A 144,179-nucleotide genomic window follows, 5' to 3' on the forward strand; every position below is an offset into this window, starting at 1 on the left:
AACCAGGATCAAACATGACTCTGTGGTCATGTTTGATCCAGAGGTGGAAGGCAAACTAGAATTGTTGTTGGCCCAGTATCTGCAGCTGTAGCCCTCGGTATACCAAACATGCTACAGATATCAGTGTGACCAAAATACTTTCAGAACAAAATATTTTTAAATAAATAAAGCGGGAAAAAAATAAGTGGAGTGCTCTGACCTTGAGTTTCCTCTGCAGAGGCAAGGTGAAATAGCAGAAACAGAGAAATGCAAGGAGTTAAATCACCTGCCAGCCTTGTTTGCAAGTGCCAAACCTCTTCAAAACACAAGGTTCTCACAAACGCCATTTATTCCAATTGGATACACATCACTAAAGAAAATGAGTCACTGTGATTGAATCAGATTGAGTGGGAACAAAGTAGGAGCTCTTTATAAACTTAAAGCATATTGGGCAATAACTGAACCGCCTGCAAATATTCAGAGCAGTAGGTAAGAATGAATTTAGGCCAGCTTGCAAAGAAGGGTTTGGGGTTTTTTTTTAATACTTATAATCACATAATTATTTTATGTCATATCACTGACAGAGATGAGACTTGAGGCTGTGAAAACGGGATATAATTAGGAAAGCTAAGATGGGGGTATTATTTACTCTGGGAAAAGAGAAAACCAGTATCTTATTGCAGTTATAGCAACAACTACAGCTAAGCAGTAGCTGTGTGCTCATATTGAATTCTACATCCTGTTAAACAGCAATTACCTTTTTTTTTAATTAGATGGCAAATAGATGGATAGGAAATTCTCAAAATAGGAATCTAAATTCATTTATAAAATGTGACTGACAATTAAGAAGCACCATTTAAACAGATTTTTTTAACATTAGGCACTACAAAAATGCAATAGGTCATTCTTACACCACTTTGATTATTTTGTTAAATAAGGAAAGGGAATATCCAATTTAATATGTGCAAAAGCTAATATTTACACTGTTCAGTACATACAGCAGGATCACATTAAGAGAAACCAAGAGAGGAAGAAAATACACTGTTCTCAGGGTCCACTATAGATAGAACAAATATTAATGGGCTTAAATTGTAGTAACGGAGAGTCAGGTAAGGAAAAATCTTTCTGAATAGCTAGCCAGTGAGGCATGGGAAGGGATAGCACAGGGAAGTCATGGAGCATCTCCCTGGAAAAGATTAGCCCAATTTTTTCCAAATGTTTATCTACATTTGAACTGCTCTGGGCCAGACTGTAACTATCTCTTCAAGTCCTTTCCAGCTCAGTTTCCTAACAGGTTTAATAAGGCTTCCATTAGTGATCTAATCTCACACAAAGCACCTTTGCTGCTTGAAGATGCTGCTCTCAAGCCAGTTGTAGCAGGAGGGTAGATCTCTGGTCTGCCTCACGCAGGAGCAAATGAGCATCACTGTCCAATTAGACTAAAGACAGCACACACTGCTCTGTCCACACAGTCTCTGCCCTTTGCTACTGCACTGCCTTGTAAAGGATATGCTGATCTCAGACACAGTACCTGCCATAGAGAAATCAGGGCAGAAAGGAAGCGATGAAACACGTTTCTCCTTTAGGTGTTCTCTGGGTTTATTTTTCCCCCCATTAAATATATCAGTTTGGAAGAAACCAAGTGGCCACCACGTGCAGGGCAGACACGGCAGAAACGTGGGGTTCGAGACCATCAGAATCCAACAATCCCACCCGGTATAGGGACTTGCTAACTGGTATTACATTTGAAAAGAAGAGCTGAGCACAAGGGAGGGAGCTCGGAATTCAGACTATACTTTCAGGTTATGTAGTTGGCATAGAAGAATACTGTTTCAAAGAATTTTAAATCTAAACATTTCTTTTGCTGCAGTCCTTGCATTAACAAGTCAGTTGGATCTCGAGTATCATCGCTGCCTTCAGCTTTTCTTCAAGCGGGAGGGAGAGAAAACATCTATCAGAAAAGCTACTCCTTTCTGATGCATTACCATATACACACTTCTAAAGCCAAGGTCCTTCAGCTGCTTGCTGGAGTCAGCAATGCCTGCCAAACACTGCACACCCTGTAGCAAACTCCACAAAGAGAGCTGGCAATTGCCCTTATAGGTGCAGAAGAGGCAGGAGGGAAACAGCAGCAGCTGGATGGCTGAGGAATGCCCCTGTGTTGAGAGACTGGGATGAGCGGAATGTCCGCAGGCAGCAGCAGCAGGGCCTGTTAAATCTTAGCTACGTAGCTGTGTGAAGATAACTCAGGGAGTCAGCTAGAGAACAGCGCTGAAGGGGGACGCAGGAGTAATTCCGCTTCAAAAGACAGAGCTGGATTGAAAGCAGTATACTTACTGGGGAGTTAGATCTGAGCATGTCCAGAAGTCTTAGGGAAAAAGGGAGGACAACAGGAGGTGGCACTGAGAAATTCCCCACTGACACCTCAATGTCTGAATCACAAAAGCAGTGCAAGAGCCTGTTCAGAGGGCACGGCAGACGGTTTGAGTGGCACCCACAGAGAGCCAGCCAGGAAGCTTGGTGTCCACTGTGGCTGACGGGTCCATGTAACTCGAGCATCGTTCCTTGAGCACCACATTCATACTACTTTATGCTAAACCCAAAGCAGCTGGAGCAGCCTTGTGAAGTGCAGGCTCACATTAATATTGGAGGCATCACTAAGTGAGTAATTAAGAAGCTGAATCTCTCTCCTATCACTTTGCCTACTTCTAATAGAATAGCTCTTTAACCATCTTCCCCATGGGGAATGTCTGCTATATTATTAATTGTCGTGTATTTTACAGGTTAAAATATTGCTGAAACAATATTGTCTTGCTACATCTGTGCAATAAACTGAAGGGAACTGAAATCTGTATTAAGAGAATGAAAAGTGAGTCACAATAAAGACAAAAAGAGACTTTTCTGCCATTTTCCCATGATGTGTGGCACAGGCAGCATCATGTGTCGAGAGCCCTGACAATCAAAGCCCTGAAATTCTGTAACAGAAATCCCTCCCCACCTCCCTGTGAGTTATTTGGGCTCATTCCCCAAGTACTTTTAAAAAAGCTGGTTAAAGTATAAGGTCGTACCATAGATTAGCGAAGTTCTGCCAATCCTTCCATCAGTTAACTAATGTAGACAATCTTCCTTTCTTTGCAGTAATATGAATCATCAATTGCAAACCTCAGTATCTGCTCTCAGAAGACAGCCTAAGCCCTAAAACCAAAGGCTAAATGTTTCAAAACACTTAAAGTAAGCATGGAAGACACAGGATAAAAAGTCTAAAGGAAAAGTTTTAAGTTTCTTCTTTTTTCCTCTGCGATATAGGCCCCGCGTTCATTTAACACCCAAAGTTAATCTGTAAGCGATCACAACCATACTTGAAACACAAGAACAAAGGATTTACCTAGTGAGTCATCAAAGTGCTTTATTTTATAAAGCCTTGCTCATGTTTGGAGTGTAATCTAAGCACTAACACATACAATAATGAGTCTTCCTTGCCCTGTCCAAATAAACAGTTTATCAACAAGAATGAGTGACATAACTGCTACAGAGACAAAAAGAACACTTTGCTGGAAATGTCTAAAATTGTCTAAAAATGTACACTCATTGGCCGCAATTAAATATGTACTCCAAGTATGTGTACCTCATTTTTACTTCAGGGTCTCCCCGGGGCTTTAAGCAGCCACAGGACGCTTCAGAAAATGAAACTTGGGTGAGAATGTAGACAACTGGGGTATGTAGGGAGGGGAGAAAAAAAAATATAGCAAGCCACAGTACCAACTTATTTAAATACATACAATACAAAAGTATACACATACATTACAGTGCTGCAGACATCACTAAGTCAAACGTAACAAATCCTGTGGGAAAGGGGTCGGGGAAAGGAGAAAACCAAAAAAAAATTAGTACACAGCAAGGGGGGTAGTATTGCCTTTGGCCACTGAAGAGAGTGTAACGGGTTGCTATTGTATAGGCTCCTCTGAAGTAAACCACTACATAAGTTATGCACAGTTGCAGGCTTAACAGCACTGACGTTAGTTATGGAGAAGGCATGCTGGCACTCCTGATTTGAGTTACAAACGATGATGGGGAAGGTTTGACTTCTCTTACTTTGCCTACAAAATCTAACAATTTCAATAAAGAAAGTTTAAAGGCACAGCTTTAGCACAGTGTATAAGTAGATAAACTTTTAAGCATATGTAAATTTGTCTCTTTCAAGCATGGAGTCTTTCAGGGAAAAATACAAGAAGAGAAGAAGTACATCGTTGCTTAAAAATTTTAAACAAGTTAAACATGATCAGCACAGTTTTAGGCAATGTACTATACAATCAAACTTGAGTAAATGGTAGGACAGGTCATTTCGATGCTAAAAGACGACCTTGGGAAAAGTCCCTCTGAAATATCCTTTCTCATTTTATTGTAAAAGAGTCTATCAAGGAGGTGAGCGAGACATTCACTTTAGGATACACTACTGCACGTTACACCTTGGAAGATGACAAACATTACTTCATTTGTACTGCAAAATAACTTTACATGTAAACTCAAAAGTCATATATTGTACACGGCTCTGAAATTCAGAAATATCCCTGCTTTCCTAATAATGTAAACAGTAAAATTCAGGGTTCATTTTTAGAGGGATAATCTATAATAAAATACCGCTGTTTTAACAGAACAACATAAGCATTTAAACTTCAAATTCCCAGTAAATTACATAGGAATAAAATTTCTATCAGTGTGCACATCTTTCACGACGGGTGAAAGATGGAGCTACTATTGCCCAAAACTATGCGCTTCTTCAGATAAGCTTTTTTCCCACTTGTAACATTATTAGTTCCTACATTGCAAGAATATAAAACGAATGAAAACTTCAGGTAACAACGTGAAATAAGCAATGATTTCCCTTAACGTAAGTTTACTGTAGCAAAAACGTACACATAGCATGGATTACCTTAGCTCTTCATAAGGTAAGAGGCGCTGGCTCTCAGGTGGCTGAGAGGCTGAGCTTCCCGAAAAGAAACAAAAAAACTGGAGAGGGAGGAAAAAAAACCAAAAGGGAAAACCCCCCAACTGCTGGGAACCTAATGGGAAAAGCCTCCGGCACCAAGGGCTCTTGCAGCTGCTTTTTTAAGGAGTGCCAGTGTGCAGGGTGTAAGTGTAACATTCGCAGTAAGGTTTTTATTATTATTATTAACGTTGTCATCATCACCATGAAGAATACTGTCACGTATCTCTTTCGTTCAAAAAGATAAACTGATCCACAGTTTACCATTTGATATCAATATTGTAGATTTAACATGCATTTACTCTTCCCCACCCCCACCCCACACCTCTTTGCTCATTTATTCCGGTTCAGCTGGTAGCATCAGAGCATTACTGTCACAGTGCACTCTGAGTAAGCTGTTCTATTTATTTATTTTAATTTTTTTTTTTTTTTTGCCACACACAAAAGAGTCAGAAATAGCTAGAACTATGCTGGGAATATCAGGCAGCTGTTAAAGCGAGTACTCCACCCCACTTCAGTCATCTTTGCCAGCAGATGTAAACAAAGGGGTTGCTTTCTGCAAGATGGGCGCTTCTCTGAGTTCCTTTTTTTTTCCCTACACTTGTAGCCACTGCTGCTGTCCCCAGGTCTCGTGTCTGTCCTATGTAACATGATAGGTTACGTCAAGATGTTGGCAATAAAGTCCAAGAAGCGCTTTGAATACTGTTCGGGATTAACAGTTGAAATTTCTGCACCAGCCTGAAGAGAGAGGGAAAAAGGAAGAACCAGTGTTACATTTGCTGTTCTGTCACTGTTACTCAGTGAATTTCTTGAGAAGTCTCAGAACCGGGCAGTAAAAACACAGATTGTAATGACCCTCAAGCAGAATCTGACTGATGCCTTTTTAGGCTCCACACGAGCGCAGTGACACCCGGCACTCATCACCCTAACCGCAGGACACCCATCTTCCACTTCTGAAACCCAGTCTCTTTAACTTTCCATACTTCTCTCTGCTCCCACTGTAGTTCAGTCTCCTATAGAACTTCTACTGCATATTAGCCATGTCACCCACCGGTTCATCAACACAACTATCACACCCGTGATCTGGCATGTCAAGACTTCTGTAATGTATGTCACTATCTGTATGCTAAACAACTGGGCCTAAAACACACGTTAACAATCAGGAATGTTTTTTTTCAACGTACATGCGTGTCAGTCTGGACTCACTGAATAAGCTCTACAAGGGCTATTTTGATGAAGTCACGATTTCATTTTTTATTTTTATTCTAGGTTTGCAGAGCCTCAGCTGCATTTTAATTTCTGCTTTTCCTGCTTTACAAAAAGGGAAAATCACACACAGGTGAGGAAGGGGCAAACCTCCGTGCTGGGTGGCTCAGGATGGAGACAGTGAAATAAGCAGAATGGCTGTATGGAAGTAATGCTCTGTAATAAGTTCTAATCACAGTCAGCTTTAATAACCGTAGTTGTTATTCACAACATATTTTCTATCTCTTATTTAAGCCAGAAGTGTGAGTTTTTAAAGTCTGCTACATTCAAAGTTCATTAATAATTGCCAGATAATGGCTACATATGGTCTGCATCAACTTTCAGCTGCTCTGGGAACAGAGAGAGTAATGAGACCGTTGTCTGAGAGACACCAAAACTACCTTCTGCAGGGCTGTGCAGGGCTTACTGCTGAGCAGTCCACACCACTCTTGACTTTAAACTAAAAAACCCTGAGCCCTTTGCTTAACCCCCCCATCAATGCCCTGATCCTCTAGATACTTAGAGAGAGGAGGGATTTTATCCTCATGAACGATTATGCTCTTTTTAAAAAGTTTATGAAATCTGAAATCACCCTAAGAGTGATAATGGGAGACAGAAATCATACTTCCGCAGGGCCGCACCCCAGACGTGGTTCTTTGGTGTCTGCTGCTAAGCAGCAATTTCTGTCCAAATAAAGACATTCATGACAGTCAAACAGAAGCCTTCACTGGGTATTTAATATGTACATTTTATGCTTAATTTTGCAATCTGTACTTTTTTTTTTAAGGAAGTCTGATAGAGCCAGAGCTCAGCTTCAGCAGGCTGTACATCAAACAATGCAACCATCGCTAGGGCCCCGCACCCAGAACAACAGCCCCAACAGCTTTCTGAGAGCTGTGTCCAGCTGTGTGACCAGCTTTCTTTGCAAGAATAAGGGGCATCTCACAAATTTAGGACAAAGTCCTAAAAAGACACCTCACTAGGGTTCTTTATGAGCAAGAAAGCTACATGTGCAGCTGAAAACAGAGTTCTGGATGTGATGTGCAGCAGTTACTCCGCACTACTGTGTTACATATCAAATTAGGAAAAAAACCTGAAAAAATTTGGATCCATTTCCCCTTTCCCTAGATTTCCTAAACTGTGCTGTATCTAAACAACAAAAGCACAAGCATCTAAGATAACCAACCCAGATACTTACCCCGTGCTTTACCGTTTTTGCAGCATGGGCAGCTTTCTTTTTTGCATCATAATGAGTAAGAATGTCAATAATGGCCATAAAGTATATTTCCTTCCTAGGAGCACCTGCAAATGGCAAAGACATGGCAGTAAGTGGGACTTTGGAGACATCTTAATCATGAGTGTTCCTTCTAACAAAGGAGATTTTATAAGGCTCAATCAGCAGCTAAGACAGGTCATCAGTCAGAATCACAGCTCTGCAAAGACCACAGGCTCAAGCTGTTCTTACTTGAGTTGAACTGCAACCAAAAAAGTGAAACATAGTTTGTAATCCTGCTTTTCTCATTGTTCCTAGATTGTTTTTAACTGTGTTATCTTACCTGGCAGGAAAAGAACAATTATATATACTAGATTACAAGAAAAGCATAAAAAAGCCCCATGAATTAACTGAGAACTACTGAAGCTGAATATACAAGTTGACTGTGAACTAGGTGAATTGACTGCATCCCCACACATCAGAATAAATATCTAAGAAATAAGTTCAGTATCAACACTGAGCATTATATGTGTCTTCTGCTTTCTGCTGTACCAAAGAGCAACCAATTTCCTTTTTCACAGAGTGAATTTATATTTTGCAATTAACTTTGCCTTTACGTGGTTACATAGAGTTCAGGATTCTGGAGTGAGAATCAACATGTTTTAACATAAAAATATTTATTACTGCTTACTTTCATGGGATTTTATTCCATAAACATCAATAGCTGGATCAAATTCCCCAGGAGCCAAGGGCAGCGAGCTGTTCAGCGTATTCCCTGGACTGTCTGGAGGGGTTCCAATAGGGTGGGTCCCATCACTTTCACCTTCTTCTTCTCCATCATTTTCTTCACACTCTACTTCTTCCTGTTCAGCTCTTTCAACATCATGAATACCAACCAGCAAACTGTAGTCCATGAGTTTTAACTGAGCAAGGAACTGGGGAGTGATGATAAGCAATTTAGCAATATCACTGAAAAATTTAAGCTCCACTTACAAACCCGAGAAGTTACAGAAAGTTGTCATCAGTTGAGAAAAACAGGCACTTCTAAGAGGGAGCGAAAGGGTGGATTAAGCAATAAAACTTGCAGAAAGATGCTTCAACTTATTAAGTTGTAGTAACAGCGCACAGGTCGCTTGCAACTTATAATATAAAAAGTCTGTAGCAGACTGTCTCAAAACCCTCAGGGAAAAATTGTTTTTTCCCTTAGTGAAGAGAAGTACCTGCCTGACAACTGTCACTCCTGTCTTGTGTTTCAATTAGGGCTATTTTGTCATTGCTCAATGTCCAGACCAGCCCCTGTGCTACCAGGCGTGCTACCATCCCGTGCTAAACTCACCCCCTCACTCCCTTTCGAGCTTCATTAAAGAATGACAAAAAAGTGCTTAAATATCCTGGTAGTGGAAGGTAGTGAAGTTTTACATCATGGGAGACAGGAAATGATGCTATATCTTCTTTAAAGTGTTGGGCCCACACTTTATATCATGTAAGCAAAAGGTGAACGTGAATAGAATTGGAATGAAGACTGAGGATGGGAATTTGGAGACCCAAAAATGAACGCACTTGATGGACAAAGTGTTATTTCAGTTTAGGGCAACAGGATAAAGCATAAAGCTACAAGAGGAGGATGGAAGTAAGGAAGGTATAGAAGCAGGAAGATGGGATTAATAGTTCTGGGTGTGAGGGGCTGGGCAGAGCTGTGCTGCAGCCTACCAGCAATGCTGCAATTTCCAGCTTGTGGGGGGAGCCCTTGCTTATGGTATGCACAGAAACAGGCTGAAAATACAAATTGTGGTAGTTCTTAGACACTAACTGGTTACAAAAAGGAAGTTAGCGCAGACCAGAGAAGAAGGGATTTAAGCCAGACTTTGGAATAGTGACAGTGATGAAAGAGATGAATATAAAATACCAGGAGATGAGAAACTACAGTTTGTTGAAATCCTGATTCTGAGAAAAAAGAGGAATTGGTGATAACAAAGTGACGGTAAATTCGAGTGCTAGAAGAAATACTGTGAGATTGAGAAGAGGTTTTAAGAAGAAAGAAGCAATTGGCTTCAAACCATTTCAATATAATAAAGCAAAAGACACTTCACAAGACCAGAAGAGATCTAAGTTTGAAGAGATGATGTACACTGATACACAAGAAGAACAGATGAGATTGGCCAAAGGCGACAGAGTGGAAGGACTCCAGGCGTATCATTAGGTACTTGATAAATACCAAGAGAGACAGGAGAAAAATGTACCAATAAACATACAAAAAGCATGAAAGAGAACAGACTCTTGGGAAAAGAGTGAACTGTAAATTAGAGCAGAACAGCTCTTAGGGAAAACGCGTGCTGCTGCTGACAGCAAAAAGACTTCAGGAGATCAGCACAAGGAAAAGATTGTCTGATTTTAAATGGAAAAAATACCCTTATGTGCTTTTTCTCAGGACATTTTCAATAGAATGAGGAGGCAGGAAAATAGACAAGAGGACATAAAAACCACAGTAATAACTATATGCCTGTTTGAACACAAGAAGGGGACCTACGACTCGACTGTGAGAGAACGATAGTAACACGAAGTACTTAAAGACAAACATGAATGGGCATAAAGTCATACAGTTTAGACTACTAGTCCATAATACGCTTAACTATAAATAATGTATGATAAGACAATCATATGTCAAGTGCTTTCCGTTGTAGTGAAATCTGAGTGTTTACACGTTCAGTACAAACTGCATACTACCAGTTATCCAACAAAGGCAGAAGACCCAATAAAAGAAAAACAAGGTTAAGGAACAGCTTGTTGTTGTTAAAATCAGGCGCCAGATCACTTCACACTGGTGATTTATGTGGATATTTAACAATGCTCCGTATAAATTTCAAAACCATAAAACGCAGCCTCTTGAGACATGATCTGGAATCTGCCTTTTTATGCACAATCGAGTAAATGATGCACATCACACACTATCGACTTTCTGGTAATAAAGCATCTTCCACGTTCACTGCCCGTACTTAAGACCTCGTCTGCAACATACCTGCTGTAAAAGCATTAATCAGCCTCAGCAGCACGTGCTAGAAGAGCAGAAAAATTAAACCCAAATAAACTTGTCTCTAAAGCTGTGACATCAGTAGAGCAGTTTTCCAGCACGGTATTTCAAATGTAACATGAACATTGGTATTTCACAAAACATTTATGTTTTCATAATTATTATCACCATAAATTTCTCATTGTTATGATGATGGGGAATTAAGATTTCCTCAAAAGCAAATTATTGGGAAATTCTAAGCTGCAGTATGTTGTTTTGTGCAACTACTGAGATACAGATCTGCTGAACCAGACAAGCTAATTCGCAGAGCTATTTTGATATAAACAGCTGAAAGTCTTATTAAGTCACAGACACATTTTGCTATCAGGTCTCTTCCAACAGGGAAAACAGATTTTAGGCTCTCAGTATAGGGATTGCAAAATATTCTGTTTAGTGACAATATTTTCAGTTATGGAAACTGAAGTCAAGCTGTGTGAACTAGTTATCCCAATATTTATTTGCTGAACTAAATCAGTTATAATAAAATATTGCATAAATTCACATGTTAACACTTCTCTATTGAGCATTAACTATAACCATCCAATTGCAAATTTATAAGAGATTACATCAAGATAGTGTCCAACTGCTATATACACACTACTGAAGCACTACTTTTGAGATACTAAGGATGGCTTAAAACTGGATTACTAACATGAAACAGAACAGGCATGGCGGTGCACAGGGGTTCTCCCTTATGGACCCCAAGTCCGCGTATGGCCTCAGCTCTGCTGTACCTCCACCTGTAAAGTACAACAACAATACTCACCTATTCCCAGGGGCATTTGGAATACTGTGCTTGTAAAGTGTTTAAGTTTTTATTATGGATAATAGGTACGTTCTTACCTCAACATCCTTTTTGAGTTTTTCAAGGAACATCTTTTTGTTATTCTCATCAATATGAATCTTTTGGCCATCGTTAATAAAATCATTGTCTTTGAACGTCGGCAGCTCTTTGGCCTAAAATAAACCAAAACTCCTGTAAGAGTGGGGTCGCAAAGAGGAGTACGGTGAAGCTGCTGGCCTGCTGTGGTCCCTCCGGAGCTCCCCTGTGCCCAAGAGAGCACCACCGAGACACCTCTCTGAGGAAAGCAGAGGCACCTCCATCGCACGCAGCCTCTGGAACTGCACCCACAGGGTTGCTTCCTTAGTTTATCCCTCCTGTAAATGGCCTAGAAGGTATAAGTTTACTGGGTGTGCAGCAAATGCAGCTAAGACAAAACCTCCGACTCAATATTTGATTTGCATTGAGCTTGTTCCAAATATCATCAGTCAAAGTGATTGGCAATAAGCAAAGTTGAAACACAATCTATACCTCATAAAAAGTGCTTGCATTGGCTCTTATAGATAAAGTCAGACTGGATTGTACTTTACATAGCGACTGTGAATGCTTAGAAGTGCCTAACACCAAATAATTATTTGAAAGCATCACGTAAACATGGAGTGCTTAGAAGTGGCAAATGCCAGAGAAGACCACTGCCTTTTAAATACGTAATTAAATATTCTTGATGTTGGAGCACTAGTTGATTATTGTCATCTTTAGTTCTCCCATGAAGTGGTTTGCAACAGCATAAAGGAAAGCCAGATAGCGTAACTACAGGATTCAGTACTATGACCCCTCTGTTTTCAAAGGACGACGACTGGAAACCCAGCAAACCAACAAACAAAAGAGCAGTTTCCTTCATGGTATCTGGTCAAGTAAATCAGAAATAATAATAGCTCTACCATCACCTTTAATCAATAGTAGGGAAGAATAGGTTTTCTTTACAAAGAAAATGTTGCAGAAAAACTGAGGGCTTCAAACCTCAACGACCATGAACTAATGGCTACTTAAAATAATTTCCCCTTAATTTGAAACTCCTCCTGCTAGGAATAAAAAGCAGCTAATATCAGCCTACCACAATGTCCTGCATAAGATTAACTAGTCAGGCACAACTTATAACTTTATTGGAGGTGGTATTTTTCTATGACATTGTTTTCTTCCTGCAACACAGTAAAAAAAAGAATCTCAAGAGGTCCTTTTCTCTGCTCTGAAACACGTGAGCATCACAACAGGTCCTGAAATGTCCTTGCAGACATTCATGATGGCCAAAAGCTCTTTTCGCTGTTGGGTCGTGTGTAGAAGTGGCCAAAATATTCAGTTCCCCAACTGGCCAAATTTATTTTTTTGGGCCTGGAATTTGTGAATTGCTCAAGACCCCACAATGCCGCTTTTGTCTGGAAAAGTGAGCCTTTTCTTCCAATAACTGCTCAAAACCACTTAAGCAGTTAGCATCATTTAAATAGTTATGAATCCACCATAAATCCATTGCATCATGACACCTATAATCTCTGGAAAAAAAGAAGGTGTTAGTCTGATGGCTCTGAATTATTACTGTGCTGCACCTAGAACACTATGGTATATTAAAATACCCTCTCATAGATACCTTCTGTTTTAATTTAAAGTAAAAGGAAAAAAATCCAAGCAGCTGAGATGGGGGTATGACCATTCATCCATCCCAAAATGCCCCCATGGAGGAGTCATCCTGCAGTCCTTTGCTGCTTTACAGCACAGTGGGCATTGATTTTCATTCTGGCCTATTCAGTAAGTGGTTTAGGATGAAAATGAGCAGGGAAAAACATCAGATAAGCATTCCAGACTAACAGCTGTAAAGATTATCATACACAATCAAGAAAACCATTCCATGGACAAGGGCTAATTCTGCAGAGACGGGACTGTAGATTCAGGGATGTTGCCAACACCGGAGAATGGAATCCAGTGCGTGGGATGCTTAAGAATGGAGAGGAGATTCGTATGAATTAATTTAAGATGAAACAATAATGAAAAGAACACAGGAAACCAAGGTCCCTCTATTTCCAGCCCAAAGTCACACACACACACACACACACACACACACACACACACACACACACACACACACACACAAAATCCTCATACTATCTTTCCACCTAGTATATCCAAATTATTCATTAAACCAGGCAGAGTTTAAAGTGAAACAAACCTATTAATGCTAAAAACCCCTCTATTAATGCTTATTAAAGCTGGGGGAGTGAGTAAAGAGGAAGGATGTGCTTGTGGTTAAGATGCTGAGAGGCAGGTTCATCTCTAGGCTCTGCCACAGACTTCCTGCACAGCATGGCACCAGCCAGCCAGACCCAGCAGGTGGTGGGAGTGGGAAGCACTTCTCCACAGAAGACAGTCCTACTTTCAGAGAAATAAACTTCAATGGCAAGCAGTGTCTTTGTTGGAAGATGCTGGAGCTGGTAAGTCAGTCATGCAGGTGCCACCTTCCACTTTAACCTTGTCTCTGATCTATTTTTAATAAAAGTGAGCCAGCAAATCTGACACAGCCGCACTCCTTGCCTACCATCACATGACCGAAAGGGTACCCCCAAGGACATTCAGGGCACTGAATCAGTGCTCCAAAAAGCCAAGCTCTTCCCTGCCTCATGTGTGTTCTTCCCCCAGTCCTCAATAATCCCTCCCAGGATTTTTTTTATCCGAGGTCATTTTGCTTCCCCCAAATGCCCGTAGCTGTGAAGGCCTGGCAAGTGCAGAACTGCATAAATTAAAAGCCAGTGCCAAGGCGTGTGAAGAAAAAGGATGTAAAAGTAGCAGTTCCTGTATAAGAAAACGAAGCTACAAAGCTATGTGCCAGTGGTTGCCCTCGCCATGGTACTTGTGCGATGCCCCCCAGCCTATTCTCTTCCCTCTCTCTAGGTACTATTAGGCAAATCTTTTCTCTGGTGTGCTAGGCAGTATCATTCTTCATATTTAAAGCTGAATAGCCCTAGGATACTGTTGCAGTCCCAAATATTACTAATGCCAGCACTAGTAATACTTTAACTGAATTGTGAATTTAGGAATTAAAACCTCCAAAATATGCGACTAGAAGGGCTCTTTTAGTTATTTAAAATTAGTAATACGTGTGTTCATGTTGAAAAATCTTAATATGTAGATTTTCTTCTTACGCACTGAAATAAATAGAAAGAAAACCACATTCTGGCTGTTTTAAAACACTATGTGAATGAAAAAATTGAGACTTTGCTTTAATGAAATAATTGGTACAGTTAATTTTTAATGAAGTCTCAAATATTTCCAATGAAGCAAAATCCTTGTTGCAAAAAGATTCTCCTAGAATGTAATTCATTATAATGAACATATTACTATCATTAAAGAGCTAAATATTTTAAGAGCTGCACAGGAGATGAACATCTAACTACTTCCACTAAATTAATAATAGATTTTCTTTCTGAACTATCTCCGTCATTTTTAATCCCCTACTTAAAGATGCAAGAAAGGCACAATAGATTTTACAAATATGAAGTGTTTATTAAAAAAGCATGTTACTTGCACACTTCAGGCTGCACTCTGAAGTCTGCCGTGGTCACACAGAATTTTAATAGCAGGAAGATTTCACTGCCTTGGAAAAGGCTGAAAAGCAGTAAAGTTTTGCTTGACTGAGATGACAGAATGTGTAGAGCCTGATACAAAATCTGAAATTATGGCCCAGCCCACGGGCATTGTTTCTGAAAAAACCCAAATAATTCTTGAAAGGTAAAAGACAGAAGGTTTTTTTGAATATGAACATGAAAATAGTTTTTTAGATTTCTTAACAGATCTCAATTCAGCATCTTATCCTAATGTGTTGAAATGGCTATTAGCTTTTCTTCCCCCCAAGGGGACTTTTGTGCATTACGACCAAAAATACCGATCGTGGCTAACATTAATGCAGGCATTTTGGAAGCAGCTTGCTAAATCACATGTGGGACAGTTACATTTCAGAATAAATACTGGATTCAAAAAGGAAAAAGACTAACTGTCTTCATAACTCAGCAGTACTTTCTCACCTAACAAAGGCAAAGATTAGGCTGCGGGAGGGATGTTGCGTAGCAGTCTTGTTTGTTTGGAACTAGCCAGGAGTCCCACTATTCACACAGTGAGCTGTGGGAAGTCTGGCTTAGAGTTTGTCATGGCTGAAAATGGTATAAAACATCTGTCATGAGTGAAGTTCCACACCCTGCTCCTCCTTTTCACAGCAAACAGCTCACATGCAACTTTTTTATTAAAAAATTAAGTTAGATTAACTTTAGACTGACTCAGCAGCATATATGGAAAGCAGTTATTGTTTTAAAAAAGGATATGATGCTTAAAGAGAGTTTGCAATAATTTGGTACAGGTGGTTTTGGACTGAAGCAAAAGTCTGGAGTTACTAGATCTGCAAGATGAAAGAATACCTAAATTTTTTCTTTGGATGCCTGAACTTGCAGCTTCTTCCTTCCAGTAGTTATGGGAGCTGGGTCCAAAGTTCTGTTGTACAATTTGCTTTGTCCTAGACAGGGGTTTCTAACCAAAGGAGGATCTGCAGCCTTCACTTGCCATCACAAGACTGTAAATGGCAATAGAAAGAGCTGTAACCAGAAAATGGGGTCTGAGAGACAACACTGGACTGGCTTTAGCCATTACAACTGGCATTTTTGTAGGACAAAAAGAATTTTGCAGGACATTGTAGATGGATCAGGAATTCAACCATGTATCAAAATAGTAACTATATGTCTTTTTTCAATGCTCAGGGAAATGCATCTGGAATTATCCCTAGGGTTAATGTCTTCCTGCTGCAAAACAAGCATGCAACAAATAAAACACAAGACAAACTTCCCCTTTCATTTTTTAAAAAATCTTTTAACATGTGGAAAACAGACTTTTAAACAAAAGACCCAAAACAAAGGCAAAGTAGTGACCTGTTTTGAAAAACAGTATGGGGTTGGTGTCATGTGAAGGCTAGATAGTGAAATAGGAACCTGAATCCTGAATGTCTATCCCTACTTTGCAATGTACTGCAGCGTGAGGTTTGAAAGTTATCATCTCTGTATATGCAACCTTCAGATTCGTATTCCACAGAGAAATCTAAGACATGCTCTGCATGGCTGCTGTGTGAGACTGGCATATAAAGCAAATAATTTTATTAGCGATTTCAAAGAAATGCTGTTCTGAAATGAGCAATTTTAAAACAGCAGGAAAAAACAGCTCAGATTTTGGGATGCTTTATGAAGTTTTGTCTATTGACATCAAAAGAAAAACCCTAATTCAAAGTGCACTAGTTTTGTTGCTAAGCTTTGATAGTAAAATTCTTCCTTGAGTTTTAATTGTCCTCTCAGAAATCAGTCAATTGCTATATGTTGCAATATATTACATAAAAATAAAGCGAAGACATGATTTGTTACCTCTAGCAGGATCTCCCAATCTTATTATCAGCTATGTATTTTGCATGTGATTTTACTTTGGCAATTCCCCCCCCCCCCAAAGGAACCTGAATAGAAAACCCTTTGTTCAAATTAATTTACTCAACTTTTTTATGCATTTATGCTTACCTGTGAAACAACACATACCACAGAGGTGGCAATGCAACCAGTTTTAGATTAATTAAAAACCAGAATACATGAAATTGATGATGATGATGAAATATGGTGGGCTTCAAATTCAGTTGTATTTTACTTCTTCAAATTTCCTTCTGAGATGCTAACTCACATGCAATACGCTTACTTCTTTGTAAATACAAACACACTCTGCTGTAACTGCACATTTGATGTCATACTGCAAGTACAGCATCACTGTGAGCAGGCAGAGCATTGGGGAGTTCTCCATTATCCTGGTTTCACTTAAGAGGGCAAAATTGTTCAAGCAATGAATAGAAAATATCCACTATTAAAGTAATTTAAAAATATTAAATTAAAAAGATAAAAAGAACTAAAGCCTAAAAAGAAAAAAAAAGGAGCAGCTGTCAGAATTTGACAACTGTTCAAACATACTGTTCTTTTTAAACTCAGGACATCTGTAAGTGCATCTTATGATACTTGTTGCCAAGAAAGTGATGCCTTTATTATTAAAAAATATCACTTATTATGCAAATGAAAGGAATTGTGTGTTAAGGTGAAATCTAAGAGATGGAGCTTGTCTCTGCACTAATTATCTCAAAATATTGAAATGACAGTTTCAGAGCTTATCATCAATATGTTAGGATATTAAACAGTTGAAGACAGTCAAACAGAAGATAAACTGAAAGCAGGACAGAAGAGTCACTGCAGCCAGCTCTTCCTCCTAAAAATTTGATTAAAAATATTTGAACACTAATACCTATTTTTACACTACAAAAGTAAAGTAGAAAAAGACTTTTAAATCCAAGTTCTTATTTTATGATCTTTCTGCATAATTGGCCGCCTTTTATTTATTAATTAACAAAAGAGTAACTCCATAGGAAAGAGCCTCAAGAACATCACCATTTTAGCCAACTTTGCTGTTTCAAAGTAATTCACCTAAAATTTGCAGCCTCCATTAGAATGCAGCCAAAAGACTCACTCGTCTGTTTTCTGGCTTCTGCAGCTTTAAAGGCAGCTAACATAGCATGCTCAGTGTTCTGGAAACCATTTGATTATTTGAATATTGGCTTTTGAAATTAAATATGAATTACTTACAAGCCCATTTAAAAACTCCAGCCCTGCCAGCCATTTTAGCTCTGTATGTTAGCACCAAAAGCCTTCTGTCTTTTATTACTTTTCTGTTTTTCAGAAGTGAATAGTAGTGGATGCCTTTATAATAAGTAATTAAATAGCACTGTCATTAATTGGAATTTATTATTATTAATGTCATTTCAGGGTGATATTAATAAATTGATGATTTAACTTCCCTCCGGCTAAAAATTAGCTAATAAGTTACTACACCAGCTAAGTATTTGAGACTGTCTGGTTTTGTTTAATTATTCAGAGCAATTTCTTCTAGCACAGGAGATGCCAAAATTTCTTCAGAGTATGTGCTAAAAATACCCTCCCCCCTTTTCAAGATAAAAATTTTTCAGGCATTTTAACATCCTTAAGATTTGGCTTGAGATTCCCACAGAAAAGAACATTAAGTCTGAAACAGAGAAAGCTACTTAAGAGAAAATGGAAGTGAAAATCATGCTGCAGGCCTTTCACTTCCCAGTTAGGAATCACAGGCCATTTACATAGCGATCATGTGGAGATACCTCTCACAATAGTAGGTCTTTAACACTGCTCAGTTTCAAACCCAAACTTTCCTTGTCTATTCCTATAAACAACCACCCTTTATATTTAAGCTTTATTTATCAAAACACGAGTCATTATAGTGACAAACCACTGCAGCTCTAGTGCCTATTGTAGGCAATTCAGATTGCAGTGACGATGAACGTTCTGAACATCTACAACACAGACATGGGGCATTGTATCCTTGTGACCCTTTCAAATCAAACAGCAGACTCACATACTTAGACAAAAAACATGTAATAAGCAAACCAGTATTTTTCCCTTGCTTGAACCCCTAAAGGTGTTTCTTAAGGTGTTTGTAAAATGCTGTTCCTTCTATGAACTTAGAAGTCTACACAATTAATCCACTTTCTTAGAAGGGGAAGCTTGTGACTTTGCTGCTGCACTGCATTGGCATTTGAGGGGAATGATGAGTAGCAGGAGGCTGTCCTAACAGCCCCAGATCATCTGCTTGCAAGATCAATAAGCTGTGTAGCTCTGTCTCTAAGAAATCTACTTCCTTAAAAAAAAAAAAAAAAGAAAAAAGGTGTGAGATTTAAAATAAGAGGAGAAGTTTGGGGACCCTTTTTTTAATTTCCATATTTTTTTCATAGAGGTACTCAAAAAGGGAGGCTCTAGACGTGTTGAAGTTGTTGGGAATTTTTGCTATTTGCCATATTGAAGTTACGATTTCACATGAAATTTAGAGAATAACTGTTGTATACAGTTATACAAAACAACACAAATTTTGTTTCAACTTAGCTATAATCACGTTCAAGAGTAACTCTGCCATGAACTTACATGGGAACAAAATTTAAGGCATGGTTCCTTTGAGGGTCTCACTCAACCTATGAATGGCAGTACGTGTGTACTATTATTTATTATTATGAGACATGTTCCTAAAACTGCTCAGAACCACTGCACTATGTACCTGTAAAGTATCACCCCCTCTTTCGCTGATTATATGTAACATTGTTAAATTTTACCTTTCCAGTTCAAGCATTAACAATGCAACCTGAAGCAGTCCCACCCAAATAATTTGCCCTCCTCATTTCTATGAGATTATTTCAGTACTACCAGGCAGAGGTTTTCAATGACACTAGGTATCATTTCTAAGACTCAAAGGTTAATCCCTCCGCTTTAAAAACACTAGAGTTGTTCTACTAAGGAAGAACAAAAACAGACCTCAAGAAAAGAATGGAGACCATTCAAGACATGATCTTGAAGGCCTGGTAGAGCAAAAGAGCTAATGCTGACTACTGTAAATGCAGTTGGCATTTGGGACATGGCAGTTGCCTAATGCTGGAAGAAGAATTGTTTGGTCATACCTTAGGAAAAAGTAGAAAAACAACTTTGCAGAGTCTTTCATGCAGCAAGAACTGCAGGACTGACAGCTACTGCATGTTCCTTACTCCTTACTGCAGCTGCGTTATCTGTAGAAGACTTAAGAGAGGCAGGTATGGCAAAACTAATGCTTGGGAGAAAAACAAATGATCTGAATGGAATTTGGGGACAACATAAAGTGAAGTCTTTTAAGTGAATTGCTGAATGATCTTATGATAATTCAGAAGGAATGTGCTTGGAAAAATTTAGAAAATGAGGGGCATGGGCTCCTAGACTTGACTGAAATTTGGAAATCTAAGAGTCCTAGATGATGGAGACTATGCTCCACCTTCAATTATCTGTAGAATCTCTTGCCAAACCTCTCTTAAAGTGCCATCAGGCTATTTGACTAAAACATCAGAGAAATGTTGATTTTGAGAGCATTAGATTTTCCAAGTGAACTGAGTTGGAGACAGAGAAAAACAAAGTGATCAATTTCCTTTCAGAACAAAATTTCAGCCCAGAATTTGAGGGATTGTCTCCCATTACAGCTTCATGTACATCAAAGTCTGTCAGTTGTTTGCCCATTTGTATGAGCTTTACATACCCAAAGATTCTCACAATTCAAGGTTTGGTTCATCTTTGCATTCACTTTAAAAGTGGTGCCATGACACATCATTGCATTAACTGACATGGAGTATCCATAAATCTCAATATTAAAGAGCAAGAGAAAGAAGATGAAGAAGCAGAAGGGAAGAGAAGAAAGTTCTGATGCGTTCCTACCACAGGGCAGGCCCCGAAGAAACTAAGAAGAGAAGAGAAAAAAGGAAAAGGAGGAGGTAAAGGATTGGCTCACTTACCTCTGAAATCTCAACACCATTGCAAACCACTATTCAAAGGTCTGCAGGAAATAGAGGAAAGATAAAGGAGGGAATAAGGTAGAACTCAAGAGGGGAGAATATGACAGAAAACAAGGAAAAGGGGCAGAACAGCACTGGTTAAGTTTGTCCTGAGACTAGCTAGCAGATTAGATAACTGAAAAAGAAACAGAAATGCACCATACCTTTTCTTTGTCACTGGCTTCTCGAGCCACAGTAGAGCCCTGAAACAGAAAAAATGGATCTAAAAATGTGCATATGTCAGAAACTAATTTGAAAATGTTACGATAACAGGTCAAAAAGCTGATGAACTGAACCCTTCTGAACTTGAGAGCTGTTTTAAAGAAAGGTGATACAGTACATAGAATGCCCAGGGCTGCTGAACTGCTGCAATCACTTGAAGAAGATGTATCATGAGAGAAAAAAGATGGATTAAATCCTCAAACGCTCTACCATCTATTGTCCTCCTGACTGCTGGAGCTTCTTCCTCACATCTCATCCTCATTTTAAGACTGTCATCCTGGAAGTTCAGTTTCCTCTCACCTTTTGGTGCCAATTTAGCTGTATAGTTACGGAATAGCCTATGCTATATAACTATCTGGACACGTTATACATAATTGAAAAGGATGTCACACAGTATAAACACATCAAAATATTAAAAGATCACAAAGTACAAACAAGAACAAAGCACCTCACAGCAACATGAAGTCAAAAGAAGAGATGAGACCAACCGTGGATTCACAAGATTTACAGTGCTTGCCAGAGACATTTTTGATATATTTTTTAAAAAAGTATTTTTTTAGCTTAAAACTATTAGGCAATATGGTGCCTTCTGAATAAGCTGGAGGCAACCAAAAAACAGCTGTAGAGATTTCCTTGCAAATATCTTGCAGCAGGAACACATCTTCAAGTACCCAGTGTTTGCTTATCACATAATAGCACTAGAAGAAATAGTAACTACAAACATGGTAACTGGACATTGAAAGATGGATAAATTAGCTCTGCTGTCTGTTGGAAGGCATGCATTGTGTAAAGAAGTGCTGGAATGGAGTCAGAGTAGTTTAAAGAACATGAGGATTCCCAAACATCTTTTTATACCATTTTTTATGCTGTTTGCAGAGAGAAACTTAGAAAACTTAGAAAGGATGGAGAGAAAAGATAAATGGGACAGTATTCTTAGTTATTATGTATAGCCCAGCAAGCAGGGATTTCATTGCATTTTATTGTTAACTGGTAATAAAGCCTGGTAAAAGTCCAACACTTTACTTATTGATGATACACATTTTATGTTGTATTCTGTGCTCCAACAGACTGCTCGAACAGACCATTAGGCTTTAAAAATACCAGCTGAAAACCAAACTAGAATAAAGAAGTGGATTTACTAGAGTCAAAATTAGGGAGATTGCCAAATTCAACATTGAAGTAATTTTAATAAAATGCCTCAGTGGTTAGGAGAATAGCTTTCAATTCCTTTTCTAATCTTTGTTCTCTTTCTTAGCACCTACACATGCTACAAGTGAGCTCTAACCTGGCATCAAAAATATTCATGCATGTAAAAGGATTCTGAACCTATAATTGCAGGTGCTGTAGCAATGAAAATAAAGAAAATGTGATTTATAATGCAGTGTCACTATAAATCTGCTAAGTGAAGGAGAATATATATAAACTTTTGAAGTATTTAAACTGTAAGAGAAGTTTATCTTTGAGATAGTTCTGTCCAGCTGGACAAGCTCAATAGAGTACAGAAGCATTCACAGAGGTAAATAATAGCAAGAGTTGTTGACACCAATGTTAAGAACATGCTGTATATCAATTATGTTTCCTTCTGTTCTGCTTTCATCCCTTTTTTAATGCATCGAGACATTATGATGCTCTAGACCTCTCTCTCAAAATAAATTTAATCTTTTTCAGGTAAGCTCTGCTACCAGCAATAGTAAATACCAAAAAGCCAGTTGTCGACAGTCTGGAAGTCAGTTCTTACAAATCACATTCAGTGAAGTATCTAACCAACCAATAGGTAGATGCTTGACAGTAGCAACGGACAGTGCAGTATGCAGCATTACACTCCTCCTAACAGAGAATGCTAAATAATCATCTTAAAGCAAGTGTGCAAAGGTAGTGGTTCAACACATAGAAATTAAGTGTATTAGAAAGATGTATGTTTCTAAGAGGAGACTTTATGGAGGAAATTAAAATACAATTCCTTATCACTAAAACTGTATTTTGGACATTTGCTGTAAGCATTGTGTATTAACTACTGGCAAAATTACAATTAGCAGATAAATGTTCTTAAAAAAAACTAAGCCACACCTTATGATAAAAGCAACAGAAGTTTGGGTTTTTCTTAAGAACCTTCTCTTTTCTTCTTGAATAGCTTTTATAATTTAGAATGAAATCTGAAGTTTTTGCAGTCGTGATGTACTCTGTAAGTAGCGTTTTATTTGTTTTAACGATGATGATATTTAGATATTTTATATAAGCCCTCTGCACAATCAGCTGTAGCTTTCCATAATGTTGATAAAAACCTATAGGAAGCAGAGTTATTATTGTACTTGTGTGAAGGGTTTTACCTTTAACCACTAATTGTGTTTAACAGTAACACCCAGTTTAATTGCTCTATTTAAATGCACAATATGAATAAATATGTACAATTTCTATGAAACCACCCCTCAGCTTTGCTAAACCTAAATGTGGAAATAAATCAGTTAATGCTCCCTCTTGCATAACACAATTTTAAATTAAAATTCTGAACAATATTCAAGCATCATCATAATTTAACACTTAGAGATTTTTCAGCTCCTTTGTCAGTTATTTCAACAGCAGTTATTTCTCACCTTTAAATCATATTTTCTATAAACAGACAAACGATGGCTGAACACATTTCTTGTAACAATCATATATACTTCAACTCCATCAACAGTAAGCCGATACATGCCCAAAAACTGGGGAAGAAGTGTATTCCCATGACACTCCACAATAAACTGCAAGAGCAAAAGAAAAAAAAGCATAAATGAAGATGGAGACATACTATATAAATATGCTTTTATAAGTTTTTAAAGATAAAATATCCAGAAACAATACCTTTATTTCTTCAAAATGTATTTGTGTGGAGGCAAACCTTTAAAAAAACATCATTCCAAACCAAACTCCTTTATCAGGAGGTTATCCTCCTTTTAGATCAGTGTTCAATAATTAAAATCTTGTCAATCATAATCTTATAATCTTTTTAACTTGTAACTCAACTTCTACAGACAATCTAATAGGAAGAACAGATTCCATCTGACAGACCTTTTCACTTTTATGGTCCATAAAGCACACCTGACACAAAACACATATTTGATACTGATGTCAAAAAATAGAAATATTTATTCAAACATCACACTGCTGTATTTTGTACTCTGTTGTCCCAGATTACATTTAATATATACGGTTCTCCATTCTCAATATTTGTTTATTACGATGAACATTTATGTTGCTGTCACCAGCACAGGGTATTATTTACAATTACCAACTTTCTGCTAGTTCCCACACAATGGCTGCATTTTCAGGGTCAATAGAGTAGAGCAGTGAAGTGCAAGATCCCTGTATTTTTTTATTTATGAATCATTGTATTTCCTTAAGGTCACCGTATTCCATTACAAATGTGCTATCAACCTTGAAAAGATTCGCCACCTGCCCCTGAAACCTGTTGAGGTTTTTTTTAATCACAACTAAAAGTTCAAATTTCTGTTGGAAAGACTACTGGAGGAAGCAGAAAAAGTACAGACTACATTAACAATGAGAATTACTGAGAATGAATATTTATTCCTAGAACAAAAATGCCCATACTGTATCAACCCTCAAACCAACTCAAACACATCCACTCATGTTTTGTGGAACCAAGGAAAAGTTAAGCTACAATGAAGTAAACCAGAAAAGGACTCACCATTTTTCCTCTTCCATTATTTCCAAGTCTCAAACAGAGAAGCTTGGAGAAAAGTTAATAATTCAAGCCCCAAATAGGAAACATGAAAACTAACCAACAAGCAGGTTTTAAAGCAGCTCAGCCTTTAAACTGCCATTAAATAGTGAAGTTACTGTTTCTTTTGTGGCAGACCAGCCTGGTCATTAGAAACACATTATTCTAAAATACAAGAGACTTTAGAACAAGTTAACCAAATATACCATTTGAATTGTTTAACAAAGGTAGGTAGCATTTGGTAACAAATAATAGAAGACAGCTCTTGGAGCCCCAGAGATTTTGTAATATTGTGCCCCTCTGCTAATTTTAAGGAATTTCCCTCACTATCTTTATATTGGAATACCATCCTGCACATACCACGTACAGACTTCCCTTCCTCTAAAATGGCAAAATAAAAACAATATTGAGAGTCTTGAAAACAATCTTATCCAGCAAGGAAAAAAAATTGGAATGAACAAGAAAGATGGAAGTCATTGACTATGAATTGAAAATAATTTTGACTAATAACTCAACACATGAGCTCCGCTGAATCTTGGTGGCACAGTTTGGGCAGTAATGCTCCTTTCTGTTTGCCCTGACACTTTACTGGAGGTTACATGCCCTGAAACAGAGAATATGTAGTCATGACACAGTTGTGCCACTTCACAGCAAAGTGTTTTTGAGCTCAAATCACCAATGAATGGGTAAAACATCTTAAGCTACTGCAGAGGCTCACTGAATGCAAACCAGAACCACAGGAAGGAAATACAACTGTATGCCTCAAAATACAAAGTTTGACAGCAAAAGGCCACAAAAGCAATGTCAGTCCAGAGCAGTGCACAAAGATTGATCAGCTTCTACCCGAGAAGACCATGTTTTAACAGATGCACAAGTTATAAGCTGGAGTTCAGGAACTGGGGGATATTAAATCACAGGGCTGTTACCATCCTCACGAAGCAGTTATGTTACAGGACACACAGCTCACTTTGACCATCAGCAGTTTCTTTTAGAGATCTGATCATAAACTGAAATTAGAACTATTAATGCTGAGGTTACAGAAACCTTGTTTAAAATACTAATCCCTATTAGTTAAACTACATTGACTATTCTGTTTTAAATATCAAGTACTTGGCATATACCCTAAAGATAAATACTTCTCTAATGCTTGATGGAAGGCGGGAAGGGTTGCTCTTATAAAAACATTTACTGAATGATTCCTTCTTTAAGATGATTATGTTCTGCAAGAATAATAAAAATGAATCTAGCTTCCAAGGAGAGTTTAGTGCCATGGAATTTCAGGCCACTCATCTCTAATGGATCCGGCCATTCCTAATCTCATGGCACTTAGTAACAGACTTTTAATTCAAATAAGTACTATTATTCCAATTTTTCACATGGAAATCTGAGACACAGAAACTTTGTCTGAAAACATACAGTGAGCTTGCGCCACGTGAAGGGAATGGCAGCGAGGCATCTCAAGTACCTGACCATCCTCTCAGCTGCCAGGGTCACAGTCTTGACACTTAAAACATCTCTTAAACCCCACCTATTAATAGGACTCTGATTTTAACCCTTCTGGCCATCTGTAAAACACCAACATCGTTTAAAGAGAGTATGTGCAACATACCCACTGTAGTAATATAAAATAAATCCTTTGGCAAGCAGGATACACACCCCCCCCCCCCCCCCCCCCCAGCCATTCTGTATTAAGGAACAAGGAACAAAGGCAATTAATGATAGCCCTGAAGTCCTGTTTCTAAGCTAGGGTTGGCCATTCACTAAGCTGCTCTTTCATTTCAATATTTTGCCAACAAGCCTTCTGAAAGGGCAGTGTTACTGGTGTGCAACACTGGACGTGAAAAGCTCTACTAGTACCACTCTTCACACGATAAAAAGGGACTTGGGTGTCTTGCAGATTTCTAAGAGACCTTCTCAGAGCAGACCATCTACTGCAGCAGTTGTTTGCTACTCGCTGCTGACTGTGGACCCTCGTGCCACTGCAATTTAAAGAAAAGCTCCTAAAATTATTTCAGTGTTTTCCATGACAGCATTTCTTATCCTGATGGGGAGACAAAGGGAAGAGGGAGGAATGCCACTTGCTTTCAGCATCTACAAGGTTGGTCTAGAACTTCCTACCTTTGAAACTATCAATCCCCCATATCTGCATCACAGAGGAGGCAAAACGTGTCATCTGTTTGGGTGGGAGTCCAGCAGGACTTGCACTGGTGACTGTGGTTGGCAGATTTTCAATTTGTCGATCTTGATAAAATGAAGTAGCAATTTAGTCACCCCAAGGTGCTTTTTAGGAATGAGTTCCTGAAGTTTCCCACTCACAGCTGGAATAAAAGTGAGCCTAGAAAATAAGCCGGTACATGCTTAACAGGACTACTAAATTTCAGTGAAAGAAAAGACCTTCACTCCTTTATGTTAACTCTTTCTAAAAAGAACATTAAAGCAATTTTATCAAGCAGTCTTGCTAAATAAAACTGTAATACTTGGCTAGACATTTACAAGTCCTTATATGCAGTAACAAAATACATTTTTGAAGAGTGTTGTAATAAACACCCCAAAAGTTCTTGTTATTTCATACAATTTTCCTCCTTCTGCACAGCATGAGGACGTTACCATTAACGAAATAAAGTAAGCATTGGTATGTTGACACATTTTATCAGCTGTGCAGCACAAGTTCCAAATACACTGTAATTTTCTGAGCTCTCAAACCCCATGCTTAATGTTGAAAATGAGGACGAAATTCTTTATGACCCTATATTATCATTAATTTTTGTATAAATACAGCTTCAAGATTCCTTAATAAGAAGAGAATTTTTCCTACCTCATTTTACATGAAAAGTAAGATTCTTAGCTTCTTGCTTCCCCATGGTAATGCCAGTGATATCAGGATGACTAAGAGATAACAGTGCATATAATTTATTGGCAAAGAAGTTGTGCCATTTTTGGCTCTTTTAGGAAAAACATGGGGTAAAATTCCCATTTCTTCTATTCCTCCTCAACCCTCACAGAAATACATCGGGGAATGATTTGACATCAGTGAAGATTAAATCCTGAATTACAGCAATCCCGATTCTATGTGGAAACTCAATGTTCCTCTTTCTCACAGGTAGACCTATTTTGCAAATAATTCAGAAATACACAACATGGTCATTCCCTTGATAGATTATTTCTATGATTTCCTACATCATGATAAGGCAATCATGCTTAAATTGCCAAACGCTTATGTGCCAAGCCTGTATGTTCACTGGGATATTGAGTATCATCAGGATACTTTCAATAAAGAATCTGAATGTCAAGTGATACAATCATTTAAAAACATTTTGGACACTGTGGAGAACAAGATGTCGATACTGCTTTTTCAGGCTCAACTTCTTTTTCAAATCTTCTTGCCCTCCACCAATGTACCTTGTGCATGTGCACTGACATGTGGAATCGCTCTCCAAAAAGGAGGTCGAGAAGTTGTCCAGAGTTATATCTTATTTCAGAACACTCCAATTGCAGTTTTCTCAAAGCCTAACAATTTTATTGAAAATTATCCACTGGGTACTTATGTGACACACTGAAAGGACTAATTAGCGAAACTAGAGCATACAACAAAAAGTTAGATTTTCAAGGCATATAAAGCTGTTTTCTTCTACTAAGTCATGTTAATAAAGTAATTTCACATTTAAGGAAGCGTTAATAAAATTACATGTTCTCAGATACAAGCCCTGTGATTCACAGCATTACATTCCCTATTGTTTCAGACTTGGGCCAGTGTTAATTTTACTTCAAAGCTCAACGTAATCTAAAGGTCACCACCACGTGTGATTATCTAGGCTGCAGATCTGCTACCAGGAACATAATTCTTGGTACTGTCACAATCAAATGAGTCACTGGTTGTGCTGATTTCTTCTGAAAGCGGTGTGCATCAATAGCTTATATATATAAAAAAATATAGTAAACATACAGAAAACATCTGCTGGTGAAAGCCAGGCCTCAACAGAGCCAGTGCAGCCAAGTCCATTCTGCCATTTTCTGTAGTGAGATATTTGCCAATGAAATTTCACATCTTTCAGTGAAGATTTTTGGATGTGTTTTTCAGTAAAAGTTCTACCTGGTGGTTGTATGGTGCTTTTGCAATTCCATCTAACATCCACACTAATTAGTGTCCATTTTCAGGGTCAGCTCTCCCATAGGAACGAGTGGGCCCATGGATGCAGGTGAAACACACGCAGTTTGGATGAGAACTTGGTCATCTCTACTTTTTCTGCTTCTCCTGGTTTTTCATATCAAAGCTGTTTTATTGCTTGGTTAACTTAGCACAGGGGAGAAGGCATGTTCTGGGCAGCCCCTTGCCTTGCACAAGGAACTGGCTTGAAGGACTTCTGTCAACTGCATTTCTTTGCAAACCTCCCATAAATCTTCACCTCTTACTACATTAAGGGACGCAGAGAGTCAGGGTCACCATTACATGGTATGCATCCCTCTTCATGCTCATTTGTGTTTAAATAATAGTACAGTATATTGCTTTCTTCAGCCTTTTTACCTACCCTTTCCCTTCTTTTTGCGATACATGCACATGCAATTCATGAAGAAACTGGACGGATGTAAGCCATTGACAGCCTCTGCAAGTAATGACATGGTGGGAAGAGGACATGAACTTAAATGTGGCTCTAGCTTTAGCAATCTACCAACTTGATTTCAGCCCATCTCAGTGCAAATTCCTAGATACCTAGTCCCCACGCTTGCTTTTCTGAGGTATTCTCTAGCCTATGTTGTCACTAATTCTGTGACAAAATAGTTTTTGGCATACTTTAAAATCTATTTATCATTTTCATGTTTTATCCTACCTTCCACTCAAAACCTCATGCCGATTCCTTGATTCCTGTGCAGCCCTGTATCCCTTTCTTGGTGCAATTTCTCCTTTTTTCACCTTAGTGCCTATATTTTTTTCCTTATTATTTGCCCTCCTGTTTCTTTCCTATTTTTCTCCTCTCCAGAAGTTAAGGTCATGGAATTTTTTCTGCTTTTGTTTTCTTCTTCATGCTGTCAACTCCACTTTCTAGCTCATTCTATTCTTTCTTCCCATTCACTTCCCCATCACTCCGCTGTTTGCTGCTGGTAAATGGGCAGTCCCTCTCCTTTACTACTATTCACAATTTCTGCTGGTTGCCAGGGAGACAAACAGGCAGTGCAGTAGGTGTCAGTTCTGCATACAATTACCTGTGTAGGGAAGAGAAAGTGCAGTCAACAAGGACACCTATAGAAAACTCCTCTCATGAGTAGTCTCATACTGGAAGGTTTCTATGCTAACAATTTCCTCTTGGTCACCTGCTTTGAGATGGTTTCTCAATTTCTTTTCTTTACAGAAGTCACCTCGGTGTCAGCACTAAGGAATATTAAACCCCTTTTGAAGAACATTTTAATGAAAAAGAAAGAAAGCACTGTAAGATGTTGGGATTTTCTGAGACACTCAAATTGCTTTCATTGATAGTTTAAAATTTCTATCCTGACTGACATCTATTCTCCAAGAGCACAGAGCTCCACTTGTACACCAACTTAAGGTTTAAAGCAAGTTTATCTCTTCAGGTGCAGGGCTGAATCAGACATTTCAAGGAACTAGAACATCTGCCAAAGAATTTTGCTCAATTCTCACTGATTTCTGCTCTTGAAAATCATACTTGTAGTTTAGAAAACATCTACATATATATTTATATCTACCATAGGATATTTTGTATTTTATGTAGACTCATAGAAGAGTTTGGGTTGGAAAGGACCATAAAGACCATCTAGTTCCAACCCCCCTCCACTGGCCCAGGTTGCCCAAAGCCCCATCCAACCTGGCCTTGAACACTGCCAGGGAGGGGGCAGCCACAGCTTCTCTGGGCAACCTGTGCCAGGGCCTCACCACCCTTTACAGGGAATAATTTCTTCCTAGTATCTAACCTAAATCTGTATCCCTTCAGTTTAAGGCCGTTACCCCTGTCCTGTCACTACAGGCCCTTATAAAAAGTCCCTCTCCAGCTTTCCTGCAGGTGCCTGTAGGTACTGGCAGGCTGCTCTAAGGTCTCCCTAGAGCCTTCTCCAGACTGAACAAGCCCAACTCTCTCACCCTGTCTCCATAGGAGAGATGCTCCAGCCCTCTGATCTTCCTCATGGCCCCCCTCTGGACTTGCTCCAACACGTTCATGTCCTTCTTATGTTGGGTGCAGTACTCCAGGGAGGGTTTCTCAAGGGAAGAGGGTCAGAATCCCTCCCAGCAGGTCACGGTGCCTTTGATGCAGCCCAGGATATGGTTGGCTTTCTAGGCTGCAAGTGCACATTCCTGGCTCATACTGAGCTTCTCACAAATTAAACTTCTTGCACAGGACAATAAATCTAAAAACCATATAAACAAAGCTCGAATATATGCTGAAATTGTTTTCCTTTAGGAGGAAGCAGGGTATTTATTATCTGTGCCTTAAACACAGGGTGAAATTGTGGGAAAGCACTTCTAGAAGACTTTGCTGAGCTCTCCTTTGACAATGCCAAAGGCAGAGGTGGGTTTAACTCCATTTTCCTGCCCTGCTCTTGGGGTCAGAAACATAGGTTTATATCCCAACTACACTAGATTTGGAGGTATTTCAAATGAATATTTGATTTTGCTCTCACATACTATTTAAGTATTTAACATGAACATTCTTACCACATTTTGAAATGGTCAAACTACACCTGTGAGCTCATGCAGCAACAGCTTTTCTAATATTTGAAAGCCTGACCCATTTACACGTAATAACAGTTCTAGTGCATTTGATAAAGTAAATGATGTTCAGCTGAAGTAACACCTGAAGAGTAGCAAGAAGCATTCTACTGACAGTACACAAATAATATAAGCAGCCCAAACCAACTGCAAATTACATTAAGATGTGACTGGAAGCAGTATTTCACAGTATGCATCAGAAAACATGACAGCAGTTAGAAGCTGGCTAGCATGGAAATTCACGGCGTAAGAACCAAACATGTCATATATATTCAAATTTACCATAACACAGGGAAACTTAGCTGGTTCAAGCTCTATGGCAGTTTGTCTTTTGGTGCAGATAGAAGGCTGGTCCGTGCACAATGGACTTCATATAGTCTAGTCATAAATAACAAAATGCTTTGCAACTTTAAGCATAGAGAAAGACGTTATTCCCCCGTTTTGCTTACAACTGGTGGGCTTTTTCTTTTTTTAACTTTGCAAGAGAAAATAATGATCTCTAGTGTTCCTACTCAGTACTAAAAGCGTCAGACTCATCTGATGAGTTGACAGAAAGTGTCAGTGTTTAGACTGAAGTGTTCACCATCTGTCTGAGGTTGTAGGCCTGACTGCCACTAAAAAAAAAAGGCATCACATCAGACAGGGTGAACGAATGAAAACAACTCCTAAATCCAAATAGTAACTATAATTTACAATTGTCAGAACTATTATTTACAATTCAACAGTTTTAATTTGGAATTGCTATATACTTATATGCTGTTTCTATAGAAACCTCTCCTGACATTCCTTCAAGCTTGTTTCCCTTTTAGTTATTCACACATTTCTAGTATGTAGCCTTAGGCCTGGAATTTGATCTTGTTGGCTTTACTCTTGATTTTTCATTTTTTTTAAACAGCGGTAACGCTACAGTAAATTGTGATGCACCAAACTTGGTTCCTTTTGTAAAATGCCTGATATTGCAATAGAACGCTACTCAGCCAAGCTAACTTTATTTTCACTCCTAACAAGTGACTAGCCATTCTGTTCCCTGAAAATAACCCAACTGCTTTAAGGTGTATTCGCACCCCTATTATACCTTTCGTTCATTAAAAACCAGGCAATCTAGAGTTGGTATTTTTAGACTTACAAAGTATTTATAAGCTATGCGAAATTCCTACTCCTTTTGTAAATATTTATGTATACCTACTGTGTAACTATAACCTCAGTTCCTCACAGCTCCAAAGAACAGAGAGAATATTTCAACCTTCATACAGATGGAAAGAGGGAAGACAGAAAGTACAGGATGCATTTGTGGACTATACATCTCCACAACATCCAGTTACTTATAAAATAACCTTTATTTCTACTTTCCAGTGGCAGTCAACGTGTCTCTGACCTTTTGGTGACTTCACAAAAAATCACTGGTACATAGAATTAGATTTTGGAAGTGCTTATGGGAAAACTGCCCCACTACATTTCTCTGCTGACCAGACTAACTCTCAGATGCTTCACCAGTAGTTCTGTAACTCAAAATGGTGCAAAGCCAATGACAGCTATTTCACAAGTGCCAGGGATGAGGACTGTTTTGTTAAATAAAGAACATATACAGTCAACCACATATCTGACTTGACATGGTCCCCTCCCCAATATTCTTTGTTTAGAAATAGCTGTCCTCTTGTATTTATTGTTTAAGCAGTCTTAGAAATGTTTGATAAGGCTTGTTAGGTCCCTGAGCAAGGACAAAGCTACTTCCAAGACCTCAAAAGGTTCTATCAGTTTGGATCTGTTAGCCTTAATAAGGAAAAAGGTGAGTAAATATTATGGTTTAAATGAAACCCATTCAGAGTTTCAACCTGGGGAAGAAACCTGGAATGAATTTATAGAGGGAAATAGAAAAAAGCCTGAAAAAGAGAGAGGAATGAGATATCTGTCACAAATGACAAATTTCACTCATCACCACATCAGAATTAACTGGAAGATAATTACTGCCTTCTTGGGCAGGTGAAAGAGGGTACAAGATACCAAGGGTTTACACGTTGCTGTTCATAATGGATGGATGATCTAACTTCAAGTCCTTTCACGGTATCTGATTTCTAACAAAGGAGAAACAAACTTCTAAGATTCATATGAATCGTCTCCCCAGTGATCTTGAGAATGGTTATTCCACCCAGAACAATCCATGCACTACATAGCTGGCCTGAACAGGTCTGCAGCTCCTTTCCTTGTCAGGCTGAACCTTTCAAATACAGATCTGCTCTAAGAGCAGCCTGGCACAGGGTATGACGTAAGGGCATGCCACCGGTCCCAAACTAGTCCCAAGCTCAGTCACACCTGGGCTGTGGAACACACTTTGCTGGGCCAGAAATACTCACATATGTGGTGAGTGCTGCTGGCAACGAACGAACGAACTGAAAGTGGAGAAAAGCTAACAACTAGACTTTTCCCAAAAATCCCATACTTGGTACATTGTGTGTAGTCAGAATTAGATACTGGGCAGTAAAGTATGGTATGTACGTAGATCGGTACAGGGAACTTGACATTTCCTCTACTGGCAGAAGGCAGTATACCAAAAGAAAATTCAACTCAAGAGAACTTGTTTTATTGACAAAGATTTCCCCAGGAGTACCAGTGCAGTATCTGGAAAGTCTTGTGCTACTGCAACTGTGCCATCAACAGAAACAAAAAGTCACACCCATGCCAGTGAACTGATGGGTCTTGGGACTGGCCTCTGGAGTCAGTTCTAGTTGGAATGAAGTAACTCACATAAAAATTGTTAAGTTCTCCTCTAAAACAGGACACTCATTTTCATCCTCTTAATTAGGAATAGTAAGTGGCCTGAGTTAATACCTTGCACCTCGCCCAGAATTATCTGGGTGACAGCTAGGTTGCCCAAAGCAAGACCACAGTAGGAATCATTAATGAACCCTAGTACTAGTAGATGTTACCTGGTATTGCATTGTTTGCTAGTAGGAATTGCTCTGCTGAGACTGCACCTGGCCCAGTTCTGGGCCCCTCAGTTCAAAAAGGGCACAGAACTCCTCTAAAGACTCCAGCACAGAGCCACCAAGATGATTAAGAGAGTGGAACACCTTCCTTATGAAGAGAAGCTGAAGGAGTTGGGCTTCTTTAGCTTGAAGAAGAGGAGACTGAGGGGTGACCTCATTAACATTTATAAATATGTAAAGGGTTAGAGTCAGGAAGATGGAGCCAGGCTCTTGTCTTATTGCTAGCCATCACTGAGAAGGGGCAGTGGATGCAAGCTGGAGCATAGGAAGTTCCATGTGAATATAAAGAGAAAGTTTTTCACTGTGAGAGTGATGGACACTGGAACAGGCTGCTCAGAGAGGCTGTGGAGTCTCCCTCTCTGGAGATATTCAAAACCCACATGGATGTGTTCCTGTGCAATTTAGTCTAGGTGGTCCTGCTCTGGCAGAGGGGTTAGACGATCTTTCAAGGTCTCTTCCAACTCCTAATGTTCTGTGATTCTGTGATGGTAGTCTAAGGCCAGTCTGTTTTAGATGACTTGGTCAAGAGACTAAAACCCTTCCACCAGCACAGAGTTCTCTAGAACTTGTAGGCTAAGATAAGCTTTACTTGTCTGAAAACACCTATGGAAATGGGAAGACAAAGCTGCTGTACCTAGTGACTCCAAGCAGAACACCCTATCAGCCATCACCAGTTAGCAGGATTTAATTTAGATTTTCTTTAATTCAAATTATTTTGTTCAGTATACTGCTAAAGATACTAAAATTCATTTATTTTATTAAAAACTCCAGTTATTAGACTGTCTTTGTACTTGAGTTCCTTTGCATTTACCATGCTTTGTAAAGTACTCTCAAGTTCCGAGACAAAAATAAATAGAAGTTGTTTCTTTACGAATCTTTTGGAGGCACCAATGAGAGCTTGCTTAAGTGGATGTTTTCCCAGTAGAAAGTGAAATTAGATACCTGGCACAGCTAGCTTTCAGATCACTGTTTCTTGAAACCTAGCCTGTTATGAACCCTGGTGTTTAAAAGCATTAATGAGAAAAAGATTCCCAATTGTTAAGCTCATTCATGTTAGCACTGTCTTCATTGACACTCCTGAAGGGAGAGGGCTGTTTTGAAAAGCAGTATGACTTGTCAGGTGGATTAAGTCTCAAATCTGGATCACTAATACTAGCTTCTAATGCCAAACATGAAACGGATTAAAACTTTAATTCTGCTAAACTGCTTCACAGATCAAAGCTAAAATTCTAAGTTTGAAAACGAATAAAAATAACCCCAAATTACAACTAGATAAAGTTTCTCATTAGTAATATTTTAATTAAAAGATGGTCGTATGAACATTGCTGATAGTGATACTTATCTATGTTAGAACAAACACTCAGTGGCCCTACATGTTATTTAAACAGAACAATATGCAGAGGGAGAAGGAGTTCATATCTAAGTTACTGAAGGCTTTCCAAGGTACTCTGAATGCCCTCAAAGTCCCGAGATCTCCCTTCCACACATGAAGAGCAGAAAGTGAGACAGCCAAGTAGAAAATAAGCCACCACAAACAGGTCACAATCCCAAATGTCCCAAAGTCTTTACTTGAAATCCCAACCCATAGAAGTGAACAGGAATATGGAAAGGATAAAAAAGCCCTCCTTACTGGGTATCATATTTTAGGTGATTTTTAGAGGGTTTTCTGAAGCTTTAGAGCTTATTCAAACATCTGGGGCTAAGAAAATTAGCACTGATTTTACTAAGGCTTCTCATATTTCCCAATTTCTGCTCCCCCCATCCCTGTAGCATCCACACAAATTATACACTGGCACAGTATGACAGCTATCTAAGGCTGATTTGAGGGATCTCCACTGCTCACTTTTGACTTTACTGTTGTTTATGGAAATTCACATTGGTATTACCTGCTTTTTTATTACCACAATTTTTTACATCAACTATATCAATTTTTTTATTTCTCACAAAGCACGATTTTAATTGTTTGAAATCTCTTGTCAGTGAAGCACAACATTTGGTGATCAGACCAGGAAGAAAGTGTCATCTGCACTGGTGATACACACATATATAGACACCTCCAAACTAGCCCAGATGAAAGTTGTTTCAAGCCTGAAAGGCCACTAGTTGAAAGACCAACTTCTGAGTAAGGTGAAGGAGCTTATGGCCAGCAGGTTAGTATCTCTGTATCATGTGAACACATCACTTCACTTAAAGGTAGGTTAGCTATTTAGAAAAGTGCAGCCTTATGAATTCCAGGCATACAACCAATTGCTCATGCAAAGGGGAAAAAGTCCAAAGTGACTCTTTTTCCGTAACTATTAATTTAAAATTTTTAACACCCTAAATATATTGGCATTATTTAGCAGAGACCCCACTCCCTGATAATAATTAGTATATTACCTGATGGTATTTCTTCAGTATGTTGTGCATTTCTGCTACATCTTCACTTGTTATAGTTTTGATGATATATCTTTTGTCATAAGATGTATGAAAGCGGGCACCACTGCGCGCTTGGGAATCATTAGCAAGGGGTGCACTTCTTGTCAATGAATTCTGTTGATTTAAAACAAAAAAAGGAACAATTCAGACAGAGATATGTAACTTCTCATTAGAATAAATACATTTATCTTTAAATCTTTTTCAATACATCTGCACAGAGCTGAATTCTGCAACACATGTAATCACAGATGGCATTATCTTGACAAATCACTTCAAATCACTTCAAAAGTATTCAGTGAATAAAAGATTATCTGGTAGAAGGTATTGTCCATCGGTGGTTACCAAGTCACTCTCAAAACTCAATGAGAATTTATTTCACTTAGTTATGTATACATTATCATACATAATGATGAAAACAAACAGCCATTAAAAATCCAAAAGGAACACTGTATTATACCATAGTAGCTATAAATAGAGGATTCATCCGTAGTAACAGTATCACTTTAAAACTGAGCAGGATTTGCACTTGAGTCAGTGCGATCTGGTGCATAAACAAGATCACAGCTATAGATTTCTGAGTTCTAGTATCAGAGCTATTCCAGTGATTCTGTATCTAGGGTTAAGGACATAATATTATGGTACAGTACCTCCTTTTGTGAAATAGGCCTATGGTCCTACAGACTCAAAAAGGGAAGGTTATTTAATGACTGTACAGTAACTGGAAGAAAAACTGCTAGATATTAGTGACCATTTTTAGACCGAAGCTTGAGACTACTTGTGCTTCAACAGTAGTAAAAGAAGCCTTTTTTTTTTCTTCAGAAAGTGTTCAGATTAGATTTCTTGATATTTAAAAAAGTAAAAAAAATTCGATTAAGTGTAACAGCTTGCTTTGGGCTGAAAACACCTTGCTCTACCAGTAAGAGTTTATGCCAATTGTTACATACTTAAATTACACAATTATTCTTTTTTTAAAGTAAGTAGTTACAGCAGTAGTGCAGCCATGAGAAAACACAACAATGTTCTTACACCTCGTGCACTTCCATCAAAACGGACCTCACTCTGAAAAGATTAAACAAGTTAATTACAGACAGCTGGAACACGTCTATGTGTATGAAATAAGCTTGCAGCATCCATTTGGTGTATTTGTAACTGGCAGCAGAAAAACTCAGCTCCTGCTCTCATTCCTCATACTACTATTCTGCAGAAACAGCTATTGCCAAAGTGAAACACACTTCTCCCTTCCCACACTCACACAGCACAATGCTCTCCCTGCTAAAACAAAAGCCACTTTCACAGAAAGTTTTAACAAAAATTTTTATATAAATGTAAACATTGCAAATTCCTAAACAGCAAAAGTTCAGCTCCAGCAGCCACAGAATGTGACATGTTTCATGGTTCAATAAGGCACCGTGAACTAAGTCAAAAACCAGATTTACTCTGTTAGAATGACGATGCTTTCAGAAAGTAATTACCAATAGGGTTAATCTACCACAACCAGGTACCAAACCCACATTTTATTTTTATATGAGCTATTTCTTATTTGGAAGTTTTATCATCGATAAATCTGTTCATAAGCTCTGTGAACTTCTGCAGGAGCTAGACATGTAGATGCAACCTCAGTGACAGAAGGCCAGTGATTACTGTAGTAATAACCTCGATTAAGAGATGAGGGCACTATAGCACCAATTTAAGAGGACACTTGAACATATACAATTACATCTCCAACTTTTGGAGACCCATTGAATTCGGTGGGCACACGTTGGATCTTATCCCAAGTGTGGGATGCTTTCTTAAATCAGTTTAAAATGAAATAAAAACATTTCCCCCCACACGGTTACTTTGATGGGCAACCTGTGCCATGGCCTCACCACCCTCACAGGGAAGACTTCCTTCCTAATATGTAGTCTAAATCTACCCGTTTTTAGTTTAAAACTGTTACCCATTGTCCTGTCACTCCAGACCCTTATGAACAGTCCCTCTCCAGCTTTCTGGAGGCCCTTTAGAGGTGTCATTCCTACGTTAATTATTGCAACAAAGCAGTAACTGGTTTTCTGAATGTATTTTTCTCAGAGAACTCTAGTCTTCAAACTGTAAGACAGGTGGTATAAACCTTGAAAGCAGCTAAGCTGGTGGGGGGAAGACTTAAGTTGTTTTTCTATAAAAAGGTGTAAAAACGCATACTTGGCAGTCTGCCACTGAACCTCTGAGGGAGGAGGGATGGACATAAGATGGGAAGGAGGACCTGAACTAGCATTATCCTCAAAAATGCAAATGCTCTTAAGGTATATTTTAACATTCTTTCCCCAAAACACTCATCAGATTTGAGTGAAATTCAGACCTGGGAGTACTTGGTATGAATGAAGTATCTTCCTAGCAATGTTTTGATTGAGATAAAACACAGAGGAGATGCTTATTCTCTGGCCTTTTCAGTTGCTGAAGCTCAGTTATTAATTCTGTGGCCAGAAAGGGGCAAAAAAAAAAGCACTTTTGATTTCAAGCCTTCTGAATGTTACTTCTATAAACATTTGCTCTTTAAAATTTGTCTTCTCTTGTTTTCATAGGCGCTATTTGCACAGGAAAGCTCTTCTAAATGTTGGGCCTTAAAATAAAGTTCTTGCTGATTTCCAGGAACCTTCTTTCACTCCATCATTAACCAAGAACATCTGCCATACAGGTATGTAGCAAGCCATCAAAACAAACAAAATTTTACTATTTCCCCCACCCCCATGATGGAATATGGTACTTGATGGAATTAAAAAATATGGGCAGCATAGCAATAATCTATTTAAAAAGAAATAACGGCTGTTACACTAAAATAATGATTTGACCAATACTTCTCCTATCATGCATCTCAATTACAATTCAGGCTAGGCAGAAAAAAACCAGAAACTAGTCAGATTCAAACAGAAAATAGTACACAATCATATTTTAAATCAACTAGAGAAAATCTTGTTAAGTTACTGATTTTTTACAGATCCTTGTTTTTTTCTAATGAAAATGAATTCTGGCTTATTGTTAACTATAATGACAAGTTAATTTGCAAATACAACTACTATACCGAAAGTTTCGCCAACAAGAGAATATAATACATCTGTAGATAATTATTAAGCACACAATCTACTGTTTCTTAATGCTTTAATTGGTTAGAAATTGTGGTGCATTTATTTTTTAGTAGATGGATATTTTATTATTAGTTATCAATATCAAACTTAATGAAGAATGCATGCAGCTATCATTCTTCCACATGCACAAATTTGTTAGAATAAACTAAATAACCTCTAAGCCTAAACAACAGCTAAGCAACAGTTACACGCATGCACAGATAACCCAAATGCCCTCTCTATAATACTCTTGACTCTAGTAATACATTGGAGTTTAAGATCAGAAGTTTAAACATTAAACACGTTGAGGATTAAAAAACATCCTCTAAGATCTTTAACGTTTTATTTTTTACTAACTCTCCATGCTCTGTTCAGATACAGAATGTAGGTCCTTTGAGCTTTGAAAGAAGGTGAAACATGCACATCATCGTTAATATCACTATTTACTGGGCTTTATTTTGTGATTTCCGTAAGTCTATTAAATAAGTATGGTTTAAAAAGCTGAAAAAGAAATTTTTATTCTACTATATTGTGCTGATTACTACTACTTGCATTACCATTTCCCTGTGCTGATAAATGCATGGCTGAGGTTTGTCTGAGGGCAATTTTGTTGATAATGGTTAACTCTCACTTCTGTGAACAGAGAAAAGTTCAAATTCCTTCTCAAGTAAAGCTCCTAGTTCTGCTGCAAAGTATCTTTCCTCTCAACTATACTAGTTATATTTGTTTATAGTTAGAAATCAGTCTTCAACAAAATACATATACTGTTGCCTGATCATGACAACAATGAGTGTTTAAATAAAAAGATTACGAGAATTGGCCTGCACTGGCAAGTCATCATTAGCAAGTAAGATCAAGGAACAGCTTCGCTGAAAGGATCAAACTAGAAGAGTTTGGGGGCTTCAAAGGGGAAACCATATGGCTATTTAAAAATATTTTAGAAACACTAAGATCCGTCCCTTTTGATGTAGGTGAAGCTAACTTTTTTGACCCAACACTGTTAAGTATAAATCGAAGCATTTTGTGCCCCATTCAACCCTGCCAAATACTGACGTATTAGTAGTACATATGTTAGAAGTGAAGAGATTCTTTGTTGGAAAATGTTTCCGTAAGTTAACACACAAACTCCCAGGAAGGTCCTGCACTTATGTCTCTATAAAGCACAGCCCAGTAGTAAACCTGTAACTGGTAAGAAATCTCAGACAAAAATACGAGTAACACCACATGTGATGTCCAACATGTACATCACACCGCAAGGACTGTGGAAAGCTTGTGGGGTTATCCCTTTTAAAATTAGATTTTAGACATATCTAGGTAAGTAAATGCTTTTTAAGTCAGTCACCTTTATCTTAATGAATACAATAAGAAGTAACATGTAGTAATGCTCAGACAGATTGAAAATAGGCATTTATTTGAACCATACTGCTCTGAAGTTCAGACTGCTATCGGTCATGTGTCTTACTGGCAAATGCAGCTCTAAAATAGTACATGGTAAAACACTCCTGTGATCCAGATGCCTTTTGCCAGAACAGAGATACATTCCGGTGACAATTTGTACAAGAAGTGAGTAAAACGAGCTGTACTATAGACGTCTGTGCACAAATGCCTTGGAAGAAAAACTCATTGAATCTGCCTAAAGAGAGCAGTGTGGGGCTTCTCCTCTGCTTCCTTGTTCAGCACCAAGCTAAGAGAGACCCCGTTGCTGTCCTCAGCCCCAGTATCTCCTTCTCAGAAGAGGTGTCTGTAGGGGACCGAGAAGGAAATAGATGAATGAAACTCAAGCATCTCCCTTTTCCAAAAGGAAAATATAAGCGGGGTTGAGGGAGGGGGAAAGGAGAGGCAGAGAGAGATAGATCACGGCAAATACCAGATTGAATTCCCTCTGGCTCTGCTTCTTAATTAGAGGAAGGCTAAGTGGAATATGAACAGATGGGAAACGAGCCACTCCTCACTTAGCACAGATCTATGAGCTGCAAAGCCAGAACAGGGAGGATATCCTTCAGATCCAGACAAAACACCACCCAACTCTTACCCTCCAAAAGATGATCTAACAACCCTTTTACCATCACTTACTGCCACCTCACAGCACTTCCATACTTTGTCAGGAACCAGTGGGACACATATTTAGCCGTACAACATTACAAAACTAGTCAGAATAAGGTAAAAAAAAAAACCAAACCAAAAAATCCCACCTTATACTATAGTGTCAGTGAACACAAACCTCAAAGAAACGAGGGTCACAGTGCCCTGTCCCCTTCAGATTTTCCCAGCCTTCCCCAACTCCGCCGCAGTGTGCCTCAGTCCTCTGGCACAATTAAAACATCTGTCAGCCACACATACCCTGTTCCACTTAACAGCTTCACTTAGCAACTCACTGCAAGTCTCCTGCTCCGAGTGTGCGTGTTCTGCCAATTCCCCATTCACTTCTCATTTGTGAAGTTTTAATCTTGTGCCTGCTGGTTTTTTGGTCTCAGGAGAAAGAAAAGGTTTTGTACTTTTAAAGCGTGAATACTTTTATGAGGTCATTTAAAGAGTACGTTAAATTACTTGTGTAATTACTTATACAACTGAAGACACATTTAACATGCCAAGCTCAGAGAGATACCTTTATTAGATAAATTTCTCTTTCACATACCTCCCCCACTCTCCCCAATAGCTTCCCTCTGAGAAATCACTGTTTGGAAGTCTCACTACCCTTACATAAATCAGTATTAAAAAATATCACCTACGTTGCATCGAGTAGTTAGGCAATCAGAAATACTCATCTGGTCTTCAGTGCTGAGAGACTACAAATCACAAAAATTTGTCCCATACCACAGAATTAATTTCTGATAAGAAAGATACAGCTTCAAATATAATGGGTAAAAGCTACACCACATACTGGTATTTCATTTCCCAAAGAGTTCTGATACAAAAAGTTAATCAGCACACCTAAATTATATGCCATAATTTTGCCCGAGAACAGCATAGCCTTTAGCAAACTACCTGAAAGCTTACTGAGTTCTACTATAACCCCCCTCAGCATCTCTTTCCTAAACTCTCAGCAATCTGCGCAATTTTATTTCCTAAAATAAAAATACAATAGGTAAGGGAAAAGGTTTTTTACACAGGTGCTCTTGGGATCTGATCCAGAGTTCTCTGAAATTCACAGGAGCTTTTCTGGAGTCTTCAACAGAATCTCACAAACCAAAATTCATCACAACCACTACCCTTTCATTTCACCCACTCGCTCCTAGACTGAACATCAATTCCTGCTTTTTGGTCATGGTACAACTCCCAGAAAGACAGCCTTGATTTTTCCAACTTAAGACGACCAAGTTTCTCTAACAGTCAATCATTTCTGCAGCTGAAAAAGGCGAGTCTAATTTTGACTTTTTTTCCAGTCATTCCTATTTATTCTTTATTAAAGTAACTAGTATTGGTATTCTGCAAGGATACTCACATACTACCTACTTCTCAATTCTAACTTCTGCAAGCACAGCAGGTCACTCTGCCTCTCTCACCATTCTCTATGTCCTTAAATTACTTTGATGCCATTTTTTCCTGTATTTTTTTCTATATCCAAATTTTCAACATCCTTTTTCAAGATAACTAGCATCAAAGCTATATATAGTATTAGCTTCAGGTATTAAAAAAAACCCCCAAACCATTAAAAAAAGTTAAGAGCTCTTTCTGATCTTATTTTATACCTTCCAATTTATCCACCCAAGGGACAGTTGCTCCATCTAGCCAAGAGCTTACACTAGTGCTAAATTCTTGTCCTCTTTGACCTCTTATTCCTCCTCAGAGCTATTACCTCCCTGAATGCAGCCTTCCCTTCTGCAGTTCTGCACTCCTTTCTATCCATATAACTATTCATTTGAGCATATTAAAAGGGATCTCATTTGGACAGGCTCAGAATGCCAGGCAATCAAAGTGGCTTTTCTAAAAAATCCTCGTCTTTATCCGACTTTGCCATTTGTATGGATTTCACATCTTCAGCAAGTTTTTGCTACATGAAATGTCAATAGCTCATTGACAATTAGATTTTGATTGTTGTCATTTAATCATCTATTATTTACGTAATTTTTATTTCTTATTATAAAGGTCTACAATAATTGGCATTTTAAAAATTAAAGTCACAAAATACTAAGCCAAATATTTTGTAAGAGGCAGCCTCAAGGTAAAACACCACCTCATTCTTTATCCTTTGGAAGTCTATTTTTACCTTGCTCACCAGTCAATAAAAATATCAGCTGTTTGTAATTAAGTAACAGTACTGGTAGTATTGACAATACTAGTTATACCAACACCAGACATCAAAGAAACAAACTGATTTCCAGAGAGAGTATGGCTGTTTCTAAAAGCAACAAGTCAAACTGTTTGGAGCCTTTTTTCCAACCAAAACCATTTTTGTGAGAAAACACATGGATCAGAGCCACTAAAGTACAGGAAAAGCTTGTGTCTCGTCCCCACTCCATAACTGCAAGCTATATTTATAACTGGCAAAGCGCTGGCCTCCTCTTCAAAGACTAACTGCTGGTGAGGCTCTTCCTCCTCTGCACTCTTCGCTTAAAATGTTCACAGCATGGATATTTATCTCCACAGTGGGAGGCCAAGGATTAGCCACAGCCTCCAAGAGGGTGGAGAGATTTAAAGGTCAATTTAATTAGCTCATTCTAATCTCTTACACGTCTAATGTAAATGTCATTGTTTTCTAACTGCTACTTTAGCAGACAAGATTATATTTTAGAAACTTTGAATGTATGAAGTATGTGTTGGATGTAATACAAATGTTTGGTGTAACTAATCTAAAAAGGGAGCCTAGTAGAAATTGTCACTGGGTCAGAGCTTTTCCTGAAAAAATGAAAAAGGGCAATAGGAAAATTCTGGTGATAAAGCATGGGGAGCTTTAGAAGAACAGCAATCTTTCAAACCGACTGGCTTAACAGCTTCTCATTGATTTAAATCTTTGTCCAGACATCGTGAAATGGGAAAGGCAAACAACAGTTTCTGGTACTGTGATCTCATCTGAAAGTCATGGAACGCTAAAACAAGCTTCGCAAGCCCAACGTACCCTAAAGACAAATCAGATCACATCCCAGGCTATTTAAGAGAGCCTCTGGGTAAGCTTTGCATGAACGAATAGGCAAAAACAAGTGCACAGATGATGCTCTGTGATGACTGAAATCATAGGTCAGTGGAAAAGCCTGGCAGTGGTTCATTGCTGTTAGAGAATTACGTACACACGGTCTGGCTGTTCTGTGACAGCAGTTACAGTGGTGCTGCCTGGCCCATGGCCCATGCACAGCCTCTCATGAAGACATGCTTGTAGCTCCCCCTCAACACGTGGGTTGGTTTTTGGTGGTTTGTTTTTAATAAGACCTCACGAATCACTGATATGGATGATTTAGATCTGGATTACAGATTCAGAAGCATATCAGAGACACATGGTGTCACACAACCTGACATAGATGCTCCAGCATTTTTTTTTCTGTAGTTTGAAACAAGCAGCCTACTCCTGGGATGGTGTTCAGGGCAGTGCTTTGCCAGTGATTTCTAAGAGAAGAAAGGCAAAGCACTAGTGTTTTACTGTAACAACAGAAGCACCAAAACCCAGAGATGTTTGGTCACACAGGAATGAGTAGGGAAGATTTTTGGGTTTACTTTTTGCGTGCTGGCACCATACATGCTACCATTGCCACTGAGCAGGTTCCTGTCTGGACACACCTATGAGCAAACATGATCGGGAAACACTGATCTCTGACAGTGACACATGTTTAAGTTGTCTGGGGTGTAGCAAAGCATACCTGACAGGTGACACACAATACAAGCACATTCAGTGGTATGACCTCTCTTTGCCTTTGGCAGCTTTGTGGACAATACTGCACAATAATTTCTTTTCAGCTCAAAAGCAGGGTTCTCAAAAGACCTATGGTGATTGTCATGGGACCTCCAAAAAATGAAGACAGGACACCACTGGCCCTGCAGTGCACCCATCAGATATATCAAGTCCTTTCTATGATCTCGCTAAGATATGAATGTACACACTCGGAACACCTATCAACCTGTTTATAAGGAAATTGCATTCAGGGAGTTGATTACTGTGGTGAAAGATGAGAAAAACTTTAATAGAGAAAGGCAAAACATAACCTTTTTCTTTTTTTGCACTGGGGTATCCTTCCAGGAAAAAAGCTATAGGGGTTCCTTGACTTGGTTGAATGAGAGTTTAATGAATAAAACATGTGATTCCTTCTTAAATCAAGTTATCCTATTGAGACTGTATGTCTGGATTTGGAACTGTCAACTTACAGCATGCACTTGCTTTGGAAAGAGTTAGTGCTGTTTTTCTGGGAGTCTTTCCCCTTCAGCTCTGCACAGCTTGGCTTGATGCCTCACTTTCAATGGCCATCTCCCTAAGAGCTCAGGGAGCGCCCATCAGCTCATTGTTTTGATGTTGCCAGCACATGTTAAATTCCTCTCTTTGAGTTTGAATACCCAATTGTGAATAATACTTAGCTTGGGCAAGGAACTGCTGAAAAGCAATGCAAATTAAACCTTTTCTCTTGTGAAAGTTGAGAGAAAATGAAGGTTAAAATTTCTGTCGATGTACTTACTAAGGTTAAGTCCCACAGTCACAAAATTCTTATTTGGGCCCACAAGGCACCAAACCCTAGAACATAACGTTCAGACTGCAAACTTAATTTTTTACATGCTGGAAAGACCACAAAGGCCACAGTATTTGTTAGTATAGCTGGCTCAACACCATACTACCATTACTGCCTTTGCCCATGGCATACAGGAGTTCAAAAGTCCTGAACATCTTTATGCCAATACCCATTTGGGATTAAATTATATTAAAGGCTGACTTCTGAAAAGTGAAAGTAGAATTTCTATTATGTGCCTGATACCATATTAGAGTCTGGACTACAAATCCAGATTTACTTTATTACATCTGTTTTTTAATCCCTATTTATTCTTTTCCGCTTGGAAGTCCCAAGTGTTTTCCTGTGAATGTCAGGAAGATCTTAAAGAGTTGGGGATTCTTTTTCAATTAAATAGAAGACATTAAAAAATACAAGATCAAGATAATATATCCTATCAAGGTAAAAAAATTGATTATTTAATGCTCTGGCTTGTGGGATTACTTCAAAAACCTATACTTAAAAATATTATCTTCTGAGATCCATATGTAGTTACTTGTAACATCCAACAGCATAAATCATAACAATAATCTCTTTCTCTTTGATAATTTATATTCCGTGTGGGTTTTTTCATTATTCAAATGCAATTTTGATTCATACTGATTAATCATCATCTGTGTTTCCCTTTCTAAGAAAAAAAGAGACCATTTTTTAATTTGGTGCAAAAATACCTTAGTAATATGTGATCATCAAGAAGGAGAATCGGGGTTTAATAAAAGACTTTTTTGATATAAACCCAAAGTTTCTTAACCTAGACCAAAAGCTTCATTTGTCATAACAAGTCTCTATAGGCAACCTTTGAATAAAACTCAAGGTTTAATTAACTTCTTGCTATATCTTCTATATTGCTCTCCATAGTAAAGAAGGACTCACCCAAAAAAAACCACTCGGTATGAAGAACCACACACGTATCTCCATGAAACTTCAATCCTAGCTCAGTGCTAATCAAAACATCTCCCAGAGATGCCCAGCCAGCTATGACAGTGTTGCAGTTTTGTGGCTAAAACCACCACAGACAGATACATGTGATTCTGTGTTTCTATGTAGAGCAGATTACCAAAGAAAAACAACTTTTTTTTTGAGATGTCATCATGTGAAGGGAGGGAGTCCATTTTAAGAACTGTAATTGCCATTACTAGAAATGGCCTCCTGTAAAGCATGAGCCACATATAATTCTAGGAATTCCCCTGACACTGAAGTCAGAACCCCCCCCATACTTTATGAAACGTAAATCTCTCTTCTGGGATAAAAGGAGATCTCTGTAAGAGATCATCCTCATATTAATCACTCCGTATGTGAACTAAGCCTGTGCCAACCAGTCCACAAATTTACTGTACAAAGTGAATAACACAATGTCAAGTACAGACCAGTAACTGGAGTGTACCCTACCACGTTCTTTTCATGAGGTAGGTATTTTTTTAGTCTTTCCTTCTGAGTAAGCATTATCTGCCCTCTGGAACAACTCACCAAGGATATCTGCAGAACATTCTGAAAACAAAAACGTTTAAATGAATGTTCTTCCTGATTTGAAGTGATGTTTCTAACTAATGAACAAGGTAATTGGGTTTATCTAAACCAATCCCATCTTGCTCAATGGTGGGAATGACATTGTTCACAATTGATTAGGACTCCCTTTCCGAAAATCATTATATAAGAAAAGCTATCTAAAGTTATTTGCAATCTCTTCCATAAGCTTTCCCTCAGTTCAATAGTGCACAGGCTCTTTCCAACTCATGTTTGGCTCCATGTATATGACAATAATTTCAACCAATGTTCACTGGAATAACTTCTTTGAAGACAAAGATTATCTGATAAAAAAGTATACATAGTGAGCCTCCTCTTGTCAAGTGAGATTCCCTGTTTAAATCACAGAGAATGTAACGCTAAAATAAAAGCAACTCCTACTTTTTTCATCCTTATATTATACATAGGGTGACCAGAGTTTTATATATGTCTATTTCTGTAAAAATAATTTAATTGGAGAACTGTGTTCTAAATACGCTACTACTCTGAGTGATAAACTGTTTGGACTGAGGGGAAAAAAAGGATAATGAATGTAGACATTACCTCTCCTTGGGTTAAAATTAATTTAAACTATCTTCTGTTTTGCATTAAGTACACTTGAAATAGTAAATAGCATTGAAGATTTTAACTACTACATAATTTTACTGACTCAAAAATCAGGATGTGGTTGCATTTTCTTCTTGTCATTTGGTTATATTGTCAAAGAACACAAAATGCATCACTACAAACAAGGACATCATATTTAACATTGTTTTATCACTGTTATCATTAATAAGACCAAAGAACAATATAACTTAGCTATAACAAGAACTTCTGTGGTGGAGCAGCAGTGGAGATGGAAACATTTTCCAGTGCTGTGGAACACAGCATTTCTGATTATGCTAAGTTTGCCAGTTTTAACTAATGACAGCATCTTGTCTTCTCAGACATTTACTGAAATATAACTTCTATTGCCTAGTAATGTCATCACCCCATCTTCTACAAGATACCAAGCATGAGCTGATACCGTAATTTTTTTTATAAGCAGTAACAAGTCCTTCCTCTTTGACATGCTGATCCTTTTCCTTTGTCAAGAAAAATGAAATCTTCATATAAAGGGATCTAGTAACTTCCCATACAGTAGGATCCCCTTTGGTCCATCAGGACAATTGAACCAGGTATGCAATTTGATACAACTATTTTAACTGTTGGCCTAAGTCTCTGTGTATTTCCCCTTAAACAGTTGTTCAGTAGACAGGATAATGAAATATCACATGAAAGGATCATGATCACAAGGTCTACCATAAGACGACAACCCAATGCTCTTCACCTACTGGCAAAATGTCTCATCAAAGTTACAGTGGCTGTATATGGGGACCCATAACCTATAACCTCATCTCCCCACCTACACTCCTGCAGGCAACACTTTAACCCTCCCAATGCATTTCTAACACGTACTTGCTATTGAAATGGGGGAAACTGGTAAAAGGGGTAGGGTGAAGGACTTAGATGGAGATGTTGGCTGCAGTATTCAGCCTGCTCGATGCAGCAAGAATGGGCGCATTAAGACAAATGCATTTTGTACAATTTGTTTAGTTACTTGAAACTGGTCACTAAATATTTTCTCCTCAGATACCTCAGTAAAGGGTACAAACACATTGCAGCCCCCACCAAAGCAGTTTAAAAGAGCATGACAGGAGCAGACACTGGGTTATACAGCAAGTGGTCCTCAGGACAGGACATCTCGCAGTGTGATGCAGAAGGAACTGTCCATGCAACTCAGTGTGCATTAGGAGCAGTTAATGAGAAAGGGAATGTCAGAGAATATCGGCAAACCAGACAGAAGCAGAGTTCAAGAACCTTCTTTCACAAAGACAGAAAGAAGCTTTGCCAAATCAGGAGCAATTTTTTGATTTGCTGTATCTGCTCCACACAAGCTATCTGTTTCCAGATCCTCTTTAACAACGAGAAACCGAGACACAATGAAGCAGAAGTTGGTGGGCCACAGGTCACTTTTCTAAACAAAAAGAGCATGAAGGGAAAAAAAAGGCTCTGGTTGTTTCAGGAACCGTATCTGACAGTCACATCACTGAAGGAACTTGTTATCTAAGTGACCCAGCTGAAGGTAGCATCTCTTGTCAGCAGTGTCCAGACATTAACTTTTTTTCCAATTACAAGAATTTTTAATAACGTGGCTTATGACTGGGAAGTATTTTAATGGGAAACATGAGGGACTAACGATAGAAGGAGGGTAGGAACCAGAAGACACCTAGGGCAGGTGAAGAGGTAAAACAAAAATATTCTATTGCAGGTGGGGGAAGGTGTAAAAAAAAAAAAGTAATCTCTTAGTTTACCTCCCATTTACACAAAACCAAAAGAATTTTTTCAGCACACTGGCCTGCTTGTTCACAACTGCAGCATTACCAACCTTTAAAATCTGTATATAACACCAGCTTAGATATTTTGAAAGTGAACTTACCTGGAAGTCTTGATCATCAATTCCAAACCTCTCTCTTAGATTACGGAAAACCATTGGACAATATTCCTTAAATTTGAAATGACTTGGCATGTTTTCTCTGAAAGAAAAGAAAACCAAACCAACTTAATTCACCGACATATGCAATAAGTAACTCTAGAGTGTTCTGTCTCAATTCTGTTTGTACAAGGCAGAGCATAAGGAGATTTACAACTTCTCTTCTTCTGACTTTTTTTTCAATGAGATTTGGGCTCACTTTCTTTCTTTACAATGTTTAATAGATTTACACATATTTCCTTTGCAACAAGCTACAACATAACTGGATGAAATAAACATAAACTTTATTTTGGTAACTTTGGAACCTGGACTGAAAAGCTTGTTTTCCCATCACCCTAAAACTACTTCAGAGATGACATCTTGGAATGGATTATACAAGAATTACTATACCATCTGTGGCACCAGAAAGTACTGACAATGCCAAAGCTTCAAGAAAACTGGACTCATTTAGTACATGACTAATTTTAATATCCTAGCATCAATGTCAGACTTATACATGAGCAAAGTTATTTTGGCCTTTGCCACAGAGCAGAAGACCCAATGTACCAGAATTCTTCCTTTTACGGAACACATTCTTGAATAAAACTCAGGTTATACACAAACCAGTATGGATAGTTTCGTATGCCTGTACATACTTTTCAGGGAGCATTTTAAGATATGTAGATATTACATGAAATCATCTTAATACATTTGGATCTTCTACATGATTGGTATGATTTCCTATTATGGATTTATAAAAGCTGAACATTATTCAGCTCTAATTTCTCATTTTCAATGAGAAATTTCAAATTCAAATATTAAAGAAAAAAAGTACATGCGCACGAATGTATGTTTTCAGGCACAGCCAAAAAACTGCTTGTATCAGCCATAAATAATCACACCAAGAAAGGATCACCTTCAACATGCAAGATAGAAGGCAATAATAAACCATATGGAGGAAAAATACTACCCAGCAGCCCCTGCTGTTGCTTTTCAAAACAGCACAGATGGTTGTTTATTGCAGGATTAACTTAATCATCAAAACTTCAGTCTCGTCAACTGAAAAATAACGGAGTTCATGGGACTTCATCAAACTACCACTATCCACAAAAAAAAAATCTTACTTGTACTTACTTGTTGAAAAGGTGATTGTCCACCTTTATCTTTGAGTATGCTTTGAAATCATCTGGCATCAACATAACAGGGATTTGAACATGGCTCAGTTCATTGATCTAGAGAAAACAGAATATATTTAGTTGCTGATGTCTTTGCAAAGATGCTGCCTTGTGTCTTACTTAAGAAAATGTTATTCAGTCTACTGTTTGTTCTGTATACGTCCAGTGAGCGAACCTAAGTGAAAGAATGTAAAAGCAGACTCACTCTTTCCAGTTCAAATGCAATCACAAGACAGACCATTTTGAAAAGTAGTAACAGGATTCCTCATTTACACTAGTTTCAGTAAAAATAATCCTGCAAAGCACCCCTGAAGTGTACTTTTTATGGAAGGTCAATGAGGATGCCAGCAAAAGTGTCTTTAATTCCAACACACTGTTGTTTCGCCAGATAAGCTACTCCTTCCAAAGGTTAACTCAAATTCTGTATTGCAAAAACTATTTACCTTTGCAGCTTATAACCTAGTCTTACATGTCTGTGTCTTGAACTCTTTACTGAAAATAAAGTGAAATTCTGCTTACACGTGAATGAACACACTTTGGGCTCAATAAGCAGGGACTTGTTTCTGTACAATACTGCAGACCTCAGCCGAGTTTTTCCAAGTGACAGTATTCAGACATTTTTTGACTGTTTAAGTCAGACAAACTCTTTAAATAGCCAAATTTTTGCTTATAAATAGATGCAGAAGCAAGTTCTATCTATTCTTTCTAGCTCTGAAATAAAGAGTCTTCTCAGGAACAGGATTGTTCATATATATTTCAAATCTACTTTTGGCCACATCTTTTTGGTAAAGTGTAGACAAATTTACTGTTACCTAGTTTTAGGCTTTTTTAAATTATTGCATGTATAAATCTACCTTTATTTTAGTAAATTTTAACTAAGACATAATAAACACACAAGAAAATTTTAAGCTTTCAACTCATGAACGAGATACCCATTACAAATATCCATGCCATAACATTTTACTTAGGTTCTTATGGTGCTCTACACCCTGGTCACACATTTTGATTTACCCAGTCAAGTATTTTTGGAGTGCATATAACAATACAGGGGTTATCTTTTGCTTATTCAACGCTGTTTTCCAACTAAGAAGCTGTTAGTTGCCTGTAAATACCATCCTGCTTAAGAGAGAAACCTTTTTGAGAAACCTAAGCTGAAGCCAATACAGGTTATGAGTATTGGAGGAAAAAACGTTGCCCTCACTCAAGAATGAGTGCAGAACTGTAGTTAAATGAAATGAGAAAACAGTGAGGGGCCTTTTGGCTCTTAAACAGAGGAAAGGAACCAATGCAAGCAGGCAGATCAGGCAGCCTCATCGCTCTTCAGTACTTCCAAGCCCCCATAATGTTTCCCTGCCATGTCTTATTTTTCTTATTCAGATCCCTGCAGCCCACACAAAACCTGATAAAATCTGTTGAATTTACTTTACAAATACTTCTTTGGAAAGTCCTGAAAAGCTCTAAATTAGAGGCAGGACAGTTATATAGGAGAGTGGAGAAAGAAAACAGGAAGGTGCTTGCAATGGGCTGAGTGTGCCCTGCTCCTTCGCATTGTAGGGAGATTGCTCTTTCCTCCTTCCAAAGGGAGAGAAAGAAGAAACTCCAGTAAATTTTTGAAAGCACAGCTGTGTAAACCTAATAAATCATACTGACACCTCATTAAATACAACATAAAATAGCAAAATGTTGATCGAAAATCACTACATCTAACATACATGCTCTTTACTACAGTTGATATCCCTGTACATCAATCTCACCCTGAAACCACAGGGCAGGCTTCTGAGTCTGCAGAACCAGTACAAATAAAGCTAGAGACAAGTAGACAGATGATGCAGAGATATGAAACTTCAGATTTACTTATACAGAATTACCCACTCTCTTAGACTGCCAGACTGTACAAAAAATTCCATGCTTGAAAGAGGGATAACAGCCACATACACACATTTTCATCCTAGCCAGAAGTGATCCCAAGAATATCTGCCATAGAATACTGTCAATATTGCTGAATTCACACATTTCCAATGACCCATATACAATTTGCAAGTCTTCTTGAAAATTTGGATTTTAAGATCCAGAACTGCATTGATCAAATTTTCACGTGTTCACTTTCTTGATACACTGATGTAAAATTTCCCTGAATACACCTGCAGACTTGCTTTCAGGCTGTGAATATTTAAATTTGTGCTACAGTGGAGCAGTTTTAATTGTGCCTGTAGGCCTTACAAATGTCATCTGCATATAACATAGCCAAATGTGCTTCCATTTGCATACTTTGGAGATTCTTTTATTCTAAAAAAGAATCCCAAAATCATTATCCCAGGCAGTTCCCTACAAGATGTGAATGTACATACACACACACACACACACTCCCACTAAATTAGGAAAAAAATCCCCAGACTAACTGAAAGTGGAGGGGGAAGTTTGGGGCTTTTTTGGGGGGGGAGCATTAAATAATATAATAGTTTGAGATTCATTCAAATCTCAGGTATGTAAAAGGAATTTCTGTAATATTTTAGGGGATTCCTCTCTAGCAGGAGAGGGAAAAAAAAAGCAGGTGAACACAGTAGAAATGACCTTTGGTACAGCACACCAGCTGAGTAATGGCATGTCCCAGCGGCACAAGCCATTAATTAATTTAAACCTTTCAAGTATAAGGCCTGGTTCTTTGTGCAGTAGTACATTTTCAGGATAGATTTGATGAGGCCAGATTGGAAAGCGCACACAAGACAGAAAGGAATACCCATGTCATTAGATCTTGGTGGAAACTGGAACCACATTGTGGGGGGAAGGGAGGGGAAACAATATCCAAAACTCCCCCACAGACAGCTCTTGAAAAGCTGAAAGAAAAGGGAAAGGTCAGTAGGATCAATTCTCCACTTTGCCATCATCATGTAAAGAGAGGCCCATCTGAAAGACACTACGTATGAAACACAAAGGCCATGTTTTGAGCCTTCCAACTCATCTCAGACAAAAATTTTGCTTCTTTTCCTCTTTGACAGTCAAGCACGACACAAAATTTAAAATAAGATGCATGCGATACCTTTGCCAAGTGTAACAAGCACCTCTTCATGTTACCAGTTTAAATACATCTTCCTTAGCAATAGCAAAAGAATTATTACTGTGAGGCTGAAAGTTCTGTGTTTCCAATTACAACAGAAACTGTGTTACAACAGCTGTAATAATTACATTAGAAATAAGAAATATCCATTTTCCCCTAAGGAGTGCTTCTGCATGTAACAAAACCATAAACACGAAATAATCTTCCACAAGAGATAATCACAATGCATAAATGAATCAGGAAGAGCTCACTGGACAGAGGACTGACTTGTTGCTGAGGACTCAGGATCAAACCTTCATTTAATTACACCTATTTCTAAGAGAACCCACATTTATAGCATTTCTACAGTAAATGTATGTGCATCATGCTGAGAAAGTTCCTTTGCTCCTTTATCTGCCCTGATTTGTTGTTGCCAAATAAGACATTTTGCTGCAGTTCATCTTGTTGTTCGAAACAGACACTGTTTACTGTATCTTCGAGGACTTTAAATCCTATATAATAGCCTCAGAGATTATTTTAAATATGAATGGCTAAGATTTTAGTTGCAAAGTAGCCATGCATACTATGCATAAATACCTCATTATTAGTGACACTTGCAACTCACCCACGCGAGGTATCAGTAAGTGACCCGGAAACATCCCTTGAAGTAATTCATTCAAATATCTTCTGTGATACTGCTATAAAAGCCGTTGGTTATGTGAGACAGAGACATCCCCCACGACTTAAAATCTTTAAGAAAGAACAATTTTAGAAGCCTTAGACTGGCATCGTGCCTTTAAAGACATGGTACGAAGAACTGCGGCAGGAGGGATCTGCCAGGAGCTTCAGCCGGGCCATGGCAGGTGGGAGGGGGCTGAAGCAAAAGGAGGCTTTTAGGCAAAAACCGACTGATTGCAACTCATTTTGCTCCTGCAGGTTCAGGATTGAATTCACACTGTCAGGAAAACAGAGGTTGTAATTAAACTGCAAATAAGGGAATAATAAAAGCCTACTGGACATTGAATAAATAGTAAGACTCAGCTGGTAATGATTCTGAAATTAGCACACAGAGAGGTGTTCCCGCAAAGCCATCCTATATTGGTGACATTTCAAATAAGCTTCGCTAATTTATATGATTTGAAATCAAGCAATGAATATATCATAAATTGTTAGGCATTATTAATGGCCCTTATTTAATTCAGATACATTCACCCTAAACACCACATTACTAGGGCAATGCATAATTAAACATTAGTTTTCATTCTGTCAGAACATAAGCAGCAATAAATTGCTTGTATGCAAAGCAGACAATGAGATATTTAAGCAGCATATAATAAAGGCAATTTACAGCATATATTGCATATTTAGCTAGAGGAGCCACAACAATGATCCCGCTCTCCAACAGATACAAGCTGATGCCTATCACTACGATGCTGCAGCAAGAAACCTGTGTAACACATTACAGCTGGTACACTTCATTAAAAGAAAAATCAAATAATAAAAAAATAATCAAAGCAGACGTGTACATCAATGTCCAAAATTTCAGCCCATGCACATCCCAAACCACACACAGACTACTTAGCAATACCCAGTGATTCCTTTTGAAACTCTGCCTATTTAAAGCCTTCATTCTGCACACGGTTTCTTGAATTTAATATCTCTGCTTTAATACAGACTGCAGATACTGCTTCCTTTTTATTTAACGTATGAGCCAGCCAGCCTCGCGGGCTGAACCTATGCAGGGATTAGGTGTTTTCACACTGAACAGCTTGATAAAACATCTCAGTTGCAGTTACGGCTCTTGGCAGTTTCACACCCTGGAAAACCCCTGCTCCTGCTGAAGCTGGATGAGGCTCAAGTTCTGGAAGTGCCACTTTCTTTTCAGCCCCTCTTTCTGAACTGACAGCCAGCACGCAGCAGCCTGATCTGCCGAGACCAATGAGCTACAACTAGATTGTTACTCTGAGAGAGAAAAGTCAAACGCATTTTTCACAAATTTGTGTATTTTTAAACACAGATTTTGGAAGAAGTGGGAGTGGAAGAGAGTTCGGAAGAAAGAAATTATTGAGGTCTAAAAATAGAATTGAACTTTTAACACCACCAGCAGTTCTGGGATTTTCAGTTCATAGTTTACTTTCTGCATTTCGGTTTCTTCTTTGGCAAGGAAACTTGCACAAAGCACTGAAGAGGGGGAAAAAAAAATTAAAAAAAGGGCCAGTACTTTTTGTTCAGCCACAGAGCCACCATTTTGACAGGGCCACAGATAATTCATTACTGGTAAGTTATGCTTACAAAACCAAGCCTGTTGGCTTCTAACAGATTGCTCATACCAAACAGCACTGAAGACTAAGTACGGAATGGAGGAAAACTGTTCGGGGTATAAAATTTCACGTTTAGGAGACTATTACCCTTCATTCTTCTGGCACCTTCTTTTTAACTTGAACACCCTGCAGGTCTTACCAAAAGGAGCATTTTCCTGATAACTAGAGCACCATCATCTACAAGATAGTTTATTAATCTTATTCATTCAATTAGCTTGCAAAAATCCCTTTCAGAGCTGTTCATATATTGCAAAGAGTAAGGGTTAGGGTAAAGCACAGGGGGCTGGGTGGTGACAGGCAGAGCTGCAGGCAGGCGTTTACATGCTCTCCCTCCCAGATGTGGAACCCGCTGCAGTATCGCTACCGGGACAGTAAATGCCTTGTGTTGAAGTATAAACTGAAAGTGAAGTGATTATTTTACAACTCTTTGAAATCTACCTTGAAGGGTCTGAAAAGGGCGGATGAGGTCAGCAGCTAATCAATTTTGTGGAAGACATTTGCCTGTTACGGGGCAAAACCATCATTTGATAAATGTCATTTGACAGTTTAAATTACACTCAAAGCCATTCTTGCAAGAGAAATAAAAGGTTAAGCTAAGTTCTGCTGTAGAGAAATAAATCAGTTCAGCAAAATACACCTTAATTTGTTTTAAATGAGGTTTTCATCATTTCAATTGGACAAAAATATATATTTTTTCCTTGTCTCCTTAAAAGCACAAAGTAAAAAGTATCTAACTAGACTTTTTTTTTCTGTAAAGAATATAACGTGCTAGGCATAAGAGACTTTGCCTAAGTAATTTCTGGTTACCTATTCAGAAGCAAGCCCTGAAATTAAAGCAATTATCTGACTAAAAAAAACACAGGGCAAAGTATTTAATTTTCTCTGAGTCTTTAGAATCATTTTAATTTAAGGTATATGGAGAGAAAAAAATACCCAAACAAGCATAAAAGCCCACCTACCTGCCAGAATAATAGGCACTGAAGTTCTGCATGTCTCAAAACATCTATCAGTAATTACTACAGCAGCTTCATGTTTTTACAGTTCAGGTGATATCTGTCATTAGATTGTTGGCTTTCAGTAAAATTCAATAATCTAATGCTGGAAAAGTAGGCCCAACTGAATCAAATGTTTTTTTCAAATTGCCTTAATGCAGAAAGTCATACTTCTCCCAAACTACTAAACACACTTTGCAAAAGTATTAAATACACTTAATGGATTTAGAAATTCTGAGAAATGAAAATACAGATCACAGCTTCCTACCTTTTGATAAAAAGCAAATAAGAATTTTCTCAAGTCTTATGGTCTGACTGTGAATTAAAATAAAAATAGCAGTTTCACAGCAAATCCCAGATGTTTCCACTAGACTTTTTAGTTGCTTTTTTCAACAGCACAAAGATATCTTGGGGAGGGAAGGTCTGCAGTACACGCATCCAACGCAGAAAACAGGATATTGTGACATACTAAATGCAGTCTCAAAACAGAGGAAAAAAATATTTTGAGGAACATTCGTTTCTTGGTGTTTATCTTGAAATTTGGAATGTCAAGGCCAAAAATCCAAGTGAAGGGTTCCATAGCTTGGTTATCAATCCTGTTCAGGGAGATTAGAGTCAGAGTGCTTAAAGAACCTACAACAAAAGCACCAAAATCACATTCCCTTTGCAAATGTTTTGATGCAAGTTTTTAAGTCCCTTGGACATTTGCACAGTCTAGAAAACCCAGAACATCTGCTGTATACTGTCAGACAAGCGTAAAGCCACATTTCTACAGATTCAGTTAAACTTCCCGTGAATCTGCTTACACCTTTCAATGAGTGCAAAAATTAACACTTCATAATGTGCCAAATAATCAAAGACCAAATATAAATTAAGCGGCTCAGATATAATGCCTGTCATGATAATCCCCATTCTCCTAAAAAGCCATGCAATAGTGTATACTGCACATTAATTAAATGGAAAATAGAGCAACAGAAACATGACTGACTTGTGGCAGAGATTTTTTGACATGCAAAACAGTTTGAGTAGCAAATGGCATACAAAAAAATAAAGGAAACTGTAAAGCAATGAAAGTCCTTCAGATTTGGATGAATTGCGATGCACACAATACAGATGAGCTCATCCTTGTTTGCTAATGTAACAGTTAAGAAGAAAACAAGACAAGGCATACAGCTCAGACAACAATTTGCAAGCTATTAGCTAGTGGGCTTGCCACAAAATTGATAAATGAACATTTTATTTTTTGAGCAGAACATCTCAAGTCATCTTTTTAAAACTTCGTGTGCTGGGAAGTTGATGCACTTTAGTTCAATCTTTCATGGCAAGAGCTATCTTCAGTTATCATTTGAAATGCTGATTTAAAATACACATACTTCTCACATGGTCTGCTACTAATCTGGTCCATATTTTTCCAATTAAAGAATAAAACACTTATCTGGCAACAGATAAACTTTAGTCCATTTGGCTTTGTCCTGAAAGCTTCTCATGAGAATACCTGAAAAGTGTCTATTTATGACACTAGGAAAGGTTTAACAAAAGTAAGTTCAATTCTATACACAAAGTAATACACAACTCTCAGATAAACACTGTGATTTTCTAAATGATCTATTGTGGATTCTGAAGAAGAGTTCAACAAGAAGAAACAAAATTAAATAAAATTACACTTAAATTCCATGGATCGTGTTACTCAGATTTGGACAGCAACCAAACCAACCGACCAACCAAGCAAACAGAAAACAGACTTAAAGGAGTCTATTAAATAATGCCCATATCTCATAACATGTTTTAAGGTCATATTTTTCAAGTCTAACTTTTCTGAACAAGTAAAATGAGTCCATGCAGTTAAACATAAAATTCCAGTAAGCAGTTGAACAAATATGGGGATGCTGTAGCTTTATCTGAATGCTGCAACTACAAAATAAAATTCAATAGACAAAAAAATCTCTTCAACAAAGCCAGGCAAAGTATAATGGGAAAAGAAACCTAAGGAATCATTTCACACAGAACATATATAACTCAGCTGCTTAATTAAGAGGAAGGCTTTAAGAGCATCCTGCCTAAGAATGACAAACAGAGCTGGCTGCAGAATAAATGCCATAAAGCAACAATTTAAGACATCAGATGGGCTTCATTTTTGTTCAGAAGCAATAAAATAAAAATGTAGAAAAGCCAAATGTTTTGGTTAGTTTTACACTGCCCTATTGAAGGTAATATCTTTTATTGTTTTTATTTATTAAGGAGAAGGAAGTCCAACTAGTGAATAGGCTTTTTGGTAACACACTTTAGTGTGCTGCCACACATTCCAACCTCATAAATACGTTACTATTTAGAAATTGTTGACTTGTGAAAAGATGACATTAAAACATAAATCCTTCTGGCCCTTTCTTACTATGGATTAGGTGGAGGCCGAAGCCGTGAGGCAAATTTTCTGAAAACAGAAGCAATGCCATTTGCATTATATAAATCTAGTTTATGAAGTTAATTAACTGAACACAAGTGACACCAGAAGCAAGTACACGAAGGTCATAGTACAAGTATTTCACTGTTCTGTAAAGCAGCCCAGCGGTTGTTCTTGGTAACACGGACCATGCAGAGTAATCAATGCACAACATACAGGACTTGCTCTGCCAGCATGGGCTAACCATCCACTACAACCATTTCCTAGTTCTCAACCTACATCCTCCAAGGAAAACCAACAATTTTCTGTGCAGCACCATGCAAAGTACCATCCTCTAAGTCCAAATGGTACGTATTACATCTCCTTGGTTTAGAGAAACCACTTTGGTTTAGAGAAATCCCTTCATTTATCTCCACAATGCATCCTGGTTGCACTGTATTCCTCTTGCTTTCACCATCTAATTTCTTTACTTCCAAGTAGGGTAATGCCTGAGGTCAGGCTAACAGGTCTGTAGTCACCTGGGAGGGTTACCAGACTTCCAGATTTTATCAGGATGCCATCCAGACGTTTGTTTTGCTACATGAAACCACTCTATGGGCTCTGTTTATAAAAATGCTGTCAGAGCAGAAGCAGAAGTTGTTGCTGATCAGGACAGCATAATACCTCTTGGGAGGAGATGTGAAAGGCCTTAAGGACCAAGGAAACAGTTGCTGGGTGGCAACCTCAGAAAAGCCATTTGGGATTGCTAAAGCGTTTTAGCACTGTCCTGTCCACTTCTTCCATAGCCATCGAGGCAGGATTCTTTGCTCTCTCAAATACAGTTTCAAAGCATGCATCACTCTCCCCTTCTGACAGACACATTAAAAAGACACATTCATTCAGATACACACACAGAGACATGCTTTGCAGCTCTCGTGACTGATGTCATGCGTTTATGTGCTGGTTGCTTGGTATTTGGGAAAGAACAGCATTCGTGGCATGTTTACAATAAGCTGGGTTTGATTCTGCTCTGGATATCCCTTTTATCCACACAGAGTCACAATTTATGTTGGCAGCAATGCTATATACAAAATTTCACAGATTTATTATCATCACTTATCGGATATCAAGTGCCCAGATATAACTACTGCAATGTTCATTTTGCAGCAGGCCAACTATTTAAATTACTGCCTGGTATTTCACAGCCCCAGAAAACCTTCCTGGCCTTGAAGAAGAGGAGGGGTGTTAGGGGAGGCTGCAGTGGAGCTGCCAACAGCTCATCGACTCTCAAGTCCCATCACCCTCCTCGATGGACTAATTGGAAGTTGAAACAAACAAAATAAACACCTTTTTACCCCTTGATATGAAATAAAATATAATTTAAAAGCAACATAATATAATCGCGTGACCTTTTTCCTCACTTTACAGGTCAGGGTTTCGTTACCAGAGGATTTCACAAGCTTAGGGGGACAATAGAACACGTTCAATAGGCAAGAGGACATAAATCCGCTTTCTATTTATATTTGTCATAGCCCATAAATAAAAAGCAACTCGGGTAGTTTTAGGGCCGTTAATCTGAACACGCCCTGGTGTCAGGGTGCCTCTCTGAAGGGATCAAACAGAAATTACCAAACCTCGTCACGCAGTAAACACGGCAACAGCAAAACATCACTTTCACAGTAAAGAGAAAAGACTAAACCAAACTGTAAAGGTAAGAGGTTTTCAGAAGTAGTTGCTACTACACTATCCATGGTAACGTCGTTTCAAACGCAGTCAAAAAAGCACTGCTCCACGATTAGGTGGTTGGTGCCAGTATTTGATCAGCTGCCACTCATTTCCTCTCCGGGGCTCCAGAATCACATTTCCAAGACTCAGAGTGGGATCAGCCCACAGTAACTCTCTCTCATCACTGAAGTTTGACTCAGGCTATGTACCCCAATGAATAGTATCAGAAAGGAAAGCTAGTTTTTTTATTATTTCCACAGTTGAAAATCCAAATTAAAAAACATTTAATGGATTTAACTTATCCCTTAAGCAAGAAGTTCATACACAGATATACATACTTTGCACACACACATACAAATTAAAAATAACTTAAAAAGCCTTGAGCTACCAACAAAAATTTCCACCATTAATGCTAAAAAAAGCTAAAAAAAATATTCTTCAATGCAAATTTAAAACAATAATTAAAAAAAAGAGTGCTGAATAATGTACCCATAGCATTTTTGAAGATCTGAAGCCCTGCAGCATCTACCAAGCAGTGTTTTTGGGACCAGAGGCAGGAGGAGCAGGCTGCCTGCACAGCACAAGGCCCGGTTAGTTCGACTTGCAGCTGCTTTGCATCACCGCACCAGCACAGGCGATCTGGAATGTGCACCCTTGTGCCCTCCGCATTCCTCTGTGCACACATACTCATTTTTCCATTTTTTCCAGTCTTACTAAGAAATATTTTTTGAAAAACAGTGATAAAAGAGAAACACTGCCCTTTTAATTTGAATAGAAACCCAAAGAACCAAAAAAAGATATAATTTTTTTTAAATTAAAGAAATTCACAGTAAAAGTTATTGCCATTCTTCTCAAGGAGACCGAGGCCAAAAGCTGCCATACCTTGTAAAATGCATCATGAAATGAAAAATAACAGTAACCTGCACTAATAACTGGTGTTCCCACACACAAGACAGTCATTAACTTCTCCTGTTAATTAATTTCTATAGTGGCAGAAAGGTGGACTGGCTAAAGGGTAAGGTGGTGGCCCTCCAAGCCATGGGGAATCGGAGAGAAGCACATGCACAGCGAAGTAAGGAATATGCTCATCGTTTTCTGACATCAGGAAAAGTTAAAAAACACTAGGATGGATCAGAAATATCTACCTCAAGCTTGTAAGCTCAGGTTTCTCCCCCCCCTCCCCCCAATTATTTATGGAAACTTTTATGATCTTATACAACATTTGACTGAAAATGCACAGAAAACACCAGGGTATTTTTCAGGAAATCTAGAAGAGACACCCCTAACCTAGTTACAGGAAAGGACTCAGGAGGAAAATAGGTTCAGTGTTGCCCCAGGTGTTGTCAAAAGAACATATCAAAAGGTCCATGCTCCAAACAAGTCAGTGTTGCTGACATCTCCCCCAGAAGCAGCTTTTCTGATCTGCCCCATTTTTCCTCTTCTAAACTATGTTGGTGCACGGTCAGTAGTGTGATGAACCAAACCTAAAACCCAACCCAAACCTGCCAAAAAGGGGTTTTCTTTATTTGGATCACTTTGCCAAACCTGCAAGGTTGCAGGAGAGTGAAGGCAGCAGAGAATTGTTTCTTTCTGCAATTCTGTAGCAGAAAAGGTTTGGACCATTACAGGTTTTTGAGCTGAAACCCCTCAAGTCGGAAGCACTGTCTGCAGCCTTAGATCTGGTTATTACAAGGTGAAAACGTATTTTTGAAATTTAAATGGTTTCAACATCCAATAACTTGTAAAACATATCAGAAAATGAGAAATAACGGTAGCTTGCTCTAACGACTGGACTTCCTGCAACAAACCAGTTTTGACATTCGCTTTTGCTGCCAGCATTTAAGTACTTTAAAAAAATCAGTTTGCTGAACTGCAAAACCAGCTTTGGGTAACTAACTCGTTTTTCAGGTGTGGGCAGAATATTTTCTTCATTTCTGCTGATTCAGCTAACTGGGTTGAACAGGCAGGTCATTCAGAGTTGAGAAACCAACTGGGAGTCAAAAAAGCAAAAAAAGACTTGTTTTCCTTTTCTGGTCCCCTAATTAAAAAATGTTATGGAAGATGAGATCTAGTTTCAAAATCTTAAGGCATGTTCATGAGTTGAACTGATTATAGTCTTCAGATAATACTTCCTTTGTTTAAAAAAAATATTATGATGTCAAGTATAAAAATTGCTTTGATTAACTTATTTTCCACTTTCTGGATCCAGCACGTTTAAGGTTGTTTTATTTAACTTAGGAAAAAGAATGCTGGTTTAGTGCGTTGCTTCACAATTCATCAGAGGAAGCTTGACAAAAGCGATTTAAAAGAGGATGTCTTTGTTAAAAAACAAACTCTTGCCTTGCAACCCACTGTCAAGAATCTTCAGAGGAGACTGGCATACAGCATACCTTCTTATTTAGAAATATAGTACCCACTTCATTAAATACAAATGCAAAGCTGAATAAATTCAGTTATATTTGAACAAAAATCAGTTGTGTATCAATTTAAGCTTCATTTAAATTTAAACTTCTGCCATAAAATTCACTGTAGTCTTCTGCCTCGCTCTACAGGTTCACTTAAGGAGAGCCTTGCTTGATATGTTTGTCTCCTGCTACCTTTTGCAATCTCAATGGATGAGATTTCTCTGATTCCTGAGTAAACCGAATTTTATCTATTTACAGCAAGAATATGTACAACTGCTACATAGTACTGAAGAAAGCGAAATAATCCTGAATGCTTGGCTAAGAGCTGCCATGACTAAGCCTCAGCAAAATTGAAAAAGTATATGTCCTTGAAAAGAAAAGCACACAGATTTCTCTTTACAGCTTAAAATATCATAATTCTCTAGTTCAAGTCAGTACAAGTTTTTGCTATTTACACATTTTTCCCAGGTAAATTTACTGTCTCAATATAAAAGAAAATTCATACCAAGTTTCGCATTTTGTATCAAATGCAAAAGAGGTATCCTACCCTGGACACCCAGCTATAAGGAAAAAAAAAAACCAAACCACTTTTACTCCAGCAACTCTAAGTATAAAAAGGAAAACTTAGGGCTAGGTTTGTAGAACTTCAAAGTTTGAAGCAATTAATAAATTCTGAACTGCACTATCTCTGCTGATGCTTACAGTTGAAGCTGTGCATGACCTTCAGATCAACAATAAGCTCTTTATCATCCAGTAAATTTTATATCACAAACACCAAAATTTGAATTAAAACTGCAATGAAACTAAAATCTCTGCTGAACTTCTGGTTAGGAAGATTATCTTTCCAATGCTCATCTGTGTTTTTCTTCCTTAGACCAAAGACTTCTTTGCAAGCTTCAAACACAGGAAGGCTGCCAAGAGTGTAACGATGTCTTCTTGTCTTAGCGTTTCTGTATTGTCTCCCTCCCACTTCTACTGTCTAGTAGGAGATAAGGCAAGACAGATCGTCAACTGAAGCCAAGTTTCAGGAGAGCTACGCTTGGCACAATGTGAGGAATATGTTGTTTTTCTAGGGTCATACTCCAGTTAAAAAATAAAAAAGGAAAAAAAAAGGAAGTAAAAAGAAATGTTCTAGACCACAATGTGTACACTGAATGGGATAAAGTTGACTCATTTGGTTCTGTCTGGTTCAAGTGACTACAAATACTAACATAGATACCAAAGAAAAACTAAATAAATACACATTCTAAAATAACACGCCATGTATCTGTTAGCACTCAAAATAGCTTTGTCTTAATCTCTGTTAAAATACTGAGCAACGGGCAAACAGATGCTGTTGTACTGTGATCACTCTAACCACAGTAGTGAATGTGCCTACCAGACCCAGGACAAAGGTCTAGAAGGAAGAACTAGTATTTTATTCCATGTTAGTACACCAACCTAGGAGAAGTTGGTGAGAACCTAGGAGAGAACCTAGGTCCTCCCCTTCCTCCAACACGAGGGCCCCTGAGCGTTACCTGCAGTGCCTACACACTGCCACAGCACAAGCTCCAGAGGGACCGATGCACAGGTGTTCACAAAGGATCGATGAGATAGCTCATCCCCCTCTGAAGAAGCAACAGAGGTTTGGTTTCTCAGTGACTCATTAAGGAAATAAAACATGTCAAGGAGAACTGAATATGGCTAACTCAGATGAATCCCACAAAGAAAGCAGGCAAGTTTCTTCAACAGTAAGGTGGAATTAAGGATTAGTACCACCCAGAACGACATCTGGGTTAATCTTTTTTGAGGTTTTAAAACACATTAAAGTTCTATATACTGACTGCTATACTCATGTTATTTCCCACTTCGGTTTACCACCTGGAAATTATTAGTATTAACCAGGTCATAATGAAGTTAGTGCCGGCTCTGCACTTGAAAAATGCTACCAGTAAACCACAAGGTAGGTCTAATTTATGCCAGCAAAAAGTTGCACTTTTGTCGTTGTGGTTTATTCTTATGTGAGCTGTTGTGGAAAAAGTACAGTTTCACAAGCAAGCTGAAAACACAGGAGCTCCTGTCTGTCAGAAACTGGTTCCTATTAGAAGCATGGCTGGCAGACCTGGTCTTCAGCACTCAACCTTCCTCGGACGTTTGTGTGCCCACTTCTGGTCTGGTTTTCAGGAGTGCCCAACAGAAACAGCTCCTGCCGACTTCTGTTCAATTTGGGGACATCTGGACTCCTGAGAATTTGGTAGATGCTGCTTCAGATTGAGGTTTGAACATGAAGGCAAACTGTACCAGTGGAGATATGATTAGGTCACAGTTTTCAAACGGAAGTAGCATTAATTGCTGTTGAGATCTCTTTCCAATGAAAACTGCCAGTTACAGTCAAAATAAAAATCCACAACAGGTATTAGGCAAATACCTGTGCAAATACGGTAGCATTAAGCGATGAATTCACTGTTGACTAGTGGTACACCCTTGCAAGCCAATAATCTTGTTTTTCTATAAAATACGTAGGTCTTACAACCTAGGGGAAGTATTAACAAGCCAGAGACAAAAAAGCAGGAACAACTTTAACTTTAGAAAGTATGAATTTCGATACTTAAAGAATCTCCTGTAAAGCTATGCTGGGTGTAACAATTATATTAAAACCACTGCTGTCCTCTTCCCCTTTCAGAACCTCTAACTCACAAACTGCCAGCAACCATAAGGTTTTTCTGCTGTTTTCAGGGAATTAAAAAAAAAAAAAAGGAACAATTTGCTAAAATTAACATTACTGCCATCATCTCTCTCACAGCTCCTGAGACCATCTCAGCAAACCAGACATTTGAACTCTGGTTTAATGAGTGCTCTGGAGGAACTGAAAAGTCCAGACCATGAGAAGGACTTAATGCTTCACTCGGAGAGAGGGAGAAAAGAAATGCATTTGCAGTAAAATTATTTAAATGCTTAAGTGGTTCTTTAACAGCATCTATCCCATCTTTATATGACTGGTCATTTTAATTTTTGTTGTAGTAGATTCTTTGAAAGGAGAGTGCTTAAAGGAAAAATGTTTCTGAGCTCACAAATTACTGTATTTGTTGTTTTATAGAAAGTTACAACTGTAATCTATCCTTAAAACATCCATTTTGTTGTTAACACTTTAAAACAATATCGAAAGCATTTGGTGCAATAAGGAAGAAAATAACATCTGAAACATTAAGTAAATTGCTTCAACAAAGGAATTTACACGTCTTGCTTTTTACCTTACTGGAGTTACAGGTTGCCTTATTTCCTTACACCACGCTAATGCATCTGAATACAGACTGAATTTGGCAACAAAGTGCTTTTCGGCAGTACACTTAAGTGTCCTGCTTACATTCATGTCTCCTGGCAGGCAGGGAGGCCAGCTGCAAACCCAGCACTCACTGAAGCAGGGGTGCTTCCAACGCAGCTTACTTGGGTGGTTTTACCAAAAAAGAAACCACCCACCCTCAAAACATCCAGCAGACGCTTCACTAGCATCTGCTTACCTCTCAGACTGGTTCCTGTTTCAGCTGCATAAATAATATCCCAAATCCGAACTGCTGGAGGCAGCTCACAGTTACATCTTGACTAGGAATCATAGATTAATTTAAGTTGGAAGGGACCCCAAGGATCATAGAGTTCCAACCCCTCTGCCACAGGCAGGGCCACCAACCTCCAGGCCTGGAACTACACAAGGGATCTATGGGGCCCAGGGCCCCATCCAACCTGGCCTTGTGAACACCTCCAGGGATGCGGCATCCACTACTACCTCTCTGGTCAGCCCATTCCAGCACCTTACCACACTCTCTGTAAAGAAGATCCTCCTAATATCTAATCTAAACCTTCCCTCCTTCAGCTTTAATACATTCCTCCTTGTCCTGCCATTGTCTACCCTTTTAAAAAGTTGATTCCCCTCCTGTTTGTATGCTCCCTCCAGGCACTGGAAGGCTGCAATGAGGTCCCCCCGCTGCCTTCTCTTCTGTAGGCTGAACAAGCCCAGCTCCCTCAGCCTCTCCTCGTAGGGGAGGTACTCCATCCAGCAACTGAAGTGTTCATACTGACTTGTCACTAGGCTCGTAATTTCCTCTCTTCTCAGTTCACACTGACCGAAATCAGCCTTCAGTTAAACGCCTGATTTACAGCAAACACCAAAGCAATTTCTCACTTGCTCCACTTCTTCCTCCACCTTCCTTCAGCAAATGTTGCTTTTCCTCAGACATATTACATTAATTGAAGGATTTAGCTTTAGGCTGCTTTAAGGCAATCAATGAAGTAATAAACTAGTAATATATACTATATATATATATTTATTAATAATATATAAAGAATATATATAACTTCTATATTTATTATATATAAACTACTCATATAGTTGCGACTGTTAATAAAGCATCAGAGCAGCAATACTCACACAAAGCAGAATTCAACTAAATATGGAAGTACCCTGAGCTGAGGCAAAAGGCTGAGCTACACTTCCCACGATGGAGATTAGTCGACAGCAAACTGAACCCAGGCTGATCCTGTCATGGTCAAGTGTTTAAAACAGGCCGTAAGATGCTGCCCTCCAAGCACTTCTTTCTCAGCATTAATTCCAAGCGCAGGCGAGGACAACTAGTTCACTTGTAGACGACATCTGCTACTGTAAAGCCAGGGTGGATTTCACTTATCATTCCTTTGCTACTCTGCTAATCAAATATTTGCAAAGTACCTACTTACTGAGAACTATTATGTAGCATGAACAATTTTTGGAGACTGAGGATAAAGATTGTTGACTCTTATGCAAAATACATTCTACCTCACAGAGAATATAAATACAGACAGTCATGTGAGCAAACAGCAAAGAGCACGTGGCAAGGTGCCGGCAGAAAAAAACCCAAATTGGCAATGCTGGAAAGACACACACCAAGCAGCAGGCCTGTGAGCAGCTGCTATTTTCATGAAAATTAAACCCATCCAAGCACTTTGAACTAGTAGTAATGCTCACTGCAGGCTGAGGAAGGAAAGAAGGATAATGAGAAAACCAAAAAAGCCTCAGTTTTGGTTTCTTAAACTTAATTTGATGTGACTTTTATACATAAGCTCGTATCTGTCACCACACTTGTATATGAAATATGCAGTGTTATTGACAGAAGATATTTTCCTTGCTCTAAATCATGTCTGAATTATCATTTACACTGTAACTATCTTGAGATTCGTTCTTTTTAAATCAGTGTATTATGCTTCCTGAACATTTTTCTCACGTTCTAAAATTGCATTTTGCAACCAGCCACAGCTTGTTATCCAGTCTTTAATAGAAGAGTAGGTAAAGCAAAGGAAAATAAGTCATTAGCTAAAATAATGCTAGACTGGAAAGAGCAACTAGCAAACATGTATGACCAAAAAGTATTAATTCATGTCTGAAGTCTTCACCATCCCAGAAGACTTTCCTCCTCACATGGAGTGAGTCTGATTCTTTGATTAGTATATAATTGCCATACATGGTTTCCATGAGAAGTCTTTTATATTTTATGCATTAATTCACACCTACATTCACTTACTTTTAGAAGGGCTCCCAAATATTTTAAAGAAAAAAATCCTGGGTGCACTATTTAACCTATAATCACTTCAAGTTTGATTCAGGGAAATTTTTCTGTTCATTAGGAAACCTGAGTTACCAAAAAAAAAAATGAAGAGCGCTGCCTTCTGAGGAGAAGCTATGCTTTTATCTGTCACTGTCTGGATGAAAATATTTATTTGTAGCAGGAGCATTACCCATGAGAAATGGTTCATGAACAGAAGGAGCTTAAACATACCTTTAGGAAGGATTTGACAGGACTTAGATCAACTCTTACAAACCGCAACAAACGTATACCCTAAGAGCACAGAGGCAAAAACCTGCTGCCACTTTTGCAAGGAAGCATTTTGCAACATGGTGATGAACAGCAACCTGGAAAGCAGGCTGTGCTAAAAATAACCACTGTTTTCTTCTTCTGAAAAATCAAAACATGCTCAGCCTCCAGGAGGAGAAATCTATGCAGAAAGAGAACAATGCGACCATGACAAAGCCCTAAAGAGAGTTCCTACATCAATGCAGAGCAATTCAGAGATTGCAGGATGGATTTGCTCTTTGAGAAGACCAGAGGAATCCCAACTCATGGCCGCTCACCTCACAATATTAAAGGTCCAAGAAAGATCTCTGCCTTTGGGAACAGCAGGATTTAAACACTGATTCTCTTCTCCCCTTCCCTCCCAAACTCCACTCTGCGGGAAGCCTTGCACTGGATGTCACATAGGTGGTCGTTGTGGACACAATCAACACGAGTGACCAATTATTATGAGAAGCATGCAGAAGTTTATAGCCAGAAGAGCGAGCCTTGCCATGCTTTGTGGCATTCAAGAACGAAGACTCATCTCACTGGTGTCTTTTTTAAATGCACGTCAGTGTCTCTTCCAAAATAACCCCCTGGCTTTCTGCTGAACCACCAGTAGTCATGGAAAGCGGAACACAGAAACTACTGCCACAGAAGTTTTTTTCCCAGGTGGCCTTCCCCTTTTTCTGAAAGGCCACACCAAGACACTGGACTCAAGATAAGACAAGCCAGAGCCTTTAAGGCAGAAAGAACCAAACAATAGTTTTATCTAGCAAGGGAGAGGGTGGTGGTAGTGGAATATATATACACACCAGTTTTTGCACAGTAAAGCTGATGCTGATTTCAATATTCAGTTTCAAGACAAAATAATTGTGTATGAAAGGTACCATGTAAGACAGGTATTTTAAAGGCAAGATGCTTCAAGGTGGCTTTGACCGGAGCCTGCAATTAGGTGCATGGGCATGCAGCAGTGCTGAGGACACCCTCCATGCCTGAGGGTTGGACATAACTATAAACAGGAGCACCTCAAACAAAACATAGCAGACTCTGGTGCCTCCTGATACCCAGGAGGATGCACAGTCATCAATGTTACAACCTACTGCTAAGGATCACAGGCTTGACCATCCTTTCAGCCCACAGGCTGTGGGTCAAAAATATCTGCACTGATGTCTGTGGATTTGCCTCATAAATCCAGTGATATAAAAAGGTAAATGAGACTCTCAGTGTTTGTCCTCCCTATATCCAAGAGGATAAAGACAAAGTTGCAGTATTCAAACGACAATAATGGAAATTCCCACTGACAGAGAGGAAGAACAGCCAAAAACTGTAGAAAGAAACTAAATGAAGGACAGAGAAACTCAGCAATAGAAAGGAAGCAAGCCAAAAAACCCCAGGCAAAACCCAGGGTATCAGTGTGACGCTCAACCTAAAGTATCTATTTTTGGAGTTACAAGTTGTTCTGTGCACAGCATCTGCTCAACTATCTTTGTAGTTGTGCATGTTTCTAAATAAATAAACCACCAGACACTTACCTGGACTTTTGTCCACAGTGATTTAGAAAGGAAACTGACCAATAACACAGGTAAAATGGCAATTCTGCATCATAAGTAAAGCACTGCAAATGCAACAGAAAAGAGCACTATTCTTCTTCCAATCTTTTCTGACCCAAATCTCGTTATTGCAAGAAACAGCTAAGTCAGCTGCTTTTCTGTAAGCTGAACAACAAAAATCCTCAACTCTCGGCAAGAAGAAATGGCAAAGGGCCCTCAAAACACACTTTCATCTTTCCCTCCCTTCAAACCGCTTTCCATACAAGTCATTTGTTCTACCCAGTATCAAGGCAATTTGTTGGTCTTGTGCCAACTAAGGTGGGGAGCTGCAAACAGCCCAAGCCCCCTGATGCATCCCCCTTTGCTTCTCTCCCCCTCCCTCCAGCCGCCCCTCTCTTCCAGCCTGCTGAGCCACAGGCACAAACTTGTTGGGGTTTTTCCTTCTCCTTTCGGTGAGTTAACAGGATGAAGCGGCTCACCACCGTGTCACGCCAGTGCTGAAGCCAGCATGAGAGCGCGGGACGGGGACGAAACACAGCGTGACAGCAAGCAGCACATTAGGCAGAATATTATACTGTGGTACAGTATTTCACCCTGAGCAGTCCATACCATGACCCTGCAGTAATCCTGTATCAACGCTTTTCAGTCATTTATTTCTGTGGCCAGGACGTCATCTGGAACTAACCAAGCAGTGTCTTGCCTCAATTGAAGGGGGCTTTCTCAGCAGACCAATGGGACATCGAACATGTCAGGCCACAGCAAACAGCATAGCACATGTTACATAATTTTCTGAAGCTCCAGCAGCCTGCTGAGATCTACTTCCAGGTTTCAAAAACTGAATTCGTACAACTAATTCTTCTCCTACTATGCTGACAGTTCTAGTTGGAAAAGAATGCTAGCAATAGGTCCTAGTATCTGATTATTCTGGACTATCTCTGGTTAACCAGGAAACACGGGGATGCTTTTTCTGTACATTAAAAAACCCTCAAACTAATACCAAGCAAAAATAAACAGTCACACCAAATCACTCTATAACCTGCTTAACAGGGCATTTAGTGCTGTACATGTGGTACATTCAGTGTTTTGATTTACTTCTTTATAAAAAGTTTTGTTAATCTGAAAAGGCATAAAATAAAAGTATTTATGAACCACCAGGTTTCCTGGCTGGCATTAACCTGATGTAGGAAGTGCCACTGTACTACCTACGGCATAACTGTAACACGTGATTAGTGCTCGGAAAAATCACATTTTGTCCAACAGCTGTGTCTCAGTACCTGACAAGGAGTTGGGTGTTTTAAGACAGCAAATCACCAAATTGTATGGAACTGCAGACTCTTCATCAGTAAACTCCCCCTATTTCCCTAGAAAATACAATGAAATCAGGGACTCTCGTGACACCCCCCCTCCCCATGTTTCATTATAGCACTAATTTTCATCAAAGTTTAAGAATGCATTTAAAGTACCTCCCTCATCTTGAAAATACAAAGTGTTAAAAGCCTCCCAGTTGGGTCAGATCCTATGAATCAATCCAAAGAGGGTCTTCAACAAGATATGAAAACTAAAGGCAAGTTTTTCAGGTTTAATCCAATCCTAGTTGGGAAGCAAGCTGCAAAGCCAAGAGCATACATGGATGTAATCTCGACCATATCAGACCTGAAATTTTATTTATCTGTCCAGTTGGATCCACAAGCATATATTTAATTGTCTAGTTGCTCACACAAGCATATATTTAATTAACCCATGGACGCTCCACACAGAAATGCTGCCCACTTAGAGCCCACAAGAAAAACAGCGGCTTGTGAGGCTGCTGGGTGGGGGCAGTTTCAAGAGATGAACAAACTCCCACACCATCAAGCACCAGAGCTACTGGAATTTTTTCTGGAAGGGCCATGATTGCTGCCACTTGCCTTTCCACCTTTCTGCAGCAAGTCCTGGTACAACAAGAGAGTGAATCATGCAAGGACAATGACAATATTAAGAAGTTACCTTAGAAAGATGTAGTGTCCTCCTCTTTTTTTTTAAAAAGCACTGGAGACACCCTTAGCCTGATAGAAGCAGACTGTCCTGCTCTGATCAGCTACTGCATGATGCCAGAACGATAACAGGCATTTTTCCTTCCCCTCAGTCCAACCCTGGGCTGCAGAGATCCCACGATAGCACAGGAATCTCTGCTCAGTTTCACACCAACTATGATCAGTGGACAGCACGGGAAAAATCCAAAGATCTACGTCACTGCCAACCACTTGTTGTCAGATGAGCTGTAGGTGCTTCTCCTACAAGGATGCGCATAATTTAAGAGCTAGATAATGCAACAGGAGTGACTCCGTATTTCTTCAGGGAGATGACTGTGCTTGCGGAGGATTTTTTCATTGACGCTACTGAATTTGCTATTTTTGGTACATCCTTCAACTCATAAAGAGAGAGGTGTATTTTCTGTGCTCCAGTGCTTGATCAAACCATCACATTTTCCAAACCCTGCCGTGGAATCACACAAAACATTACCATTTTAAGGTGCCTTGCCTGTTTTGCCTTAAAGCTTCCCAGCTCACTAGCAGCTAACAGCAGCACTCACATGCTCCAGCGCTCCACCACCCACCCTTGGAAGCTCTGCTTATGCTCTGCAGCCAGATTTATTTATCGCTAATTCATAGTACAGAAAAGAAACCGACTTTTACAGACTGAGATACAAGCGTGTGGAAGAGTAGCAGTGGGTGACTTGAAACTTGTACAGTAAAATATAATTCCACATTATCTCAAGTATTTCGTAGAATATAAAGGAGGGAAAACCTTCTGTAGGATTAATCGGATGAAGGTATGAGGACTCAACTCTCAAGCAATGGAACACCTCCTACAGTGCAAGCTACCACCACCGAGGGAGGTCCTTCTCAGGAAAGCAAATTCACTGCTAAAACATCTACTGCCAGCAATGGGAACAGTACCCTCCTTCATTTACATCCCCATGCTCAACACGCATTATTTTCTGGCAGAATGTGACTAAGTGGGAGGCAGCAGTCTTCATCTGGAAATTCAAACTCCTTCAGTACAACTACCACACTGGATCAAACCCATCTTGTTTGGGCTCATAAAACTCTTAAGGCTAGTAAATAACTTTTCAATATTTAAAGACGGTATAAATTAACATCTATTATATACGTATGGCAGCAAAACAAGCAAAAATATTAAGAAAATGAAAGGGGGCATTGAGGCCACAAAAGCGCATGAATAATGCAGGAAAGGAGAAAAGGAGGGGAAGCAGAGTCAAGAAACTTCCCCTCCCTGACTGTATCCCATATTTCATTATCTAGCCAGAGACATATGGTGACTAAGGAGGAAAAGGAAGGAAGAGAAAGAACAAGACCCATTGGTTATGCTTCTTCTGGTATAAGCTACTATATTAATATAGCAGCACACTTTGGGCAAACAGATTACCAGACTGAATTTTTTTCTGACTTCACACAGAAAGAAAAACTTTTAAACCCTTCACTGATAAAGCCTCATAAGGAAGGAGAAAGCTGAGAAACGTCACTACTGTGATACACCATTTGGTGAATTAGCATTTTTAACCCCTAAGGAAACAGAAAAAGTGGGAATTGCCTGCTGTTTCAAGCACAGAGAGCTGTGCAGTAAGTTTTTTTCAGGTGTTTGTTGCTAAGCAATCTCTATCTCTGAGATGCTTTAAAAAGGATGAGAAAACCTTATTGCACATGCAATTCTGAAACAGCCACAGCCAGGTATCAGAACAATTATTAACATAACAGATATTCAGGAAAGAGCATAAATTCAGTCCATTACCAGCATGAGCATGGACTGCAAATTGACTCAGTGGGGTACGTCATGTGTGTAGAGACTACTTGATAAAGGAAAGGCTGGGCCGCAAGTTTCTCATCTGGCAATGGCTTGTTCTTTTCTTTCTGGAGGTGTCTCAAGGGGCAGAGTGGGAACAGGGTGGGGGAGAAGTGATGCAATGCAACCGCTCGCTGCACAAAGCCGAAATCCTCAGCTGCGTTCCTGTGCAGGCTGTCATAGCAGCATCAATTCCCACTGCAGGAACCCACCTTATTTGCTACAGCAACAGAGTCTCTTGAAGGGCAGCATCCATTCACTAAGCAAGCAGAAGCTGAAGTTGCATGCCACCTCTGTTAGCTTGTAGCGACTTGAAGCCTATTTTGCTCTGAATTTCATACTCCCTGTATTTTTAAATTTTCCACAGAAGCCTGTGAACAAATCACTGTATCCTAAAAAAACTCAACTAACTTGCTGAGTAAAGGTTATGCTACAGCTGGCTCACTATTGCTTCCTCTGTGGCTTTAATATTTAGGGCTTAAAAAAAATGTGAATTCAATGGAAATTATTGTCATTTTGAAGTCTTTCATGAAAAGCTTCAATCGCCTCCTTGCACAAGGGTGGTTTTTTGTTGTAGCGGGATCTGTACTAGCCATTCCCATCTCCGGAGGAACATGGTGTCATTAACTGTCAGACACAGCGTGCTGAGGCTGTGTAAACAGAGTCAGGCTTGTCCAGCTTTTGGCTCTTTTTTCCAGTCACTACAGAAGCAAGCGTAGGATCTAGACCAATTTACACATTAACATATTTAAGTGCTGTTCTGTAAACTAGATTTCTTCCAATTTTCCTGCCACAGTAGGATATTTTTCGAAACAGTCATCTCTTGCAAAAAGCATTTTAAAAAGTAGGCAAGATAAAGTTGTTACAGCTGTTATTTATGATCTGTTTAAAACTCCTGCAGTATTATTTTAATCCAAATTGTCCACCATAAGAATGTGAAGATCAGCTTCCTTTTAATGACTCAAAAACATGTGCTATGAACAGTCAGTAACAAAATTAGATTAAAAAATGCTTTAAAGGCAACCATACAGAACTGTAATCCTCTAGTCCAGGATGGCAAACTCCAGTATAAAGTGATTACAATCTTAAATAGAACCACGGTACAGTCTGACCCTTTCCTACTTACAGGAAAAAGAAAACCCACAGTCCAAACTTTGAGTCAGATGCTTTCGTAAGAACTACCCTGCATGGACAAGAATTTTGCCGTAAAACTCAGCTGAAAAAATAAAACTAAATACGATGCTGGTGCTACCGTGTAAAATTTCTATTCAGAAACACCTGGCAAATGAGCACGGCCGAAACAACTTAACCCTTCTGCTTTTAAGGTTCCAATGCACATGGATTAAAGTGCACAGTTTAAGGGAATTTAAGATATTAAACCCCACCACGACTCACCACTCTGTACCAATTCCTTCTCCCTAGGCTAAACTTGGGCTTGCACAGCAGCACGGGGACCTGAAGGCCAGTTTAACTGCTAGACCAAACATCTGTGTCCAGTAACTGCTGCATAAGCACAAATTCTTTCAACAGTGGTAGCAAGTCCTGGGCCTGTTGCAGGTAGTTTGATAAACAAGCTCTGTGGTCTTTCAGCTTCTTCAAATAAAAATGCTTTAATATGAGGAAACTGAAAGCAGAACTTTTCTAATCAACTTCACTAGGGTTGTACAGAATATCATCCGATGGCTTAGCTAGAGAACTTTGGAATTTTTTTTTCCTTCTCTTTTTTTCAGTAAGGGTGATGATAAACCAACAAATAAAAGTTAGCTATGTTCATCAACCACCTTTACGTACTTATAATTCTGCTATAGTCAATATGAGCATGTTTTGTTCAACAGAAGTTTTAAATATTAAGTCTTTCCTTTTCACAAGAAAAAAAAAAGTTTGTTTCCCAGAAAGAGGTACAAAGTTGTACCTATCTCCTTGTCCTTATATCAGTCACATAGTGTCTTGGAGAGGCAGGTCCACAGTTAGCGTTTGTTCACCGGTCCACCAAGAGCCACCCCTCCCTAACTCTTCTCCTCCCACAGATTAGAGCTTTTTTTGAAACATTTTTTTAAAGGTTTGGGAAGTTCCCATACCCACTGCAATTACTTTACAGTTTAACATGGCAGCTTCACACGCCAGCACACCTGGCACATCTTCATTATGCCACTTGGTGTTCATCAGTGATTTCAGTAGGCTCATGTAATGCTGCAACTGTGAGGGCAGAAGCATACCACTTAGAGAAGATGCAAGAGCCCTCAAATGCTTTGCTGAAAATTGTTCTCTAGAGATCTTTCAGAACTAACATACTCAGGCGCTCTTAACCTCAGACTTATCCTCAGCTCATCATTGTAAGTGCTGCTAAGACAAATTTTGAAAGTTCAAGAAGATTCACCGGGAGCATTAGAACAGCCCATCCCTAGATGAAGATAGCAGAGAAGATGTAACATGAAGGATGAGGGTCATGAATACTGACAATGTGTTATCAGTAGGAGTATCTAAATAAGTCCCAGAGGAAATCTCAGCCTCTCCCACAGGAAACATACTTCCCTGCAGTAAGCACTATCAGCATGACAAAGAACCCAAAATGTAAGATAATTTCCTTTTTTGTGTAATAAAGCCTACAGTGCTCTCAGATATCCTCCTGTATACCTACCTCGTTGACTGCAGGAAGTTTGATACCCTAAGACACTTGGTAATACTATTCCCTTCACAAGGGTGGGGGTGTCTCAACCCATTTTTAACAAACTTTCATTTCCCTGACAACTTCTGTCTGTCATCAATAATAAAATAGAAGCTAGTTACACATTCACTATCTTCCAGTAAGCTTCTGCAGAGAAATTAGCACCATACAGCCCAGTACAAGGTGTTACAGAAAAAGGTTAAAAAGACAGGGGAGGGAAGAAAAGAAAAAAAAAAAAGTCAAGCTCATTTTACCCCTTTACACACTCAGACTTCATTTGCTTACTCCCACATAATCCCCAGTACCAAGATGTTGTGTCCACCAAATTGTTTTGCCACAGAGGAAAAAATGACTTGACTTGTCCACCTGAAATTTTTGGGGTCCCAGACTGGTGGTAAAAACTGGATTTTCGGCTGCTGGGGTTTGTTTTGTTGTGGGTTTTTTTTTTTGGTTTGTTTTTTAAATCTTCCTTGGGATCCACTGATTGATACTGGGTTGGTCTTTTGTCTCAACATCACGTTCATTTCAGTTTCTGTAGATGTTGGGTCAGGCTGTGATGTGGTTTCCCCAGCTAAAAGGAGCAGGGAGAGCACAAGGCAGCTCCATTGCCGCTCGCTGCTTCCTCTAGTGCTGGGAAGCAGCGCCTTCTGGCAGCCAGTCTGCAGGGCCTTCTCATTTTAGCCTTTTGGTCTTGACATAAACAACACATTCCTCAGATTTTACAGCTAGGAATGGTGTGGTTGGCTATCACGGGTCACTTTTTCTTTTTAACCCTTCACACTGAAGTCTTCTACGATCCTTACCACGCACATTTCCATCTGTACTGCATTTGTACCCATCTTTACATTACAAAACTCTACAATTCCACAGCTTTTTCAAATGACCACTGAGTTCATGCTTAGATAAGCTTAAAGGATTAAGTCTCTAAGATATATTCAAGCTTTTCTGCGGTCTAGTTTTGCTGCAGGAAGGAGACAGGAAACACAACATGCATTACTTTATCTCCTTTTGCCTCTACATCTAAATCCCCATAGCATACATACAGACTATTTCAATCTGAAAACCATATTTGGGATATCAGAACTAATGATCTGAAGGTCTGAAGCTTGTTGTTCAATAATAAAACAGGTAAGAGGATGACACTGTTTCAGAACAGAAAACTTCTGTGGGGTAAAACAACACTGGGAGGGAAAAAGACCACAGGTCCAACATGAATGGATACCTTACCTACATAAAAAATCCCCTGCTTTATATAATACATATTAATTGCTTGAGCTTTAGCCATTGCTTTCACTTACCAGTGACCAAATAAAATAAGGTTTTCGGTTTTGTTTTTTAACTGTGTAATAGGGTGCACACAAGCACACACACAAAAAAACCCTATGGAGCACAGAAAGACTTTCCTGGCTTTTTAGAATATTGAAAATGATGGTTCACAATTATTCACCAAAAAAGTAGTGCTTTTTAATTCAGAATTTGTATAACATACTGAAAAATTAAGGTAGTTTAAAAATTAATAATAGATAAAGATAACTATTTAAACAGCTTTGACCATAATTTTAGCAAACCTGCTGTCTTTTGTTATCCACCCTGATTACTTTTAATCACTGTCTTCCTGGATTTTTGAGGTAGCATATTTCACTCTCGTACCTCAGTTTTATTCAAGTGTGGAGCAAGAAAGAAAGACTCTTGCAACCTTAAATTACCTAGCTAAATAACATTTTTTTTCAAGGTTATCTCAACACCTACAAAATAGGTCTTTTCCAGGGCTTGTTGTAATTGTCTACAGTTTGGAAGAAAGTACTTCATACAAATGAGTTCTTACTCTGATCTTTAAAATCTGAATAAACATACAACACTTTCAAATTTAAACTACTGTAACTACTGACACCAACGCTAACAACTTCAGAAAAAGACTGTGCCTGTATTGCCTATTAAGACAGTTAATTAAAAAAAATAAAATGGGTTTTCAACCATGACTGCTTGCTTAACTGATTGGGGTGAGGCACCAGGTGATGCCTTCATTGGCACCTCCTACACTGTCTTCTCCAAAAAATTACTATTCTTAAAGCTCTAAGCAATTTTTTTCTTTTTCAACCATACACTTCCTAAAGAATGAGGAGAAAATCCAGAACTCTGGTGAGCACTAAGTCTAAGAGTCTAGAGTTGAGAGCCCACTTTCCAAAGGCAGGTGACATCTAAGGGGGATGTGTAGCAGGGTCTATCTTCACATCTCTGCTTTAAATAAAGCAATCCCACATCCAAGCCACACTGCTTTTGCAGTCCAAGTTCTGGGTCCAGACAAAGCTGCTAACTGTCCTTTTGGCAGCAGAGTCAGACCTGCAACGAGAAGGTAGTGTCAAAAAACACTTCTACATTGAGATAGGAGGAAAATCCTTTGTGTTCCTAAACCCATCAGCAAATGGGCAGACTGGGAATCAAAACTCCCATTAGGATCAGTTAATCTTCATGATTTAAATAGAAACTGGATAAAACAGTAGATATCTGATTCCATAACAATGCTTTCTACCATGCTTCCACCAAACCATAGCTTGTCCTATAGGAAAGCCATAGTACACCTTTTGGTGTCATTCCAGTTCTCACTGCATTTACATTGAGTAACAGTGAAGACGTGTCAAATGGGAGTCTAAATTTATTACAGAAAATAAGCCACATTTATGCTCTTACCATGCTCTTCATTCTCATACTCCAAAATGAAGTTATGTGACTATTTATGTGTTCAAGAATGATTCTTCAATAGTAAAAGTTTGGACTCTATTGCTACACTTCTAAGCTGATGACAACTGTTGCTAGAAAGACACAAGCAGCACTGGCACCTTCTGCCAAAACAAATCCAGGCAAATTCATGACAAACTGACAACCATTGCGCGCTGCATTTTACTTCCCTGTTGTTTAACCATGAGCACTCACCCTCAACCATCTGTTTTATGCAATTGTCTCTTGATAGGTATCTAAAATGGTATAGCTGCAAGAGGTTGAGTTGCCATTTTCAAAAAGTAAGAGAACATATTCTTTTTCCAAGACAACAAAATTGTTTCCATTATTACAAAGATCTAAAGAAAGCACCCACGATAGCGACATGTACTGCATAAAAACCTTACTTGCTCCAACAACGTATGAAAATTCATTACTATTAACTTTCAAGTGAAGCAACATCGGTGCAAAGTTCCTAACTCCTGAGAATTTACAAGAAGTTGTATGATACAGGGAAGTTCCAGTTTCTAGGATTACCATTGGCATCTGGCTTTATATAAGGCAAAGTTAAAACATCCAGCCCACAGACTTGCAGAAAGAATCCCAAGTATAGCTCCAAACCTCTATGGGCTATATAAACAACCTCTAAGTACTTCCCCAGGTCTCAATTTCATGTACCTCTGACCTGACAGTACTGCTGCTATTCAAGTCCAGTCTTCACACATGAAACAAGACAGTTGATGCTGCTTTGTAGGAACCTGAAGTGAATTTGAACAAGATTATTTTCTTCTAGGTTTTAAAGCAGCACTTATTTTAAACTGGTCCATTTTATTTTCCAAACAGTCTCTTTTCTCTTTTGCATCCCAGTCTCTCTGCTAGGAAAAGGCCTGAGCTTCTGGCCACACACACCTTGTGCATCCAATAGTTTGTTAGAGCAGAATTAATTCAGATCCTTAGAACAATATGAGGAGATACTAAAGCCTACTATTTATTTTTTTTTTCATTTCAGAGGAAGGGATGTCTGGAAAAACATCCCATCATGTTCCTCCCCGAGCTTTAGGTGAAATCACTCTGATTTCCTCAAATCACACTTTAGATACACAGACTAGAGGGGAGGAGGCAGATAGCCTTTGTAGGAGAGGAGGAGGAGGAAGCAAAGGGCAGGAGAAAGGCAGCAGTGGATCGTTTGTTGCTGCGCTGTTTTTACATCAGTAGCCAAACAGTTCTGCTGGGCACCTGCTGGTGCAGCCACAGGTCAGATGGAATAGATGACACCTTTTAATGTATTATCTCATTGCCAATGTTAGAAGCGCCTATGCTATGAGTGACGTTGTTACCTACAGTTTCAAAAATACTATTTACACAACTTTCAAAAACTGAAAGGAACCATCCAAATGCTTCACCCATCTGGGCAAGGGGATAGGCACCTTCTGTGAGGGAGGATTGGGGGCAGAAGATAAGCTTATCTTTACATCAGCTCCTCATGAAACCAACACTCACCTTGGTCCTACATCTGCTTCTCAGCTGCAAGAGCAGCATTTTAATAATTACAGTTCCTAGGCATTACAAAGCTCTTAAATTTTATCGCTCTAGGTTTTGTTGCTTGGTTTTCCCCTTTAAAAAAAAGACAATTTTGGGGGTACTCAAAGCTGCTTTGACTAGATTTGGGCTGCAAAAGATTAAGGGAATAACTCCCAACTCAACAAAATCTCAAAGTAAAAATATCTGTAGGCATAACATCAGACTGAAACCTTGTAACCACACATATATTTGTACACGTATCAAGGTGGAACAGAAGCTAGTACCTTCACTTGCATTATCAAGAAATTAATTTTGAAGTTCTTTGTAAAGATTTTTGGTAGCATTAAATTTCAGACTAACTTGACCTTTCTCATTCATTTCAACAGGTATTTTCAACACACATCATTTTGAAACCAAGGCCCACTTCTCCACATGCTCCCCCTTCACCCCAGCATATAGCCATCAGTAATTAATATGTGGGGACATATCTGATCAATTTTGCACAGTAAGCCTCAAAGAATGGAAGCACAGCTTTCTCTTTCCTTAGACTCATTCATACTTCCTCCACGGCTCTTAAAATGATTCTTAAGTCCAAAAATACTTGCTCCTTTTTGAGGTCAGTTCTCCTGGACAATCAGTCTTGCAGCATCTCCTCCTTTACCCAGTGAGTGTATTCTACCCAATCTAGTGCTGTTAAATGAAATTGAGCTCCTGTTCCTTCTAGAGAAACTATCAGATAAGACTAGATATACAAGTTGCTTCCTTTCACTTCTCAATTAGGATAAATGAATTTAAAGAATTTCTTCCCCTCAAATTAGAAGAGCTAACTTGAACACAGCCGCTCAGTGCAGTTTTCAGGGCTGACAGTTACCAAACAACTGGATCAGCTTCACCTGGATAGGATTCTCTAGCCAGAGAAACAGAGCTGGTATTCGTTCCACTGCTCCACGTCAACAACAAGGCTTTATTTCATTCTCCATTTACCTCTTCCAATCTCTTGCATTTATGCATGGAAAAAGAAGAAGAAAGTAGGGACTACTTTAAAGATAGGTGTCTGGTTTCAAATTTTAGCAACAGTTTTAAGGCCAAGCTTCAGAAGGTGCTAAAATCCTCAAAAATCCATAAAGACTTAAAGAACACGGCTCACTGCATTTTATGGGGCCTATATAACAGCTCCAGCAGTGCCAAAAAGGGACGTTCCTGCTGCCTCCTCATACCTGCTGTCAGGCACAGGCTCCAGCACCCCTGCCTCCTGGCCGTTCAGCAAGCAGATGAGCTGCTTGAACTTGCAAATAGGGAGGAGAAAGAAGATAGTAATGTCCTGCCATTCCAAGGAGTTAAACCAGCTTAGGGGAGCCTGCCATGTTTTAAGCATGATCAGGTTGTTTAGCAATCCAGCTTGACATCACTTGCATGCTTCCTCTGCAGCAAATAGTACAGATGTATTCTGCAACTTACTTCCATGACACGCAAATTTGAACTTTAAAATATATATTTGGCTCTGGAAAGTCCTGGCAGATTCTTCTCAGCTCTGTAAAAGACAGATTTTAAAAGAAGCCCAAGAAAGTTTATTAAATTCCCCTTATGTCTGAGGAATTTTACAGTTTGTTACATTTTAAGTATTACAAAATAATGTTGAGCACAAAATTCAAGAGAGAAAACTAAAGCTATACACGTTCACATTACGGGGATGACTATGTCAGTGCACTCTTGATCTGTTCTTCTAAACACTTAAAGCAAAGAGTAAGAGTACCTAGTAGAATTAAAAGACTTAGGAAAATTAAAAAGAAATAAGGGTGTGAGGGAAGGTTGGGGTATTAGGGCTTCGCAGTTTCAATCTCCCCTCCCACATGTGCTGGCACTTTGGGGGGAAGGGTGAAGAAAACAGCTTCCCTTCTTGCTGCTACTGTACAGCCACTTCTTTCACAGTGCATACTTAAAAGACAAGATAAACTATCCCATCTCCTGGGAAAGATTTTCCTCCTACAGACTTAGTGATATATAGATATAAATAATTACTTTTTAAAAAACTGATAGTTACAGTTGTAATGCAGGAATAACTGAATTAGTTTGTGCAACAAAAGCTATTAAAGGATCTCAAAAATGTTACAGATCTTTAACAATCTCTTAAAATGGAGGAAGGTCACTTAGCATTCATTTCCCTAATTGCAAGTCAATACAGCTGTCTTCTGACCTCCTTCCACTGACCTAGGACAACATATATTGCTCTTATTGATCCCCTAGAACCTTTGTTTTTTAACTCTGTGTGGAAACCTTTATCTATATTATTCTAAACAGTTATGTTCATGGACCTAACAAGACACTTCAGCATTGAGTGAGCTACAGGTGTTAGAACTGTAGCCAAGGTTCTTTTACACACTTTGAAGCCTTGAAGCAATTTATAAAGAGCAGAAACACAATTAGTTATCTGACAATATAACAAAGCAGACTTCTGAGGCAAAGGTGTTGTACAGCCATCAGTTAATTGCTTTAGAGGGGTAAGATAAAGGGTCAAGCCTATTATGAGCTGAAAACACCTTAAATTCTTAGAAGCTTTAAGGTTGGAAAAGACCTCTAAGATCATCAAGTCCAACTGTCCGTCCAATACTGCTGTGTCAACTAAACTATGTCCCGGAGTGCTATGTTTGTGTGTTTCTTAAAAACCCCTGGGATGGCGACTCCATCATCTCTCAGAGCAGCCTGTTACAATACCTGACCACTCTTTCAGTGAAGAATTTTTTCCTAGTACCCAACTAAACCTCCCCTGTTGCAGCTTGAGGCCATTTCCTCTTGTCCTATTGCTAGTTATCTAGGAGAAGAGACCAACCCCCATCTCTCTACAACCTCCTTTCAGGTACTTGTAGAGATCAGTAAAGGTTGCCCCCAAAAGACATTATAAGTCTGCTGTCATAGACAGTATTTTCTTTCAGAACCACTAAATGTTTTTCCACATTTCAGTGTTATCTGTGACACCATCTCATCAAGGAACAGACACAATGATGTCTACATCAGTGAAGCCTGATGACAAGGAGCTCACAGAAGCTACTTTGGTTGCCTTGATGTGTCAGGAACAACTTCCTTCATTTACAGGTAGTCAAGGAAAATACATCAACTTTACCTTTCTTACCTTTAGATGATTTAAGTTGACTAAAGAAAATCAAAAGCACCATGTCTCAATTTCAATTCGTAGACCAGCTAATACAACTTTTGGCATGGAAAACTTGCACATAGAAACAGACCTTAAAAAGCAAAATTACAGGGCAAACCAAAGATGACAGGATCATTGTGCCTCTGTGTTTGAATTTCAAAATAAAAATAATAAACACAGAAGGAGGGGGAAGTTTCTTTTGGGACACAAAGGAAAACAAAGTGTATTTTCATCCTCTCCCAGGCACAGCATCTAGAGCAACAGGCTGCAGAGAAAACAGGGACCTTTACTTTGATGAAAGCACATATGTAATATCCATGAAGGTTAAGAGGTTCTATACTGAGAAGTATGTCTAACCTCCAGCAGTATCAATTACTAGTTTTTCAATTAAGCTTTTCCTATAAGCTCACCCTAACTGAGCAACTTCAGCAACAGTCTTACAGGGCATGGGTTGTGCTTTATGACAAGAGGGCTACAAAATCTGTTCACAAGTTATTCAAAACCCTCAAGTTTACCATGAACGTAAATGCAAAGCATGTAAACAAGGTTTTCATGGGGCAGCATGAACTTTATTAAAATATTCAATCAATAAAATTTTCACAACAAGAAAAGAGTACACTGATCAGGAAGCCTTTAACTACACACATCACATTATCCATAAGTAATCACTAGTCACTTGAATATTTTTATATTTTATGTCATAAAAGTCAGACTAGTAACTCTGCTCAGATCCTGTTAAAGCCTAAGTAATAGCATCAAAGCCATTTTACTGGTTTTATTAGATAGTGTAAAAAGATTACATAGTGTCCACCTCTGACCACTCATTGCAATTCCTTTATTTCATTTCAGCCTTACATTTTTCATTACAACTAAAATGGAACAAGTGTCAGCTTTGGACTTGGATAAAAGGTCACTTCTCATAATTTTGTACTTTATTCATCTCCTCAGCTAAAAAGCTGTAGGAAAAAAATTAAATTTGCAGCTTATTCTTACACATTTCTTAACACACACAGCAAGCAGTGATGGTATCATTCCATGCAAGACCGGATTTTAGTCACATTTTCAGCTTCATCTCATTCTCCTCTAACACAGCAGCAAAGCCAGTGGCCCATGTAAGCAAGGACCCAGTCACTGCTCAATGACACCACGCTTAAGGGAAAGGTTTGAAACTTGCCAACTGTAAAAATCCTGTATTTATGGAAAGCTATTAACCCAGCTGCTGAGAAACCATCTTTAATTTTGGTTGAGGTGGTGCGTCAAAAGACAAGGGTAAGATTTACTTCTTACAGTAAACTCTTCCACAGAGCCTTCCCTCTGCCTGCATTTTTACAAGGGAAAGAGAGGTTCATCATTCTGACTGGATGGCACAAAGCACCACAATTAGATGGTAAAGAGAAGACTAAACACAGGTCTTGATTATCAGTTGCTTCCCCTACTTGCAGTGGTGAACTTTTTGTGCAATGTCTGACAAAACTGACTGCAGTCTCACGGGTTCACCTGAACAAGGGGAAGATAAGTTTTCTTAGAGTAGCACTCTGTACAAACTTATACAAGTAATTACATATTGCAACATTTCTCAGTCAGTAGCATTTATTCAGACTATTTTAGCAACAAATATAAAATACATAACCAAATGGGAATAGCCAGGAAAGTCTCTAAGGCAAGCAAAAGAAAAGCAATTAAAACAAAGGTGGAACTGCATTTGGATTGGTTTCAAACTCACTACAGCAAATTCATTAGAATTTAATTTACTACTGTGCTGTAAGAAGCTCAAGTAGTAATACAGAAAGCACATTAATTTTTAGCTGGAATGGCAGTAACTTCTCATTGACAAAACTGATGTCTATCACCTAAGCTATCTAAACCTTGATAGTGTAAAATAGAGCTGCTCTTGCAATGTAGACAGCAAGTCCGTAGCACGTCATAATGATTTGCGATCCAAGACTAAAGACTATTTGCTTATCTTACATCCTCTAAAAACTCCAATTTGCATCTCTCCTAAAAAATCCCATTGAGAATCGTATTTAATAATTTTTAGATAAACTTCAGTTACTGCAAAGGCACAAAACAATATAGAAGTTATTCTGTATCCACTGTTGAAAGCAAAAACAAAGTAACAGCCCCAAGTTCCTGAGCATTCAATGATAGAATCTCCCAGTTGTCCTCAGCAGTCCTGTTTGAGATACAACACAAGGTGACACTGCACAGAAACAAAATGTAAGAGCAGATACTGTGGTTCAAGTGGAAGTCCACAGAGCACAGATTCTGCATGGCAAGGACTGTAAATAAATACCCCAAGGAGCAGGGCAAGACGTGTGAAGCTTCCACATGCTTCCACGAAGTGCAGGATGTACCTTTTATCCATTTTCTAACACAAAATGGGTCAGGCTTACTAACACTCACCCATTTAACCTTGAATTTGTGTGTACATTTAGCATCCACATTATTGTTTTAGCAATGACTTTGCCTACTTGCTGCATAAAGAACCACCTGGTTGTTTTGAACCTGGCTCCTAAGTCTTTCATGGAAAAATACAAAAATAAATTCCTACCCAGTCTTAAGTTTAACTCATGATTTTCAGACTTCTCTTACCTCCTTTGCTCACCTTTTCCCAGCATGAGAAGTCTTGACTCTTAGTCAATTCTTTAAATCGAAGTTGTTCTGTATCTTTGATCATCTTTACTGCTCTGAACTGAGCTTTAAGCTCTACAAAACCCTGCAGCAGGAAAGGGCTACACATCATATTCAAAGCAGGGATGCAAGCTGGATTTACATTACATCACAAGGACACTTCCTGGTTTACTCTTTATTCCTTTTCTAGTGACTCTCAACAATTGCTTGTTTGCCTCCAACTGAATGCTGACATACGACCAAGACCTTACTCCTAAATGATGATGGCCAGTTTACATCACTTTACATGCAAAACAGAGGCTGTCACACTCAGTGTGTTGCTTTCAGGTAGCTACCCTGCCAAGTGACAGCACTGGAAATTCAGTCATTTGAGTTCAGTGGAGCTTTGCATTGCACCAGCAAGCTTTCTTCCCCACTGCTCACCAGGGCTCTTCCAATTAGATTCTCCCAGTCATCTGTCCTGCCTTGAAGTGACTTTCTCTACCAATACAGCCAAGCATTTACTTCTGCCTTATGTTCTTTATTAGGGAATTATTTATCCACTCAAAGACCTTCCCTTTTCACTGGTACTAGCTTCTTTGAAAGCTCTGGATGAGAGATCACCTCAAAATGCTCTTTTTTCTAAGCAGTTGTCTTGCTTTCAGGTGCCTCCTCCATTCTCTCCAGCTTTCTTCTGCCATTTTGTAATTCTCTTGCTGAATGGCACACACTGGCACTGGCTTCAAATATAATCTCCATGTCCTGTATCTTCAACTCCTTCACTACACTCCATGTCACCTTGAAAGATTCAGGACTTCAGAGTTGTCTCATTACTTTCTTTTCAAGAAGTCTCCTCCCCCAACCAACTTTTTAATAGCATGTCTTTGAATGATGTAGTCTTTGATACATCTGTTTGTGTTTTTTAAATTAATATTTAATCTTTTGTAAATTATCAAACTAGTCTACTCTCACCTACCATTTCTTTGAGCAATGCTGTGTGATAAGCACAGCTCATCCACTCCACAGTACTCATGTTACACAGACACTTCCATTAAATCTTAAAATTATATGCCTCAGCTTTTTAAAGGACAAAAATGAAATCCAAAGCCAGAATGATGGATTTGATAAAGTTAGATTTATAGCTTTCTTAAAATCACTACCAGATTGGTTTATTTAACTGGGGGGAGGTTTGTTTCTTTTCATATATAAAGTGGTAGCTCAACTTTATTTGTTCACCAAATCCTCACAGTAAAATACCAGCAATGAAAATCAACCCCATTTCCACATAAGAGATTTATACATGAACTAAACCCAAACAAGCACCCCCCAAAATCCCACAACTCCATAATCAAGATTGTGGAGCAGTTCAATAGAAGTCAATAAATTCAAGCCAGCTGACATACCATTACAGACCAGGTCCACGTGGATTACTGACAAACTACACAAAACAATTCACAAACAAGAACATTTTGTTTACAAACCCAGACTGTTACAGGAAACAAGTGCAAGGCAGTAGTTCGTTACTTGTTAATCACTCTGAACAGAGACAGCACCTTTACATCGATCATACTGGGCACACAAGCTAAATCGAGGTTGGGTTTACAAGGCTTCAGAAGGGTTTATACAGAAACAAGAGTGACCTGGAAAACATGTTTTCAGAGATATGACAGGATGAAACAGTGCATTTGTGCTCAAAGGTATTTATAAACATTAGCTCAAAGCTATGACATTTATTTGTAAAAGTTTTTGCAGATAGGCTAAACGCATGTCAGCTTTCAAATACTCGATGAATTTACAGCTGTGGGATGAGATGCAGCACTACTAGCATGTATTTTCCATTTCAAGTATATAATGGCTCCAAAATTGGAATCACAGAAGGGTTCAGGATGAAAGGAATTTTAAAGATCATCTAGTCCCAACCCCCCTGCCATGGGCAGGGACACCCTCCCAAAGCCCCATCCAGCCTGGCCTTGAACACTGCCAGGGAGGGGGCAGCCACAGCTTCTCTGGGCAACCTATGACAGCACCTAATTCTTCCTAGTATCTCACCTAAATCTCTGCTACTTCAGCTTAAGGCCATTACTCCTTGTCCTGTTACTACATGCCCTTGTGAACTGTCCCACTCCAGCTTTTCAATCTGGAGCAGTACAGGAGTTCAGGAAGGAAAAGAAGATTAAATTCCTTTGTAGGTGAATGGAAAGAATGTCTTCAGAAGAGCATATAGGTTAAGTAAGCAGTTGATAAACATACATGATGTTTCACTAATTGAAAACCTGACCTGCTCCTCTGAAGTGATCAAGCTACCCATTTTCCCCTTTGTTAAAGATGCAGCTTTGGAGGAAGTTAAAGTCAGTAGAAGCAGAGCAAGAGCAGAGTCTAGAGAGGGGCAAATATATTGAGGAATCACCTTTATGCACAAAATTTCATATGATGAGTGTGCAGGAGGGGTGGGGGGCAGCTGAGGTCTTGCTTTCTGCTTTTTGGATAGATTCCTTCATAATTATAAAAAGGTTTAAAATACGAAGTTAGAGATTTCTGAGTTGGTCAAAAGCAGGTGAACAGAACCATTCTTTTAACCTTCTGAAATAAAAACATAAAAAACCATCTCCTCCTTTTGGTAACTGGTATGTCTAGGCACTAATAAAAACACCAAACCAAACAACACACCCCAACACCACAGAAAATAACCCCAAACAAACCCTGTAGTCCACAACAAAGGAGAAAGATACACCAGAGCTGGTGTTATATACCAATAGCCTGGACTAGAAGCAACCAGTGTATGGCAACTCAATCTGAGGTGAACTGCTTACATTAATTACTAGTTGATAATCAAGCACTGCTGTCAAGCCAGTTGCACCTAGCACTCTGTATGTCCCAAGCCCCACATCATCTCTAGCTTCTAATGGTATCCCCTACCACTGACCATGGTGTCACTGACCCTAGAAGGGCAGTACAGCTCCTCACTTCACAGCCATGTGTTTTTTAGTCAAGCCTCAAGTGAAGACAACTCAGTCTCAGCATCATGCAATAGCAGGCAGCTGCTCCGTTAAAAAAAGTTAAAAATTAAGGGAGTCAGGATCTTGGTTTGAACTGATGAGAAGTCCAGGAGGGAACAGACTTCAGACTACCTGCAGCAGACACTGGCCATACTTATGTCTGCAGATCAGATTTACAGTTACTGTGAACTGAAGTGCTTCCTAAAGGAATTAGTACCTGCTTATATTTAACCTGATCCTTTCATACTTATTGTCCCAGATATACAATTTTGCAGCTGAGGCCCTCATGCACCTCAGGAAGTTTTGCTAACACCACTTAAAACAAATTACTTCACATGCTTCAAATTCATCTGTGGACATATTGCACAAATCAGTAGTTTAGTTAAATATGAAGCTGTTTCATGACTAAAACTGACAACATGCAATATGTCAATATTGTTAATATTTTTGCTTTGGTCAGATACATGCACTAAGTAACTGGACATGAGCAACAGGCACTAAGCACCTTGGATATAGGTAGCATTGCTACATATTAGCTGGGATAATTTGTGTAACACAAAGTGTTACAGCTACATTGGGGAGAATAGTTTTCATTTTCCTATGGAGTTATTTATAAAGAACTCCTTACAAGAAATTCTTATTTAAGACGCCTTATAAAGCAAATATTACTTTTGACTGCATGTTCCACACACATCACAGCAAGGAGAAATGTGCTTTCAGTAAGTTCTGTTGGGTCAAGGCACCTATTTCAACTCCTCAAACCAAAGCCTCATGCGCATAACAATGTTTATTTCAACACAACTAGATACAATGACCTTCTCAAGTGAAATATCTGCAGAGACCTACAGATCCCAACAGAGAAGAAAGACTCCAGCCTTTGCAGAATATGCACATGAGGAACCCAACTACCACAGCTAAAAAAAAAGTCATAGTTTAAGTATGGGGTTTTTTGGCTTAGTTGCTTTTAGAGCCTGAAGTCACTTCTGTAAGCCCAGGAAAACATAGGCACTTACTTATCACATCATGCTTAAGCCTACGTAACTTTGAGTAAGAGTAGCCAGCTCCACGTAAGGACACCACAGACATTAGGCCACTTGCTGCACAGTATCATCTTCCTCTCACGAATTTTCCATCCTCAGCTTCACCTTACTGCAACTATTTCCTTACTGATGTAAGTGTCCTTTAAAACATGAATGCTCTGATCAGGCAAAAGGCAACTTAATTTTCTGAAATACAGCATACAGCAAGCTGGAAATACCCACACTTTGAAGGCACTTCATCAGTTTGCTTCCTCCAGCTACCACTGTAAATAAGTTGGTAACACCCCCACCCCCACACCAGTGATTTACATAGTAAGAAAAAGCAGAAGCCAGACTGGGTGCTGGGCACGATACTGTTCCTTTTTGGTGCTGTTTTCAGGAGTGGAGCCAATCAATTTCCCTTCCTCATAAGAGCTACTGGTCTTCCAAACAGTAGTGGACTATAAGAGCGCATTGGAGAAAATCCCTTCACAGGTTTATCTGAAGGTAGAACATGCAGAACAGAAGATTATTCACAAACTGAAGCAATTGCTATCTTGGAGAACTGTCGAACAATTTTTTAGGTTAGTGCTCTAATGAGGAGGGGAGGCGACTTGCCAAGTTATGTTGCAAAACAGGAGTTAAATTCAGGACTTGACAACAAAGAAAAACCACCTTAATTATCACATACATGTTAAGAAACTGTACTTAGTTAAGAACTAAATTATTCTAAATGCATGCTTGCTGTTCTTTCACAACACTAGCTTAGCACAGGATTGCTTTGTGTCACACTCTGGGACCTGCTAGATTTTCTTGACACATCATGACAGCTTTAAAAGGGTCAGTTCCAATTTGACAAGTAGGTGAAACCCTCCTCAAAAAAGTTAACACAACTACATACAAGAACAACTGTTCTTTCCCCCTGTTCCAGGTGTTGTTTCATGTATATCATGTGAAAACATTGCAGTGACAAGTAACTATCATCTTTTATAGAAGGCCTTTACATAAGAACAACTATAAATTCACATTCAAATTATAAACCAGAATGTGTGTTAATCAGCAACAGTTAAAGTCTACAAGAACTAGAAAGGCCTGAACACTCTCATGCAAGTCTTAACTTCCATCATTTTCCTTCCCACAGGCTGAAGACTGCACATCATTTCTTATACAGAAGATATGAATATCCATAATTTACAACATAACATTAAATTTGCATTAGCTATAGAATTAGTGTTCTCATCAGTTCCTAGAATAACGGTGCTCAGAATGAGGGTAATGCTCTTCCAAGCAGTTTATGCTGTAGCTCCAGAGTGTGAAGGCAGGCCCTTCATTTACCCACAAGGCAGGTGCAGAAATACTAAAAAAATAAATACTATTTACTAAATAAATGTGATAGTTTCGTTTGTTTAGTCTTACCCCAAGGCCTCAGTGTTTAAAATACTGATTTTACTATTTGACATATTTAACATCCAACTGACACTCACGCTTGACTTTCCAGTATTTAGTATTTCTTCAGAGTAGAAGTGGAACACTGGCTTTAAAACACACCAAATAAATGCATCCCTAATGCTCACCACATCACAATAAAGTCAATCATGTTTTTTTCAGTAAGGTCAGAACACAGCTCCTTGCTTTTACCTCCTTTACCTTTAACTGCTTTAGTCACAAGCTGATTTAATTGTTCTAGCTTCCCTGCACAATACACACTCCCATTTCTGTAAGAGGCGAGGTACTATTCTGCACACAGACTGCCTTGACTACACAATATTGGCTCACTTCTTCAGCTTAAAAAAAAAATACACAGCAAAGACCCAGGAGGAGTCTTACATAAAGGTACAGTGTGGTAAGCATCACTGGAGTCTCATTAGAAACACCATATAGTTCAGGAACTTGGAAGCCTTGCCACACACAGACTTCTGCCTGTTCACTTCCAACAATTTGCAAGCTAACGAAACTGCTGCAAGAACCAAAACTAAGACTGGGGGAGGGGGTTAAGGGGGTGAGGATGTGCTGAAGTAATTAATCAGATCCATGATTTTTTTCCATAACTAAAAAACATTATCTAAAATGCATAGTCTCTATAGCAGCACAGCATACGAAACAGCACACTACAACATCACCAATTTTATTGCCAAGCTTTACAGTACTGAAGGAATGGCAAGGGCAGTTCAAAGACACTAAAACCACTGCAGTTGTGTCACTGTATCATACAATGATATATATTGATAATTTGGAACAAAAAACACCTAAGCAGGAACCAGGAAAAGAACCTAAAGAGTTTCTCAAATAATTCAGATGGGCAACTTGTATTCCCTTTAGAGGTACAGCCTTATTTGAAGGCTTCTCATCCACAGTTCTTTTAAATTCACTGAGACGTAGACACTCATTTTTGTAGACACTTAGTTCTGGTTTTACATCAGTTATCCAAGACATTTTCCAAAGAAAATATTACTTCACTTTTTACCACTCCTGAATTCAATTAGATTAACTCCTTGAACTGACGAATTGCTAATGCAAAAAAAAACCCCAACCTGATGAGGATAATCTAGGTAGAGAAATGAACAATTCCAATAGACAACCAGCTACTCCAAATGATCACACAACCACGCATTCAAATGCTACAGTAAGCCACTTCTATCTTCTTCCAAACTAGTTATGGTATCAAAAGTAAAAAAAATTCGTAACTATTTTAACAGGAATGCACTTGCAGTGCTACGCTTATCTCCAACATCAGCTTAGCATTTCTTATTCATCTGTTCTTTAGGGTTTGAGGTTTGAAAATTTTTCTGTTTCTTAAATTAAATTAGAAGAGTAACTTCATCCTACCACCTTGCTTTAATATGCTTTTCCCTACACCAAGGCATATTGTGAGGGATCAGATCCCTAGCATTCCATCTCTTTACAACCATTGCAGCTGTAGCAAAACAGAAACAGGCAACTGACCCAGCAGGCTGGTGTCCAAGCTACAAGCTTAAAGACTCATCAATGCCCCATCCACCACACCTCAACCCCACTGTATTAGATGTTTAATTTTTTTAACCAGTTACTGCAACAACATACTTCATAACTAATGCAAGTGGTGTCTCTTGGGAGGATGTGAGGCTGCCAACATAGCAACATCTTAAAGCTTTTAGTACACTTCTCACACTTTCTAGGGCTCTACTATAAAAGCTGTGGTGGACTACAGCCTCTTGATCACACAACACTGACATTTCAGTCTTTACTGTGTTTAAAACATGTAGGGGAGATCCGTGTCAGGAGGATACTGTGCAGCTGCCTCAGTGTTAAAATAAAATTTTAAATGAAACATTAATTGTTAGAGAAACATACATTTTAACACATACAGAAACACACAGACCAGACTCAGAGGCCACAGTTAAATTTAATCAGGATCCACACTCCATTAGCAGCTGGAAGGTTGCCCGAAGCCGCCTGGGCCTTTGGCCATCTGCCAAACCCTCTGATTGTATTTTTAAGTCCCCTGAAATTACAAGGATGTATTTGAATGTGCAATTCTCTACTTCTGGTAGAGTATTTACAATTTCTTTTTGTTGCACAAATAAAAAGTAGCTGTCTACCTCACCACCCATACATTTGCAGTTTACAGCTGCATGCGGCCTTTGGTACCTTCTGCAAAGCTGCTACAAACCCTTACATTTCCAGGCTTGTCAAAGCATAGGAAAGCAAAGCAGTTGCTAGCATTCTAGATTTGAATTCAAATATGAAATTTCATCTACAGAAATACAGTTCTCAGGCATTTACAAATGCTATCTACAGGTATGCTAGAGCCAACCATCAAAACTCTTGTCTCAAAGCCTCACTGGAGTCAGTAAACTTGAATACTCTTCAGCAGCATTGTGAGGAAAATGCTGAAGGGAAGAGGAAGTGTTAAAATCAATCACAGTTACCACAAGTCTTTATGGTACAGCATCAAAATGAGATAAGCCAGTCCCATCACATACAGCAATCCCCAGCTGTCTTAGCATCTTCCATGAACATTTGCACAAGCAGTCACAAGTCTCTCTGGAGGCCTTAGATCAATAAAATACTATCATCTGAGGGTATCAGAGAACATCCAGATTATGAAAAAATTGAGGTAGAGCACTAGCCATGACTAAAAACTCTTCTTGAAACAATGGTATAACAGGAAGAAGAAAACCTAAACCAACCAAAACACACTACTCCAGTTCAGTAGCAGGTCTAGAATACTCTGGAACTATTTGATGCACGTCCTATGTGGAGTCAACTCAACTCTGAAGAGCCCTGAAGCCCCACTGAGACTTGCCATCACTAAAGGAAGAGCTAGAACATTTGCACAAAGTAGATGCATCATAACACACACATAACCTGCAATCTGGTCTTGAAAGCTAGTAAGTACTGCCAGGTATCAGGGTTTGATGTATGGAAACCTAACAGCCTAAGTGAAAACACTTACCAGAGTAACTGCTGCAAACTCCAAAGACTACTGTACAACATAACACAGCACTACCATGTTAATTTCCTTCATCTTCTCTGACTAGCTCCACAGCCATCTAAGTCAGCCTGCCAGCCAGACCCAGCCTCCTACCCTTCTGGCACTCGATAGTCCTTTTGTTGCGCTCAGCTGGTGGAGCCTGACCCAACCAGTACCCAGCAGTCAGAGCAGCTTCGGCTGCGGCTTTCCAGCCTTTTGCTTCACAGATGAGCTGAATTACATCCTTTACCACATGGCAAGCAGGAAACAGCCTCATCTCTTCCCCTCTCTACCAACCCCTTCGATCAGAAAGCAAGTCAATTCAGCCTATCAACCAAAGCAAAAATGAGCACAAAACAAAAGCCCAAAACACAGACTTTTTGCCAGATTAGTCTCTGGTCATTTAGCAAGCTGAATCAATTTACTGGATGATCAGACAAATACTAGAGCCAGCATAAACTAACCAGTAGGAACTCTGCCTCCTTTTATTAAAGCCACAGACACAGCTGAGAAAGGCTCAGCATTATTTATCCCTTTACCTTATGCCACAGGTAGAGCTGCTGATCTGCTGCAATTTGTACTGATGAGACACAGCCTAGCAGAAAGACAGCATAAGAAAAGACTAGCTACAAATAGGTCACTCAGGGGAGAAACCACTTGAATTTGAAGCATGCCTTTTTATTGGACTGACAGAGAGAAACTTATGTCAGTCTCTGAACAAAAAGACACAAATTAAAACTGTTGGACAGCAGTAGATGCAGAAGAAGCTTTTTTAGTAAGCCACTTAACTACTAGATGTACCATATAAAACACTCAGCAGTGCACTGTGACTGCACAGAAAAACATGCATTTCAAATTTTACTTCCCTGTATGCCCATATTTGTATGTCAAAAAAGTACATTTTTTTCCCATGTAAATATTCTACTTGCTTGCTTGAGACAGCTCCAGAGTAGTACTGCTGTGAGTCTGCAAGCGTACCAAATATGAGTGAACTTAAAAGGATGAGGCTGAAGGGATGCAAGACACTAAACAGCTTGCTCCCATCATGAGGGAAACAGACTCACTGCCCAGCTACTCCCTGCTGGGCAGTTCTGCCTATCCCTTTTGCACTGGCTCCAGATCCCACCAGAAACTAATTATTTCCATTTCCTAAAAATATCTCCTCCTCCCTAAAAAGATTTCTTTTTTCCCGATGAATTGGTAACTTAAACAGCTCAGGCAAGGGTACAATACTAAGGATGGTAATGAAAAAAAAGGAAGGAAATAATATCAACCCTTAAGCCAAAGACACCACCAGCCTGTGTGGTGCAGTCAACACACTGGAGGGAAGGGATGCCATCCAGAGGGACCACTACAGTCTTGAGACCCACATGAATCCTATGAAGTTCAACAAGACAAAATGCAAGGTCCTGCACCTGGGTGAGGACAATCCCAAGCACAACTACAGGCTGGGCAGAAAGCAGCCCTGAGAAGGACCTGGGGGGTTCAGTGGATGAGAAGCTCAACACAACCAAGCAGTGTGCTGGGTATCCTTGACTACATCAAAAGCAGCATGACCAGCAGGTCAATGGAGGTGATTGTACCACTCTCATGAGACCCCATCTGGAGTATTGCCTCCATAGCCCTCCTCTGGAGAGGAGCTGAAGATCAGAGGGCTGGAGCACCTCTCCTACTGAAGACTGTCCCAGAGAATTGGGCTTGTTCAGCCTGGAGAAGAGAAGGCTCTGGGGAGACCTTAGAGTAGCCTGCCAGTACCTGAAGGGGTCTACAGAAAAGCTGGAGAGGGACTGCTTACAAGGGCACGTACTGACAGGACAAGGCATAATGGCTTTAAACTGAAGAGGGTCGATTTAAGTATCAGGAAGAAATTCTTCCCTGTGAGGGTGGTGAGGCCCTGGCACAGGTTGCCCAGAGAAGCTGTGGCTGCCCCTTCCCTGGCAGTGTTCAAGGCCAGGCTGGATGGGGCTTTGGGCATGCTGGGCTAATGGAGAGTGTCCCTGCCCATAGCAGGGAGGTTGGTTGGGACTAGATGATCTTTAAGGTCCCTTCCAACCCAAATCATTCTATGAGGAACAGGACCAAGACCAACAACTCCAGCTGCTCAAAGCAGCTAGAAATGAATTAGCATAAAGTGAACCACAAGCTACTTATTCCATCCAAGACTCCTACTGGGAACATACAGCCAAATTCCCAAACCAGCTAACACAGCATTACCTGTCCTGCAAATTGTTATTCCGAGTAAGTGTAAGTTGTCCCTCGGGAAATACTTAGTAAGACACAACCATATATTAGAAAATGATAGAGTCACATAAGTATGACATTCAAAAATATAAGGAAGAAGACTAACCATGGTAAATATATAATTTCTCTTCCATAAAGACAACTTCACATAGTCTCACACAATGCCATGAAGGACTCTTGTCAGAGGATTGATTGGGGGGAAAAAAAAAAAAAAGGAGAATGACCTTTCCATTTCTTGACAAAGATGCAGAACAGTTTCCCAAAGTTTCTTTGCCACCTTCTGCAAAACTCTCACCACTAAAGTACAAACATGGATTACGTCCAATACATTCATTTTTAGGTTCAGCAATAGACTTAGGACTTGGTGTTAGTCTCCCTCTGGGACAAACAGAAGCATTTTTGAGATTCCCAAAAGTTACCATGGATATGGACTATCTGTACTACAGAATGTTTGTGGGGGCTTTATTGGTGTTTAGCAAAATTCCACCCAGAGGCTATACCTTAATTTTCTTTACATTTTAGTTGGCTAACATTTGCTGCAAACACATCTGAAAAACATTTCCACGAAGAGACCAGTATTTAAGTTGGCAATATCAGAGTCATTGGATTTTACTGCTTCCTTTTATGACACAGAAATTGCAATATTGATTAAGTGTTAAGAGGAGTGAAGCTAATTAGAAGAGACCCAATCAGACAAAATTTGGTGTCTGCTGCTAGAGGACAAGCTCAAATATAAACTGGCTTACAAGGGTGAGTCTGTAGGTAAAGCCTATACCAGCAGAAACTTCAAGCAGCAGCTGACATGAGATTTCACTTTTTCTTCTACTACTCATCATCACCACCACCAGAAGTAACACTTTCCAAGTTTCAAAGTCACCAGCCTCTCTGCAGGGAGAGAAACCCATGCAGCCCAGAAGAGGATCTGGTGCACAGCTGGCTTAGACTTAACCTTTGCACTGCAGCAAGCAATCACGGAGCCCAGCTCCCAAGGCACTCTATTCCCACCAGTGCTTAAAAAGGCCACAAGAAGTCATTTTGCTCATTATTTTAAACAAGAGAGGCTCACATCCCCTCCCTGCCCTCTCTGATCTTCCCTGCCACCTCTGGACAGGGTTAGAGATTTTAGATTTTGGCTAGCCCATGGCCATGCTCACACTGCTGGTAGAGGGGCTGCCCCATACCTGCAGGAAGGCAAGGGTTTAGGCAGGACTACCCCTCTGCGCTGCTGTTCCATCACATTTGCTGACTCTGGCAATGAAGCCATGACATTATTTAACAACTTGGCTAGAAACCAGAGAAACAGAACTCTGTCCAAAAGCACATAAAACCCCCCCAAATCCTCTGCTGTCCTAGGAAACACTCTTCCCTTTCCAGAGGGAAGGAAGGTGCAACATCAGCTTTAGATCTCCTGAAATCTTTAGCAGCAAAGCCCTTACACTGCAGCATTACTGGTTTCAGGTTATTTCCTGCTTCCTGACCTTAAGTACCCCTTGGAATGGAAGGGGAGGGGGGGAAAGAGTGTACTAATAAATAATTTAAATAGTTCGTTAGTAAATCACTATGGAAAGTTAACAAGATTAATTAACTGCCTTCAGTTTCATTGTGTTGGATCTAAGTGACAAGGAAACCATAACTTGTGTAAAGATGTTTATATTCACACAGGAAATATTCTGTATTTCCAATAAAGCAATGCAGCTACTCCACAGTCATAGCCTGGACAGTTAAAGATGATTAACAACACTGTGGAGAGTTTCCCATGGTAGTTGGGCTAAAAGACAATAGTGCATGAACTGAGTTGTTTCATTCAAACTTTTGGTGATAATTATCTTTCCAAATCTTTAGACATCCACCCAATAAGCACCTCTGATCAGTCACCTCGTATGCTTTTAAGAATAGACTTCACTGCCCATAGCTGGTGTAGAATAACCAGCCTAGGAGCAGAGCTGTAAGGCTGGATGCGTTTGACTGCAATTCTGGAACTGTTTCCCCTAACATGCCTTTCCAAGGTAGCTGCAAAGCCCTCTGCTCAGAAGGAACTGTGAAACAGGTTGCTAGTGCAACTCTAAATCCTGCCAACCCCACTAGAAGCCCCAGACTCTCCAGAACACTTTCCTCCTCGCATAACCTAAGCGAATATATGTAAATGCACAGGACCTCAAGGCTTTAGAAAACACTCCACAAAGCAATAGGTTAATGAGGCAGGAAATGAGCTGTTCTGTCCCAGAAGATAACAATAAAATTCAGTAATACTGATCTTTCATCTGGTTTACATTTAAAAAAATTAAAGTATTTTAAAAATTGCAAGCACCCCTCAGTTATGCAGTGGTGGCACTGTGACTCACTGCACACTGTTTATTTTATGCTCGAGGAGTCTAAAAGCTGAGCATTTTTGTTCCTGGTCTGCAAGACTTGTTGAAAAAGTGGTCCCTGAAACCTCAGTTTGGTAGAGCCATTATGGAAAAAACAACATCAAATGCAGAAGGTGGGACTGGAAGCTGCTTTCTGTCCACCCTACCTCAAACTCTTAAGGCATTAGATGTATCTGAAAGCTTAGCTGTAACTAACTGGAATTTAGTTTTGTCAGATACACACATGCATTTCAAAGAGTGGTTACAAGGTCTGACACTGATTGTGCACATTTCAAACACCCCCACCCCACTTCTTTTTAGGAACAGGCTATACACATGTCAAGAATCTTCTGGCAAGGCACAGATGACCCAGGCTCTTTTGGTTTTGCTTATCAAGGGGCTAATATTGGTCAGAATATGAACGTAAGGAACAAGCAACCCTGAAATATCGGTTATGGGTTTACATGACAAATCTCCTGATGGATGTCTACAGCTCAGAAAGGGGTCCCACAACACCACAAAAATTCAAGTGGGCTCCTTCAGGTCCACATGTTCCTTCCCAAGAGATGAGTACAAGGATATCTGCACCCCTTAGCCAGCTTAACTACAGAAAGTAGCACACATTGATTTAAACTACCACATTTTAATTCCACTTTGCAAACAAAGTAACACAGGCTCCATTAAACTAGGAATGCAGTTTTAAAGTGAGTTTCAGCCTTGCTACTGAGGTAAACACACATATCAACAGCCACATAAGTGACTGAACACTGCCTGCCAGCCAGCCACATTTCCATACCCCTCAGCTTCCTCTGTTCTTATTAAAATTAACTTCTGAACTTTTGTTCCACATTGTGCTGCCACAAGAATACTACAGTATCCTGTGACAAAGCCAAACAAGACAAATGTTTTCCTGCCCCTAATAAGTCATAAGACATGTAGACAAGCAAGTGCTTTTACTTTCCAAGTAACAGAAGGATGGCTTGGCAACACAAAGATACCTCCCAAACTATGGTAAAATGGTTTGACACACGGCTTTTTAGGAGAGAAGAGCCTCTGCATTTTGAAGGACATTTGTAATGGTGTGAGCAACACCTCAGGCACATCACTCCACATTAGTTTGCAAGAACAAGCCCTTTGTAAAAGTCACCTCCACTCATACCAGTGGACATTCCTTCTCAGTTGATTGCCACATCATACAGGAGGAACAACTACTTTCAGGCTCTTAATTCTTAGGCACTCAGCCTTTATTGTGAAGCCAGTCATGTTCACACAGAAAACCTCAGGAAGTCATTCTCAGGAAAATTATAAAGTTGATGACTTAGATATGAAAGCCAGGGAAATTCCCTCAAGACAGGAATGTAAAAAAAATATCCTATCAAATGTCACCTTCCAGGGAGAAACTTGCCATATACCTTCTCTGAAAGGCTCAGCAAGTACAAAATAACATTTGAAAAGTAACGAGTTTGAAAAGTGAATTAAAACCACTCTTACAGACATCAGGGTTTGGGTTTTTTTTGGAAGGTGGGATGGGGTGGTTTCTCTCACAAGTGGTATTAGGACATGCTGGAAAAGGAAGAAGTCCACCCACTCCAACCAGAAAAAGTATGTAGAACACTAGCGAGATTCATGATGCTTAAGATTTGCAGTACATCAAAGCAAAACAGTATTGAAAAGAACAAGCTGAGGAGGGACAGGGAGTGCAGGATTCTGTGAGCCCAGAGACATATGAACCCTATTAACATCCCTGAGCACACGTAGCCCGAAGGGCATTGCTCACTCAAATGAAATAACCAGCTACAACCGCCTGCAGCTGTAGGTAGGAAAGAGAAAGCAGCATTGTTGAATCAGCTGAAGCCCAAAATAACAGCTGAAGAAACTGCTATATCAGGAACTCCCTGCATCCACAGAAATGAGCAAGAGGTTCTGACAACAGCGGTTGTGGTGCTTTTTGCCTGCAAGCCGAGCCATGTGGTTAACAAGCATTAAAATTGGTTTTACCACTTGTCTTCTGTAGGCTGGGGGAACATCCAGAAAGCTTTTGGTGTTTGCTCGGTCCTGTCCACTGTGCAAGCACAGGAGAAGGCTGGTTTTACATATCACAGATTGCAAGTAAAGCATGAGCCAGGCTAAAAACTCACTAATCTGACAATTCTGCTTAATACCCAAAAGAATAATTATGCCAGAAAATTTCTCTTCAATCCCCCTCTGCTAACCTTATTATCGCAGGGGGGTGGGGAGCCTAAGAGCAGCGGGGAAGCCCCAGTTTGCAACACCCCAGAGCTGCTGCACAAGAGGGTGGTGCTGAGCTGCAGCACCTTGCTGAGCATCTGAAGCTGCATTTCAGTTCTCCTGAATCAGTCCCAAGCCCGACTGCAAGTCTGCGGTGACCGGGGAGGAAGAGGAGGTTGGGCACGGGCTTTCCAGTGAAGTCAGCTTGTTTGAGACCGCTATCTTTCCCAGAAAGACAAGCAGCTCTTTTGAGAAGCCAACTGAGACAGAACGTGTCGATAAGGACTTCCTCTTCAAGGACTTACCGTAAAAATAACTTTAGTTGTGGTATAAGCCTTTAAATATTATCACTACTTGGACCAAGCAGTCTCAGATATTTATGAATCAAGAATGGATTTGCCTACAACCTTTAAAACTGAAGTTTTATATCTTTATATAGGCTATTTGAGTAATTAGTGATTGTTTAGCAAGAAAATTAGTGATCTTTCATTGTCTGCAAAAGAAAACCATGCAGTCAATACTTCATGAAAAAGGGACACTCAAAAACAGGCACAGATTTTTAGAGCTGCTACCCTGAATGCAAGTGTCTGTGCCAGTTCCCAGAATTACACAGAAGCTAGGAGTAACCTTGTCTGCCTTTAGGCCTTTATTTAAAAAACAAAGTAGTATTAAGACCATAACTCCAAAATATAAAATAAAAAATAGATAACCCATTCCTCACTCCACTGGTATTTTGCAGATTGGGATCTCCAAACTGCCTCTAGATTCAGATCAAAATACAAGAGGTCAGAAGGACTTAAGCAGGAAGCTCAGAGCTCAGCAAACCTGCTTTTGTTATGTCAGTCTGAGTTTTGCTCAGCTCCAGGCAACTATATGAGTTTTGCAAACCATAAAGGCCCTAACAATTACATACTTGAAAAAAGTTCTCCCTGAACTCCTGTAGAAAGAACCCAGCCCACAGTGAAAGCCACATTATACTGGAACACCAATGAATGCCAACTACAGACAACTTACACAGCTGAGAGAGAAAACAAGAACACAGAACAAACACAGCCAGCACCATCACATCAGCAGAACCAGATGTACCAAAACCATTCTGGTACCTAAATGATCAGGCATCTTCAAAGCACTGGGAGATGTGATCAAAGCAGAACTAAACTCTGAATCAGCTTGTCTACTTTGTGACAGGGCGTGCCACAGATGAAGGGCATTATACTGGAACCATTAGCTTAATAAGAGAACTATCGAGGCTTGGCACAAGCTAATCAGATATCACCCAGTTTCAGTTCCATATAATACAATTGTTACTAAGCAGCTTTCTTTTGACTGGCCTTCGATTGGGCACTTTCCTCCCTCCCTCCTCAAAAACAACATGACTGCTGTAGCCTTGACATAAACAACAGACCATTCCTGAACACATTTTACTCTCTATCCGGAGAGGCAAATTAAGAGGTTAGATGGTTCCTCATCTTCCAAAAACCAAAGACTGGAGAGATGACCAGAAACCAACAGGTATGATACAGACAACATGACTATTTCAAAAGGTTAAAATAGTTGAGAAAGGTCTCTGTGTTTGAAGTACAGAATCCACAGTGAGTTCCCTGCTCAAGGTTTTTTAGCATAGCCAGTGTAACTCCCAGGATATCAAGTCACTGAACTGTAGATAGGAGACCACTGATAAAACAATACACTCCAGAGCCTTCCACTGTCCTAAATAACTATAAAAAAAACCCTTACCTTGAAGGACACATACATCAGTCTTCACTCTCCCTGCAGTGTTTGCTGCTCCGTTTTTAAGCTGGGACTGATCCTTGTGGGTTGTGTGATATAAAACCCCTACCCTGCTCACTATTCTGCTTTAGCTTTTCCTCTAGCTCATCTCCCCAGATGAAATTGCCACAAGGCAGTGCTAGAGAAAACATGGAAAGAAGCCCAGCAGCCCCAGCTTTAGCTTTCAGTGTAACGGAGGCTGCAGTTTGACTAACTTGATGCTAGCATGAACTGGCACTTCTTTACAAAGAAGTTAACTTTGCCACATCTTTTCTGGTTTTGCACCAACTCCATGTTCTTTGTGCTGGCACAGCTGCTTCCATGGATGGACTATGAACTCCAGTGAACTATGGTCCATCTAAAAAGCTCCTCAAAACGTTTTATTTTTGCTGGATTATTACTTTAGAGATGGGTAATTGCTGGTAAGGAAAACACGTTAATGAGGAAGAATTGTATAGCAGAGGCTGGACTGATGAAAATGCAAATACAGGAATAGCAGAGTCACAAGAAATGAGACAGCGCATGGCTGAGACACCAAGGGGGAGACTGGGAAAAATGAGCAATTAAACCATTTAACTCAGGTGGCTGCAAGGTGGTTCTGTGAGCCTCAACCTCACCAAGTAGATCCAGGGGCTTTGTAATAATGCCACATAAGGGAATGTGATTTTTTCAGTTTTGTCTTACAATATAAAAGGATTGTGCATATACTCACAGCTGTGTTAAGAATAAAAAGGTTGCCTTGGGAACTTACAATGCACACAAAAGAGCTAGATTAGACTAATTACTTTGCCTTGGTACACAAAGTAGTAGTTCACCAAGTCTGATGAAAAATAAGTACTCTAAAGGGTGTATGACCATAAGTATTTCTACTGCAAACTATTCAACCCTGCTCTTTGAAGATAAAGCTAATGTTTTCTTTTCAGTTTGTGACATCCATCACTACAGCATTCAGCTACTTCAAACAATTTTCACAACACCCTTATTAAGCAATCTCTCAACACAAAACTAATTAACTTATTATAGAACAGCTCAGGCTCTATAGGAAGATCATAAGACAGATGTTCGCATAGTAAGCCACATGCGAGAAGTTACCATCTCAACAATTCAAAACTAACAATTCAAAGCTAACCCATTTCACCATGTACTGGGATGCAGACCATGAAAACTAACAAAGTTTGTCATTACCATCCCATAGCTGAGGCAGCAATTTCTTAGATTGCTTCAGCTATTCTGCTAAGTGCAAACATGTGCTTTGCCAACAGAAAAAATGAGGAAGAGAAATCAGGACTTTTGTTAGATGTCTAACTAGTAAGCATCAAGGAAAAAGGGGAAAAACAGGAGATAAGCCTTGGGAGTAAAAATATAAATCCATACTGGAGTCCGTTACCCACAACAGCAGTCACGATCACCTACAAGTCAGGAGAAAATGATGAACTTCTTTCAAGCCTGTAAAACCACCTAGCTCAACAAGAAAGCTGACTAACCTTTCAGCAAGTGAAGATACATGTAAACCAAGATGACTACAACTCCAAGTGCTTAGCCTTGGCAATATTATACTGAACATCTGTAAATAACAGGTAGTTTCACCTTACTTTAGAGTAAATGAAATGTACAGCTAGCCCATGGAACCCCAGGGCACAAGATGTTTTCAAGGAAGAACAGAAAACAGGACTGTACAACAGGAACTACATAAAGGGGTGAGTCAGTTACACTAAACAAGCTTTGTCACCCTGAAACTATAGGATGAAAATAAATATCTAGCAGGCACTGATCAATGGATGTACCACAAGCATCTGCTTTAATGAGCAAAGAATTTGAAAGCAATCCCCTACAGATTCTCCCTTAAGGCACCTGGTACAGGATCCTCAAATAAGACGAGTAAGTTGAGTCAGCAAAACAAATTTGTGCCACCTGTTTGCTTTGTTCCCCACTGTGGTTAATGAAATTCAGTTTCAAAAGCCTATAGGCAAAAAAAAGCCACACTAGTCTTTGCAGGACCTTATCTTGTAGGGCAGAAGCTACAGAAAGTAGATTTGAAACCGCTGTCAGAGCTCTCGTCACAGCACTTCCTGCCCCATGCCTTATAGAAGCCCGCGTATGCATCCCAGCACTTCAGAGAACACTAAATACCACCCCATTTGTATCTCATGCAGAAGTGTTTACTGCCTTTAACCCAACCACAATAAATATTTACAATTTGTATTTTTACTAGTCCATCCACTTAGCTGAAAAAGCACTTTAAAATTAGTTTCTGCAGTCCAGAGCTTGACACCCAAAAAAAGAACCAAGTTTTCAATAAATAGCTCTTCCTGTTCTGCTTCCTTCTATATACAAACATCTGGGCTGAGTGCCCAGCTGACTTTATTTTAAAATAGTTTAAATTGCCTTATCTGCTCTGCTGTAATCAATGCTTTTTAATACGCTGTTTCTTCCTGCTTCTTAGAAAGAGCCATCTCCTATGTAGTCTGCCATCACCTCCATTAAACAATTAATAAGGTTTGGGGTTTTGTTTTTTCCAAGTGCCCTGTTACAACTCTCAAGTTGACTCCTAGATCAGTTACTTAGTTTTACTTTCTCTCAGTCATTTTGAAAAGCCACTTACAGTACAACTGCGGCAGGGAATTCTCCATTAAATACAAATACTAGCAACACTGTCGACAACACTACTGATGAATGCTCCTGCCTATCTCCAGACAGTTTGCAACCAATCTGTTGTGCTGACAGCCAATGCTGTGACTCAACATTATAGTCCCATACCCTCAGGGTTTCACTGTCTCAAAGCGTATATTAAAAGATATGGACCTAGCAGTTCTCAACTCCCATAACTTAAGAAATATCAGTAGTAGTAAGCACAATGGGTCTGTTTTTGTGGAGTCTCTCTCCTTAAAAGAAACTGATCATAAACATAAGTCACCAACTTTTATTCCAGAGGGAAACGCCTAGGTTTTAATTATTTTAGGCTTTATCTTTCTAATGGTCTAGTCTATGACCTCTTCTCAGTGTCATTTTCTACATGCACAATGTTTCAGGACAGGAAGCTCTTAGCAGAGGCTAGGTAAGGCAGCAGTAGTAAGAAACTTGATTTATGTCACAAACCAAGCACATACTCGTTTACCTACCAAGCTCTCCAGTGCCATCCATGTTAAAACATAAGGACAGTCACAAATAAGCAAGCTATTTGTGTATTTGCCTGGATACATTTGTAACAGGAAAGACAAGTAAGCTAAGAAAAAAACCCACCTAAAACCCAACAAGAACACAGACACTTCATAGCTTTTTGTAGAGATACAGAAGCTTTCCCAATGTGGTCAAATACATCCTAGCACGTATGAGGGGGAAAAATGCGTTTACGTCTCCCAATTTTTTTCCTCCCCACTTCTAGCAGTGATGGTGAATGAATCCAGGAGACAGAGTCATCCCATGGCCCTCACGCCTTTTATTATTCTGTCCTGGTGTTGTTCCACTTTTGTTAAAAAGATAAACCTAGATTATAGCTGAGAGTGCGACAGTACCATCAGGCTCACAGTCAGTGCCTCATGTGAGCAGTTAAAGGGAGTGGGAGTTCATTATCTGTTGAATCCTTCACCCACAGAAAGTACACTCTTTCTGATCTACTCTGCAATATGCTGGGGGGAAAAAAGTCATCTGATTCATGTATTCTTATTGTTCCACTTGCTTATTAGGCAGCAAGTGCCACTGAGAAGTCAGGCACTGCTAAATTTTTAGATCAGCTTGCAATCATCCAAGAAACAGATGGTCATTACAGATTCCAGGGGCTTGGGGGGGGGGGGGGGGAAGGGGGGGGAAGGGGGTGTTTGGTTTTGGTTGTGTTCTTTTTTAAACTTGTACAGTATGCTGAAGAACTTCATTAGGCATCCATTCTCCTCCCCAAATATATTTTAATGGTTGGCACAGTAGGCGAGGTCTCCGGCAGTCCATTCTTTACCTCAAAATTATAATTACAAAAAACCTCACTTCAGTTAATTTTCTTCCATCTTCGTGGGCAATACAACTGAAGGACCTACACCTAGCTCCCTACAAATTCCCAGTTTTCCTAACAACCATCTAATAGGAGGCAACCGACACAAGCAAAAGCAGGCTCACCATCATCATGCCTGGGGTGACCATCACAGACTGTGGAAAACACAGAATGCCTGGCTTTCATTTTTGGCACAGAACACATGGAGGGAAGAATTACTTCCAAAAGCATCAGGCAAAGAGTTACATGTCACCTTCCTTCCTCTCCTCCTTCCCACAGTTACTGGAAATCCACCAGCAGTGACAACACAGAGGTAAGAAAAGTATGTTATTTACCATGTCAGTTGTAAATGAAGTTACAAATATGTTAACTAGCTAAAGATATAGCTTTAAGTCATACTAACCACTGAGTTTAAGCACTTGTTTCAGTAGCACAGCCAGTTTACCTTCCACACACGGTAGAACCTAGATAAGATCAACTCTTAATGATGCAGATGCCTGCAAGATCCAAGCCCACTAATTATTAGTGTTTGCTGCTACGAGTCATCAGCATATAATCACCATATAATCCTATCTACAAAACAGGACAGTTGCTTTCCCTTTCACTTAGCAGTTTTATTCAGCAGCGCACTTCAGCATAGTGAGAAACTAATTTACAGCTCTGCACGTACTTTTTTCACTTAAGACACTCGTGTAAGTTGATCAGCAGCTAAGACCACATTTGCTTACAGATTCGTGGATGGAAAGTTAAGTAAGAACCTTGGGTGACAGCTCCCTGCAGATTCTCGCCCCCACCCCCTCAAGAATGTAAATCCAACCGCTTTGTGACACCAATGCTCCGTATCTCCCTGTCTAGAGTTGCTTTTCCTCCTAGGACAGTGTAGTTAAGGGAACAATTTTTGAAACTTGTTCTTTAGACGGAGCTTCTTTACACATTCAGTTTTTAAAACTGAAAATCCTCCAAAACTCAAGTTACCTACAGCAGCATTTAGGCCCTAAGATCAAAAAGGCAGAAAGCCCACAGAAAAAATAAATAAATCTGCTTTTCCCTTTTTATCTTCCTCAAGTGCTTCCTTACAGTATATGCCGCATCCTGCCAGAAACGTGGGAACTGCATCTCAGCTTCACTGTTTCAGTACATACTTATCTCCCAAGACAGTAAGACTCAGACTGCTATTGTCATGTTAATTGATATGTACCACAACGGAAGCAGCCTTAAATATGATTTTTTTTTCATATTACTATGGTGTTCCAGGTTTATTTTATTGCTATCATCATGAACTACAATCTATGCTCATTTCCTGGCCTATCCTTTGCTTATAGATTTTTGTTTACTTTGCCAAGAAACTTAAGGATCCTTAATTCCTGTTCTTAATGAATCTACACAAAGTTTCATTCCTCCCATGAGAAATTCCCCTCGGTAATAAGATTCCAACCACACAAAACAATATCATTTGCTGGACAGTGCCACATCCAACACTACAAACTGACAGGGTAAGCATCTAACAGAGGAGCCTGCAACACTTCAGTGTTCTCTACGGCCAAGAACATAGATATTTAAGTTTTGTCACATCAAATTAACTATTTTACCCATGTTCTCCAATTCAGAGGGAATTTCCTTCCATGGAGCCCAAAATATTTGGGTTTGCACGACAAAGGTTTTTGTGAGGGGTGGTTTGATGGAGGCACAGAGGTGGCTGCCATGAGCAGCTGTTCAAAGCCTCCCTGAGGCCTGACCGAGCCAACACAGTCAGCTCCAAGGCAGACCCACTGCTGACTAAGGCTGAGCCCATCAGTGGTGGTGGTAGTACCTCTGGGATAACATTAAGAAGGGGGAAGAACGCTGTTGCAGAACAATTGCAGCCAGAGAGAGAAGTGAGAAGACATGAGAAAACTCTGCAGACACCCAGATCAGTGCACAAAGAGGGGCAGGAGCTGCTCCAGGTGCTGGAGCACATTTCCCCACAGCCCATGGAGAAGACCATGGTGAGGCAGGCTGTCTCCCTGCAGCCCGGGGAGAATGATGGTGGAGCACAGATCCCACTTGCACTCCATGCTGGAGCAGGTGGAGACACATGAAGGACACTGCAACCCTGAGGGAAACCTACACTGAAACAAGCTCCTGGCAGGACCTGCGGCCCATGGAGAGAGAAGCCCATGCTGGAGTAGATTTGCCTGGAGGACTTGTGACCCTGTGGAGGACCTAAACTAGAGCAGGGGAAGAACATGAGGAGTCCTCCCAATGAAGAAGTAGCAGCAGAGACAACAAGTGAGGAACTCACCACAACCCCTGTTCCCCATCCTCAGGGGCAAGGGGGGAGGGAGAGAAGTTTGGACTGAAGTTGAGCCAGGGAAGAAGGGAAGGATGGGGGAAATGTTTTAAGATTTGTGTTTATTTCTCATTATTGTGGTCTGTTTTGCTTGATAATAAATTGATCTCTCCCTGTCCTTATCTCAATCCATGAGCCTCTCATATTTTCTCTCCCCTGTCCAGCTGAGGAGGGGAGTGATAGAGCAGCTTTGGGGAGCACCTGACCTCCAGCCAGGGTCAACTGATCACATCGCTATTCACAACTACACCTTACAGCAGGGTAAAGGAACACATATGTGGGTACTCACACCTGTAACCACTGCCTTTGTATGAAAATAAACCTGCATTTCTCCAAGCCTACTGTACTGCTGACCTTGCTCTTTGAGCCCCCCAGTGAAAGGATTAGTTTACAATTTTTAGCTTTATGTGCATGAACCAGTACACTTCTTTACTCCCTTTCCCCATGGGAATAGCTCCATAACCCACAGTAGCATGTAATCATAGGAGTCCCATACAGCATTATGTTTGTCACTATTTACTTTGCCATGATCTGCACAGTACTGGAGAGATCTTTCCTCTGAAAGCAGCGGTATTTCCAGCACAAACACATGTAGTACTGAGTGGTTGCAACAGGAAGACCGCTGTTCTTGTCAGAGATCTTCTCCCTCTCTCTCCCCATGGAGACCAGTGATAGCTAGCACACTGCCAGTCAGCAGAAGTCTCTCACCCTGTAATTATCAGCTCGCTTTCTTTCATTAAAGAGGTTCAGGAATTCCCGTTCAAGATTTTTTCTATGAATAACGCCAGCAACTAACAAAAGAGAAAAAGAAACTCGTATATTTAGGCTCAACACTGGTAACACTTCCACATTTTGAGATGTTCATGGTCTGCAGATAAACATCTAGTTTCTTATCAGTTCATGACATCGGATGTCACTGCTTGCAGTGACCTACAGAAAACTTGAAATCCTTTGTCACCATTTCCTGCTGCCTTGCAAGGCGGTATTGCAAACTATTTAAGCTCACCAAAGCTTCTCCTCTCTCATCCTTACCATACTGGGACATACAGTCAAAGCATTTCCCCCCTAGATCATCACTCCAGGCATTGTGGTGTTTAACACAGATCTTCAGGCTTGATGCTCAGCTTCGAGGCTTTGGGCAAAAGCCACCAAAAACGTACACAAAGGACAAGCCTCACAGGACTGGGATGCACAGGAAACAAAAGGAGGAATATTGCCTTAATATTACGGGCTGCTTTGCCTGTTTAATGAAGCAGTTAGGAAATCTGTAGCCTTACATCGCACACTGACAGTTATTCCTACAAGCTCTTGAGCAGCAAGGAGAGTAACAGTCCCTATAAACCCAACATCCCCACGTACAGACTTTGTGCCAGCAATGGAAGTTTTTGGCTTAACTGCCCCGCCACCTGATTTTAGGTGATCTTTGGGCTCTAGCTACACTTTTAACCTGCCTCGGCAGCTATTTAAAGATGCAAAGCTGCGACTTGAGCCTCATAATGCCCCAACCATGTGACATCTTTACCAGGCTCCTAATTTTAACGCGTAACGGCAGCGGTTCAGGCTCTCTGCACCCGGCGCGGGTACTCTCTTGAAGAGGCGAGCGGAGCGGCCCATCATCCGCAGGGTGATATAGCACTCCGCAAACGTTGCAATTCTGCTGCTTTACCACACCAAAACGCGGCCCTCCTCCCCTCCCCCCCCAAGCGCACTAAAGCCGTCAAGAGACACTTGCTCCCCGCGAACTGCGCGGAAGAGGGCAACAACTCCGCCAGCAGCGCGCTAACCGCCGGGCTGCCGCCCGGGCTCCGGCCGCGGCACCTTTACGCAACGCCCGCGCGGGGGGCGGCCGGCGCGGAGCGGCTGCGGCTCCGCTCGCAGCACCGTCCCCCCGCGGGCACCACCCGCGCGCCGGTTACGAGCGGAACGGCGGATCCGCGGGGCGCGTGCGACCGCAGGCAGCCGGCTGCAGCCCCCGCCGGGCACCGCAGCCTTCGCCGGCGCCCCCCCCCCCCCCCCTTCCCCGCCCGCGGTTACCGAGCTCGGTAACGCGCTCGCAGCCCCCTCCCCCTCACGCCGGGGCGGAGGACGACAACCAGCGGGCGGCTCCCAGCGGCACGTGCCTCCCCGATACCGTCCTTCCCCTCCCCGCAGCCGCCCCGCGTCGCCCCCCCCACACACACGCCCTCGGAGGGCGATGCCCCGGCCAGGGCGGGCGGTCGGCGGGCTGAGCCGCAACACTTACCGAGTGGTTGACCCCCCACATGAGGACGCTGAGCAGCGGGTCGCTAGCCCGGAACAACTTCACTTTTTGGGCCACGAAGTGCTTTTTCTTGGTCTTGGTCTTACTCGCCATGACGGGCACGATGCTGCTGGGGGCCGCCATGGCGCTGCCGGCGGCGGAGGCGAGAGGGAAGGCAGGAGAGAAAGGAAGGGGCGACTCAGCGCCCCAGCCCCACGGACAGGCGGCCGGCGGCGGACAAGCAGCCCCGGGATGCACCGCGCATCCCGGCCTGGCCGCCGGTGCCGCGCTCTGAAATGGCCCCGCTCGCGCGCCGCTGCCCCGCCCCCCCGCGGGGGAGCCACCGCCCGCCACGCACCGCGCCGCCGCGCCCCGCCCCCGCGGCCGGCGCGGGAACGCCGGCGGAGTTTCGGTTCCTGCCGCCCCACTGCGCATGTCCCTCCCCTCGGGCTCGCGCCTGCGCCGCCGCTGCGGGGAAGCCGGCGGCGGCCCTCGAGGGGAGCGAGCGGCGGCGGCGTGGAGGGGAGGGCGCGCGTACCCGCGATCGGCCTCCCCCCGGGAGAGGGGCCGTCGGAGAGGAGCCCCAGCGCCGCGTCTGCCTGCGGCGGGAGGCGGTGCTCATCTCCTCCCGTCCCGCTTCCCACCTTCACACTCCTCTCCGGTCCCCTGGGAAACAAAGCCGCCCCTCGTCCTAACCCTTCCCCTACTTCACCACAGCCATCGAGAACCATGTGCGGGGTTGGGGGGGGGAGGCGGGGGGGGGGTGTGTTTCGCGTTTACCCAATTTCCAGCGCCCCTCCCCGTAAAGAGACCTCCAGGAGCGAGAGGGACACTGGTGAGGCAGGAGGTGGCCCGTGCTCTGACACGGCACCACCCGAGCAGAGCACTGCAGCGGCCATGCAGCAGGGACCGAGGACTCCGTGAAGGAGCTTCACGTTTCTTCTGCGGTGTCACACCTCTGTAACCTACACTCGCCTGCTCCTACCCACAGGAAAAAAAAAATTAAAACACTTCTTGACTGCCTCTGTGGCCACAGAGGATGTGGCTGGTGATAGGTGACATCCTGCAAAGGTACACATGCCCTACTCAAAGCACTGTACACAGGGCATGCTTTCCTCCAGTGTGTAATGAAGAACCTCAGTGGCAGCTGCAGCCACTGTTCAGGGTCAATATACCCCCATAACACAGAGCATACATCTTCTGGGCATTTACAGTAAGTCATCAGCTGCTGAACGATGCAAACTGACCTGCTGACTCACCTGCTGTAGAGCTCCCTTTGCTGATCATCCAGCAAGGTGTCCGGATTCTTAGTGAGAAGGAAGAGCAGGGCTGCTCCATGAGGGTGGGCAAACCAGCATCCGAGGGGCATCCCAGTCCAGGCAATGAGTACTGTCAGCTACAAGCCACGGTCCCACAGGGTCCACACACAATGAGCAGAGCCAGGTGTTGGCAGCAGCACACATCAGCAGTGCCAGAGAAGCGGAGGCAATGAACCAGGTCCACCCACACAGTCAGAAACAGGGCCACAGGCAAGCTACCTCCAAGTTAGTCCTGAGGCACATCCAGAAGAGAGTCTTGGGGACAGGTATATCTACAACACATATCAGGCAAAGACCTGACCAGTGCTCTCCCTAAGCTTAAATGGAGGTCCTGGGTGGAGGGTACTCCCAGGTGAGGCTCCTCAGGCTGCAAATAAGGTAGGTGAGCTTAGGGCTCTGATGCAGACTTACACAGCTGCTCACAAATGTAAAAAACCTGTTGCACCAACAGAGTTGTTAGAGTGTCTCTTCCTCTCTATTTCTCTTTTGCCTTGGTGACCTCAATAACAAGGTTGTTTGTCATGGTGGAGTCCAAACCAGTTTCGTTAAATGTCCCTCCTGCATAGAAGCAGTTACTGGTATTTATTATATGGCCCCTTTTCTGCATCTTCTGGAGAGTAGGAGAGGACAGAGATTCTATGCTTCATTTTCTTTCAGTTTTTTGGTTTTGGTTGGCTTTGGTTGGCGGGTTTTTTTTTTTGGGGGGGGGGTGAGGAAGGAGTTAGGAGTTACAGAGAGATTCAAAACTGTAATTTTTGTCTTGAAATGAGATTCAACAAAAAATATAATCCTTTCTATTTCTACTGCAGTCAATGGAAGCAGCTGAATAGTCAGCACCTTTGAACAAAAGGAGGTCACTTAGATGCCTAAATATAGATTTGAAGTCAGATTTCCAGAAGAGCTCAGTACCCATTTTATTCCTTACATTATACTTAGAACATGACAACCAAGCCCCATACAACGCTGCACGTATCGGTGTGACAAGCATCTGTCACATATGTGTCTTTCATCTTCTTTCCAGAGTAAATCCTTACAGTAAAGCAGTTTGGTTTATAAATGTGTAATAAGCAACAAACATTCTGGTGGGTTTATTATAGGGAAGGTAAAGCTGAGGAAGAAAGTTGCTCTTTTTTCCAGGAGGCCTTCTTGTCAGCTTGGCCTAGATTTTAAAGAACTCTTTCCTGCAAATATGAATCCTTACCAAGGAAGGTTGTTTTACCAGAGGAACAGAAAATGTTGAATGTAACCTTTACAGCAGAGCTAAATGTAAATCAAGGGCCTGGGCTATCTTCATGACAAGGTCTGGGTCAAAGATTTGTCCTCTGATTTTAAAGCATCCGGAACTGGATGGTTGCCTGTACCTGTCTCTCCTGTAGGGACAGGTGTGGGCACAGCTTTTTCCCCAAATCCATGATATAGCTGTAGCTGGACACAGGGGTATCTTGAAGAGACAAAACCTGATTAGCCTTGCAGTCTACACTCCTCCTGGGAAGTCTCTTTTTGGCTGTGCTTCCAGAGTCTGTCTTTCCCTCAACCATAACCCTAACTCTACCTCTTAAAATAAAACTCACCAGTAGCTCAGTCTGGGATCAGGCTCCTCAAACACTGCCCGTAGCAAAAATGTCTCTGACCAAGTCCTTGCAGCCTAGACTTCTCTTCCAAACCTCTTTCTAGCTCCCCTCCAGCTGGAAGCTCTAGGTCTCGCTCTCTCTAACACTAACCCTGAGAGCAAACCTAATTTTTTCCTAAGCCTCAGCCCAGGGTCCCCAGCCAGTGCCCACACCAAAACATTCTCATAGCCGCTTTCTCTTCACAGTCCATTATTCCTTTGGCATGTTCCCTTTTAAGCGCCCCTCCAGCTGTAGCTCTAGGGTGTCTCTGAATGCCCACCTTAACTCTAATGCAGATCCTTAGACCAGGACCCCCCAGGGAGGGCTCTCAATAAAATGTTTCCTCTGTCACGCTTTCTCTACCCCATATCCTTTCTTTTCAAAACTCCTTTCTAGCTCCGCTCCAGCTGCAGCCTCAGGCCCTCTCATTTTCTCAACCCCAACCTTAACCCTCGCACAAAGTGTATGCTGGGCTTTGGATGTGGCCTCCAGCCAGCGCCCACACCAGGAAGTTCTTGCAGCCAAATTCTCCTTGCAGCCAAATTCTCCTTGCAGCCTACACTTCCCTGGGACAGTCACTTTCTAGCCCCAAGTCAGCTGCAGCTTTTGGCTCTTTCTTTCTGTCAACCATAACCTCAGACCACCCCAAACCTGGCAGTTATGTTGAGCCTTAGACCAGGCCCCTCAGTCAGTACCTCCTCCTAGAAGTTTTTGCAGCCAAATTATCTCTGTGGCCCAGCCCCTTCACTAGCAAGTGCTTTCAAATCTCCCTCTGACTGGAGCTCTAGGGTCTCCCTTTCTCCCAACACTATCAAAAAAACCCCATTTTTTTTGGAGGTGTTCAAGGCCAGGTTGGATGGGGCCCTGGGCAGCCTTGTGTAGATCCAGGCCTGGAGGTTGGTGTCCCTGCCTGTGGCAGGGGGGTTGGAGCTCTATGATCCTTAGGGTCCCTTGCAACCCAGATCATTCTATGATTCTATGATTCTATGATTCTATCCTCACACTAGCTGAGCCTCAGACTAGGACTGCCAAGCAGCATCCACAACTAAACGTTCTTGCAACCAAGTTCTTCCTGCGCCCCATGCTTTCTAGACCCATTATAATTGCAGCATTAGGCTTTCCCTTGTAAAATTGAACCCCAGTTGTAACACCACGCCCTGCCAAGTTCTCCTTGCAGCCTAGACTCCCCCTTCAGACCCCTTGCTATCTCCCCTCCAGCTGGAATGCTAGGCTCTCTCTTTCTCACCCTTTTAGTGCCCAGACCAAAACATTCTCCCAGTAAAGTTCTCCTTGCAGCCCATCTCTTTTCTAACTCCACTCCCACTGCAGCTCTAGGCTGTGTCTCTCAACCCTGATCCTAACCCTAGCCGTATCAACAACCCCAAACTCAGCTAGCACTCTTCACTTTGATGTCCCTTTTCTAGACCACTCCAATTGCAGCTCTAGCCCTTCTCTTCTCAACCCTAGCCCTTACTCGTTTCACTTCATGGATAACCTGTAAGCAAACTAACTGAGATGGTGCAATGACCATCCAGGCACTGACAACATACTGAAGGGCCAAATTGTGACAGTACAACCCCTTCTGAGGTTGCAGAGGGCCCTTAGCTGGTTCTTGGAAGTCTACTCAGGATCTTCAGGTTTCAGTGTTGGTAAAAACACTTACAAAAATAAGAGTTTCATTCTCTTATTGTATATTTCTAATCCTGACTGGCACTTCCTACTCGACTTTAAAGAAATCCACCCCCAGCAGATAACACAAGTGTTTGAGACTCCTCCACTGTGTCCAGAGGTTTTTGTTTTGCACTCCATGAGGACTGAATATGGGAGTACAGTCAGGGTCAATTCCCTGTGCCTGGAAACTTGATTAAAAAGGTGTGATATTGCCAGTGGACTACACTGATCTTTATGCAAACATGGCACATGCTCTGAGTCTGATGAAGTAGTTTGCTGTCCTTCATGGAACTGAGTGTATTTGGAAGCTCCAGTGGTTACTGATGGAAGATTCTCCAGGCTTGTAACAAGCAAGGCTTGGGGAAAATTATTTGTTTGGATTTTTCCTCTCTGCTTAAGTTTTTTTTTCTGCTGTCAGCACTAAAATTTCTGCTTCGTCCCACTTCCAGTGTGAGATGCTTGCAGTTGGAAGCTGGTGGACACTGGACAGAAGAGAGAATGATTCATCTAGCAGGACTGTGCTAACAAATGGCTGTCCTGGCTTGACTTCATCAATAGAATGAATTAAAAGAGGAGTGCAAGCTCCCTTGAATTTCCTGGGATTAACCATGACTAGCAAGCTCATTTTTAAAAACTATTTGCTCTTCTGATGCTTGTGGTAAAGCTTTGTTTAGCTTTGTTGTTTAAACACAACATTTTCTGATTTGTTGCTTTATCCCTGTATGCGTGGGAATGACTTGCTTTTTGTTTCACTGGTCATCAGGAATAATTCTCCTGGTGTATTAGGGTCTTTAATTTTAGGGAAAGGGATATCACATAGTTTGTTAGTGAGGCTTAGCCTAGCTACTGGAAGGTAATGTTTCCCTTTACAATTATTTTCTGCAGCTGCAAAGAACAGAAGGCCCACAGAGCTTCCCTGGGCCAACTGCCATAGAAACTAATTTCAGCTAAGGCAGACTCATAAATTGTTCCATTACTCTATAAATTGGTCTGAGCACATGTCACTTCAAGCCAAGCTGGGTTACTTTAAATCTAGCCTGTAGTTCTAAAATGCTGCCACTTTTTTAAAGAACACATTTAAAGACTTGATGAAAATAAATAATATCTGAAGCAAGTTAATCTTCTGCAAGAACATGAAACCTACAAGAATGTCAAATTATTAACTGCTTTATCAGAAATATATCGAGACCAGACCACGTATTTTGAAGACAAAGCATTTCCTTAATTTGTAAGACAGAAAAGAAGAAATAGAAATCCAGTATCTATAAACTATTTAAAATGCAGACTCCTTAATTGCTCTGCATTCAGAAGAACAAATGCAATGTGTACGTGGGAATGATTACTGGCTACATATGTTTACAGGCAGAAAGCATCACTGCCAGCTTTCAGATGTGCCATCAAGAGCTACAGGATTCACACAACTTCACATCATTACAGAAGATTTCAAACTGTCTGTGGAACAAAATTTAAAATACAAACCCCAAATTATTAAAGTTAAATTACCAAGGTCATTATAATAATTTCTTAAGCAGAAGAGATTCTGACATTTCATTTTAAGCACTTCCAGTTCCCTTCCCTTCCTCAGCAGGAAGCACAGTATATAACCAAAGGCCTGCAGAGAGATTACCAGCCCCAGTAAGAGATCGGGCATCTAACCTGAGCAATGCTTTCTTTTTCTGTTTGCTTGGCTTTTATAAAGGTGGAAAAATCAGACATCCCACTTCAGCCTAGGCCTGGGAGATCGGTACAGCCAGGCTTAGCTCCTTTTAGTCACAACATTGGAAGCAGCAAAAGCCAGGATGGCTTCTTTTCACCTTGTTCAGCTCTCTATAAACAAGCCATCTAAAAATCTCCCTGCAATCAGCATCCAGCAGTAGCAGTGTCCATTTCAGTTCAAACAAAGTCACTCCTCCCCAGGCAGCAACAGCCAAAGCCCAACTATCCCACTCCCTCCGGGGCCCTCTGCTTCCCTTTTATGACTTCCCCCACTTAGGCAGCACAGCTGCCAGTTCCACCTCCCAGCAGTTTAACAAGCCACAACTGCCAGGTTTTGCAGCCTATATAGTCTTTAAGGGCTAACCTCTTCCTTTTTCTTTAGTGAAGGCTTTTAACCCTTTCTAGGTTCACGCGGTGTCTGCAGTTCAAACTCATGAGTTGTTTGAGTGCAACTTCCTCAAGGAACCAGGATTTTCTCATGTCTCTGTGTTGAGCCAAGCTCCTGTTTTATCAGATGGAGTTGGCTAGGAAGTTGCAGAACCGTTCCTGTTCACTGTTGCTCTAGCTGGGGGGGTTAGGGAGCAGTGTCTAAAACAACACATAAATCTCTTTTTTTTTTTCCCCCAGCAAATAGATAAAAATAAGTAGGTATCACTATTAAAATGGTGATATCTACTGAATGGTATTAAGTATGTATAAGCTTAATAAGGGACATTCTGTATATATATCCTCTTGTTTGTTCTTCAACTTGAAAGGTATTTTGCTCAACATCTGGTAATAAATGGCACTTTGAATAATCTATTAATTGGGCTCATGCCTGTCTAAAAGCTGGTCTTTTTTCCAAATGTGCTCTTTTTCTCACTGAAAAGAATTTAAGCTTCCTGTATTTGGTTTTAATAACCTTTGAAGCATAAAAGAACACACATTTTAATAATAGGTTAAGAAATAAGATGCAGCGTTTAATTTCTTTAATTGGATGTCCTTTAACAAAAACTGCTCGGTGCAGAGGTTATCGTATTTGGTAAAAAGCCCTGTAAGTTCCATTTTCCTCTAGCAGTTATTTTTATTATTTGTTGGGTTGCAGAAGAATTTTGCTTCCTGCCAGCACACCTCAGCAGCCCTCTCAGTCTGAAGGCCAGAAGCACAGCTTCCTTAGCGCGTGCCATTTTAGCAGATCTTGCTTACTGTGGTTAATCACAGGAACTACAATAGCTGAAGAAACTGTTAGAGAACTTCAGTTGTTCCCACGTGTTGTGTTTTAGACAGCTGCCCCCATTACTGAGGGGTTTGTTTTGAGAGAAGGTTGTGTTTGTGCACTCTTTCGATGTTGCTATAGGACTTGCTGGCATTTTTCTTCTGGAGACATTGAAAAGCTACACTAGTGCCAGTTAGGTTAGCCCTGGAAAAGGCTGGTGAAAGTCATGGCAAAGTAAGATGCAGAGTTTTCAAAGCTGAATTTACAAAAACATCCTTTTACTTTTGACATCAGCATTTCGGACAAAACACCAGATACCAAGACCCTGAGCACCGACAAGAACTGAATTTTGAGTAGCAGCACAGTCCTTGTGAAAACCAGGTCTCACATGTATCCATATGGTATCTAAACAAAGTAACGGTTCAAACATCTGGCCCTATGTACATTTAAAGAATTCACATAGTCAGCATTGCCCCACACATTGTTTTGCTCCAGACTTTATCCATTCCAGTTCTGAAATCTCCAAAGAAGGAAATCCTACAACCTTCCCCTTTTGGCGGCCATTCAGCCTGGAGAAGAGAAGGCTCTGGGGAGGCCTTATAGGAGCCTGCCAGTACCTGGAAGTGTCCTATGGGAAAGATGGGGACAGAGATTTTAGGAGGGCCTGTAGCGATAGGACAAGGGGAATGGTTTTAAACTAAAAGAAGGTAGATTCAGACTACCTATAAGGAAGAATTTTTTTGTGATGGGGGTGGTCAGGCACTGAAACAAGTTGCCCAGAGAAGTTGTGGATGCTGCATCCCTTGAAACGTTCAGGATCAGGTTGGACGGGGCTCTGAGCAACCTGATCTAGTTGATGATGACCCTGCTCCTTGCAGGGGATTGGACTAGATGGTCTTTAAAGGTCCCTTCTAATCCAAACTACTCCGTGGTTCCAGTATTTGTCTGCTTGCCCAGGGTAAACATTTTCCCCTGTATCAAATAAGAATTCCCCATTCTCTGACTTGTGCCTGTTGCTGCTTGTCTGTCACTGGGCACCTCTGAGAAGAGCCTGGTTCTGTCTTCTCTGTGCTCCTCTCCCTTTGGGTATTTGAAGGCAGCAATAAGACCTTCTCTTTGCCTTAATTTCTCACTGCTGAACCAACCCGGATCTCTCAGCCTGTTCTCACATAGCGTGTCGTGCAGTTGCATGACCATCCTGGTGGCCCTCCACTGGGCCTGTCAGCACCATTCTTGTCCCAGATATCCTCAAACTGGACACAGCACTCCAGATAGAGCCTCACAGGTGCTGAACAGAGGGAAACAAACACTCAACCCAAATGGGTGGCTACACTTTTGCCAATACAACCCATTTGTTCTGGCCCAGATGCAAGATCCCGGATTCATTTGCCCTTGTTGAACTTCATGAGTTTCTGTCCGATTGTTCTAGATCCCTGTGAACAGCTGCCCTGTCCTCTCAGTGTAACAGCTGCTCCCTCCAATGCCATATTCCCTACAAAGTTGCTGAAAGTGCACTCCATCCCACCATGCAGGTCACGAATAAAGGCATTAAACCGTATTAGCCTCACTATGAATCCTTCGGGGACGCCGTTTGTACAAGTCACCAGTTCTGCTTCATAGTGTTGATTACAACTCTCGGAGCACAGTAGTCCAGCTGATTTTCTACCTATGTTATCATCCTCTTACAAAGCCTGTACATCACTAATTTGGCTGTAAGGAGATAATGGGAGACCGTATCAAAGACCTTGCTAGCATCAAAGTAAACAACATTCGGTGCTCCTCCCTTTACCCCAGAGCAAGTCACCTCATCACAGGAGGCAATCAGGTTGTTCAGGAGTAATTTGCCCTTGATAATTCTGTGCTGGCTGTTCCCAATCACCCTCTTATCTTCCCTGTACTTGGGAACGGCTTGTAGGTGAACTCAGTCCATAACATTCCCAAGAAGTGCAGTTCAGCTGAGTGGACTGTACTACTCAGATTTTCCTTCTTGTCCTTCTCCAAGATAGATGTGAGTTTGCATTTTTTATCTTTTTTTATGGCTTGTTTTTAATATATTATTATTTAAAACAATTTAAAAATTACAACGGGACCCTAATATGCTCCTAGAATCTATCGGCTCTTTTTGTAAAAAAAACTTGCAATATTTAGGTTTCAGTAAATTCTGTTACAGATCTGCTAAAGAAATTTATACCCTAGGTAACAATCTTGTCTCAAATTCTTTTGATTTGCATAACAAATACGTGTTTTCCAAGAAATGTTCTGTAAGAACGTTTTCTGTCATTTTCTTAAATATATTTTAACTACTAAAACACTTCCCTGATGCCAATATACATTTTAAATACTATTTTATATAACATAAATGTGAATAACCAGCTCAATAAACACCAGAATAAGAAAGGAGAAAAAACAAGCAATATGAAGAAAAACTTGTCCATCCTAACTATTCTGTAATTACAACTTAAAACTCTAAGGATGTAGAGAAAATGAAACCCGTTTCCCATGAGAGGAGAAAGAATGGTGTAAAAGCTGCTTAGGCACAAGACCGAAAGAGATTCTGATGATGTCTGCAAGAAACTGCATAAAATGCTGTAGGCTTGAATAAGGACTGAGGGTTTTGAGCGTACGGTAACGTGTTGCAGACCTGTGATGGGACACGTCTTTGCTCTGGTTAAGCAGCTGCAAGCCACAAGACTACCACTGTTTTATGTGAGGCAGTGGTGGTGATTGAGTTTGGTTTACTAAAACTCTTCCCTCTGGTAGGTGTTTGAAAACGTGTGTGTATGAGGCCTGATCTGCAGAGTTCATTTCTGATGATGTTTTGTAATTCAATGAACAGCGCATCTTTTAGCATAAATAGTTATACAAGTGCAGGGGTGACTGCAGCTGCTTATGCTCAACAGTTTTACTAGCAGAGATAGGCTACTTCCTGTACTTAGGAGAAGCTGCTATGCCAAAAGAGCACCTTTATGCACATCTGACATCCTTTACCCTAAGAGACTGTAGTGCTTTGCCTATTCTGCTTTTAAAAAGTAGGTTACACAAAAAAATTACAGCTGCTCTAGAGTTGAGGAGATGCTTCTTGGTAAGCTTCAGCAGTGGAGGTGGCACTTCAGGTGATCATGGGGATGATAAGATGCTGCTCAGTCTGCACATGTGGCTTGGTGTCAGTAACCAAAGTCCTGGCATGAGATGGATCCTTATGGATCCCTTCCAACTCCAAATGATTCTATGATTATTGTTGTCATTCAGACAGTGTGATCTGTGCAGGCAAAGCTTTGATCGTTGTGTAATGTCACAGAAAACTGCACATCAGTCTTCAGCAGCTCATCTCCAGGTTTGTTACCAGGCTTTAGCTTCTCTGTTTCACTAGGGAAGCATGATGACTTCTACAAATTCAGCTTTGGAGAAAGCCAGTGTTCCTACAGCAGTTCTAGGGAGGTACTTGAGTTTGCTTCACATTGATTATGTTCCATCACTACCAGAAACGATTCAGTATGTGATGGGGGACTTGGGAGGGCAGATATGGCCAGGCCTGGGGCCAGCACCTGTTACATTGCAGATACTGCTTTGACAAGTAAATGAAGGGAGACTTTCCCCTTTTTCGTTGGTGGTAAAAATATGGTCAAATAATGTCATGCTTTATTACAAACTTAAAGTGACACAATATAGGTATGTGATTGACAATTGGTTATCTGTGTATTCTACACTGGTTGTAACTATTTTTCTTACCAGATTTTTCCCCCCAAATGTTCAAGAATCCAATTTGTATTTATTTTGCACGAGAGCTAAATCCAGCAGAGTGGATGTACAATTGACATAATACAGATGAAGACAGGGAAGAGAATTATCCAAGTGAGCCACTATAGGCAAGAATTAATGCTTCTAAGCACAGAACACATTTCAACCTCAGGCCACTCGTTTTCTCACATAAAAAGCCATTTTTTAAAAAATCAAAGAAGGTATAACGATTAATACCAGGAGAGCATCTTTTCTGTGGTTAAAGTAGGCTTGGCAATTAATTCATTTGGGGGAGGGGGAGAAGGACTGAAATTACAAGTGAACAGCTGATATATGCCCAAAGCTCTCTCTTAAGTAAACAATTTTATGTGTCTGAGGTGGATAGGGTTAGAGTGGCAGAAAATGGAAGCACGAGAAGAGACATACCACAAACCACAGCTAATTTGGCCCTCAACTTTCTTATGCTGCCACTATTTCTACATTTGCTGCTGAAGTTGCAGCCACATTTCCTCTGCAAGGAGAGGGCCGCAGAGAAGCTTGCAAACTGCCGAGTAAGTGCAGCGCTGCAGGAGTTTTCATACTGGCATAAATGGCAGCTCTTTGATGTCAGGCACCGCACAGTCCTGCAGAAATTAAGGCAGAGTACCCACACTGTGTTGAAGAACATGAGGAAGCCAAGAGGCTTTGTTTTGCTTTGAATCAAGGATGAATAAAGACTGCCTACAAATAAAATATTCATGCATTACAGTGTGTTTTTTCAGTTCCTTGAACCACTATGTTTTGATTGAGCTCAAGCTTAAGAACTGACTTGCACTACTAACCGTGGTCGGGAAGGGGCCCACGGTCTACAGGCTGTGCAGAAAATAGGCAGCAAAGTATTGGTGACACCAAGCAGCACCACACTGTTGCAGACCCTACTTTTCAGTTTAAAACCCGTATTTACCCACAGGTGATTGTCAAAACCAAAATAAAAGCCAGACATGCTTAGTTATTTGTGATGGGAAAGGAAGCCATTCCCATGCTCCTCACAGCTTGCAGAGCACATGGTTTCTGTTCAGGTTCCCGCAGGGAAAGCGGGGGAGGAGAGAAAACCTGTGGCAGATTGTGGGGTCTCTTCTGTTTCCAAAACAGGGAAAACTCCAGTAAACACAACCATGGAGCCTGCTATTTGCATGTCCTTTTCCCTATTATCTTGGCTGTTGAGCATTGCAGCGGAGAGGCTTTAGACATTCATACACATGGCAAACATGTCAGCGCTTCTCACCAATTGGCACATGGAATCTATTTTTCAGAGTTGCTTTCTGACTACCAAAGCGTAGGGTGAAAACACCATGAAAAAAATCACCAAGAAAATATTTATCTTGGTCATTTATTGCTTGCACAACTATGCAGACACACAAACACAAATACACCAGCCAGAAAGAAGGACTGTTGTGGGAAAGAGATGACAAAAAGGGAAATGAGAGACAAGTAAATAATGCAATGAAGAGAGGGGCAGGAAACAGTGGGTGTTTTCTTTCCTCTTCTGCACATTCTTTGTGACAAGAAAATTACTTTGGAGGTTTAGGCACTAGATATTTAAAAAGGAATAGCAGAGAAAACATGAATGAGACTGATCTTTTGGAACAAGCATTACCTTATAAATGAAATCAAATAGCTTCTTCTGGGACAGCAGGTCTCATGAAGTATGCCATCAAAGTGACCTACTCTGATAGATAGCGAGTCATGTTTCCCCTTTTGCTCAGAGCAAAGAAAGAATTTGTATGACTTATCACATCAGTATTTTATTAATTTGCTTTCTCATCCATTACTGGGATATTTTCTATCAGTTACCAGGTTCCTCTTGGCTCTGTCCTTCGTCATCTTCACTGGCAGAAAGTAGTATTAGCTTGAAACAAATCTCTCAAGAAGAAAGATGTATTTCTCTAGGCATTTCAATAAGCATGAAATATTGTTGTTCCTAACAGTCTCTAAGGAAAAATAGGGAAAATAACAAGTGTGAATATCTTGCATGAGGTACTATTTAAAAATACATGTAATCCTTTGTATATCAGTTTGGTTTCTAGGAAGAAAATAGTATTTTCATGTCAGAGACAGAATCACAGAACCATTGGGTATGGTAAAGAATCACAAAATCCTGTCCGTGATGTGGTTACCCCTGGCAAACTGGAGAGGGAAATGCCATCCCCTCTCTCCCAGACAGAGCTACACTGCTGAGCTCCTTGTTGCATTTTAGGGGTATCACAGGCACCATCCCCAGGGCACCACGTCCCCTGCCCGTACACAAGGAAATTGTATACTAAATTCATTACGTTCTACCAACTACAGTACCCCTTGTTAGTTAGTAACAGTGGTAAAACTTAAATAGTCATTACTAATATGGTATTAGTAAGACTTGAAATGAGAAAAAATAATTACAAAAGCAGCTGGCAATTTACAGGAGAAAGTAAGTAGCTTCTCTGTACTGCAGCCCCCAGACTATTCCCACTTTTTTTTTTTTTTCAAGAACTAGGCTTTGACAACTTTAGGCAACAATCTAACAAAGTGGTTTGATACGTTTAATATAAGATGAGCACAAGATATTGTTGAAAATTTACAGCCCTGTGTAAATAGAATCACGTGGGTTGGAAGAGATCATCAAGTCCACCCATAGCCTAACCCTGACAGGTGCAGCTCGAGACCATGTCCTTATAGACTTCATCTACACGCCCTTTAAATACCTCCAGGGTTGGTGACACCACCACCTCCCTGGGCAGCCTGTTCCAATGCTTGACAACCCCTTCAGTAAAGAAATTCTTCCTGATATCTAACCTAAATCTCCCCTGGTGTAATTTTAAGCCATTTCCTCTTCTCCTATTGCTTGTCACCAGAGAGAAGAGACCGACCCAAACATCTCTGCACCTGCCTTGCTGGTAGTTGTAGAGAGTGATAAGGTCTCCCCTCAGCCTCCTTTTCTCATGACTAAAAAGCCCCAGCTCCCTCAGCCATTAGAGATGAGCATAAGGGGATTAACATTGATGGCTAAACCAGTTACAACTCCAGTTTCTAAAAGCTCCACCACTGTCCTGCATAGTTTCATAACAAGTTCATGATCAATCGCAGAATTTAAACGATACCCTCGGTGACTTCAGCTGTCCGACTGACTGGACCTCAGCAAAGAGTTCTGGTCACACACGAAGTCCTTCCAGAAATGAGCTCTGCGCTGCAGGTGGTTGTGAAGTGCTCTAACAATATTTTAACCACTTCAGTAAAGAGTCATCATGGCAAATGTACACAAAGGAGAGAACTGAGGAGAAGGAAAGCGTCATTGATGATATATTTACCAACAGAGTAGAAGTGCACTTGAAAAACATTCAGCTAAAAAGAACTACCTGAAAAATAGCCATCCTACAGTACAACTACTTCAAGCAGGTACCTGGAGAGAAGAAAATGTGAGTAACGACATCTGAGGAATGTTTCTTTTGATTTTCACTCAGGAGAATGGCTCTAATTGAGAATAATTTTACCCAAAGGGGCATGAGACCACTTGGGTGACTTGAGATCTACTTACGCTGGCCTGAGTAAAAACGTATCAGCCTTGGAAATGAAAATGGATTAAAGGAGAGGCCACTGCCCAAACAGAAGGGAGTACTGGAGCCAGGATAGGGGGAGGTATGGCTGGACCCTGGTGCTCAGCAGATGACCACATCATAGGAAAGTGCTGCCATGGGGAAGAAGGAAAAGAGGGAGCAGGAAGCAGGCATCACTAATGTCTGAAATGAAACAAAACCCCATGCCTTCCACCTCCAAGGCTAAAACTGACTATTTTGGGCATTCTTAGTTTCCTGATAGGGAGAAATTTCCAATATTTTGGTCCTTTTCCAAATGGACATTTTGCCTGCTGGGCGTTGTTCTGCTGAGAGAAACCCGAAGCTTTAGCTATCGGGACACACGTGTCCTTTCCTAGGCAGAACCTGTTATTTTAGGAAAAGTTTTATAAAGTATCCCTAAGGAAGTTACTAGTATTATCTGACATTTATATATTGTATTAGCTTTTTAAAGCATGGAACAATTTATAGTTGACTTGTTAATTAACTGATTTTCAGCAGATGGGGAAACCGACATGGAGAGGTTAGAATAAATGGGCCGTACAAGTTAATGGCCGTCAGGAACATGAATCAGTGTCTTCTGGCAAACAGGGTGTGGGTCTCTGCCAACTGTGCCACTGTGACAATATGGGCTTATCTGGTATCATGCGCCTGCTCTCTCCGTGTTTGCCTCCTGCCAAGAGGCACCGCATTACGCCTGCCAGGAGGGTCCTCGTCCTGGCACGTGGTGTGGTCTGGCTGTAGTCCCTGCCCTACTCAGGCCTTCTTTACTCAGTGAAGGACTCTAAAAGAGTCTTAACTGTTGACTTCTGTGAGTTTACCTTCAAGATTCTTTTTCACATCATTGCCAAAAGCCTTGAAGACCCAATCCAAAACAATTAGGTTTACTAATGCGTTTTAATCCCCAACCCTTTTAGTCACGTTCTAAAAAATCATCTATTTTATGAGATTATTAGATTCAAATTATTAATTCATTTATAATCTATGACTTGGTCTGCCATTACTTGTTAAAAACTGTCAAGTCTTCTGCTTTCAGGCTGGATCAGACAATCCATTCTGCCTGTCTCTCTGCATGACACACAACCTTTAAAGACAGTTTATAAAATCCTCTCTGATGCACCCCCCCCCTTTCTCTGTAGAGGAGGCTTGCTTCATCAACATCTATGGATGCCAACACCAACACTTAGCCTACCTGCTAGGAGGGATGTCATTTTGCAACGTCAGCTCCTTGGACTTGATTTCTGCTCAACCAACAGCAGAGCTATTTGTACCTGCAAGGAAAATTGCTGATGGTAGAGAAGGAGTTCATTTAGGGTTCCATATCTGGATTAAAACCTAGATCCCTGGAAAAAGTTTTCCTGGACTGAAATTGGAGTACTCAATTGGCAGTACTTTTCCATGTGAAGGGAAACCCAATTTCTGCACTGTTTTTGTAGGCATTCAAAGTATTTCTCCTAAGACCACTTGGCCATAGTCCTTCCTTTTAGGGAAGCAATATACCATCTGTCAGCTTCACATGAGTTCATTTTATATATGAAAATGACAATTTTATTCTTGACATAATTACAGAGGAAAAGCCTTCTTGGAAATATTCAGAAGCCTCCTGGATATGTTCCTGGGCAACTGTCTATAGGTGTCCTTGCTTTAGCAGAGGAGTTGGACCAGATGACCTCCAGGGGTCCCTTCCAACCTCAACCATTCTGTGATTCTGTAATTGCAAGTATAAAATATGTCACTACCAAAGTTTTGCCTTAGTTTTCACTTATGCTGCAGTTTCATCACAATTTAGCAACTCCTCACCCTTCACCCCTACTGGCCTGTTCCCCTTTCCCTCCCTGGTGCTACCACTGGTACATGTCTCAACCTGGGGTTATACAGTTCAAGAAAACAGCAATTTTTCTGCTGAAGTCCATTAACTGTTACACTGTGGATCAGATGAGCACCAAAACCAGGACGAGAGGAGAGGAGAAGAGAGGAGAGTTAATTTATCTGGGAATCACAGCCTTGGATGTGCTCTGAGGTGTCTTTTGGTCACAGTAGCCAGCAGGCAACTCATCAGCACTGTACCTCTAAAATATTATCTCTAGGAGTAAGCCTATATTCAACTTGGAGGTTTTCTGGTTGCCACTAGATATACAGAGTGCATCAATTAATGTTTTAAAGACCTTTAGTTTCTCTAGGAACACCATATTTCTCTATCTTGTGATCTCTCTCGTTATACTATAATTAAAGGTTTGGATTAGTTGGTCATCGTCTGTGAGAACAAATTGAAATAACCTGAAATTGCCTCTCTTTTGTCTTAGGAACTGAAATTTAGACATATTTCACTGTAATTTCACTGCTTTTGAGAATCACATATAAAAATGTTTCTACTCTATGGAAATTTCAGTCATCTTTTGGGGTTACTGGCGTTTTACGTATATCATGCATGCCATGATAGTACCACAGTTTCAGTTTTAGAGGCCAGTGTGTTGTGTTGCTGTTTCACAGAATCACAGAATCACAAGGTTGGAAGAGACCTTTGAAGATCATCAAGTCCAACCATTCCCATCCTATGCTAAACCATATCCCTGAGTACCTCATCTACCCTTTTTTCAAACACATCCAGGGAAGGTGACTGAACCACATCCCTGGGCAGCCTGTTCCAGGCCCTGACAACTCTTTCAGAAAAAAAAATTTTCTAATATCCAATCTAAACCTGCCCTGGCACAGCTTCATGCCATATTATACTCATTGAAACATTGCTGCTTTCTTTGCACTTTCAGAGGCTTGAATGCATCCCTCCCTTGCAAAGAGCCAAACTGGGAGGCCTCGTTCTCCCAATACTGCTGTTAAATTCAGAAAGTGCTAACAGATAAATAAGGTACAACTCAAGACTCCTGGGTGAACGAGCATATATACTCCATGTCCTGCAATATAGGAACCTGTTACAGTGCTGGCTACAAAGATATCAAAAGATACTCAAAAATCCCTGAGAATCATAGAATCATAGAATGGCTGGAAGGGACTCCAAGATTCCAACCCACCCTGCAACGGGCAGGGCCACCAACCTCCAGGCCTGGATCTACACAAGGTTGCCCAGGGCCCCATCCAACCTGGCCTTGAGCAGTCCCAGGGATGGAGCATCCACCACCTCTCTGGGCAGCCCATTCCAGCACCTCACCACTCTCTCTGTAAAGAACTTCCCCCTAATATCTAATCTAAACCTTCCCTCCTTTAGCTTCAAGAACCTTACTGGTAGGTAACCGATGGTAAGCCCACTTAGCCATAACAACCCAAAGTCGTTTTTTCACATCTTGTTTTAAAGAAACAGCAAAGAGAACCAGAAAGACCCCCTCCACCACCACCCACACAACAGTATTAAGCTTTACCCTTTCTGGGGACGATTCAGTGTTGCCTGCCATACCCACAGTGTATGTATTGCTATTGGAAGGCAGCTTACAGAGCAGATATTCAGACGCTTAATGGAACCAAGGAGATATATATTAACTGTGCTTTTCGCTTCATGTCATCCCGTATGCCGGTCTCCAGCACTTAAGCCATGCTTCATCCTTTTGCTCTGTTCAAGTCTGACCCCAGTTTTTAAACGGAAAAATATATTAAGAGAGTCATAATGATGATGCTCCCTCTGGTTCCATTAGCTCCAGAAGAACCGTGTTTCATACATTAGATATGACCAAATTAAAAGCCCAAGTTTTTTGTGTGCCATTCCTGGCTTAGAGAGGCTGGGTATAATTATTTCTTCTAGAGCATTGCATTATAGTATAATTTGCACTACGGTCCAAAAGCCTTCCAACGTGCCAGCAGAATAAAAAATTCCACTACTTTACAGTCAAGTGCAGTGCCGCTGCTCTGCTTGTTTCAGCATGGGCAGAGAATTAGGTAATTAGGGTGGAATTAACCCCCTCATCCCCAAATTAGGGGTTGTGCTAATATATGAAAAGAAACATTGAGTTTGGAACGTAAATACATTGATCTCACTCCATCAAAAGTCACAAACATAATGTTAAGTTACATGTGAAGTAATTATTTTTAAGTGTGCAACTTGAACTGTTGAAGAGGTTCTACATAAGAACTTCATACTGAGAATCAGAAAACTCTTTTCCTTGCAACCTTTGAGCACAGAAGCCATCCTTCCTGTTACCCTGTGCATGTAAAATTAGGTTCCATTGAGTCACAGCCATCTCAGTGGACAGAAAACATTTTTATTGTGACAAAAAGTATGCTTATATGAAGCACTTTAGTAATGTCACCATTTCAGCTGTCAGCTGACATTCAGCTTGACATTTATAAGGTACCTTCAGTGACATTTCTGTAATTTGACTGACTAATGACCCTGAATAATCAACAGATGATAGCCGAGATCAAACTCAACATCTGAAACTCTTGCATTTATGTTACAAATTGCTACAAAAGTTTGAAGTCTTAAATAATTTTGTGGTCTGTGTAAATCGTGACTGGGTAATTGATATCACAAAAGCAAAAAGCATAAAGGAAAATTCATACCAAATCATTGTAGAATTTTTGCACCTGGGCTCACCATTCACTTCTTTCAGACCGGGAGCATCTTGTTCTTCACATCCCAGGCATGTTTTAATAGCTTGTAATAAAGCCCTTTCGCTTCTCTGCTCCCAGATTAAATTGTGCTTTCTTGCAATTGGATGGATTCAGGGAATTGCCATTTTCAAGAGACTGGTTGAAATGGAAAAGATAACTATTATGAAATAGCACCAAAGAAAAATATCCAAAAAGAAGGTTTAACTTTTTTATTTGAATTGTCCTACCAATTACTTATACTCTCATTTCATGAACTCTTGATGCAATTTCAGAACTTCCCATTTTATTCAGAAAATTATGCCAATTATTTCACATTATTACCTTTTGTTGGATATAGAAAATAAATGCTACAGGAACCACATCATACTTCATATTTCATATGCTGAAATAATTTCATTTATGTTTTCTATTAATGTTATGAGTTCATATAGTATTTACTCTGCAAGAATCATTTTAAGGATGTCCTGATCTGCAAAATTAAAACATGTCACTGCAGTGAATTGCTGTCACTCATTCTTTCTCTCGTTACAGCATGGCTAACGCTGGCATTATATCTATGTTTTTGAATATGTTTATTCTGATATACCTATTTTCTTTTTCCCTCTGGAAGTGTTAGAAGCTAAATATAACACTTATTGTTATAATCTTTTAAAGGAATGCTGTTGCTTTTAATACTTCAAAGAAATTTGGTATCTTTTTAGCATTTGCCTCAAGCTCTTCTTTCTTTCTTGGGAGACTGTAATTCTCCAAAAGCTTCATTTCAGTGCTTAGAACCACATTGTTTCTAAAATCTGTAGAAAAGGACAGGGACACTTTAATCTCAAAGAGTTTTGTTTCAACTCAGAATAGGTGTTGACTTCATCTGAAACTGGTCACCTGGACTTCTTTCTAAGCGTGGAAGATCCAGTCATCACATCCTAGAGCAGGGCAGGTGGAGCATGTCCTGAGAGTGTCTGTTTCCTCTCCACTGAGTAAAAAAGGAGGTTAGGATGACTTGGTCTGACAGAGACATCTTGCTGTTGCCATCTACAGTCAGAGGAGATGAAGCCCTCCCAAAATCATAGAATCATAGAATGGCGTGGGTTGGAAGGGACCCCAAGGACCATAGAGCTCCAAACCCCCTGCCACAGGCAGGACCACCAACCTCAGGCCTATATACGAGTTATAGTAGCACCACTGGAAACTGTCAGCTCAGGCTGTGAAGAAAAATCAGCCAGCCTGCTTAAAAACCCACACAGGGAAAGACTTGTTTCTGATGAGGCAACAGTAACGCTATCAGGCATCTGCCATTTGGTTCCTATTAGAGGGAACAGTAAGGACAGGTCAATGCTCCAACCAAACAAAATTAATTTCCTTCCAGGAAGTGTACTGGCTTTTTAATGACTTCAGTTTCAAATGCTTTCATTTTATGACTTTGAAAAGATGCACCTCAATTTTATACTTCAGTGGGTGATTGTGTGTCTATCTAGACTGGCAACCTGAGTATTGTCTAGCTTGTCTGTCTCTTCAAGGGGGAAAAAAGCCCAAAGCTCACAGTATTTTGGCAAACTTAAAGTTTAGTTGGAATTTTGGTTCATATTGTCAGTCTATAAAATAGTCTATTCAGGGCAGAATTTTTAGGGGGTCACCCCCAACCCAGTTTGCATGATTAACCTGGAATGCAGCTGCTTTATAGAACCACCCTCATTCTTCTTGACCCTGTTTGTCCCAAAGGTGCAGTAGCTGCTTCAACCTACCAGATACACCCAGAGAGAAAGTACTTGAATAAAGAGAAGGTGCTCAGAAGTCCTCATGACTTGGAACATTAATTACAGGGCTGAGTGGGGATTTTCTGAATGTGCTGTTTTGCCAGGAAGTATTTTTGTCCAAAAAAAAAAAAAAAAAAAAATCTTTTTTTTTTTTGGCAGGAGTATTTGTATCACATTGGCCAAGAATTAAATGTCTGACCAAAATCTTCTCCCCAGAAGCCAAAAGCCTAGTAGTCACAGCTCTCTGGTGTGATGTAGGAATCATAGAATCATGGAATCATAGAAAGGTTACGGTTGGAAGGGATCTTAAAGATCATCAAGACACCTCTCACTAGACCAGGTTGCCCATCCCACCTCCTTGGACACCTCCAGGGAGAGGACAGCCACCACTCCTCTAGGCAACCTGTTCCAGTGTCTCATCACCCTCATAGTGAAGAGTTTCTTCCTAGTAGCCAATCTAAATTTACCTCCTTCCAATTTAAAACCATTCCCTCTCATCCTATTACTACATGCCCTTCTAAAAAGTCCCTTCACAGCTTCCTTGTAGGCCCTGTTCAGGAACTGGAAGGTACTATAAGGTCTCTTCTGAGCCTTCTCTTCTCCAGGCTGAACAGGTCCTCAGCTTGTCTTCATAGGAGAGGTGCTGCAGCCCTCAAATCATCTTTGTGGCCCTCCTCTGGACCCATTCCAACAGTTCCATGTACTTCTTATGTTGGGGACTCCAGAACTGGACACAGTACTTACGAGAGTGGAGAGGAGGGGCAGAGTCACCTCCCTCAACCTGCTGGCCACGCTGTTCTTAATGCAGCCAGGATATGATAGGCCTTCTGGGCTGCAAGTGCACATTGTCGGCTCATGTCAAGCTTCTCATCCACTCCCAAGTCCTTCTCTGCAGGGCTGCTCTCTATCACTTCATCTCCCAGCCTGTATTGATGGTGAGGATTGCCCTGAACCAGGTGCAGGACCTTGCACTTGTCCATGTTGAACCTCGTGATGTTCATGTGGACCCTTCCTCCAGCTTTTCCAGGTCCCTCTGGTGACATCCTGTTCTTCTGGTGTGTCAATTGCACCACTCAGCTTGGTGTCATCTGCAAACATGCTGAGTATACACTCAACCTGATCATCAATGTCATTGATGAAGATATTAAATACCAGTCCTGGTACAGACCCCTGAGGGACACTGCTTGTCACATCTCTCCATCTGGACTTCAAGCCATTGATGACTACTCTCTGGGTGTTTAGGAAACTAAAACCCACCTGTATTGGAGTCACACCTTTATTGTGACTGCCCTGTGATCTGGTCTGAAGGCTATTGAGGAAAGGGTCTCTCTTTCTCTCCTGTTATAGTTGTTCCATTTGATAGAAATAATTAATCAGTCATTGAAATACACTTGATCCTTGACTCCCACATCACAGGTGAATGCTGTAGCAACCAGGCTACAGAGCCTCTCTGCCCCAATGACTGTTTCCCTTATCCAAGGTGCAACTGCTTCAACAGGAGGACAGATCAAAAGAACATGAGAGGGACTGAAAGGCTGCTCACTAGTTGAGTACTCTCCATCCTGGGACCAGAAAAATAAAGACTTTTTATGAAAAATATGGTCTGTAATAATGACATTAAAGACTGATGACAAGGTATATTATACAGAGAGGGAAGAGGGCAGGGTAAATTCAATTTAATCCAAGCTTTGAAAGATTGGCAATGAAAATTGCAGAGGATTTAAATTATAAATTTTTAATGACAGAAGTTTAGAAAAGTAATCTGAAAAGATAGAAAACTCAGAAGTTTCTTACTGAGACCTACCACAGACCAGCAGATGTGATTAAACACAGATCTACTCCAAAGACACCTGCCATTTAAGTTAGTGGAGTAACTTGCAGTCTGTGTTTTTTCTGTGCATTGACTGACAGCAGAGTGGACTAGGATGGGACATACACCTTTGTATGGATGTTGATTTTTGTTGGCAGTGGTAAAAGTTTAAAAATCTTACATTCTTTTCCAGTCTATGAAAAGGAACAGCTGCTTCTTAGTATTGCTGCCAGGCCTGAACTCTTTTCTGCTGTCCTTTTAAACTGTTCTTGCCCCAGTCCTCCACTTCTCATTGCCCATCACCATCTCCTACTCCTCTTCAAGTCACTGCTGTGCTCTACAGGCTTCTGAGACTCTGATCCCAGTAAATCCCCATGCTTTTGGTCTAGACTGCCAGACTCTCATTTGCCTGTGGGGTATTTTTGTTCATCTGTTCCTGTTCCACTGTAGTTTGCTGGCTCATTATCTTCGTCCACTGATGGGACAGATGCCTGGGAAACCACATAAGCACAAGGCGAGCTTGCAGTCAACCCACAAGTTTCCCAGTAAAATACTCCCAGCTCTCAGTACTTCACAGCCTAGAATTCCACGTGTCCTCTTGTTCATTGGGTATTGATGTATTTAATGTAGGACAGGATCAGCTTCAAGTTCAGTCTCACCTCTTCCAAAGTATAGAGCATCATAATGAAATTTCAGCTTTGTCCCCATGTCATCAGGTTGCAAAGGAGTTGCTCACTTATTTTGTGGAGGTAGCTCCTGGGAATTCTTGGCAATCCTGGGAGCTGTCGGGTACTTGAGCATGCTAAGGAAAGCAGAATCTTCACATCTTTTAGTTTCAAAATGCAAATTTCTGTACAGTGGACGAGTAATCTGTGATAACAATTTGCAAGTCTTACAAGAAGGAAAATTTTACTGGCCGAATCTTTTTTTTTCATGCAATTTCAGCCCAAATTGCTGGAGATGTGTAAAACTACAGGCAACTGGGGGAGAAAAAAATCTGGGGTGGAAAGTATCAGCCGATCCTGATAACTGTGCCGCTTCTCAGCCCTACCTCACCATCATCTGCTGACCTACAGGCACAACACTTAGGGCACAATGAATTTGATATCTCCATGCATTCATCGAACCAGGTATTTGAAATGCTGTACACCTGTTTGCTCTAGACAAAACCTATATTGTACCCCTGTACCAGGAACACAGATTTCTCTACTTCCTTCTCCTGGCATTAAGTGCTGGATGCACGCAACAGCTTGAGTTTCTCCTGCCACCCCCTGTGACCTGCTTTCTTTCTGCTGTGGTCACTCAAAGCTCAGGAATGACGCCAAGCCCCTTTCACTGAGGGCTTACTTAAGGCTCTTGCATCAAGACCATTATGGCCTCCTAGACCATTTATGAGAAATGTAGACACAGACAGGGTGTGCTGGTGTTTATGCTGGTCTCATGAAGCAGTGTAATACTTTCATCCTGAAAAAAATGTCACAGCTAATAACTAATACATTTTCTGGTCATGAAAAGTTTCAGTAATGGTTTTCATGGCAAAGTTTGCAACTGTCTTCTTCCAGCTTTCTGAGGAGTTTTTTCCTAACTTGTTCTCATCTCTCACATCCCTGCAATAGCTCAGTTAATGAGCCATGAGCCAGCAGTGTGCCCTGGTGGCTAAGAGAGCCAATGGGACACTGGGGTGCATCAGGAGGAATGTGGCCAGCAGGTCGAAGGAGGTGATCCTCCCCCTCTACTCTGCCCTGGTCAGGCCCCACCTGGAGTATTGTGTTGAGTTCTGGGCTCCCTGGTATAAAAAGGACAGGGATCTCCTGAATAGAGTCCAAAGAAGGGCTACAAAGATGATTAAGGGCCTGGAGCATCTCCCCTATGAGGAAAGGCTGAGTGAGCTGGGACTGTTCAGCCTTGAGAAGAGAAGACTAAGGGGGGACCTTATTAATGTTTGTAAATATCTGAAGATTGGGATGCAGGGGGAAATGGCCAGCCCCTTTTCAGTGGTCTGTGGAGACAGGACAAGGGGCAATGGCTGCAAGTTGGAGCATAGGAAGTTCCGCACCAACATGCAGAAGAACTTTTACACAGTGAGGGTGACAGAGCCCTGGGACAGGCTGCCCAGGGAGGTGGTGGAGTCTCCTTCTCTGGAGATATTCAAGACCCGTCTGGACGCCAATCTGTGCAATATGAGCTGAGGAGCTGCTCTGGCAGGGGGGCTGGACCCGATGATCTCTCGAGGTCCCTTCCAACCCCTATGATTCTATGATTCTAACTTTTTTGTAAAGCCTTAAAATTTCAAGCAGAGTCTGTTTCCATGAGTATACCCAGTATTATTCTTTACTGCAACCTGCATAGCAAAGCCACACTGCTAACAGAATACTGCATTTGCTTTTAGGCCTCCTCCCACACACAAATGCATGGGGAGAAGTGGTAATTTAAGGACACAATGGATTTTTATCTGCTTCGACAGAAACTTGTACAGCTAGCTAGTAAACTGAAAGCTTTCAAGTATGTATGACTTGTTTAAATTAATCACTCTGGCAGTCTTTAGAAGGTATGTTTATAACAATGAAAAATCAAAATATATTAAATTACAAGCAGGATGAGAACCAGTTTACAGTCCATGGTCTGATGATATCTCAATTGGTTTTGAAAAATAAATAAAACCACATCAAAGTTTAAGCCAAATTCACCCAATAGCTCAGTGGGTCTCAGCTTAAGACTTAAAATCAGTGCGATAATATGGCCCATACTTATAATTTTGTCTGATATTAGCAGTTAGCTAATCTCATGTTCCATATGAAAGGGCATCACATTAATACAGATATGTTGGGTAAAAAAGAAAGACAAATGGTGATGCGAGTAGTTAGCACAAGTTAGGAAAAATATAAAGCAGAACATTTGTTCCTCAGATTTGGACAGTGATGGCTTACCACATTTATGAATAATTCCTTACAGTTTTTTATCATTTTCTGCCCCAGAAGCTAAATTAGTTTTACCACTATTAATTGAATTGTCTAACTTCACTACACACTGGGAGATAGAAAGGATTATTAACTCCACTTTATAGATAAGGAAACTGAGACAGGGAGAGGAAACGATTAGCTGGAGGTCACACGGGGAATCAGAGACAGATAAATCCCACATCTCTCCATCCAATGCATTAAGGACCCAACATTGTTCCTTCTCCGCACAGCCATCAGAAGAGAAACATTTCAAAGAGAAACAATTAAAGCAGCATTTCCTCAAAGAGAAAAGCTTCTGAAATCCATCCTATTCTGGTGATCCCAAATGTGGTCTCTTTTGTCTCTGTCTCATTGTTTTAAGAGCAGGTTATCCTTCCTTCCTTGTTTCCTGCACGGGTGGGCCGTGCACTCACATCACTCGGTACAGCCGGACAGCCCCCCTGTGAGTGTCTGTCCTACCTACGTGCTGCACACTGCGTTGTACACACGTAGTCGCCACCTCCACTGCAGTGAGCACAAAGGCTGATCATTGCTTAGCACTCACAGTGTGTGAGGTGTATGTCAGCCTCTCCGGAGAGCAGTCTTCATGCTATATAGATGTAGGATGCTTTTTTCTTCTAAGAGAAGGTGAGTTCATAAATAAATTGTGCAAGGTGTAACTCTCTGAGAGGATGGGGCTGAGGGGGTTAACAATAAAGCAAATACCTCACACTTCTGAGAGCTGTTTGGCCTGACCTCACTCACGCTCGAGGTGTCTAGGAAAGCTCTGGCATACTCACCTTGCACAGTACATTTACAATTTCAGCTATCACCACTCTGAATAAGGTACTTGATTAAACTAATTACAGTGGTGTATATTAGCTGACAGCCATTAACAAGTGAGCTGGTTAAACACTTCACAGTGTATCAATCAACAGATTAGAATTTTCTTTGTTTTACTTTAAGCCAAGGTGTGTCTTTGTTATAATTACCTTAGTACTTAATCCTGAATTGCTGTAAATCAACGGGCATGTTGCCATTAGTTTCCACAGGAAAAACATAATATTATAAAGCACCCTATGTGAGCAAATCAGGACTCTTACCAGGTTACAGTCCTGAAGCAACTTTTGTTTCTGGCTTTAGCATTTCTCTGTGTAATTTTGTCTCCACTTAAAACTTGTGCACAAATTATTTGCTCTATTTCTAACAGTGAATGAGGTCTCATGACTGTAGTTTAATGGGACAGATCTACACTACTAAAGAAGAAACCAGAATTATTACACAGCAAATCTTAGGGCAGAAGTGCAGATCCATATAAAACAAAGCAAAATGCTACAAGAGGTAACATTATTCAAAAAATCTTGTTTGAGCTACAACATTTTCACTGTTGAAAACCTTTCTTGTGCAAGTTTCTAAATAGCAGCATAGATCAAAATAAATTGATTTTAAAATATATTTAATGACTGCTAATTTGGTATAGAATTAGCCTTTGGAATTTGTCAGTTAAATAAAAGATATGTTTATTTGCATTAGTTTCAGTAGAATCACTGGGAATACAATCCAAGGAAGGATTACTTGGAGTTTAAAGCTTAAAAAAACAATGTGGAGTTCAAGAAAACGAAGTTAGATAAAACTAAAAGGACTTCCTAATTGTTACTGAGACAACAATGGTTATCTCTGTCCATTACTTTCTGTAGTTATACGAGGTTTTCTACCGAATAGTCCTGATGTCTCTTACACAGCCTAGAACATGAAAATGGTCCAATTTACCTCTGGCATTTCTTAGCTAAATGGTATAATGTGCTAAATTTTAATTTAGATACAGGAAAAGTATTTATTTTGCTTGAGAGATTAATACTCTTATTTACTTATAGTTGTTCTGGAGGCCGCTTACAGTTTGTTGGAACAAACTAGAATGTGTAAAGAATGATAGATGAATATTTGAAAAATAGCCAGTGAGTTCATTTTATAATATGACTTTTTAAAGGTATCTAATGAAAGTCTTTTGTCTTCTCAATATACACTATAATGGCCTTGCTTAAACTGAAACCCACATGTTTGGATTACAGCTGTAGGCCATAAAATACCTGTGACCCTCTCCCATGAGCTGCTGAAGATATTTGAAAATTTACCTAATGGAAAGTGTGTAATAAAAAAACCCAAACCAAACAATCAACCAAAGGAAAAAAAACCACAACAACAAACCCACAAACTAATCCCAAAACTCTGGAATGAAGCACTGCTCCCCTTCTAGGGAGCACTGTCCTTAATCTTCCAGGCTGGAAGCTGGATCACCAGCTCAGGAGCCATGGGAAGTTCCTCCACCACTGCTATTCTACAGGGGACAAGCCTGCTTGGTGTATGATCTCATTAAATGACGAGGTCTGTGTCAGGGTACTGCATCGTCATATCTGCACATGGATTGATTTTCAAACCCCTTCTTCTAATACTCAGGTTTGCCTCCCAAGTCCCAGTGCAGAGGCTTGGCCTGCTCCAGCTCCTTTTTAGGTGCCAAAAGAACTGAATGTTCTGCCACAAAAATTGAGGCTACAACTGCAACTATATTAGTGTTGTGTTTTGAGGCGATACAAATCCCAACAGTCCTCATTTACTGCACTTTGGTGCGGTCTGCAGAACAGTGTTTACGTGCAGCAACTGGGTTTCCTTTCAGAGGCATCTACCCTGATGGCTGCGCTCCATATGGCCACCAATTGCACTTCAGCCCCTAATGGGGACAGGCAAGCCTGTTTCAGTGTTTGCTGCTGCAGGGTACATCTACATTACTGCTAGTCAGCTCAGATCACAAGTGTGTGTGCATTTGAAACAGATCTCCTGGCTGCCCCACTTACTCTGTGGTTCATACATCAGAGGGGTCTCAGAAAGCCTAAACTGGTTTCCTTGTAGGTGAAACTAAACTGGAAAATGTACTCCAAGATTTTCTCCTAATGTGCTGCAGTTGCTAATGGACATTCAGTACATCAGACCAGATGAGATCTAATTTGAAGTAAAGTTTCTGAAACACATATAATGTGGTCCTTGGCACCAGCTATTTTACTCTGCAGGTCTTCTCACAGCATGCTACTTGCTAACTTAAACATAGCCTCGCATAGCTTCAGACCACACGTGTAATGATGATGATTGTGGTGGTTCAGGGGACCACATTAAATGTACTCCAAACTAAAACCCCTGAACTGCACATAATAAAGATGTACAGACCTCAGGAGTAGTTACCTCATTGACCGTTCCTTTGATTGCACCAAATTACTTGCTAATGTGGACACAGCAGAATGTTCTTTGCCATCAGACAGTGGCCTCAGATGCTTGCTCATGCTAACCAGAAGACAGGTATTTCAGCCCCCTTTCAAAAAATACATGCAGTTTTAGAAGTTGTTTTACTGTGGGTTTTTTTGCCACTGAATGCTTATGTTCCTCTCTCTGCTGCTTTAACTCTGGCATTACTGATGGTGGGGCTGCAATAGGGAGAGGTGGGATTCGTGCCACCATGGAGGCCCTGAAATGGGCTGAGAAGGGCTGTCGGTTTTCATAGCTCTGCTCAGTTAAGACAAATTCCATCATGCAGCTTTTACTGATGGTTTATTTAAATCCTGCAAATGCAGTTTTATTTTATTAATGTGTTCTAGATCGGATTAAATTTTGTGTATTTTTTATCTCCATATATCACCTAGCATTAAAAGTAGACTCACTGGAATATAAATAAATACATAAGTGAACTCAAATCCACCATAATTCTGCTGGTCTGATTCTGACTTCATGCTTGCATTAATCAGAACTAAAACAAGTGAAAAAATCACAGCCATATACTTCCAGAGTCTGTGCCAGTGGACTCAATAGATGGTATCAGAATGCCATCCTCTAAGAGCATAGCAGCTTCTGCTGCTGCAGACTCTAAGTATTATAGTAAAGAAGAAATCAGGATAGAGCCTAAAATCAATCTGATGCAAGGCCCAAGACATATCTTCCATAGTCCTTGTCACAAGGACTTATAGGTCAGTGTTATTGGTCAGAATTTTAAAACTGGAAGTGAAGGTTTCCACATATCTCTGACTTCTGCCTGGCGATTCCAGTCTGCAGTAGAATAAACCTGCGCAAGAAAACAAATGGTGTTAGGGCTACAGACACAGATCAAGGCTGCTTTAGATTAAGTTCT

At 40.4% G+C, this 144,179-nt stretch overlaps 1 protein-coding gene across 1 annotated transcript; it reads right to left on the reverse strand.

The window, feature by feature from the left end:
* Positions 1 to 4,681: 4,681 nt before the first annotated feature.
* PIP4K2A (phosphatidylinositol-5-phosphate 4-kinase type 2 alpha) lies at positions 4,682 to 114,378 on the reverse strand. Its single transcript, XM_084280581.1, has 10 exons — positions 114,125 to 114,378; positions 51,732 to 51,829; positions 50,565 to 50,661; positions 36,760 to 36,912; positions 23,558 to 23,704; positions 20,909 to 20,947; positions 11,332 to 11,445; positions 8,113 to 8,356; positions 7,407 to 7,510; positions 4,682 to 5,701 (listed from the first exon to the last, which is right to left on the reverse strand). Exons 1-10 carry the CDS (start codon positions 114,263 to 114,265, stop codon positions 5,621 to 5,623), a joined length of 1,218 nt encoding a protein of 405 aa, XP_084136707.1. The 5' UTR covers positions 114,266 to 114,378; the 3' UTR covers positions 4,682 to 5,620.
* Between the last annotated feature and the right edge of the window lie 29,801 nt (positions 114,379 to 144,179).

This window comes from Gallinula chloropus (genome assembly GCF_964237585.1).
Source record: "Gallinula chloropus genome assembly, chromosome: 2".
NCBI classification, from domain to species: Eukaryota; Metazoa; Chordata; class Aves; order Gruiformes; family Rallidae; genus Gallinula; species Gallinula chloropus.

Excerpts from the sequence above, each read along its gene's own strand:
- PIP4K2A (XM_084280581.1), bottom strand. The coding sequence starts at position 114,265 with ATGGCGGCCCCCAGCAGCATCGTGCCCGTCATGGCGAGTAAGACCAAG. Across the intron at positions 36,913-50,564 it reads TTGATGATCAAGACTTCCAG|AATTCATTGACAAGAAGTGC; the intron begins GTAAGTTCACTT and ends TTAAATCAACAG. Across the intron at positions 11,446-20,908 it reads AAGCCAGTGACAAAGAAAAG|GCCAAAGAGCTGCCGACGTT; the intron begins GTATGGTGCATT and ends GGTTTATTTTAG.